Source organism: Crassostrea angulata, unplaced genomic scaffold (genome assembly GCF_025612915.1).
Source record: "Crassostrea angulata isolate pt1a10 unplaced genomic scaffold, ASM2561291v2 HiC_scaffold_3, whole genome shotgun sequence".
Taxonomy (NCBI): Eukaryota; Metazoa; Mollusca; class Bivalvia; order Ostreida; family Ostreidae; genus Magallana; species Magallana angulata.
The window spans coordinates 137,582-281,760 of record NW_026441568.1 but is presented as its reverse complement, the minus strand read 5'-3'; the positions used below and the strand labels follow the sequence as shown (position 1 = coordinate 281,760).

Sequence of the window (144,179 nt, the reverse complement as noted above, 5' to 3'; positions counted from 1 at the left end):
CAATAGCCCACATTTGCTGCAATACAGGACAATTAATAGTTTAATCCTACACTAAAATATAAAGAATTCGGTTAAACGGTGTCGATTGAGGTTCAGCGTTTTTGAAACAATTGTTGTTATCTAGCTGAAACCAGATCAAAACTTGTTGTGTGTTCCGTTTACAGATTCCATGCATTAAAGGGCAAAACATGCTCAAAAGCAAAAACACTAATTCGACGCATTTCAATAAGTGTCTTACCCTCAACTAATACTGTTATCCAATGTTTAAGCGCTTCCTTACACTATTTTCTAACCTTAGTAAAGTCAAATAATGTGCCCTTTTTAAGTCACTTACAAATCATGTTAATTATGTGAACACATTAATATTCAAAGGACTCATGTTGTATGTTCAATACAACCTCAAATTTTAAATATTTGATGATGTGACAGTTGACTGCGTGAGCGGAGAGTCATCATAACTCAAACTGTTGAAGCTTACGAGTCTCTAAGATGTTTTGATACTGGTTAAGTCTATTTGTGGATATGATACAATTGAACTACGAACATAGTTTAACAACCACGTCTGCTGACAGTAGGATAACATAAATGCAACATGTTTTAGCATTATTTCATATCATGTTGTAAAGTGTGTTTTTTCACCGTCTTGCAGGCGTCTGTAGTATGTACAATCCCGGACTTGCAGGCTGTTTTTCTTGTTGACGCCAAATCGCTTTAAAATGCCACATGCAAACAAATTTCAAACACAGTAGCGCTCCTATGGTATACTTTATATTGGTTCCATAAACAATAGCCCACATTTGATGCAATACAGGACAATTATTGGTTGTATCCTACACAAAAATATAAAGAATTCGGATAAACGGTGAACAATCGAGGTTCAGCATTGTTGTAACAATTGTTGTTATCTACCTAAAACCAGATCAAAACTTATTAGGTGTTCCGTTTACAGATTCCATGCATTAAAGGGCAAAACATGCTCAAAAGCAAAAGCACTTATTAGACGCATTTCATTAAGTGTCCTACCTTCAACTAATACTGTTACGCAGTGGCCAATCGCATCCTTACAGCATTTTCCAATATTAGTAAAGTCAAATGCATGTGCCCATTTTATGTCACTTACAAATCATGTTAATTATGTGAACACATGTTGTTATCTAGCTGAAACCAGATCAGAGATGTTTTTGATACTGGTTGAGTCTATTTGTGGATATTATACAACTGAACCACGACTTATGAACATAGTTTAACAAACAAGTCAGCTGACAGTAGGATACAATTAATGCAACATGTTGTAACAATATTTAATACCATGTTTCAAAGAGTGTTTATTCACCTTCATGCAGGCGTTTGTAGTATGTACAATCCCGGACTTGCAGGCTGTTTTTCTCGTTGAGGCCAAATCGCTTTAAAATGCCACATGCAAACAAATTTCCAACACAGTAGCGCTCTTATGGTATACTTTATATTGGTTCAATAAACAATAGCCCGCGTTTGATGCAATACAGGACAATTATTAGTTTAATCCTTCCAAAAAATATAAGTAATTCAAAATAACGCGGTACAATCGAGTTTCAGCGATTTTGTAACGATTGTTGTTATCTTGTTGAAACCAGATAAGTAATTCAAAATAACGCGGTACAATCGAGTTTCAGCGATTTTGTAACGATTGTTGTTATCTTGTTGAAACCAGATCAGAGATGTTTTTGATACTGGTTGAGTCTATTTGTGGATATTATACCATTGAACCACGACTTATGAACATAGTTTAACAAACAAGTCAGCCGACAGTAAGATAAATTTAATGCAACATGTTTTTCACAATATTTCATATTATGTTTAAAAGAGTGTTTATTAACCGTCTTGCAGGCGTCTGTAGTATGTACAATCCCGGACTTGCAGGCTGTTTTTCTCGTTGAGGCCAAATCGCTATAAAATGCCACATGCAAACAAATTTCAAACAAAGTAGTGCTCCTATGGTATGCTGTATATTGGTTCCATAAACAATAGCCCACATTTGATGAAATAAAGGACAATTAATAGTTTAATCCTACACTTAAATATAAGGAATTCGGAATAATGGTGTACAATCGAGGTTCGGCGTTTTTGTAACAATTGTTGTTATCTAGCTGAAACCAGATCAGAGATGTTTTTGATACTGGTTGAGTCTATTTGTGGATATTATACAACTGAATCACGACTTATGAACATAGTTTAACAAACAAGTCAGCTGACAGTAGGATACAATTAATGCAACATGTTGTAACAATATTTAATACTATGTTTCAAAGAGTGTTTATTCACCTTCATGCAGGCGTCTGTAGTATGTACAATCCCGGACTTGCAGGCTGTTTTTCTCGTTGAGACCAAATCGCTATAAAATGCCACATGCAAACAGATTTCCAACACAGTAGCGCTCTTATGGTATACTTTATATTGGTTCCATAAACAATAGCCCGCGTTTGGTGCAATACAGGACAATTATTAGTTTAATCCTTCAAAAAAATATAAGTAATTCAAAATAACGCGGTACAATCGAGTTTCAGCGATTTTGTAACGATTGTTGTTATCTTGTTGAAACCAGATCAGAGATGTTTTTAATACTGGTTGAGTCTATTTGTGGATATTATACCATTGAACCACGACTTATTAACATAGTTTAATAAACAAGTCAGCCGACAGTAGGATAAATTTAATGCAACATGTTTTTCACAATATTTCATATTATGTTGAAAAGTGTGTTTATTTACCGTCTTGCAGGCGTCTGTAATATGTTCAATCCCGGACTTGCAGGCTGTTTTTCTCGTTTAGGCCAAATCGCTATAGAATGTCACATGCAAACAAATTTCAAACACAGTAGCGCTCCTATGGTATACTTTATATTGGTTCCATAAACAATAGCCCACATTTGATGCAATACAGGGCAATTATTGGTTGTATCCTACACAAAAATATAAAGAATTCGGATAAACGGTGTACAATCGACGTTCAGCGTTTTTGAAACAATTGTTGTTATCTAGCTGAAACCAGATCAAAACTTGTTGTGTGTTCCGTTTACAGATTCCATGCATTAAAGGGCAAAACATGCTCAAAAGCAAAAGCACTTATTAGACGCATTTCATTAAGTGTCCTACCTTCAACCAATACTGTTATGCAGTGGCCAAGCGCATCCTTACAGCATTTTCCAATATTAGTAAAGTCAAATGCATGTGCCCTTTTTATGTCACTTACAAATCATGTTAATTATGTGAACACATGTTGTTATCTAGCTGAAACCAGATCAGAGATGTCTTTGATACTAGTTGAGTCTATTTGTGGATATTATACCATTGAACCACGACTTATTAACATAGTTTAACAAACAACTCAGCTGACAGTAGGATAAATTTAATGCAACATGCTTTTCACAATAATTCATATTATGTTGAAAAGTGTATTATTCCCCGTCTTGCAGGCGTCTGTAGTATGTACAATCCCGGACTTGCAGGCTGTTTTTCTCGTTGAGGCCAAATCGCTTTAAAATGCCACATGCAAACAAATTTCCAACACAGTAGCGCTCTTATGGTATACTTTATATTGGTTCAATAAACAATAGCCCGCGTTTGATGCAATACAGGACAATTATTAGTTTAATCCTTCCAAAAAATATAAGTAATTCAAAATTACGCGGTACAATCGAGTTTCAGCGATTTTGTAACGATTGTTGTTATCTTGTTGAAACCAGATAAGTAATTCAAAATAACGCGGTACAATCGAGTTTCAGCGATTTTGTAACGATTGTTGTTATCTTGTTTAAACCAGATCAGAGATGTTTTTGATACTGGTTGAGTCTATTTGTGGATATTATACCATTGAACCACGACTTATTAACATAGTTTAACAAACAAGTCAGCCGACAGTAAGATAAATTTAATGCAACATGTTTTTCACAATATTTCATATTATGTTGAAAAGAGTGTTTTTTTACCGTCTTGCAGGCGTCTGTAGTATGTACAATCCCGGACTTGCAGGCTGTTTTTCTCGTTGAGGCCAAATCGCTATAAAATGCCACATGCAAACAAATTTCAAACAAAGAAGTAGTCCTATTGTATGCTGTTTATTGGTTCCATAAACAATAGCCCACATTTGATGAAATAAAGGACAATTAATAGTTTAATCCTACACTTAAATATAAGGAAATCGGAATAATGGTGTACAATCGAGGTTCGGCGTTTTTGTAACAATTGTTGTTATCTAGCTGAAACCAGATCAGAGATGTTTTTGATTCTGGTTGAGTCTATTTGTGGATATTATACAACTGAACCACGACTTATGAACATAGTTTAACAAAAAAGTCAGCTGACAGTAGGATACAATTAATGCAACATGTTGTAACAATATTTAATACTATGTTTCAAAGAGTGTTTATTCACCTTCATGCAGGCGTCTGTAGTATGTACAATCCCGGACTTGCAGGCTGTTTTTCTCGTTGAGACCAAATCGCTATTGAATGCCACATGCAAACAGATTTCCAACACAGTAGCGCTCTTATGGTATACTTTATATTGGTTCCATAAACAATAGCCTGCGTTTGATGCAATACAGGACAATTATTAGTTTAATCCTTCAAAAAAATATAAGTAATTCAAAATAACGCGGTACAATCGAGTTTCAGCGATTTTGTAACGATTGTTGTTATCTTGTTGAAACCAGATCAGAGATGTTTTTGATACTGGTTGAGTCTATTTGTGGATATTATACCATTGAACCACGACTTATTAACATAGTTTAATAAACAAGTCAGCCGACAGTAGGATAAATCTAATGCAACATGTTTTTCACAATATTTCATATTATGTTGAAAAGTGTGTTTATTTACCGTCTTGCAGGCGTCTGTAGTATGTACAATCCCGGACTTGCAGGCTGTTTTTCTCGTTTAGGCCAAATCGCTATAGAATGCCACATGCAAACAAATTTCAAACACAGTAGCGCTCCTATGGTATACTTTATATTGGTTCCATAAACAATAGCCCACATTTGATGCAATACAGGGCAATTATTGGTTGTATCCTACACAAAAATATAAAGAATTCGGATAAACGGTGTACAATCGACGTTCAGCGTTTTTGAAACAATTGTTGTTATCTAGCTGAAACCAGATCAAAACTTGTTGTGTGTTCCGTTTACAGATTCCATGCATTAAAGGGCAAAACATGCTCAAAAGCAAAAGCACTTATTAGACGCATTTCATTAAGTGTCCTACCTTCAACCAATACTGTTATGCAGTGGCCAAGCGCATCCTTACAGCATTTTCCAATATTAGTAAAGTCAAATGCATGTGCCCTTTTTATGTCACTTACAAATCATGTTAATTATGTGAACACATGTTGTTATCTAGCTGAAACCAGATCAGAGATGTCTTTGATACTAGTTGAGTCTATTTGTGGATATTATACCATTGAACCACGACTTATTAACATAGTTTAACAAACAACTCAGCTGACAGTAGGATAAATTTAATGCAACATGCTTTTCACAATAATTCATATTATGTTGAAAAGTGTATTATTCCCCGTCTTGCAGGCGTCTGTAGTATGTACAATCCCGGACTTGCAGGCTGTTTTTCTCGTTGAGGCCAAATCGCTTTAAAATGCCACATGCAAACAAATTTCCAACACAGTAGCGCTCTTATGGTATACTTTATATTGGTTCAATAAACAATAGCCCGCGTTTGATGCAATACAGGACAATTATTAGTTTAATCCTTCAAAAAAATATAAGTAATTCAAAATTACGCGGTACAATCGAGTTTCAGCGATTTTGTAACGATTGTTGTTATCTTGTTGAAACCAGATAAGTAATTCAAAATAACGCGGTACAATCGAGTTTCAGCGATTTTGTAACGATTGTTGTTATCTTGTTGAAACCAGATCAGAGATGTTTTTGATACTGGTTGAGTCTATTTGTGGATATTATACCATTGAACCACGACTTATTAACATAGTTTAACAAACAAGTCAGCCGACAGTAAGATAAATTTAATGCAACATGTTTTTCACAATATTTCATATTATGTTGAAAAGTGTGTTTATTTACCGTCTTGCAGGCGTCTGTAGTATGTACAATCCCGGACTTGCAGGCTGTTTTTCTCGTTGAGGCCAAATCGCTATAAAATGCCACATGCAAACAAATTTCAAACAAAGAAGTTCTCCTATTGTATGCTGTTTATTGGTTCCATAAACAATAGTCCACATTTGATGAAATAAAGGACAATTAATAGTTTAATCCTACACTTAAATATAAGGAAATCGGAGTAATGGTGTACAATCGAGGTTCGGCGTTTTTGTAACAATTGTTGTTATCTAGCTGAAACCAGATCAGAGATGTTTTTGATTCTGGTTGAGTCTATTTGTGGATATTATACAACTGAACCACGACTTATGAACATAGTTTAACAAAAAAGTCAGCTGACAGTAGGATACAATTAATGCAACATGTTGTAACAATATTTAATACTATGTTTCAAAGAGTGTTTATTCACCTTCATGCAGGCGTCTGTAGTATGTACAATCCCGGACTTGCAGGCTGTTTTTCTCGTTGAGACCAAATCGCTATAAAATGCCACATGCAAACAGATTTCCAACACAGTAGCGCTCTTATGGTATACTTTATATTGGTTCCATAAACAATAGCCTGCGTTTGATGCAATACAGGACAATTATTAGTTTAATCCTTCAAAAAAATATAAGTAATTCAAAATAACGCGGTACAATCGAGTTTCAGCGATTTTGTAACGATTGTTGTTATCTTGTTGAAACCAGATCAGAGATGTTTTTGATACTGGTTGAGTCTATTTGTGGATATTATACCATTGAACCACGACTTATTAACATAGTTTAATATACAAGTCAGCCGACACTAGGATAAATTTAATGCAACATGTTTTTCACAATATTTCATATCATGTTGTAAAGTGTGTTTTTTCACCGTCTTGCAGGCGTCTGTAGTATGTACAATCCCGGACTTGCAGGCTGTTTTTCTCGTTGACGCCAAATCGCTTTAAAATGCCACATGCAAACAAATTTCAAACACAGTAGCGCTCCTATGGTATACTTTATATTGGTTCCATAAACAATAGCCCACATTTGATGCAATACAGGGCAATTATTGGTTGTATCCTACACAAAAATATAAAGAATTCGGATAAACGGTGAACAATCGAGGTCCAGCATTTTTGTAACAATTGTTGTTATCTACCTAAAACCAGATCAAAACTTATTAGGTGTTCCGTTTACAGATTCCATGCATTAAAGGGCAAAACATGCTCAAAAGCAAAAGCACTTATTAGACGCATTTCATTAAGTGTCCTACCTTCAACTAATACTGTTACGCAGTGGCCAATCGCATCCTTACAGCATTTTCCAATATTAGTAAAGTCAAATGCATGTGCCCATTTTATGTCACTTACAAATCATGTTAATTATGTAAACACATGTTGTTATCTAGCTGAAACCAGATCAGAGATGTTTTTGATACTGGTTGAGTCTATTTGTGGATATTATACAACTGAACCACGACTTATGAACATAGTTTAACAAACAAGTCAGCTGACAGTAGGATACAATTAATGCAACATGTTGTAACAATATTTAATACCATGTTTCAAAGAGTGTTTATTCACCTTCATGCAGGCGTTTGTAGTATGTACAATCCCGGACTTGCAGGCTGTTTTTCTCGTTGAGGCCAAATCGCTATAAAATGCCACATGCATTAAACCACGACTTATTAACATAGTTTAACAAACAAGTCAGCCGACAGTAAGATAAATTTAATGCAACATGTTTTTCACAATATTTCATATTATGTTGAAAAGAGTGTTTATTTACCGTCTTGCAGGCGTCTGTAGTATGTACAATCCCGGACTTGCAGGCTGTGTTTCTCGTTGAGGCCAAATCGCTATAAAATGCCACATGCAAACAAATTTCAAACAAAGAAGTGCTCCTATTGTATGCTGTTTATTGGTTCCATAAACAATAGCCCACATTTGATGAAATAAAGGACAATTAATAGTTTAATCCTACACTTAAATATAAGGAAATCGGAGTAATGGTGTACAATCGAGGTTCGGCGTTTTTGTAACAATTGTTGTTATCTAGCTGAAACCAGATCAGAGATGTTTTTGATTCTGGTTGAGTCTATTTGTGGATATTATACAACTGAACCACGACTTATGAACATAGTTTAACAAACAAGTCAGCTGACAGTAGGATACAATTAATGCAACATGTTGTAACAATATTTAATACTATGTTTCAAAGAGTGTTTATTCACCTTCATGCAGGCGTCTGTAGTATGTACAATCCCGGACTTGCAGGCTGTTTTTCTCGTTGAGACCAAATCGCTATAAAATGCCACATGCAAACAGATTTCCAACACAGTAGCGCTCTTATGGTATACTTTATATTGGTTCCATAAACAATAGCCTGCGTTTGATGCAATACAGGACAATTATTAGTTTAATCCTTCAAAAAAATATAAGTAATTCAAAATAACGCGGTACAATCGAGTTTCAGCGATTTTGTAACGATTGTTGTTATCTTGTTGAAACCAGATCAGAGATGTTTTTGATACTGGTTGAGTCTATTTGTGGATATTATACCATTGAACCACGACTTATTAACATAGTTTAATAAACAAGTCAGCTGACAGTAGGATAAATTTAATGCAACATGCTTTTCACAATAATTCATATTATGTTGAAAAGTGTATTATTCCCCGTCTTGCAGGCGTCTGTAGTATGTACAATCCCGGACTTGCAGGCTGTTTTTCTCGTTGAGGCCAAATCGCTATAGAATGCCACATGCGAACAAATTTCAAACACAGTAGCGCTCCTATGGTATACTTTATATTGGTTCAATAAACAATAGCCCACATTTGCTGCAATAAAAGACAATTAATAGTTTAATCCTACACTAAAATATAAAGAATTCGGTTAAACGGTGTCGATTGAGGTTCAGCGTTTTTGAAACAATTGTTGTTATCTAGCTGAAACCAGATCAAAACTTGTTGTGTGTTCCGTTTACAGATTCCAAACATTAAAGGGCAAAACATGCTCAAAAGCAAAAGCACTAATTAGACGCATTTCAATAAGTGTCTTACCTTCAACTAATACTGTTATCCAATGTTTAAGCGCTTCCTTACACTATTTTCTAACCTTAGTAAAGTCAAATAATGTGCCCTTTTTAAGTCACTTACAAATCATGTTAATTATGTGAACACATTAATATTCAAAGGACGCATGTTGTATGTTCAATACAACCTCAAATTTTAAATATTTGATGATGTGACAGTTGACTTGTTCTCATAAGCCTTTATCTTCCCAACTGTAAAGGAGGCACTAATTTTTATCAATCATTTTTATCATTCCAACTAAAAAAATAAAACAGTTTGAATCTGCGTGAGCGGAGAGTCATCATAACTCAAACTGTTGAAGCTTACGAGTCTCTAAGATGTTTTGATACTGGTTAAGTCTATTTGTGGATATGATACAATTAAACTACGAACATAGTTTAACAACCACGTCTGCTGACAGTAGGATAACATAAATGCAACATGTTTTAGCATTATTTCATGCAACATGTTTTTCACAATATTTCATATTATGTTGAAAAGTGTGTTTATTAACCGTCTTGCAGGCGTCTGTAGTATGTACAATCCCGGACTTGCAGGCTGTTTTTCTCGTTGAGGCCAAATCGCTATAAAATGCCACATGCAAACAAATTTCAAACAAAGTAGTGCTCCTATGGTATGCTGTATATTGGTTCCATAAACAATAGCCCACATTTGATGAAATAAAGGACAATTAATAGTTTAATCCTACACTTAAATATAAGGAATTCGGAATAATGGTGTACAATCGAGGTTCGGCGTTTTTGTAACAATTGTTGTTATCTAGCTGAAACCAGATCAGAGATGTTTTTGATACTGGTTGAGTCTATTTGTGGATATTATACAACTGAACAACGACTTATGAACATAGTTTAACAAACAAGTCAGCTGACAGTAGGATACAATTAATGCAACATGTTGTAACAATATTTAATACCATGTTTCAAAGAGTGTTTATTCACCTTCATGCAGGCGTTTGTAGTATGTACAATCCCGGACTTGCAGGCTGTTTTTCTCGTTGAGGCCAAATCGCTATTGAATGCCACATGCAAACAAATTTCAAACACAGTAGCGCTCCTATGGTATACTTTATATTGGTTCCATAAACAATAGCCCACATTTGATGCAATACAGGACAATTATTAGTTTAATCCTTCAAAAAAATATAAGTTATTGAAAATAACGCGGTAGAATCGAGTTTCAGCGATTTTGTAACGATTGTTGTTATCTTGTTGAAACCAGATAAGTAATTCAAAATAACGAGGTACAATCGAGTTTCAGCGATTTTGTAAGGATTGTTGTTATCTTGTTTAAACCAGATCAGAGATGTTTTTGATACTGGTTGAGTCTATTTGTGGATATTATACCATTAAACCACGACTTATGAACATAGTTTAACAAACAAGTCAGCCGACAGTAGGATAAATTTAATGCAACATGTTTTTCACAATATTTCATATTATGTTGAAAAGTGTGTTTATTAACCGTCTTGCAGGCGTCTGTAGTATGTACAATCCCGGACTTGCAGGCTGTTTTTCTCGTTGAGGCCAAATCGCTATAAAATGCCACATGCAAACAAATTTCAAACAAAGTAGTGCTCCTATGGTATGCTGTATATTGGTTCCATAAACAATAGCCCACATTTGATGAAATAAAGGACAATTAATAGTTTAATCCTACACTTAAATATAAGGAATTTGGAATAATGGTGTACAATCGAGGTTCGGCGTTTTTGTAACAATTGTTGTTATCTAGCTGAAACCAGATCAGAGATGTTTTTGATACTGGTTGAGTCTATTTGTGGATATTATACAACTGAACCACGACTTATGAACATAGTTTAACAAACAAGTCAGCTGACAGTAGGATACAATTAATGCAACATGTTGTAACAATATTTAATACCATGTTTCAAAGAGTGTTTATTCACCTTCATGCAGGCGTTTGTAGTATGTACAATCCCGGACTTGCAGGCTGTTTTTCTCGTTGAGGCCAAATCGCTATAAAATGCCACATGCAAATAAATTTCCAACACAGTAGCGCTCTTATGGTATACTTTATATTGGTTCCATAAACAATAGCCCGCGTTTGATGCAATACAGGACAATTATTAGTTTAATCCTTCAAAAAAATATAAGTAATTCAAAATAACGCGGTACAATCGAGTTTCAGCGATTTTGTAACGATTGTTGTTATTTTGTTGAAACCAGATCAGAGATGTTTTTAATACTGGTTGAGTCTATTTGTGGATATTATACCATTGAACCACGACTTATTAACATAGTTTAATAAACAAGTCAGCCGACAGTAGGATAAATTTAATGCAACATGTTTTTCACAATATTTCATATTATGTTGAAAAGTGTGTTTATTTACCGTCTTGCAGGCGTCTGTAGTATGTACAATCCCGGACTTGCAGGCTGTTTTTCTCGTTTAGGCCAAATCGCTATAGAATGCCACATGCAAACAAATTTCAAACACAGTAGCGCTCCTATGGTATACTTTATATTGGTTCCATAAACAATAGCCCACATTTGATGCAATACAGGGCAATTATTGGTTGTATCCTACACAAAAATATAAAGAATTCGGATAAACGGTGTACAATCGACGTTCAGCGTTTTTGAAACAATTGTTGTTATCTAGCTGAAACCAGATCAAAACTTGTTGTGTGTTCCGTTTACAGATTCCATGCATTAAAGGGCAAAACATGCTCAAAAGCAAAAGCACTTATTAGACGCATTTCATTAAGTGTCCTACCTTCAACCAATACTGTTATGCAGTGGCCAAGCGCATCCTTACAGCATTTTCCAATATTAGTAAAGTCAAATGCATGTGCCCTTTTTATGTCACTTACAAATCATGTTAATTATGTGAACACATGTTGTTATCTAGCTGAAACCAGATCAGAGATGTCTTTGATACTAGTTGAGTCTATTTGTGGATATTATACCATTGAACCACGACTTATTAACATAGTTTAACAAACAACTCAGCTGACAGTAGGATAAATTTAATGCAACATGCTTTTCACAATAATTCATATTATGTTGAAAAGTGTATTATTCCCCGTCTTGCAGGCGTCTGTAGTATGTACAATCCCGGACTTGCAGGCTGTTTTTCTCGTTGAGACCAAATCGCTATAAAATGCCACATGCGAACAAATTTCAAACACAGTAGCGCTCCTATGGTATACTTTATATTGGTTCAATAAACAATAGCCCACATTTGCTGCAATAAAAGACAATTAATAGTTTAATCCTACACTAAAATATAAAGAATTCGGTTAAACGGTGTCGATTGAGGTTCAGCGTTTTTGAAACAATTGTTGTTATCTAGCTGAAACCAGATCAAAACTTGTTGTGTGTTCCGTTTACAGATTCCATGCATTAAAGGGCAAAACATGCTCAAAAGCAAAAGCACTAATTAGACGCATTTCAATAAGTGTCATACCTTCAACTAATACTGTTATCCAATGTTTAAGCGCTTCCTTACACTATTTTCTAACCTTAGTAAAGTCAAATAATGTGCCCTTTTTAAGTCACTTACAAATCATGTTAATTATGTGAACACATTAATATTCAAAGGACGCATGTTGTATGTTCAATACAACCTCAAATTTTAAATATTTGATGATGTGACAGTTGACTTGTTCTCATAAGCCTTTATCTTCCCAACTGTAAAGGAGGCACTAATTTTTATCAATCATTTTTATCATTCCAACTAAAAAAATAAAACAGTTTGAATCTGCGTGAGCGGAGAGTCATCATAACTCAAACTGTTGAAGCTTACGAGTCTCTAAGATGTTTTGATACTGGTTAAGTCTATTTGTGGATATGATACAATTAAACTACGAACATAGTTTAACAACCACGTCTGCTGACAGTAGGATAACATAAATGCAACATGTTTTAGCATTATTTCATATCATGTTGTAAAGTGTGTTTTTTCACCGTCTTGCAGGCGTCTGTAGTATGTACAATCCCGGACTTGCAGGCTGTTTTTCTCGTTGACGCCAAATCGCTTTAAAATGCCACATGCAAACAAATTTCAAACACAGTAGCGCTCCTATGGTATACTTTATATTGGTTCCATAAACAATAGCCCACATTTGATGCAATACAGGGCAATTATTGGTTGTATCCTACACAAAAATATAAAGAATTCGGATAAACGGTGAACAATCGAGGTCCAGCATTTTTGTAACAATTGTTGTTATCTACCTAAAACCAGATCAAAACTTATTAGGTGTTCCGTTTACAGATTCCATGCATTAAAGGGCAAAACATGCTCAAAAGCAAAAGCACTTATTAGACGCATTTCATTAAGTGTCCTACGTTCAACTAATACTGTTACGCAGTGGCCAATCGCATCCTTACAGCATTTTCCAATATTAGTAAAGTCAAATGCATGTGCCCATTTTATGTCACTTACAAATCATGTTAATTATGTGAACACATGTTGTTATCTAGCTGAAACCAGATCAGAGATGTTTTTGATACTGGTTGAGTCTATTTGTGGATATTATACAACTGAACCACGACTTATGAACATAGTTTAACAAACAAGTCAGCTGACAGTAGGATACAATTAATGCAACATGTTGTAACAATATTTAATACCATGTTTCAAAGAGTGTTTATTCACCTTCATGCAGGCGTTTGTAGTATGTACAATCCCGGACTTGCAGGCTGTTTTTCTCGTTGAGGCCAAATCGCTATAAAATGCCACATGCAAACAAATTTCCAACACAGTAGCGCTCTTATGGTATATTTTATATTGGTTCCATAAACAATAACCCGCGTTTGATGCAATACAGGACAATTATTAGTTTAATCTTTCAAAAAAATATAAGTAATTCAAAATAACGCGGTACAATCGAGTTTCAGCGATTTTGTAACGATTGTTGTTATCTTGTTGAAACCAGATCAGAGATGTTTTTGATACTGGTTGAGTCTATTTGTGGATATTATACCATTGAACCACGACTTATTAACACAGTTTAACAAACAAGTCAGCCGACAGTAGGATAAATTTAATGCAGCATGTTTTTCACAATATTTCATATTATGTTGAAAAGTGTGTTTATTTACCGTCTTGCAGGCGTCTGTAGTATGTACAATCCCGGACTTGCAGGCTGTTTTTCTCGTTGAGGCGAAATCGCTATAAAATGCCACATGCAAACAAATTTCAAACAAAGTAGTGCTCCTATGGTATGCTGTATATTGGTTCCATAAACAATAGCCCACATTTGATGAAATAAAGGACAATTAATAGTTTAATCCTACACTTAAATATAAGGAATTCGGAATAATGGTGTACAATCGAGGTTCGGCGTTTTTGTAACAATTGTTGTTATCTAGCTGAAACCAGATCAGAGATGTTTTTGATACTGGTTGAGTCTATTTGTGGATATTATACAACTGAACCACGACTTATGAACATAGTTTAACAAACAAGTCAGCTGACAGTAGGATACAATTAATGCCACATGTTGTAACAATATTTAATACCATGTTTCAAAGAGTGTTTATTCACCTTCATGCAGGCGTTTGTAGTATGTACAATCCCGGACTTGCAGGCTGTTTTTCTCGTTGAGGCCAAATCGCTATAAAATGCCACATGCAAACAAATTTCAAACAAAGTAGTGCTCCTATGGTATGCTGTATATTGGTTCCATAAACAATAGCCCACATTTGATGAAATAAAGGACAATTAATAGTTTAATCCTACACTTAAATATAAGGAATTCGGAATAATGGTGTACAATCGAGGTTCGGCGTTTTTGTAACAATTGTTGTTATCTAGCTGAAACCAGATCAGAGATGTTTTTGATACTGGTTGAGTCTATTTGTGGATATTATACAACTGAACCACGACTTATGAACATAGTTTAACAAACAAGTCAGCTGACAGTAGGATACAATTAATGCAACATGTTGTAACAATATTTAATACCATGTTTCAAAGAGTGTTTATTCACCTTCATGCAGGCGTTTGTAGTATGTACAATCCCGGACTTGCAGGCTGTTTTTCTCGTTGAGGCCAAATCGCTATAAAATGCCACATGCAAATAAATTTCCAACACAGTAGCGCTCTTATGGTATACTTTATATTGGTTCCATAAACAATAGCCCGCGTTTGGTGCAATACAGGACAATTATTAGTTTAATCCTTCAAAAAAATATAAGTAATTCAAAATAACGCGGTACAATCGAGTTTCAGCGATTTTGTAACGATTGTTGTTATCTTGTTGAAACCAGATCAGAGATGTTTTTAATACTGGTTGAGTCTATTTGTGGATATTATACCATTGAACCACGACTTATTAACATAGTTTAATAAACAAGTCAGCCGACAGTAGGATAAATTTAATGCAACATGTTTTTCACAATATTTCATATTATGTTGAAAAGTGTGTTTATTTACCGTCTTGCAGGCGTCTGTAGTATGTACAATCCCGGACTTGCAGGCTGTTTTTCTCGTTGAGGCCAAATCGCTATAGAATGCCACATGCAAACAAATTTCAAACACAGTAGCGCTCCTATGGTATACTTTATATTGGTTCCATAAACAATAGCCCACATTTGATGCAATACAGGGCAATTATTGGTTGTATCCTACACAAAAATATAAAGAATTCGGATAAACGGTGTACAATCGACGTTCAGCGTTTTTGAAACAATTGTTGTTATCTAGCTGAAACCAGATCAAAACTTGTTGTGTGTTCCGTTTACAGATTCCATGCATTAAAGGGCAAAACATGCTCAAAAGCAAAAGCACTTATTAGACGCATTTCATTAAGTGTCCTACCTTCAACCAATACTGTTATGCAGTGGCCAAGCGCATCCTTACAGCATTTTCCAATATTAGTAAAGTCAAATGCATGTGCCCTTTTTATGTCACTTACAAATCATGTTAATTATGTGAACACATGTTGTTATCTAGCTGAAACCAGATCAGAGATGTCTTTGATACTAGTTGAGTCTATTTGTGGATATTATACCATTGAACCACGACTTATTAACATAGTTTAACAAACAACTCAGCTGACAGTAGGATAAATTTAATGCAACATGCTTTTCACAATAATTCATATTATGTTGAAAAGTGTATTATTCCCCGTCTTGCAGGCGTCTGTAGTATGTACAATCCCGGACTTGCAGGCTGTTTTTCTCGTTGAGACCAAATCGCTATAAAATGCCACATGCGAACAAATTTCAAACACAGTAGCGCTCCTATGGTATACTTTATATTGGTTCAATAAACAATAGCCCACATTTGCTGCAATAAAAGACAATTAATAGTTTAATCCTACACTAAAATATAAAGAATTCGGTTAAACGGTGTCGATTGAGGTTCAGCGTTTTTGAAACAATTGTTGTTATCTAGCTGAAACCAGATCAAAACTTGTTGTGTGTTCCGTTTACAGATTCCATGCATTAAAGGGCAAAACATGCTCAAAAGCAAAAGCACTAATTAGACGCATTTCAATAAGTGTCATACCTTCAACTAATACTGTTATCCAATGTTTAAGCGCTTCCTTACACTATTTTCTAACCTTAGTAAAGTCAAATAATGTGCCCTTTTTAAGTCACTTACAAATCATGTTAATTATGTGAACACATTAATATTCAAAGGACGCATGTTGTATGTTCAATACAACCTCAAATTTTAAATATTTGATGATGTGACAGTTGACTTGTTCTCATAAGCCTTTATCTTCCCAACTGTAAAGGAGGCACTAATTTTTATCAATCATTTTTATCATTCCAACTAAAAAAATAAAACAGTTTGAATCTGCGTGAGCGGAGAGTCATCATAACTCAAACTGTTGAAGCTTACGAGTCTCTAAGATGTTTTGATACTGGTTAAGTCTATTTGTGGATATGATACAATTAAACTACGAACATAGTTTAACAACCACGTCTGCTGACAGTAGGATAACATAAATGCAACATGTTTTAGCATTATTTCATATCATGTTGTAAAGTGTGTTTTTTCACCGTCTTGCAGGCGTCTGTAGTATGTACAATCCCGGACTTGCAGGCTGTTTTTCTCGTTGACGCCAAATCGCTTTAAAATGCCACATGCAAACAAATTTCAAACACAGTAGCGCTCCTATGGTATACTTTATATTGGTTCCATAAACAATAGCCCACATTTGATGCAATACAGGGCAATTATTGGTTGTATCCTACACAAAAATATAAAGAATTCGGATAAACGGTGAACAATCGAGGTCCAGCATTTTTGTAACAATTGTTGTTATCTACCTAAAACCAGATCAAAACTTATTAGGTGTTCCGTTTACAGATTCCATGCATTAAAGGGCAAAACATGCTCAAAAGCAAAAGCACTTATTAGACGCATTTCATTAAGTGTCCTACCTTCAACTAATACTGTTACGCAGTGGCCAATCGCATCCTTACAGCATTTTCCAATATTAGTAAAGTCAAATGCATGTGCCCATTTTATGTCACTTACAAATCATGTTAATTATGTGAACACATGTTGTTATCTAGCTGAAACCAGATCAGAGATGTTTTTGATACTGGTTGAGTCTATTTGTGGATATTATACAACTGAACCACGACTTATGAACATAGTTTAACAAACAACTCAGCTGACAGTAGGATACAATTAATGCAACATGTTGTAACAATATTTAATACCATGTTTCAAAGAGTGTTTATTCACCTTCATGCAGGCGTTTGTAGTATGTACAATCCCGGACTTGCAGGCTGTTTTTCTCGTTGAGGCCAAATCGCTATAAAATGCCACATGCAAACAAATTTCCAACACAGTAGCGCTCTTATGGTATATTTTATATTGGTTCCATAAACAATAACCCGCGTTTGATGCAATACAGGACAATTATTAGTTTAATCTTTCAAAAAAATATAAGTAATTCAAAAAAACGCGGTACAATCGAGTTTCAGCGATTTTGTAACGATTGTTGTTATCTTGTTGAAACCAGATCAGAGATGTTTTTGATACTGGTTGAGTCTATTTGTGGATATTATACCATTGAACCACGACTTATTAACACAGTTTAACAAACAAGTCAGCCGACAGTAGGATAAATTTAATGCAGCATGTTTTTCACAATATTTCATATTATGTTGAAAAGTGTGTTTATTTACCGTCTTGCAGGCGTCTGTAGTATGTACAATCCCGGACTTGCAGGCTGTTTTTCTCGTTGAGGCGAAATCGCTATAAAATGCCACATGCAAACAAATTTCAAACAAAGTAGTGCTCCTATGGTATGCTGTATATTGGTTCCATAAACAATAGCCCACATTTGATGAAATAAAGGACAATTAATAGTTTAATCCTACACTTAAATATAAGGAATTCGGAATAATGGTGTACAATCGAGGTTCGGCGTTTTTGTAACAATTGTTGTTATCTAGCTGAAACCAGATCAGAGATGTTTTTGATACTGGTTGAGTCTATTTGTGGATATTATACAACTGAACCACGACTTATGAACATAGTTTAACAAACAAGTCAGCTGACAGTAGGATACAATTAATGCAACATGTTGTAACAATATTTAATACCATGTTTCAAAGAGTGTTTATTCACCTTCATGCAGGCGTTTGTAGTATGTACAATCCCGGACTTGCAGGCTGTTTTTCTCGTTGAGGCCAAATCGCTATAAAATGCCACATGCAAACAAATTTCAAACAAAGTAGTGCTCCTATGGTATGCTGTATATTGGTTCCATAAACAATAGCCCACATTTGATGAAATAAAGGACAATTAATAGTTTAATCCTACACTTAAATATAAGGAATTCGGAATAATGGTGTACAATCGAGGTTCGGCGTTTTTGTAACAATTGTTGTTATCTAGCTGAAACCAGATCAGAGATGTTTTTGATACTGGTTGAGTCTATTTGTGGATATTATACAACTGAACCACGACTTATGAACATAGTTTAACAAACAAGTCAGCTGACAGTAGGATACAATTAATGCAACATGTTGTAACAATATTTAATACCATGTTTCAAAGAGTGTTTATTCACCTTCATGCAGGCGTTTGTAGTATGTACAATCCCGGACTTGCAGGCTGTTTTTCTCGTTGAGGCCAAATCGCTATAAAATGCCACATGCAAATAAATTTCCAACACAGTAGCGCTCTTATGGTATACTTTATATTGGTTCCATAAACAATAGCCCGCGTTTGGTGCAATACAGGACAATTATTAGTTTAATCCTTCAAAAAAATATAAGTAATTCAAAATAACGCGGTACAATCGAGTTTCAGCGATTTTGTAACGATTGTTGTTATCTTGTTGAAACCAGATCAGAGATGTTTTTAATACTGGTTGAGTCTATTTGTGGATATTATACCATTGAACCACGACTTATTAACATAGTTTAATAAACAAGTTAGCCGACAGTAGGATAAATTTAATGCAACATGTTTTTCACAATATTTCATATTATGTTGAAAAGTGTGTTTATTTACCGTCTTGCAGGCGTCTGTAGTATGTACAATCCCGGACTTGCAGGCTGTTTTTCTCGTTTAGGCCAAATCGCTATAGAATGCCACATGCAAACAAATTTCAAACACAGTAGCGCTCCTATGGTATACTTTATATTGGTTCCATAAACAATAGCCCACATTTGATGCAATACAGGGCAATTATTGGTTGTATCCTACACAAAAATATAAAGAATTCGGATAAACGGTGTACAATCGACGTTCAGCGTTTTTGAAACAATTGTTGTTATCTAGCTGAAACCAGATCAAAACTTGTTGTGTGTTCCGTTTACAGATTCCATGCATTAAAGGGCAAAACATGCTCAAAAGCAAAAGCACTTATTAGACGCATTTCATTAAGTGTCCTACCTTCAACCAATACTGTTATGCAGTGGCCAAGCGCATCCTTACAGCATTTTCCAATATTAGTAAAGTCAAATGCATGTGCCCTTTTTATGTCACTTACAAATCATGTTAATTATGTGAACACATGTTGTTATCTAGCTGAAACCAGATCAGAGATGTCTTTGATACTAGTTGAGTCTATTTGTGGATATTATACCATTGAACCACGACTTATTAACATAGTTTAACAAACAACTCAGCTGACAGTAGGATAAATTTAATGCAACATGCTTTTCACAATAATTCATATTATGTTGAAAAGTGTATTATTCCCCGTCTTGCAGGCGTCTGTAGTATGTACAATCCCGGACTTGCAGGCTGTTTTTCTCGTTGAGACCAAATCGCTATAAAATGCCACATGCGAACAAATTTCCAACACAGTAGCGCTCCTATGGTATACTTTATATTGGTTCCATAAACAATAGCCCGCGTTTGGTGCAATACAGGACAATTATTAGTTTAATCCTTCAAAAAAATATAAGTAATTCAAAATAACGCGGTACAATCGAGTTTCAGCGATTTTGTAACGATTGTTGTTATCTTGTTGAAACCAGATCAGAGATGTTTTTAATACTGGTTGAGTCTATTTGTGGATATTATACCATTGAACCACGACTTATTAACATAGTTTAATAAACAAGTCAGCCGACAGTAGGATAAATTTAATGCAACATGTTTTTCACAATATTTCATATTATGTTGAAAAGTGTGTTTATTTACCGTCTTGCAGGCGTCTGTAGTATGTACAATCCCGGACTTGCAGGCTGTTTTTCTCGTTTAGGCCAAATCGCTATAGAATGCCACATGCAAACAAATTTCAAACACAGTAGCGCTCCTATGGTATACTTTATATTGGTTCCATAAACAATAGCCCACATTTGATGCAATACAGGGCAATTATTGGTTGTATCCTACACAAAAATATAAAGAATTCGGATAAACGGTGTACAATCGACGTTCAGCGTTTTTGAAACAATTGTTGTTATCTAGCTGAAACCAGATCAAAACTTGTTGTGTGTTCCGTTTACAGATTCCATGCATTAAAGGGCAAAACATGCTCAAAAGCAAAAGCACTTATTAGACGCATTTTATTAAGTGTCCTACCTTCAACCAATACTGTTATGCAGTGGCCAAGCGCATCCTTACAGCATTTTCCAATATTAGTAAAGTCAAATGCATGTGCCCTTTTTATGTCACTTACAAATCATGTTAATTATGTGAACACATGTTGTTATCTAGCTGAAACCAGATCAGAGATGTCTTTGATACTAGTTGAGTCTATTTGTGGATATTATACCATTGAACCACGACTTATTAACATAGTTTAACAAACAACTCAGCTGACAGTAGGATAAATTTAATGCAACATGCTTTTCACAATAATTCATATTATGTTGAAAAGTGTATTATTCCCCGTCTTGCAGGCGTCTGTAGTATGTACAATCCCGGACTTGCAGGCTGTTTTTCTCGTTGAGACCAAATCGCTATAAAATGCCACATGCGAACAAATTTCAAACACAGTAGCGCTCCTATGGTATACTTTATATTGGTTCAATAAACAATAGCCCACATTTGCTGCAATAAAAGACAATTAATAGTTTAATCCTACACTAAAATATAAAGAATTCGGTTAAACGGTGTCGATTGAGGTTCAGCGTTTTTGAAACAATTGTTGTTATCTAGCTGAAACCAGATCAAAACTTGTTGTGTGTTCCGTTTACAGATTCCATGCATTAAAGGGCAAAACATGCTCAAAAGCAAAAGCACTAATTAGACGCATTTCAATAAGTGTCTTACCTTCAACTAATACTGTTATCCAATGTTTAAGCGCTTCCTTACACTATTTTCTAACCTTAGTAAAGTCAAATAATGTGCCCTTTTTAAGTCACTTACAAATCATGTTAATTATGTGAACACATTAATATTCAAAGGACGCATGTTGTATGTTCAATACAACCTCAAATTTTAAATATTTGATGATGTGACAGTTGACTTGTTCTCATAAGCCTTTATCTTCCCAACTGTAAAGGAGGCACTAATTTTTATCAATCATTTTTATCATTCCAACTAAAAAAATAAAACAGTTTGAATCTGCGTGAGCGGAGAGTCATCATAACTCAAACTGTTGAAGCTTACGAGTCTCTAAGATGTTTTGATACTGGTTAAGTCTATTTGTGGATATGATACAATTAAACTACGAACATAGTTTAACAACCACGTCTGCTGACAGTAGGATAACATAAATGCAACATGTTTTAGCATTATTTCATATCATGTTGTAAAGCGTGTTTTTTCACCGTCTTGCAGGCGTCTGTAGTATGTACAATCCCGGACTTGCAGGCTGTTTTTCTCGTTGACGCCAAATCGCTTTAAAATGCCACATGCAAACAAATTTCAAACACAGTAGCGCTCCTATGGTATACTTTATATTGGTTCCATAAACAATAGCCCACATTTGATGCAATACAGGGCAATTATTGGTTGTATCCTACACAAAAATATAAAGAATTCGGATAAACGGTGAACAATCGAGGTCCAGCATTTTTGTAACAATTGTTGTTATCTACCTAAAACCAGATCAAAACTTATTAGGTGTTCCGTTTACAGATTCCATGCATTAAAGGGCAAAACATGCTCAAAAGCAAAAGCACTTATTAGACGCATTTCATTAAGTGTCCTACCTTCAACTAATACTGTTACGCAGTGGCCAATCGCATCCTTACAGCATTTTCCAATATTAGTAAAGTCAAATGCATGTGCCCATTTTATGTCACTTACAAATCATGTTAATTATGTGAACACATGTTGTTATCTAGCTGAAACCAGATCAGAGATGTTTTTGATACTGGTTGAGTCTATTTGTGGATATTATACAACTGAACCACGACTTATGAACATAGTTTAACAAACAACTCAGCTGACAGTAGGATACAATTAATGCAACATGTTGTAACAATATTTAATACCATGTTTCAAAGAGTGTTTATTCACCTTCATGCAGGCGTTTGTAGTATGTACAATCCCGGACTTGCAGGCTGTTTTTCTCGTTGAGGCCAAATCGCTATAAAATGCCACATGCAAACAAATTTCCAACACAGTAGCGCTCTTATGGTATATTTTATATTGGTTCCATAAACAATAACCCGCGTTTGATGCAATACAGGACAATTATTAGTTTAATCTTTCAAAAAAATATAAGTAATTCAAAATAACGCGGTACAATCGAGTTTCAGCGATTTTGTAACGATTGTTGTTATCTTGTTGAAACCAGATCAGAGATGTTTTTGATACTGGTTGAGTCTATTTGTGGATATTATACCATTGAACCACGACTTATTAACACAGTTTAACAAACAAGTCAGCCGACAGTAGGATAAATTTAATGCAGCATGTTTTTCACAATATTTCATATTATGTTGAAAAGTGTGTTTATTTACCGTCTTGCAGGCGTCTGTAGTATGTACAATCCCGGACTTGCAGGCTGTTTTTCTCGTTGAGGCCAAATCGCTATAAAATGCCACATGCAAACAAATTTCAAACAAAGTAGTGCTCCTATGGTATGCTGTATATTGGTTCCATAAACAATAGCCCACATTTGATGAAATAAAGGACAATTAATAGTTTAATCCTACACTCAAATATAAGGAATTCGGAATAATGGTGTACAATCGAGGTTCGGCGTTTTTGTAACAATTGTTGTTATCTAGCTGAAACCAGATCAGAGATGTTTTTGATACTGGTTGAGTCTATTTGTGGATATTATACAACTGAACCACGACTTATGAACATAGTTTAACAAACAACTCAGCTGACAGTAGGATACAATTAATGCAACATGTTGTAACAATATTTAATACCATGTTTCAAAGAGTGTTTATTCACCTTCATGCAGGCGTTTGTAGTATGTACAATCCCGGACTTGCAGGCTGTTTTTCTCGTTGAGGCCAAATCGCTATAAAATGCCACATGCAAACAAATTTCAAACAAAGTAGTGCTCCTATGGTATGCTGTATATTGGTTCCATAAACAATAGCCCACATTTGATGAAATAAAGGACAATTAATAGTTTAATCCTACACTTAAATATAAGGAATTCGGAATAATGGTGTACAATCGAGGTTCGGCGTTTTTGTAACAATTGTTGTTATCTAGCTGAAACCAGATCAGAGATGTTTTTGATACTGGTTGAGTCTATTTGTGGATATTATACAACTGAACCACGACTTATGAACATAGTTTAACAAACAAGTCAGCTGACAGTAGGATACAATTAATGCAACATGTTGTAACAATATTTAATACCATGTTTCAAAGAGTGTTTATTCACCTTCATGCAGGCGTTTGTAGTATGTACAATCCCGGACTTGCAGGCTGTTTTTCTCGTTGAGGCCAAATCGCTATAAAATGCCACATGCAAATAAATTTCCAACACAGTAGCGCTCTTATGGTATACTTTATATTGGTTCCATAAACAATAGCCCGCGTTTGGTGCAATACAGGACAATTATTAGTTTAATCCTTCAAAAAAATATAAGTAATTCAAAATAACGCGGTACAATCGAGTTTCAGCGATTTTGTAACGATTGTTGTTATCTTGTTGAAACCAGATCAGAGATGTTTTTAATACTGGTTGAGTCTATTTGTGGATATTATACCATTGAACCACGACTTATTAACATAGTTTAATAAACAAGTCAGCCGACAGTAGGATAAATTTAATGCAACATGTTTTTCACAATATTTCATATTATGTTGAAAAGTGTGTTTATTTACCGTCTTGCAGGCGTCTGTAGTATGTACAATCCCGGACTTGCAGGCTGTTTTTCTCGTTTAGGCCAAATCGCTATAGAATGCCACATGCAAACAAATTTCAAACACAGTAGCGCTCCTATGGTATACTTTATATTGGTTCCATAAACAATAGCCCACATTTGATGCAATACAGGGCAATTATTGGTTGTATCCTACACAAAAATATAAAGAATTCGGATAAACGGTGTACAATCGACGTTCAGCGTTTTTGAAACAATTGTTGTTATCTAGCTGAAACCAGATCAAAACTTGTTGTGTGTTCCGTTTACAGATTCCATGCATTAAAGGGCAAAACATGCTCAAAAGCAAAAGCACTTATTAGACGCATTTCATTAAGTGTCCTACCTTCAACCAATACTGTTATGCAGTGGCCAAGCGCATCCTTACAGCATTTTCCAATATTAGTAAAGTCAAATGCATGTGCCCTTTTTATGTCACTTACAAATCATGTTAATTATGTGAACACATGTTGTTATCTAGCTGAAACCAGATCAGAGATGTCTTTGATACTAGTTGAGTCTATTTGTGGATATTATACCATTGAACCACGACTTATTAACATAGTTTAACAAACAACTCAGCTGACAGTAGGATAAATTTAATGCAACATGCTTTTCACAATAATTCATATTATGTTGAAAAGTGTATTATTCCCCGTCTTGCAGGCGTCTGTAGTATGTACAATCCCGGACTTGCAGGCTGTTTTTCTCGTTGAGACCAAATCGCTATAAAATGCCACATGCGAACAAATTTCAAACACAGTAGCGCTCCTATGGTATACTTTATATTGGTTCAATAAACAATAGCCCACATTTGCTGCAATAAAAGACAATTAATAGTTTAATCCTACACTAAAATATAAAGAATTCGGTTAAACGGTGTCGATTGAGGTTCAGCGTTTTTGAAACAATTGTTGTTATCTAGCTGAAACCAGATCAAAACTTGTTGTGTGTTCCGTTTACAGATTCCATGCATTAAAGGGCAAAACATGCTCAAAAGCAAAAGCACTAATTAGACGCATTTCAATAAGTGTCTTACCTTCAACTAATACTGTTATCCAATGTTTAAGCGCTTCCTTACACTATTTTCTAACCTTAGTAAAGTCAAATAATGTGCCCTTTTTAAGTCACTTACAAATCATGTTAATTATGTGAACACATTAATATTCAAAGGACGCATGTTGTATGTTCAATACAACCTCAAATTTTAAATATTTGATGATGTGACAGTTGACTTGTTCTCATAAGCCTTTATCTTCCCAACTGTAAAGGAGGCACTAATTTTTATCAATCATTTTTATCATTCCAACTAAAATAATAAAACAGTTTGAATCTGCGTGAGCGGAGAGTCATCATAACTCAAACTGTTGAAGCTTACGAGTCTCTAAGATGTTTTGATACTGGTTAAGTCTATTTGTGGATATGATACAATTGAACTACGAACATAGTTTAACAACCACGTCTGCTGACAGTAGGATAACATAAATGCAACATGTTTTAGCATTATTTCATATCATGTTGTAAAGTGTGTTTTTTCACCGTCTTGCAGGCGTCTGTAGTATGTACAATCCCGGACTTGCAGGCTGTTTTTCTTGTTGACGCCAAATCGCTTTAAAATGCCACATGCAAACAAATTTCAAACACAGTAGCGCTCCTATGGTATACTTTATATTGGTTCCATAAACAATAGCCCACATTTGATGCAATACAGGACAATTATTGGTTGTATCCTACACAAAAATATAAAGAATTCGGATAAACGGTGAACAATCGAGGTTCAGCATTTTTGTAACAATTGTTGTTATCTACCTAAAACCAGATCAAAACTTATTAGGTGTTCCGTTTACAGATTCCATGCATTAAAGGGCAAAACATGCTCAAAAGCAAAAGCACTTATTAGACGCATTTCATTAAGTGTCCTTCCTTCAACTAATACTGTTACGCAGTGGCCAATCGCATCCTTACAGCATTTTCCAATATTAGTAAAGTAAAATGCGTGTGCCCATTTCATGTCACTTACAAATCATGTTAATTATGTGAACACATGTTGTTATCTAGCTGAAACCAGATCAGAGATGTTTTTGATACTGGTTGAGTCTATTTGTGGATATTATACAACTGAACCACGACTTATGAACATAGTTTAACAAACAAGTCAGCTGACAGTAGGATACAATTAATGCAACATGTTGTAACAATATTTAATACCATGTTTCAAAGAGTGTTTATTCACCTTCATGCAGGCGTTTGTAGTATGTACAATCCCGGACTTGCAGGCTGTTTTTCTCGTTGAGGCCAAATCGCTATAAAATGCCACATGCAAACAAATTTCCAACACAGTAGCGCTCTTATGGTATACTTTATATTGGTTCCATAAACAATAGCCCGCGTTTGATGCAATACAGGACAATTATTAGTTTAATCTTTCAAAAAAATATAAGTAATTCAAAAAAACGCGGTACAATCGAGTTTCAGCGATTTTGTAACGATTGTTGTTATCTTGTTGAAACCAGATCAGAGATGTTTTTGATACTGGTTGAGTCTATTTGTGGATATTATACCATTGAACCACGACTTATTAACACAGTTTAACAAACAAGTCAGCCGACAGTAGGATAAATTTAATGCAGCATGTTTTTCACAATATTTCATATTATGTTGAAAAGTGTGTTTATTTACCGTCTTGCTGGCGTCTGTAGTATGTACAATCCCGGACTTGCAGGCTGTTTTTCTCGTTGAGGCCAAATCGCTATAAAATGCCACATGCAAACAAATTTCAAACAAAGTAGTGCTCCTATGGTATGCTGTATATTGGTTCCATAAACAATAGCCCACATTTGATGAAATAAAGGACAATTAATAGTTTAATCCTACACTTAAATATAAGGAATTCGGAATAATGGTGTACAATCGAGGTTCGGCGTTTTTGTAACAATTGTTGTTATCTAGCTGAAACCAGATCAGAGATGTTTTTGATACTGGTTGAGTCTATTTGTGGATATTATACAACTGAACCACGACTTATGAACATAGTTTAACAAACAAGTCAGCTGACAGTAGGATACAATTAATGCAACATGTTGTAACAATATTTAATACCATGTTTCAAAGAGTGTTTATTCACCTTCATGCAGGCGTTTGTAGTATGTACAATCCCGGACTTGCAGGCTGTTTTTCTCGTTGAGGCCAAATCGCTATAAAATGCCACATGCAAACAAATTTCAAACAAAGTAGTGCTCCTATGGTATGCTGTATATTGGTTCCATAAACAATAGCCCACATTTGATGAAATAAAGGACAATTAATAGTTTAATCCTACACTTAAATATAAGGAATTCGGAATAATGGTGTACAATCGAGGTTCGGCGTTTTTGTAACAATTGTTGTTATCTAGCTGAAACCAGATCAGAGATGTTTTTGATACTGGTTGAGTCTATTTGTGGATATTATACAACTGAACCACGACTTATGAACATAGTTTAACAAACAAGTCAGCTGACAGTAGGATACAATTAATGCAACATGTTGTAACAATATTTAATACCATGTTTCAAAGAGTGTTTATTCACCTTCATGCAGGCGTTTGTAGTATGTACAATCCCGGACTTGCAGGCTGTTTTTCTCGTTGAGGCCAAATCGCTATAAAATGCCACATGCAAATAAATTTCCAACACAGTAGCGCTCTTATGGTATACTTTATATTGGTTCCATAAACAATAGCCCGCGTTTGGTGCAATACAGGACAATTATTAGTTTAATCCTTCAAAAAAATATAAGTAATTCAAAATAACGCGGTACAATCGAGTTTCAGCGATTTTGTAACGATTGTTGTTATCTTGTTGAAACCAGATCAGAGATGTTTTTAATACTGGTTGAGTCTATTTGTGGATATTATACCATTGAACCACGACTTATTAACATAGTTTAATAAACAAGTTAGCCGACAGTAGGATAAATTTAATGCAACATGTTTTTCACAATATTTCATATTATGTTGAAAAGTGTGTTTATTTACCGTCTTGCAGGCGTCTGTAGTATGTACAATCCCGGACTTGCAGGCTGTTTTTCTCGTTTAGGCCAAATCGCTATAGAATGCCACATGCAAACAAATTTCAAACACAGTAGCGCTCCTATGGTATACTTTATATTGGTTCCATAAACAATAGCCCACATTTGATGCAATACAGGGCAATTATTGGTTGTATCCTACACAAAAATATAAAGAATTCGGATAAACGGTGTACAATCGACGTTCAGCGTTTTTGAAACAATTGTTGTTATCTAGCTGAAACCAGATCAAAACTTGTTGTGTGTTCCGTTTACAGATTCCATGCATTAAAGGGCAAAACATGCTCAAAAGCAAAAGCACTTATTAGACGCATTTCATTAAGTGTCCTACCTTCAACCAATACTGTTATGCAGTGGCCAAGCGCATCCTTACAGCATTTTCCAATATTAGTAAAGTCAAATGCATGTGCCCTTTTTATGTCACTTACAAATCATGTTAATTATGTGAACACATGTTGTTATCTAGCTGAAACCAGATCAGAGATGTCTTTGATACTAGTTGAGTCTATTTGTGGATATTATACCATTGAACCACGACTTATTAACATAGTTTAACAAACAACTCAGCTGACAGTAGGATAAATTTAATGCAACATGCTTTTCACAATAATTCATATTATGTTGAAAAGTGTATTATTCCCCGTCTTGCAGGCGTCTGTAGTATGCACAATCCCGGACTTGCAGGCTGTTTTTCTCGTTGAGACCAAATCGCTATAAAATGCCACATGCGAACAAATTTCAAACACAGTAGCGCTCCTATGGTATACTTTATATTGGTTCCATAAACAATAGCCCGCGTTTGGTGCAATACAGGACAATTATTAGTTTAATCCTTCAAAAAAATATAAGTAATTCAAAATAACGCGGTACAATCGAGTTTCAGCGATTTTGTAACGATTGTTGTTATCTTGTTGAAACCAGATCAGAGATGTTTTTAATACTGGTTGAGTCTATTTGTGGATATTATACCATTGAACCACGACTTATTAACATAGTTTAATAAACAAGTTAGCCGACAGTAGGATAAATTTAATGCAACATGTTTTTCACAATATTTCATATTATGTTGAAAAGTGTGTTTATTTACCGTCTTGCAGGCGTCTGTAGTATGTACAATCCCGGACTTGCAGGCTGTTTTTCTCGTTTAGGCCAAATCGCTATAGAATGCCACATGCAAACAAATTTCAAACACAGTAGCGCTCCTATGGTATACTTTATATTGGTTCCATAAACAATAGCCCACATTTGATGCAATACAGGGCAATTATTGGTTGTATCCTACACAAAAATATAAAGAATTCGGATAAACGGTGTACAATCGACGTTCAGCGTTTTTGAAACAATTGTTGTTATCTAGCTGAAACCAGATCAAAACTTGTTGTGTGTTCCGTTTACAGATTCCATGCATTAAAGGGCAAAACATGCTCAAAAGCAAAAGCACTTATTAGACGCATTTTATTAAGTGTCCTACCTTCAACCAATACTGTTATGCAGTGGCCAAGCGCATCCTTACAGCATTTTCCAATATTAGTAAAGTCAAATGCATGTGCCCTTTTTATGTCACTTACAAATCATGTTAATTATGTGAACACATGTTGTTATCTAGCTGAAACCAGATCAGAGATGTCTTTGATACTAGTTGAGTCTATTTGTGGATATTATACCATTGAACCACGACTTATTAACATAGTTTAACAAACAACTCAGCTGACAGTAGGATAAATTTAATGCAACATGCTTTTCACAATAATTCATATTATGTTGAAAAGTGTATTATTCCCCGTCTTGCAGGCGTCTGTAGTATGTACAATCCCGGACTTGCAGGCTGTTTTTCTCGTTGAGACCAAATCGCTATAAAATGCCACATGCGAACAAATTTCAAACACAGTAGCGCTCCTATGGTATACTTTATATTGGTTCAATAAACAATAGCCCACATTTGCTGCAATAAAAGACAATTAATAGTTTAATCCTACACTAAAATATAAAGAATTCGGTTAAACGGTGTCGATTGAGGTTCAGCGTTTTTGAAACAATTGTTGTTATCTAGCTGAAACCAGATCAAAACTTGTTGTGTGTTCCGTTTACAGATTCCATGCATTAAAGGGCAAAACATGCTCAAAAGCAAAAGCACTAATTAGACGCATTTCAATAAGTGTCTTACCTTCAACTAATACTGTTATCCAATGTTTAAGCGCTTCCTTACACTATTTTCTAACCTTAGTAAAGTCAAATAATGTGCCCTTTTTAAGTCACTTACAAATCATGTTAATTATGTGAACACATTAATATTCAAAGGACGCATGTTGTATGTTCAATACAACCTCAAATTTTAAATATTTGATGATGTGACAGTTGACTTGTTCTCATAAGCCTTTATCTTCCCAACTGTAAAGGAGGCACTAATTTTTATCAATCATTTTTATCATTCCAACTAAAATAATAAAACAGTTTGAATCTGCGTGAGCGGAGAGTCATCATAACTCAAACTGTTGAAGCTTACGAGTCTCTAAGATGTTTTGATACTGGTTAAGTCTATTTGTGGATATGATACAATTAAACTACGAACATAGTTTAACAACCACGTCTGCTGACAGTAGGATAACATAAATGCAACATGTTTTAGCATTATTTCATATCATGTTGTAAAGCGTGTTTTTTCACCGTCTTGCAGGCGTCTGTAGTATGTACAATCCCGGACTTGCAGGCTGTTTTTCTCGTTGACGCCAAATCGCTTTAAAATGCCACATGCAAACAAATTTCAAACACAGTAGCGCTCCTATGGTATACTTTATATTGGTTCCATAAACAATAGCCCACATTTGATGCAATACAGGGCAATTATTGGTTGTATCCTACACAAAAATATAAAGAATTCGGATAAACGGTGAACAATCGAGGTCCAGCATTTTTGTAACAATTGTTGTTATCTACCTAAAACCAGATCAAAACTTATTAGGTGTTCCGTTTACAGATTCCATGCATTAAAGGGCAAAACATGCTCAAAAGCAAAAGCACTTATTAGACGCATTTCATTAAGTGTCCTACCTTCAACTAATACTGTTATGCAGTGGCCAATCGCATCCTTACAGCATTTTCCAATATTAGTAAAGTCAAATGCATGTGCCCATTTTATGTCACTTACAAATCATGTTAATTATGTGAACACATGTTGTTATCTAGCTGAAACCAGATCAGAGATGTTTTTGATACTGGTTGAGTCTATTTGTGGATATTATACAACTGAACCACGACTTATGAACATAGTTTAACAAACAACTCAGCTGACAGTAGGATACAATTAATGCAACATGTTGTAACAATATTTAATACCATGTTTCAAAGAGTGTTTATTCACCTTCATGCAGGCGTTTGTAGTATGTACAATCCCGGACTTGCAGGCTGTTTTTCTCGTTGAGGCCAAATCGCTATAAAATGCCACATGCAAACAAATTTCCAACACAGTAGCGCTCTTATGGTATATTTTATATTGGTTCCATAAACAATAACCCGCGTTTGATGCAATACAGGACAATTATTAGTTTAATCTTTCAAAAAAATATAAGTAATTCAAAATAACGCGGTACAATCGAGTTTCAGCGATTTTGTAACGATTGTTGTTATCTTGTTGAAACCAGATCAGAGATGTTTTTGATACTGGTTGAGTCTATTTGTGGATATTATACCATTGAACCACGACTTATTAACACAGTTTAACAAACAAGTCAGCCGACAGTAGGATAAATTTAATGCAGCATGTTTTTCACAATATTTCATATTATGTTGAAAAGTGTGTTTATTTACCGTCTTGCAGGCGTCTGTAGTATGTACAATCCCGGACTTGCAGGCTGTTTTTCTCGTTGAGGCCAAATCGCTATAAAATGCCACATGCAAACAAATTTCAAACAAAGTAGTGCTCCTATGGTATGCTGTATATTGGTTCCATAAACAATAGCCCACATTTGATGAAATAAAGGACAATTAATAGTTTAATCCTACACTCAAATATAAGGAATTCGGAATAATGGTGTACAATCGAGGTTCGGCGTTTTTGTAACAATTGTTGTTATCTAGCTGAAACCAGATCAGAGATGTTTTTGATACTGGTTGAGTCTATTTGTGGATATTATACAACTGAACCACGACTTATGAACATAGTTTAACAAACAAGTCAGCTGACAGTAGGATACAATTAATGCAACATGTTGTAACAATATTTAATACCATGTTTCAAAGAGTGTTTATTCACCTTCATGCAGGCGTTTGTAGTATGTACAATCCCGGACTTGCAGGCTGTTTTTCTCGTTGAGGCCAAATCGCTATAAAATGCCACATGCAAACAAATTTCAAACAAAGTAGTGCTCCTATGGTATGCTGTATATTGGTTCCATAAACAATAGCCCACATTTGATGAAATAAAGGACAATTAATAGTTTAATCCTACACTTAAATATAAGGAATTCGGAATAATGGTGTACAATCGAGGTTCGGCGTTTTTGTAACAATTGTTGTTATCTAGCTGAAACCAGATCAGAGATGTTTTTGATACTGGTTGAGTCTATTTGTGGATATTATACAACTGAACCACGACTTATGAACATAGTTTAACAAACAAGTCAGCTGACAGTAGGATACAATTAATGCAACATGTTGTAACAATATTTAATACCATGTTTCAAAGAGTGTTTATTCACCTTCATGCAGGCGTTTGTAGTATGTACAATCCCGGACTTGCAGGCTGTTTTTCTCGTTGAGGCCAAATCGCTATAAAATGCCACATGCAAATAAATTTCCAACACAGTAGCGCTCTTATGGTATACTTTATATTGGTTCCATAAACAATAGCCCGCGTTTGGTGCAATACAGGACAATTATTAGTTTAATCCTTCAAAAAAATATAAGTAATTCAAAATAACGCGGTACAATCGAGTTTCAGCGATTTTGTAACGATTGTTGTTATCTTGTTGAAACCAGATCAGAGATGTTTTTAATACTGGTTGAGTCTATTTGTGGATATTATACCATTGAACCACGACTTATTAACATAGTTTAATAAACAAGTCAGCCGACAGTAGGATAAATTTAATGCAACATGTTTTTCACAATATTTCATATTATGTTGAAAAGTGTGTTTATTTACCGTCTTGCAGGCGTCTGTAGTATGTACAATCCCGGACTTGCAGGCTGTTTTTCTCGTTTAGGCCAAATCGCTATAGAATGCCACATGCAAACAAATTTCAAACACAGTAGCGCTCCTATGGTATACTTTATATTGGTTCCATAAACAATAGCCCACATTTGATGCAATACAGGGCAATTATTGGTTGTATCCTACACAAAAATATAAAGAATTCGGATAAACGGTGTACAATCGACGTTCAGCGTTTTTGAAACAATTGTTGTTATCTAGCTGAAACCAGATCAAAACTTGTTGTGTGTTCCGTTTACAGATTCCATGCATTAAAGGGCAAAACATGCTCAAAAGCAAAAGCACTTATTAGACGCATTTCATTAAGTGTCCTACCTTCAACCAATACTGTTATGCAGTGGCCAAGCGCATCCTTACAGCATTTTCCAATATTAGTAAAGTCAAATGCATGTGCCCTTTTTATGTCACTTACAAATCATGTTAATTATGTGAACACATGTTGTTATCTAGCTGAAACCAGATCAGAGATGTCTTTGATACTAGTTGAGTCTATTTGTGGATATTATACCATTGAACCACGACTTATTAACATAGTTTAACAAACAACTCAGCTGACAGTAGGATAAATTTAATGCAACATGCTTTTCACAATAATTCATATTATGTTGAAAAGTGTATTATTCCCCGTCTTGCAGGCGTCTGTAGTATGTACAATCCCGGACTTGCAGGCTGTTTTTCTCGTTGAGACCAAATCGCTATAAAATGCCACATGCGAACAAATTTCAAACACAGTAGCGCTCCTATGGTATACTTTATATTGGTTCAATAAACAATAGCCCACATTTGCTGCAATAAAAGACAATTAATAGTTTAATCCTACACTAAAATATAAAGAATTCGGTTAAACGGTGTCGATTGAGGTTCAGCGTTTTTGAAACAATTGTTGTTATCTAGCTGAAACCAGATCAAAACTTGTTGTGTGTTCCGTTTACAGATTCCATGCATTAAAGGGCAAAACATGCTCAAAAGCAAAAGCACTAATTAGACGCATTTCAATAAGTGTCTTACCTTCAACTAATACTGTTATCCAATGTTTAAGCGCTTCCTTACACTATTTTCTAACCTTAGTAAAGTCAAATAATGTGCCCTTTTTAAGTCACTTACAAATCATGTTAATTATGTGAACACATTAATATTCAAAGGACGCATGTTGTATGTTCAATACAACCTCAAATTTTAAATATTTGATGATGTGACAGTTGACTTGTTCTCATAAGCCTTTATCTTCCCAACTGTAAAGGAGGCACTAATTTTTATCAATCATTTTTATCATTCCAACTAAAATAATAAAACAGTTTGAATCTGCGTGAGCGGAGAGTCATCATAACTCAAACTGTTGAAGCTTACGAGTCTCTAAGATGTTTTGATACTGGTTAAGTCTATTTGTGGATATGATACAATTGAACTACGAACATAGTTTAACAACCACGTCTGCTGACAGTAGGATAACATAAATGCAACATGTTTTAGCATTATTTCATATCATGTTGTAAAGTGTGTTTTTTCACCGTCTTGCAGGCGTCTGTAGTATGTACAATCCCGGACTTGCAGGCTGTTTTTCTTGTTGACGCCAAATCGCTTTAAAATGCCACATGCAAACAAATTTCAAACACAGTAGCGCTCCTATGGTATACTTTATATTGGTTCCATAAACAATAGCCCACATTTGATGCAATACAGGACAATTATTGGTTGTATCCTACACAAAAATATAAAGAATTCGGATAAACGGTGAACAATCGAGGTTCAGCATTTTTGTAACAATTGTTGTTATCTACCTAAAACCAGATCAAAACTTATTAGGTGTTCCGTTTACAGATTCCATGCATTAAAGGGCAAAACATGCTCAAAAGCAAAAGCACTTATTAGACGCATTTCATTAAGTGTCCTTCCTTCAACTAATACTGTTACGCAGTGGCCAATCGCATCCTTACAGCATTTTCCAATATTAGTAAAGTAAAATGCGTGTGCCCATTTCATGTCACTTACAAATCATGTTAATTATGTGAACACATGTTGTTATCTAGCTGAAACCAGATCAGAGATGTTTTTGATACTGGTTGAGTCTATTTGTGGATATTATACAACTGAACCACGACTTATGAACATAGTTTAACAAACAAGTCAGCTGACAGTAGGATACAATTAATGCAACATGTTGTAACAATATTTAATACCATGTTTCAAAGAGTGTTTATTCACCTTCATGCAGGCGTTTGTAGTATGTACAATCCCGGACTTGCAGGCTGTTTTTCTCGTTGAGGCCAAATCGCTATAAAATGCCACATGCAAACAAATTTCCAACACAGTAGCGCTCTTATGGTATACTTTATATTGGTTCCATAAACAATAGCCCGCGTTTGATGCAATACAGGACAATTATTAGTTTAATCCTTCAAAAAAATATAAGTAATTCAAAATAACGCGGTACAATCGAGTTTCAGCGATTTTGTAACGATTGTTGTTATCTTGTTGAAACCAGATCAGAGATGTTTTTGATACTGGTTGAGTCTATTTGTGGATATTATACCATTGAACCACGACTTATTAACATAGTTTAATAAACAAGTCAGCCGACAATAGGATAAATTTAATGCAACATGTTTTTCACAAAATTTCATATCATCTTGTAAAGTGTGTTTATTCACCGTCTTGCAGGCGTCTGTAGTATGTGCAATCCCGGACTTGCAGGCTGTTTTTCTCGTTGAGGCCAAATCGCTATAAAATGCCACATGCCAACAAATTTCAAACACAGTAGCGCTCCTATGGTATACTTTATACTGGTTCCATAAACAATAGCCCACATTTGATGCAATACAGGACAATTAATAATTTAATCCTACACAAAAATATAAGGAATTCGGATTAACGGTGTACAAACGAGGTTTTGCATTTTTGTAACAATTGTTGCTATCTAGCTGAAACCAGATCAAAACTTTTTGTGTGTTCCGTTTACAGATTCCATGCATTAAAGGCCAAATCATGCTCAACAGCAAAAGCACTTATTAGACGCATTTCATTAAGCGTCCTACCTTCAACTAATACTGTTATGAAGTGGCCAAGCGCATCCTTACATCATTTTCCAATCTAAGTACAGTCAAATGCATGTGCCCTTTTTAAGTCACCTACAAATCATGTTAATTATGTGTACACATGTTGTTATCTAGCTGAAACCAGATCAGAGATGTCTTTGATCCTGGTTGAGTCTATTTGTGGATATTATACAATTGAACCACGACTTATTAACATAGTTTAACAAACAAGTCAGCTGACAGTAGGATAAATTTACAATCCCGGACTTGCAGGCTGTTTTTCTCGTTGAGACCAAATCGCTCTAAAATGCCCATGCAAACAAATTTCCAACACAGTAGCGCTCTTATGGTATTAATACTTTATGTTGGTTTCATAAACAATAACCCACATTTGATGCAATACAAGACAATTATTAGTTAAATCCTACACCAAAATATAAGGAATTCGGAATAACGGTGTACAATCGAGGTTCAGCGTTTTTGTAACAATTGTTGTTATCTAGCTGAAACCAGATCAGAACTTTTAATTTGTTCCGTTTACAGATTCCATGCATTAAAGGCCAAATCATGCTCAAAAGCAAAAGCACTAATTAGACGCATTTCATTAAGTGTCTCAACCTTTAACTAATACTGTTATCCAATGGCAAAGCGCATCCTTACAATAGTTTTCAATCTTAATAAAGTCAAACTCATGTGTCCTTTTTAAGTCACTTACAAATCATGTAAATGATGTGAACACATTAATATTCAACGGATGTATGTTGTATGTTGAATACAACCTCAAATTTTAAAAATTTGATGATGTGACCGTTGACTTTTTTTCAAAAGCATTTTAACTTTCCAAACGTAAAGGAGGCACTAATTTTTATCAATCATTTTTATAATTCCAACTAAAAAAATAAAAAAATTGATCCTGCATGAGCGGAAAGTCATCATAACTCAAACTGTTGAAGCTTCCGAGTCTCTAAGATGTTTTTGATACTGGTTGAGTCTATATGTGGATATTATACAATTAAACCACTAATTAAGAACATAGTTTTACAACCACGTCAGCTGACAGTAGGATAAAATAAATGCAACATGTTTTTTACAATATTTCATATCATGTTGTAAAGTGTGTTTATTCACCGTCTTGCAGGCGTCTGTAGTATGTACAATCCCGGTCTTGCAGGCTGTTTTTCTCGTTGAGGTCAGATTTGATGCAATACAAAACACATATAAAATTAATCCTACGCTAAAATATAAGTAATTCGAAATACCGGTGTACACTGGAAGCGCGGTGTTTTCGTAACAATTGTTGTTATCTAGCTGAAACCAGATCAGAACATTTAATGTGTTCCCTTTACAGATTCTATGCTTTAACGGGGAAAACATGCACGAGGAGGAACACTTATAAGAAGCATTTCATTGAGTGTCTTACCTTCAAATAAAACTGTTATCCAATGGCTAAGCGCATCCTTACAATATTTTTCAATCTTAGTAAAGTTAAATTCATTTGCCCTTTTTATGTCACTCACAACTCAAGTCAATCATAAGAACAGATAAATTTCTACGGAAGTATGTTGTATGTTGAATACAACCTCAAATTTTAAATATTTGTGACCGTTGACTTGATAACCAGCTCTTCAAATATGATTTCAAAAGTCTTTAACTTCCTAACTGTCAAGGCGACACTTATTTCTATAAATCGTTTTCATAATTTATTAATAATTTTAAGAAAGAACATGACAGCTGACAGTAGGATAAAATTTTAACATATTGTAAAGTGTGTTTTTTTCACTGTTTTGCAGACGTCAATTATATGTAGAATCCCGGACTTGCAGGCTGTTTTACTTGTTGAGGCAACATCGCTATGACAATGCCACAGGCAAACAAAATTCCCACACAGTAGTACCTTAATGATATACTTTATGTTGGTTCTATGAACAATAGCCCAGATTTGATGCAATACATGACAATTGTTAGTTTAAGCCTCTACTAAAATATAAGCTACATTTGTATTTGAAATAAGGGTGTAAATTCGAAGCGCGGCGCTTTGGTAACAATTGTTGTTTTTAGCTGAAACCAGATCAGAATAATTTTTAATCTGTTCCCTTAACAGGTTCCATAGCATTAACAAGCATTACAAGCGCAAGGGCAGAAACACTCATTTAAGTACTGTACAACAATATACTCTAGAGATGGTGTGAAAGTAAAAAACTCTAAAGAATTATTAGAAACTTTGAGGTCACAAAATCTTACCAAAATCAATAGCATCCATATTTTTCAAGGCTTTATACAACCATTCCCCATGACAAATTAAATTCTAGGCTTTTTGATATCATCGACAATTGTTTCTTCAATAAAAGTGGAATTCGTAAAAATGCTTACATTGTATCTTGTCATTGGAAATCTAAAAACTTATTTTGTTAAAAACCATTCTGATTGCACACACAAGTACATGTACTCTGAAGTTGACATTAAAAAGATGCTCAAGTTTCTGATAGACAACATTTGTGTAGTTTTTTGAAATCAAGTCTTCCAAAAGTCTGCTGGAATTTACATGGATACTAATTGTGCCCTATTGTTAGCAGACCTATTTTTGTATTCATATGAAGCAGAATTTATTCAAAAACTTGCACGTGAAAAAATAAAGAACTCGTTGTGGTCTTCAACTCAACATTCAGGTAAATTGACGACGTATTATCAATTAACAATTGTTATTTCCATACTTACGTCGACTCGATATATCCCAGTGAACTTGAAATAAAAGATACCACTGAGTCTGCGTCATCTGTTTCATATTAGGATATTTTACTGGAAATGGACATTGGTGGTAACCTATCAACAAAACTTTATGATAAACGGGATGACTTCAATTTTTCTATGGTCAACTTTCCTTACTTATGTAGCAATATAACCTCATCACCTGCATATGGTGTTTTGCCTCTCAGTTAATTCGATACGCAAGGGCATGCTCTTCGTATGAACAGTTTCTAAGGTGAGGGAAGCTACTGACGAACAAGTTGATAAAGTAGGACTATCAACAGTCTCGTTTGAAGTCATCTTTTCGTAAGTTCTATGGTCGATACAACGGCTTTGTCAGCAGATACAATCTTACACTGGGTCGCTTGCTGACTGAAGTTTTTCATACAAATTGTTAGACATTCATCACCTAATTGTCTACGGAAATTTCCGTTTTTTCCCCGATTACGACAAAAAGTACACGTCGGGTGTGACTGGTCAGCAGAGGATGCTCACTCCTTCATGGCACCTGATCCTACCTCTATCTTTTTTTAAGTCCGTGTTGCTCTGCTTTGAATTTATATGTCGTTTTATGGATTTTTGAGATGGTTGACAGTTTGTTATTGTCATTGTTTCATTACACGCATTTCATAGAGAGTTTTACTTTCAAATAAGACTGTTATCTAATGGGTAGACGCATCCCTATGATATTTTTCGATCTAGTTTAAGACAAATTCAAGTGCCCTTTTTAAGTCACTCACAGATCAAGTTAATTATAAGCATAGATGTTTCAACGGAAGTATGTTAAACAAACGTGAAATTATAAACATTCAAAGATGTGACTGTTGACTTGATAATTAACTCTTAAAAATGCTTTGCATTGCTTTGGACTTCGAATTCTTATCGAATACACTAATATTTATCGAGCATTTGTACAGTTCAAAATATGAGATAAGGCAACGTATGTCCCCAAGCCCATTGTGTACAATTCTGTAAATAAAATATTGTTCTAAAAGTATAAAATAAATTTAATACTAGATATAACTACATCATCATATAGTCACAGTAGTAGTGGTATACAAATAATAGATGCCCCTGAAAATATCAGACCCCTGGATAGCCCCCGGGATATTTTTAATTTGTTATAATATTTTTATGTGTAAAATAACGAGAAAATGAAAATGTGCTATAAGTAGGGAAACTTATCTCGAAAATTAGATGACCACAACATCATATATTAACAGTGTTAGTGGTATACAGCTTGTGGGTGATTCTGAAAACCTCAGTTCCCATTAAAGGGGTCCTCGATGTTTCCGAGCTTGATCTGTAAAATCTCATAAAATTGAATAGTGGTCTAAATGTAGAGGCTCTAGTCTAAAATGCTAGATATGACCATACATGTACATGTATCACAATATTTTCACAATGGTAGTGGTATACCACTAGTAGATGACCCTCAATATTTCAGGCCCTAAGGAAGAGGACCTCGATGTTTCCGATCTTTTTGTATAAAATCCAATTATAATGAATTTTGTTTTATGAGTATGAGTCTGAATTTTAAAAAATAGAGATGACCGCACAACCAAATATTCAAAGTGGTAGCCACTGGTAGATGACCCTAACAAAAGACCTATGGGCCACACCGCTCACCAGAACAAGAGTTACCATTTCTTTGTTTAATTCTATAGCACTATTTATTTTCACAGTGGTAGTGATATACAACAAGTAGATGATCCTGAAAATACCAGACCCAGGACTTCCCTTAGATTTTCTCGAATAGAAATAACAAGAAAAAAAAAATGTTCTAAAGGTAGTGAATCAAATCTTAAAAACTTGATGAGTACATCATCATATTTTCACAGTGGTAGTGGTATAGAACTAGTAGATAATCCTATAAATTTCGAAACCCATCGAAGGGGTCCTTGATGTTTCCGAGCTTGATCGGTAAAATCCCAAACTGCGCTAAAAAAACCGACTGCTCACAAAATAAGTCAAATCAAAAGCAAATATATTTCAACGGAAGTATGCTGTATGCTGAATAAAAGCTCATATTTTAAATATTTGATGATGTGACTGCTGACTTGATAACAAGCTCTAAAAAGATGTTTTGCAATGTTTTGGACTACATATTCCTCTGATAAACACTGATATCTATCAAACAATTTTGGAGATAATAATATGAAAAAATAATAGTTAGAACCTGAGGGCAGAGAAATTATAGCTCGAACTGTTATAACTTCTGTGTCTGTAAAAATTTTCGTTACTGATTTAGTCTATTTGTGGAAATTCATTATTGCACCAAAGAATATGAATATAATTGAAAGAACATGTTAGCTGACAGCAGGATAAAACTGATGGGACACGTTTTAAACAATGCTTTATGTTATTTTACTGTCGTACAGGCTGCTTTATTTGTTGTGGCTGTCTCGCAATGAAAATGCTGAGCACACAATTTCAGACACAGTAGACCATAGAGGATATATTTTTCTGGTTACTTCTATGAACAAACGTCCTGCCTGGTTGCTATGTGAGACTTTTCAGATTTAAGTCTACTCTGGAATGAAAGTTATTTAAAATATGGGTGTTCACTAAAAGTGTGTCGCTTTTGTAACAATTGTTATTATCTAGCTGAAAACAGATACAGAAATTTTTTCCTTCACAAATTCTATACATTAATAGGGGAAAAAGCACGAGAGCCAGTGTCATATAATATTTTGATACCGAGAAATATTGAATCCAAGTTTTCGAAATATTGAACTCCCATTCTAGATACTAAACCCCTGGTTCAATACATGCCTCCGTATACTGAACACGCCTCTGGTTCACATTTCCTTTTGGATAGGGGGTTCAAAAGGTTATGACTGTGATATATTGACATCCATCTTCCACCCATTTCAAATTGCCAGTGGGGAGGTGTTTAAAATACTATGGCTGCGAAATATTGAATCTCCATCCTAATTCAAATTCCTTCAGTAGAGCGGATTCAAAATAGTATGGCCGTGATATATTGAATCCGCCTTTGATTTTCATTGCTGTAAGAGAGGGGTTTCAATATATAATGGTCACGATATATTAAACCACCCTCTAATTTTCATTTCTATTGGAGAGGGGGTTTGAAATATAATGGTTGTGATATATTGTAACCTTCTCCAATTTCCAATTTCCTTTGAAGAGGGGGATCAAAATATTATAGCCACGATATATCGAAACCTCCCCCTCCCCTCTGATTTTCATTGATATTGGAGTAGGGGCTCAGAATTACCCTATACTGTTGAGAGATTCCACTTAGGGGATCAGTACATGAATTCATTAGTACCCAAAGGGATTGATAGAGTCTAAGGAGAGGATCACAATAGTAATACATTAGTCGTCTTAAAGATTCAGAGTCCACTGAGGGGATCACAGCACACACAAGCACCTTAGGGTATTGATACAAAAATTACTGGGAGGATCACAACAGTTATACATATTTATTATATGTTCTTACCAAAGGCTATCTATAGACTCTATTCAAGAAAACGTCAGCTATCAAAAGGGTTCATTGATAGGACATACACATAATACATGCATTTTGATACATACTGACAGGACTAAAACAGTTAAACATTAGTACCCTAGGCTGCTGATAGAGTCCACTGAGAGAATCAAAACAGTTACACCTTAGTAATCTAGACAATTGATAAAATCTACAGATGAGATCACAACAGTTTAACATTAGTACCTTATGATCTTGATACAATCTACTGAGAGGATTACAACAGATATACCAGTACATAAGTACCCAAGGCTATATACAGTTTACTGTGAGGATCACATCAGTTATACATAAGTAATCTAAGCTACCGGGTATTTAAATATGCAAAGCCCAAAAAGAGGATCACTACAGTCACTACATTAGTACACTTGGGTGACAATACTACTAGGAGAATCACAACAGTTACACACTAGAACTGTACTAATGGGTCTAATACCCCCGCAAGGCTAATTTCAAATGGGGACGAATAAGTGAATTGAATAATAAAGGTTTGGAACACATAAAAATAAAAAAAATTCTAAAACTGTAAAAAAAAAAAGTTAACAAAGAAAAATTAAAATCAAAATTGTCAGAATTTCACTTTAAATACATATAACAGTAATACATTTACAAATTTATGTATCTGGTGATATTTTTTTAAATTTAATTGTTTTAACGAAAAATGAACAAAATGACAATAACCCCTCCCTTTGCAGTAAATGGAAATACCGGTAGCCAAGCAATGCTCTTCGTTTGATAAAATTTTGAATATCTTTCTAATAAAAGTCTTGACACTTTCTCCTGTGGTACAATGGAACTTCATATCAGAAATTTCCCTAAACATATGCTCCATCTAAACCATGGCTCAGATAATGGCCCCCTTGGGACAAATGAATTCAGCCACACTTGTCTTTGATGTGCTTATTAGCTCCTAAGAATTTATCATTGACAAACAAAAATGTTGCATTGTCAGTTGATAGAGTACTTATAAAAAATCAATTTAGTTAAGACATAAAGACATAAAATCATTAGATCTTGTCTGATCTTAAAAAAATTGCAGGTGCACATCTTCAGATGGTGATCAACATATGTACAAATTTTCAGACTGTTCCATGCAGTAGTAAAAAATTCTATAGGGGGGACAAAGTTGCGTCAACAGACAGACGGACAGGGTGAAACCAATATACCCCCCTAAACTTTGTTTGCGGGGGTATAATATGTGTTCCAAGGTCTTTTTAAAATGCTGTCTACTGAAAAGAGCACATCACTACATTAGAACCTTAGCTTTTAATAAAGTCCACATGGAGGTTGACAAAAGTTACACAATAGTATCCTTTGCTTTTGCTGCAATAACTGAATCACCACATTTTATACACATTGTAAGTTTCCTTGGCTTTTTAAACTGTTCCCTCAGAGTTTAACAATAATTAACATATTAATATCCTAAGCTATTGAGAGGATAACAAGAACTTTACATTAGTACCCTAAACTATTAATTCACTTAATATCTTACATTATTGGTACTATCCACTTAGAGGATCACAGTGACACATAAAAAATATGTGAAGCTATTTCTACAATCCACTTAGAGGATAAAAAAAGTTACATGTTAGTTCTCTTGGCTATTAACATTGTCAACAGAGAGGATCACAATATTCACAACATTTACACATTAATATTTACATTAAGAGTATATTTCCCTTCATGTTTGCAAAGAAAATTTGCAATGTTCAATCTCATGTAAGACACACCCTATTAGGTAACGCAAATACATGCTAGGGCCTACATACACGAAGATGGGTGGATAAGGCGTGTAAAATGCCCATACACGGTGGGACAGGCTACTAAAAAATTAAAGGGTCAATAAATCTGATGGGTTATTTTTTAAATCATTAAAAACAGTATATATTTAACGAATCATTGATTTTTAACCTGTAGGTATGTTCAATACTTGGAATATGTTGACTCAAACAGGTGTATACGTATCAAAACCTGCAAATACTGTCATTTTTTAGAACTTTAAGGCATTTTCTTTTATAGAGTGGGTCTGTGCTCCATATTTTTTTCAAAGTCTAATTAATTAAAGGTCTATTTGAAAACAAACCGATTTCAATTAACAAAAATGTGGAGAGATGACCCACTATACATTAAAAATATCATTTTGTATCCCAACAATTGAATGTTTTGAAAAAATAATACAAGTCTGGTAGGTCGTGTCCAAAGTCACACATAATATTTAAAAAGCCCACTTTGTTGTGTCTGAAATGGCTCAGTGGTTAGAGTACCTGACATAAGCTATCCTTATATTCCTAGGGTTTTTATGTTCGATAATTTTTTTTCCCCTTATATTTTGTTAAATGTATTAAAACTGACAATAGTTAGAAACTTTGCTTTTGTAAACTTGTATTATAATATATTTGAATAGATTTAATTGGGGAAAAATAAATTCAAAATTGTATTTTACTACTAAACCGAATGGGCATTTGCGCCATCTTATTCCCCCATCTTCTTTCTATTTATTTGGAACACCTCTAATTATACTGTAGATTTAATGTAAAAAATAGAAACTCTTAAACAAAATACATGAAGTCTGCTACAAATATTAATGAGGAATTTAAGTGAAGAGAAAATGGGTGATTATTCAAAAGCAGATTTTGATATCAATTTTGATGATAAGGGCATTCCATAAATGTATGGCTGAAATAACTGTAAGATTCACTGCTCCTTAAAATAATTGAGAACCAAAACCTTGGCTTCAACAAAAAGAGGTATAGCACCTTTTTCTCATTATTTCGCCTACACCTGTGTTTGGACATAAAGTACCTGTTACTAAAAATAGCTTCAGGTACCTAGCTGTCGCAATATAATTTTCAGAAACTGGGATACACTGAACTGATTTTATAATGGTGTCAGAATTTTAGCTAAGTGGGAAGACACCTCTGTAACAACTGATTTGTCATAAATTCGGGAAACTTTGTATATAACAGTAGTTTGAGTATTCTGAACCTTGATAAGTTCAAGCCAACTGCAATGGATCTAACTGTAAATAGAGAACATGTATAGTGTTAATGAAGAGATCTATATTTTTTAAAATATATTTTGGGTGTGCTCATAATCAGTCTGAATTAAACATGATAATTAAAAAAAAACCCAGAAGAATAGATACATGTAACTTAACCTCTCTATTCTGTTCATGTTTCAATTTAAGTGAAAAAAGATTACTACTTAGTGGATTCAATCCAGCGACCATAAAATTAAAAAGACCTCCGCGTTACCACTAGGCCACGCATCTAACATTTTCAGCAGATGCATTTTCAATATATATGGCTATATACATGATTGGAATAGAAAAGACACTAATTGAAATATTTGTCTAATTTTCAGTACGAAGACCACATTAAACCAAAACTAATTCAATCTAAACGTGTACTATAATACCTGTAAAACATACATGTAATTTTAATCAGATGTCTTTGGTTTAGAGTGATTCAAATATTCATATATCCATTTTTTTATCGTATACTAACTACTTTCCTCTATATCCCCAACAAAACAGGAATATTTTAATGATGTCGTATAAGATAATTAAGACTCTTAGAGCATAGTGATTGTGTAATTTGCTTTTCTTTGAACATATTTAAACTAAATATTGTATAATATTGAAAATGTTTGATGTATGCAAAAGGCTATATTTGAGGCCAAATCTTATATTAAGTGTGCTATACCTCTTTAACCAAAAACCAGAACATTCTGAATCTTGTGAACAGTCACATGCAAAGGTATTAATGAAACTTGCTATTTATTAAACATGTTAAAATGTTTCATTATGAGAAACATAATAAATCATAGTAATATATTATATAAAGAAAATTATCAGAACTAAAATGTAGAAAATAGGGATAAATTAGGCAAAAAATGATTAAATAAATAATACATTTAAACATTTATTATTCCTTTGCACAAAATAGAAAAAAATAATGAAATATTACACCAAATTTTTAATAAGAGGCTAAGGGCCACATCACTCACTTGAGCAACAATACTAAGAACTCTGATCAAATCAGCATTACAGTGAGTAAGTGCCTAAATCAAGCAGTATCAAAACCAATATCTCTTGACAACTAAGAACTAAAATAGATCTTGCACAGAAAGTTAAAAATGTGCCAATTTTATTGACATATTCTTTATCGTAGATACCCTTTTGTTGCTTTAGTAATTGTGAGAAAATTCGTCTCTACTCCTTTGAAAAAAAATCCTGCGTTTCTGGCTACACTTTTCTTCAGGTAATCGTGGCTTGATTAAAGCTATACACGCTATAATTTGCGTCAATTTTGAATAAAGTGGAAAATGTATGTGTTTGATTACTAATAAAAGTTACCTTTATGCTGTTAATTATAATGCTCAATTCGATCACGTAACAAATATATCAAATATTAAACAATAAAAAATATTTATTTTCCTGCCAGGAAAGTAATGCCTCCTCGTGAATATCAATCTATCACGTGATATCGACAGCTAAATTTAGCCTATCATACCAAAACTTGTGAAGGGTCAACATCTTCATAATTGTGATAGTTTCACAAAGGAAAGGATATTTTCAGTAAAGCATAAATTTGTCCCATATACGGGTACAAACAAAAGAAAAAATTACAAGCCTGTGAGTAGATATAAATACTGCCTTTAAAAAAATGACGTAGACCTGTGTTTTTCCCCTATGTGCTATTTATAGATACTATAAGTGTTAGAAGTAAGGGTATCGTGAATGACAAACGTATTTTACTCATTATACATGTATGTATTTCAAATTAACAACTGTTCAGCATATTAAAAATCAAGTTAGATATTTAATTAAGCAAACAATAACGACTACCTAGTTCTCCGCGGACATGCGCAATGAGGTCGGTTTGCTCTTCCTTTATCAATATTCATGAAAAGGTATATTTTCCTGGCAGGAAAATAAACAATTAAAAATCTATATCTTTGTAACGAGATGGAATTCACCATTGTAATTTACAGATTAAGGATAACTTTTATAAATAGACAAACACATGCTTTTTCACTGTCATTCAAAATTGACGTAAATTATAGCGTGTATAGCTTTAAACTTAAATTTAATATGAACAACCTGTATTTACACACAAGTTTGAGCTTTTCTGGTTGAATGCTTTTCCAGACAATTTAAACACAATATTTCTATATTTTCCTATGTAAAAATTTAACAAACTTGAATCCCTTTCCCCAAGTGATACTTTGTACCAAGTTTGGTTGAAATCGACCCCGTGGTTCTGGAGAAAATGAAAATGAGAAAAATTTACGACAATGACAGACACAGAGATTCAAAACTCTAACAAATGAAGAATGGTGAGATTCTTTGATTTGAGCTCTAGACAAAAACAACTTCAGGTAATGTGAGCAAGCTCACAAATGATACCCTCCACTAAGAAAAATCATTACTCAAAGTTTTTTTCTATTATAGAAAATAATGGATTCTCTCTATTTCACCGTCCATATTCTATATATAACAACTGCTTTATTTTTAAAAATTGTTAATGCTAATAATATGAGTGCACAAATTAATTTGTTTCTTTAAATTCACTTTTATGTCAAATTAACTGTTAATGCATGAAGACATCTGCATCCTCTTGAAAATAAATATGACTGGAATCAAACGTTAATCCACATGTCAAGCAGCCATTAAATCTTTTGAAATTTTGGAATACCGAGCCATATTTTTTCTCCAACCAAAAAAGCATTTTCAGAGAAGTGGGCAGGAGTGAGAAACTAAAATTTAATTTTATGAGGCAAAACATATGCAAGCTTTGTGTCAAATTTTAGCTTCTTATCATTTCCATTATTACAAAACAAAACACAGACAGCTGGAATTATGCATTTTTAAAAACATGATCTTTAACTTTCCTAAATGCCTTGGGTCAATGTCATTACACAATAAGCAATATTTGTGTGAAGTAATAACTTCTGATGTTTCTCCATAAAAAGAAACACAAATGTTGTACTTTTCCTATCTCTGACCTTGCCCTAATGACCTTGCGTCAATGTCACCCTAAGGTAATAAGTAATTTTTGTGTCAAGTAAGAACTTCAAATTTTTCTCCATAAGAAAGATACATACAGGACACAAATTTTGGACTTTTCCTGCCAGTGACTTTGACCTTGCCAAAATGACCCTGAGTGAAGGTCATGACACACTCTTTGGTCTTCAGCAATCTTTGTGTGAAGTAAGAACTTCCAATTTTTCTGCCCCCCCCCCCCCCCCAAAAAAAAATATGGACCAGACACAAATTTTTCACAGACAGATGGACGGATGGACAAGGTGATTCCTATATAACCCATCAAACTTCATTTCCAGGGTGTATAAAAAAAAACTAAAACAGCATGGGAAATGATGATTGTTCAAGATAAATGTGTTTGCTGCAATTTGACATTTGTATAAAAAGCTTTAAGAGTCAAGATTTTTTGCACAAATTACACAACAAAACACTAGACTCCGAAAGTTACACAATGTCAATTTCTAAAACACAAATCATCCTTTTAAGATTGGAACATGCAAACAAGAAGTTCCATTAGTTCCCTAGGCTAATTATACATTTTACTAAAAGGATCACAACAGTTTAACTTTGGTATCCTATGCTATTGGTACAATCCACTAAGAAAATCACAGCAGTTGCATCACATAATACCCTTATCAAATGATAGTCCTCTGATGAGAGGGTCAAAACAGGTAGCCATAGTATCATATGCTAATTATACAGTCAACAGAGAATATCACATAAATACCCTCAGCTATCTAAATACACTATCAGTCCATCTATAGCATCATAACAGTTACATAGTTTTTGGTACTACACTACACATGTAAACCGCAAACGTCAACTTTCACCAGTCTTCCTTGGCCTGAGATGATCAAAGGTTTAAATTCACACACTACTGATACAGTGGCCTGAGAATATCATAACAGTTACAACATATAAGTACCTGGAGCTGGTGATACAGTTCCTTTAGATGATAACAACAAGTTAACATTAGTTCCCTAGGCTAATGATACAGTCTACTGAGAGGAACAGAAGATTTTCTTCAGATAAAACCCGTTTAAGGTGGCTCTATACACCACTTACGCAAAAAAGTAAATCTGGAAGCATGCAGTTCCGGCACTAGCTGATTTAAACTGAGGCAAATTGTATGGGGACCGCTCTTTTAAAAAAAAATGTTAAATGAATAGTCTTTGATTTAATTTGTTAATTGGAAAAATCATTACTTACAAGTAATGAGACACCTTCACGTTTTGTCGCATTATTTATCATAAAAAACAATAAAATCAAGTATAATTTTTTAAATAGTTTCTTTCCGATTTTCGGTATATTACAGCGTAGCTCAGTGGGTTAGTGGGTTCACTACAAATCTGAAATCATCTACAAATCAAATCTGGTCATGAGCTTGAATCCCGTTCAGGATAAGAACATTTTTAAACGTATTTTTTGGTTGAATACTCTAAAAGAAAGTTCTAAACCGGTGAAAGTATTTTAATTATACTAATATACTTTAATTCACATTAATATTAACAGATGTTCCTAACCATCATAAGGGGATAAGAGGGTGGCTTTGAATTTTTCTCTGGTTGGGATACATGAATCCTATTAGTTAATTTTCCCCTTTATTTATTTGACTTTAGGAAATTTTCTTTAACTCAGAAATGAAAAGTCCCCAAGATGTTTGGGCCTTGGGACTTAGGAACTATTACTCTTACCTGAGGAACTTTCATACCAAATAAAATTTAAAATATTTTTTGGGTTTATTTGCAATGATTTTTATTCAAATTTTTTATGTCACAGTTATTAAAATACATTCTCTTATCAAGCAGCTTTTTCAGATGATTTGTCAACAGAGTAAGAAAATATGAAAATTTATGTTTTAGGGAAATACTAAAAAAATTGCAATAATAAAATTTTTGAATGTTAAGAAGTTTTATATTAATTTTTAGGTGTCCGAAGGAAATATCCATCATATGACAAAAACATTTCTCTCAATTTGTTAATAGCTAACTTTTTAAAAATAATTTTACAAAAACACGAAAAAACATTTGAAAATTCTTTTAAAATACCTATAGCATCCCTATCATCATTTTAATATTTGATAAGTATATGTTTTGTGGTCTTCTATTGAAAATTGGAATAAACTGTGGGTGTATAGAGCCACCTTAAAAGATACATGTAATAATTTATATAATACTTACCTGCAATTGTTGGTAGTGGTACCACTGAGTAGTTAAAAGTGTCTAGAGACATGGATCGACCTATAGACCTACTGTCGCTGCTGGCTAGTCTTCTTGACTTGAAGGGGAAGGGGGCAGGGTTTCAGATTGCCGTTGGCCGTCTGCCATGCCATTTGCTGATAAAAATTGAAAATGGCAGAAAAAATATAATAAAGCAGCCAAAAAGGCCTATATTTTAGATACTGATTAGAAATAATGGCTGATCAAATTCATCTCCTAATAGCCAGCTATGCTAGGACTATGTACAATGTAATATTTTTGTTACATTCCGCATCTACAGATTCGCCAGTCGATGAAAGTTGCGCATTTATTATTAATCTTTTGAGCGCTTATTTAAATCAAATACTAATATGATATACCAAATGATAACTTAGAATAATGTCCTCAAAGAAAAAGATAGTGATCAAAGCTGGCAGTAGCCAGCAAATGCTTTTAAATTTTTTCAATTCAAAATTAAAAAGCGTGTTTATTACCAAGTGTGACAGTAAGGAGGATGCTGGAATAAGAGGCCCATGGGTCACATTGCTCACCTGAGCAACATTAGACATTATAAAATCAGCTTCATTGAGTTATATACAAAATAAATATGGACAATGTAGTCTAACAGATCCTGTATTAAAAAAAAATCAATTTTTTCCCCTGGATATTCTGTTTATAATTGATCCCTTTTTGTCAAAGTATTGTCATTCCACATATTGAGCTTTACTGTTCTCAAGAAGATCTAAATCAAATGGGATATAAACGTACATCAAACTTGTGAAGCCCAAGAATTGTCCAGGGGCCAAATTCTTAACAATTTTAAAGAATCAACAATATGTTGAAGTGATTGCACATCATTAAAACCATAAATTATAACATTTGAGTTTTGGTGAATTTAAAATGTTTACTTTTGTAAAATTGGACCCCCCATGTGACTCCACCCTACTACTGAAAAATATAATTTGACAAATTTGAATCTACACTATCTAAAGTTGCTTTCACTAATGTTGCACCTTTTCTAAGAAAATGGTTTTTTTTAAGAAAAAGATTTTTCTCAATATATTCCTTTGTAAAGATTTAACCCCTCCCCGTTGTGCCCATACCCTTCCCCTGGGGATAATAATTTGATCAAACTTGAATCTACCCTACCTGATGATACATGTACCTCACACAATATACAGCTTTTCTGGCGAGTTGTGTTCTAAGTAGAAGATATAAAATAAAGTTTCTCTTTATATTCCTATGTAAACATTTGACCCCCATTGTGGCCCCACCTTATCCCCATGGACCATGATTTGAACAAACTTAGATCTGCAATTTTTTAGGATGCTTCCACACAAGTTTCAGCTTTTCTGACCTAATGGTTTTTGAGTAGAAGATTTTAAAAGACTGTGGCCCCACCTTACCCCTGGGGACCATGATTTGAAAAAACTTGAATCTGCACTATCCAAGGATGCTTCCACATGTTTCATCTTTTCTTGTCAAATGGTGTATGAGATGAAGATTTATAAAGATTACCTCTATATACTCAGATATAAAACTTTGACCCTCTCCCCCACCCCCAATTGCGGCCCCACCTTACCCATGGTGATCATGATTTTATCAAACTTAAATCTACACTATTTGAGGATGCTTCCACACAAGTTTCAGCTTTTCAGAAGAAGATTTTTTAAGATAAACTCTATATACACCAATCTGAAAATTCGAACCCCCCCTCCCCCCCCATTATTAAGGCCTGACCTCACCCCCGAGGACCATGATTTTGACAAATTTTAATCTACACTATCTAAGGATGTTTCCACACAAGTTTCAACTTTTCTGGCCAATTGGTTTTTGAGAAGAAGATTTTTTAAAAAATCACCAAATTTTCGATAAATCCTCATTATTTCCCCTTAAAATATGGCTTGGCCCTTTAATTTAACAAACTCCCTATAACCCAATGATGCTTAGTGCCAAGTTTGGTTGAAATTGGCCTAGTGGTTCAGGAGAAGAAGTCGAAAATGTAAAAAAATTACGCATAGACAGACCAGAGATCAGAGGTGAGCTAAAAATACATCAAGAGTCTGAGACAATCACATGTATGACACACACAAATTTCAAATGGCATGGCTCAGTCTATATTGTTGGCTATGCTATAATGAGAACACCAATACTATGACATGTACCAAGACAAGTTCCTTAAAAGATCACATTTAATCATAAGACCATCAAATAGCTATGATTGTTCCTAGTCTACCAGAAAACTTGAAAAAATCACAAGACAAACAACTGTCTGGAAAACACAGTGCAGTTACAATTGCATTAAAAACAATGTATTGGATGGTGAAAGAAGGTTCAGCTTTGACACAATTCAGATCTCCTTTAAACTTTTTTAAAGTAATGGAGTTAAAGACCTAGAAATGCTGAAAGTGTCAATTTCACCAGCTGTAAATTATGTAGGATAGCTCTTTGTACCAGCAGCAGAGAACATCCCCGCAATGACGGAATATCAGGAATTGCTCACAAGTCTCTTCTACTACTTCAACTATTCACCATCAGGGGTTCAAAATTCCTCAAGCCCGACTTCCCGGACTAACAAATTCCGGATCCGGACTCGGCATTTAGAATCGCCGAAGTCCAGGGACTTGGCATTGTGTCTTGCTTATCTTTTTTTAAAAAAAAAGTTCATACAATTAAAAATAAATCAAATTCCATCATGGATTTAATAAAAATGTGTTAATTTTTGGCATTAATGAACACATAAGCATTACAAACATTTCGAAAATACAATCCATCTTTTTATTTTCCATTGCGGTATGACCTGCTTTTACACATTTTCTCATGTTTCTCCCCTATGACAAACGGCAGTAAGTTTGTTGAATTTTGGATTTACGAGCAGTAATATACGCAAAGGAACGACAAATGAAAGACCCTGTGAGGAACATGAAGCCGGGGGTGACTTGAGGTGTGATAAAAATAATAGTTCCTCAGACAAAACTTATGAAAAGAAAAGAATTCGCGAATTCCAAAAGCCACTGGCGTGACGATAGGTCGTGGCTTTAATACAATGATATAAATAAAACATAATTTCAAACATACAGTTTTTATTCATTGCAACAAATTAAAATAAATAGTTTTAGTGATGTTTAGGTTGATATAATTTTATCTATCAATCATGACAATGTGGACTTGGGAATTTCTTCCTCGGACTTGCCTAAAATTTACTCTCTAAGTCCTGGACTTGACCATCATAAAAAAAATTTTGAACCCCTGCACCATACCCATTAGATTCACAGGATGTACTAGATTCACCTCAGTTGAAAGTAAAGGAAATACACTTGGTTCGATAGCTTCATTTTTAACTGCTTTGGAGACAGTGCACAAGTAATAAAAAGAAGGTAGCAGATAGATGACATCCTAGTACTGCTGGTTTATAAACATCAAAAGTATTTCATTTATTAGGATCAATTTACTGTACGTAAAGGCATTTATGGAATATAAATTGATAATTTATTTTCATTTCATTTTGAATTGTTTTAAAGGGTGTTGTGATTTGTTTATTTATAGATGTTTAATTACCTTGTTTAACTTTGCACAGACAACCCTATTTAACCCAAAAGTTAAGATTGAAAAAAAAGGTACTGTGGTTTCATCAATATTTGTTGAATACCAATTTTCAGGGGATTTCGTTATTATGTTCCTCCATGAATGAGTGTTACTTGAAATGCAATTTCTAATAACATTTTGTTTTAATAGGGTCATTGGCCACGAATTTGCATATCCTTGAAACTGTGATTTTTACTTTATCCACAAAAATTGATACCCTTGAATATTAACTCTTAAACTGCGTACAATTTATCTTTGTTAAATAAGTCGTGATTGGTCAGAAATGAATTTGTCACCTGATCAGAAAAACTAATGAGAGGGACAGAGAGAAATGTTAACTCAACCTATTTATAGCATTATTTCCCATATATAGCATTGGAAATCCCCTAAATCCAAGCTTAGAAGTGTGATAGATATTTTGAGAAAACAACACATAGTGAAGATGGCGGACAAAGACAGCAAGAATAATTCAGAGTTTTTTGGGGATTTTTTGAGAATACTAACGATACTTTTGATGTTCCCCAAATTGGAAGTGATACATCAGTTTCTCCTGTATCTACACAAGATCTTTCACTCGTAAATTTGAGCTCAAAATCAGACAGTGGAGACGAAGATCTAGCACGGCAGCCTTACTTGAGACAAGTGAAAAGCTGTCAGCAAACCAGTTTTTCTTTTATGTGAACTGTATCCATAATCCATGTCAACCCTAAATTGATAAACATTACCTAGCATATCCAGAGAAATGGAGAACCCAAAATCAATATTTTGCCCAAAAATGACAAAGTTCAAAAGCTGGTATTTTTTCATTAATTATCAGAAATCAAAATCCTAGCAATATGCACACCTTTAATGATTGTACAATTGATCTGCAAAAGAACAACTTCTTATCTTGAAAACTGTAGGAGGAGTTATCCATACAATGAGGATACCCTTTAACCAGCTGCCCACCCACCCACCTGCCATTTTCACAATGCATTTCAATAACTGGAGTTTTCTGTTGGAAAACCTGGTTTCAAACCAAACAAATCGTTATTTATGGAGGCAGTAGGTGCAACTTTTGAGCTCGGACCGTGGAAAATCAAACTTGATTTCTTTGTTAAATTCTTTACTGAAATCAAAGGCCGGAACGGCCACAAAGGCGTCGAGCTGACATTTTCTTTTATATAGAATATATATGATATCAATAATTTGAATTTCTCCAGTTCTCTACTAATAGTCGTATATCAAATAGTACTAGAATAAAAAATTAAATGAATTATGTTTTGTGCTGCTTTAAAAACAAAAATCAGTATATTTCCTTATAAAATAGGTAGTGATGCGTTTATAATACAATAACTCATCATGGATACAAATATCAAAGAAAGGACTAAGTGCGGTTTTATGCAATTTTTGCCCCCCAAAATCAAAGTTTTAGAAAGAGCTTTTAAATAAGGTGAAAGGTAGTTAAAATCATATTGGAAATAGAGGTGTAAAAGGTTATCGCCACAGTGACGTCGTAATGTAGAAATGACGTCATGAAGATTGCATTATTTTGATAAATTGATGTTTTGTAGCAAAATATGGGTGTTTTCCGATGGTTATTCGACTGGGAAACATCGAGCGCAGGCTTGCTCAAGTACCATTTTTTAGTATATGTATAACTATCTGAAGAAAAACATATGTTAAAATCGCACTTGAGCAGACCTGCGCTCTATACTTTCGAATGCAAAATATAGAGCAAAAATGAGAATATCTTCATTTGTTTGCAATTTTGCGGGAATAAGGTCATTTAGGGGACGTCATAGATAAACAGGGAGTGAGCAATGATGACTAAAATCATTATTAAAGTTATAGGCATCCTCTTTACAATGATTTGTGAAGATTTTATTTTTATACGATACTATTTAAAAATTGGTTGAAATCGGGGGCAGATATTTGACCATACCGCACATAGTCCTATCAAAAGTTCAAAAAAATATTTTCTTTCTGCTTTAAACAGTCTTTAAACAATTTTCACAGGTTCATAATTTGAATAATTAACAGTGTGTCCCTAATTATAATGATAAAACATACTTTTATTTATATCAATTCCCGTTTGAAACAAGATTACCTATGGTATGATTGTTTACAAACAAATCCACAACATGTGCTATCTAAAATGCTCGACCAAACCAACTGCATTTGTTAGTTTACTTAATATGCAATGACAAGAGAAGTAACTCTTGTTTATGTTTTACTTATCTCCCTCTAAGGGAGCTCTTCATCCTGTAAAGTTACTTTTAGTGAACGAGTTGAATAAAGCACATGGTCTAACAATGGTAGCAGAGCGTGGTTGAAAGAAAATTGGTGATTCCTAGTGTTAGAAACAGTGTAAGCGAGGTGTGACAATTAATTACTTGTTATTCAGAGTTTGATAAATGTGAAAAACAGTGGTGTTAGTGGACTGAGAAAATGTCAACAAAAATCAACCCCCCTTTGTACAATCCTAAAATCAAAAGTTATGAACTCTTCAAGCAAGAACTTTTAGCATGGAAAGAGGTCACTGAGTTAGATAAAAAGAAACAAGGTGTTGCTATAGCATTGTCTCTTCCTGAAAATGATGAGTCCCAGATAAGAGAAAAAGTGTTTAATCAGCTGAATTTGGAGGATCTCAAAAAAGAGACAGGTTTGAAAACATTGATAAAATTTTTGGACAAACATTTGGCCAAAGATGATTTAGCAGATAGCTTAGAGAAATTTGAAGACTTTGAAGATTTTAAAAGGTCTGATGGACAATCTGTCAATGAAATTCAATACATTTCCATTTTTGATGCTAAATACAGAAAAATTGAGAAGAAAAATATGAAATTACCTCCAGAGATTTTAGCATTCAAATTACTCAAAAGATCACAAATTAGCAAAGAAGAAAGAATGATTGTTTTGACGGGAATAAATTTTGAAAATAAAGAAACTCTGTATGAGGAAGCTAAGAAATCCCTTAAAAAATTCAAAGGTGAAACTTGTGAAGGACATTCTTCTTCTACACCAATGTCCATTAAACTTGAACCAGCATTCCTTGCAGAGAACGAAGAAGCGCTGATGGCAGCTGGATATGCTAGAATGAGGAACAACAAATTTTATCGAGGAGGGGGAAGAAGTGAGCAGATGCGGGGCAGAGGATTTCAAAGTGGCCAAAGTAGAGGCTTTTATCGAGGTCAGCATGGGGGACAATCACGAGCAGGCAGTTCAGCAGTTAAAAAGAGTATGAATCCATCAGGACCAGATGGAAATGTGTTGACATGCAAGTCTTGCGGGTCATATAGACATCTGATGGCAGCATGTCCTCATAGTTGGGAAAATATGGCAAAAGTAAATGCATGTTCAACTGAAGAATTCGTACTGTTTACAGGTTACCAACCAAAGGAAATAAGACACCTGGGGATGGAAGCTAGAAATTGTGCAGTCCTAGACAGTGCCTGCAGTAGTACTGTGTGTGGTAGTGCATGGATCAACACATACATCGATTCACTCAATGATTTGGACAAAAATAGAGTTAAGAAAACTGAAGGCAGAAAAATGTTTAAGTTTGGAGGGGGAACTCGTCTGAAATCTGAAGGAGAATTTGCAATTCCAGCTCGTATAGCAGGGAAAGATGTGACCATAATAACTGATGTTGTTGATTCAGACATTCCGTTGCTGTTGTCAAGAACGGCTATGAAAACTGCTGGTGTGAAGTTGAACTTAGAGGATGACACAGCGGAGATTTTAGGGAAAACAATGAACCTAAATGTGACCTCTTCTGGACATTATTGTATTCCCATAGATAAAGCAGAAATGATACCTGTTGAGGAAGTTTGCTCAGTCAGGATTGATGATGTAGACCCAAAAAAGAGATACTCAACTCTGTTAAAACTGCACCGACAGTTTGCGCACCCACCAAAGAAACGACTAGTATCCCTCTTACAGGATGCGGGTGCTTGGCGAGACAACTTTGACGAGGATCTAGAAAAAATAGAAGAGAGATGTGATGTGTGCAAGACCTATGCAAGAACCCCTTCACGGCCTGTTGTGTCATTTCCAATGGCGACTTACTTTAATGAGAAGGTGGCCATGGATCTGAAGTACTGGAGAGGAAAGTGGATCTTACATTTGATTGACATGTGGTCCAGATACACAATTTCCATTTTTATCCAGAGGAAAAAGACAACTGATGTCATTGATAAAATCATGTCTCACTGGATAGGGATATTTGGTGTTATGGGTGCAATTATGACAGATAATGGAGGAGAATTTAACTCCGACGAAATGCGAGAAGTGGCATCCATTTTGAACGTCAAAGTGTGCACATCCGCAGGTGAAAGCCCATTTCATAACGGCTTGTGTGAACGAGTGCACTCCGTAACGGATATGATGCTAACAAAATTGGAACAGGACTACAAAGATGTAAATGAGCAGAGCTTGTTGTGCTGGGCTAACATGGCAAGGAATGTATTACAGATGTGGAACGGCTTTAGTAGCCACCAGCTTGTGTTTGGATGGAACCCCAATCTACCCAACATTATGACAGACAAGTTACCAGCTTTAGAAGGCCGTACAGTGAGTGAGACTTTTGCTAAACATCTGAATTTACTGCACAGCACCAGACGAGCATACATAGAGGCAGAAGCTGATGAGAGAATCAGACGGGCATTACTGAACAATGTGAGGGCAGCTGAACAATGTTATGAAAATGGAGATTTGGTGTACTACAAGCGTGAGGGTAGAGACAGATGGCTTGGACCTGGTAGAGTTGTGTTTCAGGATGGAAAAGTTGTTTTTGTTCGCCATGGGGGAGTTTTTGTTCGAGTGCAAGCTGTACTCAAGTAGAAGAGAAGATATCAGACACTGAAACTACAGGCACAAATAAAGAAAGAACACCACACCAAGGAAAAGCAAGTGAAAAGCAACTTAAAAAGTGTACAGTTTCTGAATACCTGTCAGAGAACAAAGAGGAACAGAAGTTACCTTTACCTCCTCAAAGCAATTTTGCATTAAAAACAAATGACAACATTCAGTATAAGATGGGATCGGAGGATGAAAATTGGATAAAGGCAACAATTCTTGGCAGAGCAGGCAAAGCTTCTGGTAATAACAGAAATTGGTATAATGTAAAAGATGTTGAGAGTGAAGAACAAAAGAGCATAGACCTAAGTAGGCTCCCTTGGGAAAGAATCAGCGATGAATGTGTTAATTCTACAACATGTGAAAATACAAGCTGTGACAATATATCCCTAGCTAAACAAAATGAACTAGAGAAGCTCAAAAACTTTGACACATACACTGAAGTTCTGGATGAAGGACAAAATAGACTATCTACAAGATGGGTTATCACTTCAAAAGAAGAACAAGTAAGAGCAAGACTTGTAGCACGTGGATTTGAGGAGGAATTTGATATTCCAAGAGACAGTCCGACAGTTGGAAAAGGGGGTCTTAAGATATTTTTGACAATAACAGCAAGTAAATTCTGGGATGTCAAAACCACAGACATTAAGTCAGCTTTTTTACAAGGAAAAAAACTTAATAGAGATGTTTATCTTCAACCTCCAAAGGAAAATATCACTCCTGTAGGAATGATATGGAAGTTAAAACACTGTCTTTATGGACTGAAAGATGGTGCCAGACAGTTTTACTTAAGTGTTAAAGAAGAACTTGATAAACTCGGCTTTGAACAGTGTAGCGTAGACCCGGCTCTCTTCTGCTATAGAAAGGATGGAAGGCTTCATGGAATCATCTGCTCTCATGTTGATGATTTTCTCCATGCTGGGGACGAAATCTTTGAGGGGCAGATTTGCAGGTTTCGAGAGAGGTTTTCAGCAGGAAAAATTGCTGAATGCCAATTTCCATATATTGGTTTCTACGTTAAGCAAACTAAGGAAGGGATAGAACTGGATTACACTAGTTACATGGATAAGTTACAAAGTATAGAGATTGATCCCCTGAGAGCATATCAGAAGGAAAGTCAGCTAAGCACTGAAGAACAGACTGCATACAGACAGATCATAGGGCAGATCAATTGGGCAGTGCAGGGGTCAAGACCAGACCTTGCATTTGAAATGATAGACATGAGCACTAAGCTAAGAAGTGGAAACATGGCAGACTTAATCAGAGCAACGAAAACCATAAATAGGCTTAAAGACTTCAAAAGTATTCTGAGATTTCCAGCTTTAGATCTCACTTCAGTGAAGATAGTGACATTTACCGATGCATCTCTAGGAAACCTGAATGATGGAGTGGGAAGTACTCAAGGAGTCATTATCTGGATTATGGATAGACAAGGGAAATGCTGTCCCCTTTTCTGGCAGGCTAAAAAGATAAGAAGAGTTGTCCGCTCCACGCTAGCAGCAGAGGCGCTTAGTCTACAAGAAGGACTGGAGGCAAGTTTTTACTATCGACACATGTTAGAGGAAATTTTAGGAGTCCCCAGCAAATCCATTGAAATTTATGCATTTATAGACAATAAGAGTGTGATAGAATCTGTGCATTCGACAAAACTGGTGGAGGACAGGAGACTTCGTATTGATATCGCTGCATTGACTGAAGCAGTTACTCAAGGAGATGTGAGGAAAATTCAGTGGTGTTCTGGACAAAAACAGCTCGCAAATTGCCTAACAAAAGCAGGAGCAAATGGTGTATGTGTTTTGAAGATTCTTCAGACAGGACGGATGTTGCCAGACTTTGTTTTAAATGGACAGAATTACTGTTATTCTTAAACCAGACACATTCTAATTAATTCTGAACTTTTGTCATTTTTAGTTTTGTTTACCTGTACATTATGCTCAAAAAAGAGAAAAGTATAATTAATGTTAGTTTACTTAATATGCAATGACAAGAGAAGTAACTCTTGTTTATGTTTTACTTATCTCCCTCTAAGGGAGCTATTCATCCTGTAAAGTTACTTTTAGTGAACGAGTTGAATAAAGCACATGGTCTAACAGCATTATCGTGTTTTCTTATTGCAACAAAATCACTGGATAAGTTTATCGCTTACATTTATTTTGGAGACCGTTCCAGATAAAAAGTAAATTTACATATCAAATTTTATTTCTATCGGGCACAGTCTCCAATTAAAATGTAAGCGATAAACTTAATGACTTTTTAGTAAATGTTACCTTATTGTATTCACCCGCCATTTTTTAGTTTCAGCAAATACTTATGAAATGAGTTGTTATAACCAGGGAGGCAAAGATGGGTTTTTGTACACAATTTAGTTCAATAAATGGAATAAAAATCTTGTAATACGTTTAATACTTAAAGGAACTTATTTCTTGTGAGCATTTTAAAGGCGGTGCAGAGCATTAATTTTTGGATTGCAAATCCAGACGATCGCTAGAAGGCTGCCGAGCAATAGCTCGAGGCCTTAAAAATTGTTTGAAATTTTGGTGAGAGAAACCAATGCATATGCCGCAAGAGTCATAGAAACCAATCCCAACCATCAGTGGAAAGATGTAAAACTTGAGGAAATGAAAGCATTCTTGGGAATTTATATGTACATTTCCGTGATCAAAATTCCAAATTATTCCATAGCATGGATATATGTGGCCATTTGGAAATCCATCCATCTCTGAAATTATGACTATATCCAGATTTGAACACATCAGTAAGCACTTTCGCTGCAATGATGCGTCTCAAAATCCCCTAAGAAGAGCTCCAGGCCATGATATTCAGGCAATACCTACCTGCCAAACCCACAAAATTCGGTATCAAAACAGCTATTGCCATGAGTTCCAAATATATACTGGAAAAGTAGAGGGTGGAATACCAGAGAAAGGCCTATAGGAGCAAGAGTGGTGAAAGACTTTACCCGAAGGAAAACAACAAGTCAAAGAGAGAGGTCATCAATACCAACTGTCTAAACAAGCTTGATGTTTAAAGAAAATTCTGTATTGAACTGAGAAACAAATTTAGAGTACTAGAAAACCTCGAGCAAGAAGAAAATCAATGGAAGAATATCAAACAGGCCTACCAACAAACTGCTGAAAAAACTTGTAAATACAGAAAGAGAGCCAGGAAATGGTTAACCAAAAACACCAAGAACATTATCAAAGAACAAAGCTGAGAGAGAGAGTAATTTGAGCTTTTCTGGCCTAATAGTTTTTGAGAAGAAGATTTTTAAAGATTTTCTCTATATATTCCTATGTAAAACTTGATCCCCCATTGTTGCCCCACCCTACCCTGGAGACCATTATTTGAACAAACCTACACTACCTGAGGATGCTTCCATTTCAATTTGAGCTTTTCAGGCCCGATAGTTTTTGAAAAGAAGATTTTTAAAGATTTTCTCTATATATTCCTATGTAAAACTTGATCTCCCTCTTGTGGCCAATCCCTACCTCCGGGGACCATGATTTGAACAAACTTGAATCTACACTACTCGAGGATGCCTCCACACAAGTTTAAGCTTTTCAGGCCGAATAGTTTTTGAGAAGAAGATTTTTGAAAAATACCAACAAATTTTCAATAACTCTCAATTATCTCCCCTTTAAAGAGGGCGTGGCCCTTCATTTGAACAAACTTAAATCCCCTTCACCTAGTGGTGCTTTGTGACAAATTTGGTTGAAATCTGCCCAGTGGTTCTTGAGAATAAGATGAAAATGTGAAAAGTTGACGACGACGACGCCGACAACGCCGACGACAGACAACGGACAAATTGTGATCAGAAAAGCTCACTTGGGCCTTTGGCTCAGGTGAGCTAAAAAAAAACTTTGCCTCTGCTTTTTTCATGTACATCTTTATATTAATTTTGAACACATCACTGCCCTAAAAACTATTTATTGTTTTGATAATTTAGCTAAAATAACCAAGGATAACTTTCATCCATGCTGTCAATCTGCACTTAGAAATCTTTAAAACGCTTTGATAAGTGGTGTTTTCTATTGAATTGTTACAAGCGTTTTTTAAACTCTGATTTGTAAAGACTCTATTGTTTAAACCAATTACGGTTGATAATCTGGATTTGGAATAAAAAGTGTTAGGGTCGGCGCATAAAAAATAGGGTCGGTCGGGAAACCGGAAACACACCTAATTTTTTTTTTTGGCCTAATTCCCCCCAAAAAATGAATACATAATTAATGGTTTAAGACTAGTTTTAAAAATTTCATTTGCAATGGAACTGCAGCACTTTAAAATATTTATAATGTGAATGATTGTTGGGCCTATTTAAAGATGTCTGCAGTCTCCACACCCAGAAATATAAAAAAAACTTTGCCTCTGCTTTCTTCTTGTACATCTTTATATTAATTTTTAACACATCACTGCCCTATGAAACTATTTATTGCAATGATAATTTAGCTAAAATAACCAAGGATAACTTTCATCCATACTGTCAATCTGCACTTAGAAATCTTTGATAAGTGGTGTTTTCTATTGAATTTCTATTGAATTGTTAAAAGCTTTTTTTGAACTCTGATTTGTAAAGACTCTACTGTTTAAACCAATTACGGTTGGTAATTTGGATTTGGAATTAAAAGTGTTAGGGTCGGCGCATAAAAAATAGGGTCGGTCGGGAAACCAGACACACACATATTTTTTTTCTTTGGCCTAATTCAGTGTGACAATTTCATTAAGTAATAATTTTCCTAACAAATGAGTCCAAATTAAATATTGTAGGCCTAAAATAAGGTGCCAAAAAAGGAAGAAAGAAACGAAATTGCCTCTATTTATAAATATATGGAACTACAATTGACTAAGTTCAGTTTGATTGGCTATTTCCTTGTGCAAGACTTTTAGATCTAAGCCTGAGTGAGCCACTTTATTTGACTGACCTCAATACTGATCCTCCAACAAAAGAAAAAAATCAAAGGCCGGAACGGCCACAAAGGCGTCGAGCTGACATTTTCTTTTATATAGATTGATAAAATGAAATGATAATCAATAGTTTGAATTTTTGTACTAATAGTCGTATATCAAATAATACATATTAGAATAAAATAAGTAAATGAATTATGTTTTGCGTTCTTTAAAAACAAAAATCACTATATTTCCATATAAAATAGGTTGTGATGCGTTTATAATACAATAACTCATCATAGTTACAAAAATCAAAGAAATTTCAAAGTTAAAAAAAAATTATATTTTCTTTCTGCTTTAAACAGTCTTTGAACATTTTTCAAGGTGAATACATTGATTACAGTGTGTCTCTAATTATAATAATAAAACATACTAAGTCTTTTATTTATTTCAATTCCCGTTTGAAACAAGATTACCTATGGTATGGTTGTTTACAAACAAATCCACAACACGTGCTATATTTTGCTCGACCAAACCGACTGCATTATCGTGTTTATTTATTGCAACAAAATCACTAGATACGTTTATCGCTTACATTCATTTTGGAGGCCGTGCCCGATAACAAATAAATTTACATATCAAATTTTATTTCTATCGGGCACGGTCTCCAATTAAAATGTAATCGATAAACTAAAATAATATTTAGTGAATGTTTACACCTTTTGTATTCATCCGCCATTCTTGAATATTATTCAAAGAGTTATCAATAACCAGGGAGGCAAAGTTGGATTTTTTGTACACAATGTAGTTGAATTAGTGGAATAAAAATCTTGTAATACGTTTAATACTTTAAGGAACTTATTTTTTGTGCGCATTTAAAAGGCGGTGAAGTGCATGAATTTTTGGACGATTGCCAATCCAGACGATCGCTAGAAGGCTGCCGAGCATTAGCTCGACGCCTTAATAACAGTAACCATCAAATCCTTGACATCAGGAAAAGCAGCAGGCATAGATAGGATTAAGGTAAGGTTTGCGGCTTGCATTTTTTAGAGGTTGTACCAAAGTTACATACCATTTGGTTCACTATACTAAAGTCTTTTTTCTCATGATATTCAAATGAATTTTGCCCGTCCTGTTTTATAACTACAAAAGGTCAAAGTTCATGATTTCCAATTTTCATTTTGATGAAATGTAAACAATTTCGTGAAAATATGTACATTTTATATGTGACTATTATGTGGGTTATTTATGCTTAAAATGTTCAAAAATAATATCACTATTAATATCATGATTCACTTTCATTAATTTCTGATGAACTATCTAAAAATAGAATAAAATGCAACGAAAGTCTTCATTTTGGACTACTATTATTTAAACGAAAACATCTTATTTGAAACGTTTCCAAGTCCACCGATTTCAGGAAAAACGTATCTTAGAATATGTGTAATCTGATGTTTCTAAAACACTATTCAATACCATATGATGCGGATTTCGTTTACGTGGAAATTGATAAAATGCTTGTGTCCTCTTATTTTTTCATTGAAACTAAAAAAACCCGCGAAATAAAAAAAACTGAAATCAATTATGACGTCATATAATTTTTGACATCATAACTGAAATAAAGGGTAGTTGGTGTTACGTCACAATGAAAATGTGTGAGTTGTCTCCCTGTAACCGCAAACCTTACCTTAAGGCAAAACTCTTAAAGGTTGACTTGACATAAGCAACCAATAGTCTTGTAATATAATTCTTTTTTCATGCATTTTTACAGAAACAAAAGAATTTATGATATAATTTATATTTACTTAAAACAAGGGTTGTATTTTAATTGAGTCTGCTTTTTTCCGTGTGATTTGATCTGCAGGCTGAAATTTACTTGGCAATCGACTAAGGTGTGAGGTAATGAAAACAATGTTAACAAATTGTACGCGAATTTGTATCTGCGTATTTATTTATTTAACTTGTGTGTAATATAATTTGTGTTTTAATGCATCATTTTTTTATAGAGAGAAATTAATTTACGTTAGCTTTTATATTTACTTAAAACAGAGTTGTATTTCAATTGAACCAAATATTTTCCATGTGATTTGATCTCTGGTTGAAATGTTCACAGCGATCGGCTAGGGTGTTCAGTAATGAAAACAATATTAACAAGACAGAGAATCTATAGATCATTTAAGCACATAATTTTTGTTAAAAAAATTTAGCTGATCATTTTTATACATTCTATAAATGATGCAGCAATGATTTTACAACCCAACATCTGTCAAGTATATCTTGATTTGTACGTGTTCTTCCTCAAATTCTGCCATAATCAGGTTAAACGTGAAGATCATTAATGTCTCACACAAGGAATTAATTTCACTATATGTTACTATATACCTTTAATTCAGTAAATAAATTAACTATACTTTCAGCATATAATTCATGAACGAGAAATTTTAGTTAAATGCTTCAAGAAAAATTTTAGATCAGAAAAATAACGCCTTATGCGGTTTCTAAGAGAGATAATTGAGAGTAAACATACCTACCCCTAAATACACGTGGGTTCCACATGTTGACAAACAGGCTCAGCACCATCCAGGAAGTTGCATCATGCCCATCTAAAAAAAAATTCCATTGAAATTAGTGTGACAATTCCAATAATTCTCCTCGCCACTGACTCCAAAATCAATACTATAGGCCCTAAATAAGGTGCCAAAAAAGGAAGAAAGAAAAGAAATTATCTCCATATATATGGAACTACAATTGACTAAGTTCAGTTTGATTGGCTATTTTCTTGCGTAAGACCTTTAAGACAACTTAAAGTTTATGAAATTTAATGAAATTTGCAGAAAATGTCTAGTAGGTATCTATCTCCTATATGCTAGTGTATGAAAATCTACTTTTGACCCTAAGGGCTTAAAAAGTATGAGATAACTCTTCTTAACAGATTGCTGAATTCTGGAGTAAATTTCTGTTAAAATTCATCTACAGTTCATCTTTTCAAAACTCAATAAAATTTAATTAGTGAGATATTGAGAAAAGAGCTTGGAATGAAATGAAACCCGAAATGTTAGAGTTTATGTGTATGTGCTTTAAAAAAAAATTAATCTCTAATTAATAGACATTAAATAGCTAAAAAAAAGGAAAATGACTTAAATATTGGAATTAATTAGCAAAAAGTTGTTAATTTTAATTCTAAGACAAATTGAGACAGAGACTAAAAAAAATGGTGCCAGAAGAGTCTTAAATAATGTACCTTGGAGCTTTGATAACGGTGGTCACTGATTAATGGCTAGTGATATAGATAAGAGGTTCTTAAGCAATGGGGGGTGATGAGGCTTTTCAATCAGTCATTAAAGATGGGGTTCCTCTTAGACGACATTGCGGCTCTAAAATGATGAAAGTTTACAATACTTAAAAATTTGCACCACACACAACATCATTTTATAAGAAAAAGTCTACAAGTGTACAGTTCAATATAAATCATACCAAAGAAAGGACCAAAGTGGCTGCATCAACATCAGTACAAAAAAGAAAACATTCCTCACAACAAGGGCCAGAAAAGGACAGGGACCACCAGCACAGTACAGTGTCTATGTCCTATAAGAAGGCTGAGTAAAGAAGAGTTTCAGGATGTCGTACAGCAGCAGAAGGATGGAATATTCACAATAAGCGATGCTGAGCGTAGAGGCAGTCAAATGAAGATTTTGCGACCCGGGCCAAGTGAAGTGCAGCTGGTAGACTCCTACATGGATGCAGAGTCACCGAACCCCAATTCCAGACTTTTCAAAGTGCTCCATCAATAAAAAACTGCTAAACTATGGAACCATGCATTTAAAGAGCACTCACAGAAATTCCTGGACTGTGACAGTTCACTGGACTGGAACAAGCATGGGGAGGAAAAGAGAGGCCTGGCATGGATCCTTTCCATTCGATGTAAGAAGTGCCATTACACCAGTCACCCTGAAAAGCTGTACGAGGAAGTCAGTCGATCAGGAAGGGGACGGTGAGCCGCACAGTTTAATGTTGCCATGGCTGTCGGCCACTTGGGTACCGGCCTTACAACAGAGGGCATGCGTGGTATGCTTCTTTGCGCAAACATCGAACCAGCATCAGCCACCAACATTCATCAGACCTGCAACAAAGTAGGCAAAATCATCACTGATGTGAGCAAAAACAGCATGAAGAAAATAAGGCAGGACATTCAAGAGCTTAACGAGAAATGTGGACTTGCCAATACACCTATAAGAGCGGAAGGAGATGTCCGGTATAACAATGCCACCTTCAGTGCGATAGGGAAAACACCATTCCAAGCTGCCACACAAGTTACATACACATTAAGTGAAAATGTTACCAAGAAGAACAATGTTGTGGCAGTGTTTTGTGGCAATAAACTGTGCAAGAAAGGCACCCATCTTAGAGCCAAGGGAAAGGAATTTACCTGCCCCGGACATGAAGGCTGCACTGCAACCATTCCTCCAGAGACCACCATTAAAGACAAAAAGAGATGGGCTGCGAAATGCATCAGTGAGCTGCAAAGTGATGACTGTCCACTCATCATTTCCCATTTCACCAGTGATGGAGATAGTGCTGCTGCTTCCAATGCATCTGAAAAGCAAGGGCATATGATTGAAAACCTTAAAGACCTGCACCACTTCTTTGAATCTCAGAGAAAACAGACTGTTAAGGCTCCATTCAGCAGTCACATGTTTCCTGGAAGAACAAAAGCTATGAGAGAATCCATGCAGAGGAGATTTGCCCTGGACCTGAAGCTTAGATGCAGGACCGAGTAGGAAAACTGCTACAAACACTACTCCAGTGACTTACCTTTGATGAAACGGGCCATGTAAACTGCTGTCTGTTCCATCATCAGCTGCTACCAAGGACAGTGCGGAAAGTCCTGCCAACTTCATTCCTTCTCCTGTTGCGGACTGAAAAACAACAAGTGGAACTCTTCAGTGTTGCCTCGTGACTTTGAATTAAGCATGACAGAAGAAGACATGTGCTTGTTAAAAGACTGTATAAATCTGACTTTGGGACCCAATAATCTTAATAATCCCACCCGCCCGCCATTTTCACCATTTTAATAACCGGATTTATCCTTTGGAAAACCCGGTTAAAAACTGCTAAACTATGGAACCATGCATTTAAAGAGCACTCACAGAAATTCCTGGACTGTGACGGTTCACTGGACTGGAACAAGCATGGGGAGGAAAAGAGAGGCCTGGCATGGATCCTTTCCATTCGATGTAAGAAGTGCCATTACACCAGTCACCCTGAAAAGCTGTACGAGGAAGTCAGTCGATCAGGAAGGGGACGGTGAGCCGCACAGTTTAATGTTGCCATGGCTGTCGGCCACTTGGGTACCGGCCTTACAACAGAGGGCATGCGTGGTATGCTTCTTTGCGCAAACATCGAACCAGCATCAGCCACCAACATTCATCAGACCTGCAACAAAGTAGGCAAAATCATCACTGATGTGAGCAAAAACAGCATGAAGAAAATAAGGCAGGACATTCAAGAGCTTAACGAGAAATGTGGACTTGCCAATACACCTATAAGAGCGGAAGGAGATGCCCGGTATAACAATGCCACCTTCAGTGCGATAGGGAAAACACCATTCCAAGCTGCCACACAAGTTACATACACATTAAGTGAAAATGTTACCAAGAAGAACAATGTTGTGGCAGTGTTTTGTGGCAATAAACTGTGCAAGAAAGGCACCCATCTTAGAGCCAAGGGAAAGGAATTTACCTGCCCCGGACATGAAGGCTGCACTGCAACCATTCCTCCAGAGACCACCATTAAAGACAAAAAGAGATGGGCTGCGGAATGCATCAGTGAGCTGCAAAGTGATGCTGTCCACTCATCATTTCCCATTTCACCAGTGATGGAGATAGTGCTGCTACTTCCAATGCATCTGAAAATCAAGGGCATATGATTGAAAACCTTAAAGACCTGCACCACTTCTTTGAATCTCAGAGAAAACTAACTGCTAAGGCTCCATTCAGCAGTCACATGTTTCCTGGAAGAACGAAAGCTATGAGAGAATCCATGCAGAGGAGATTTGCCCTGGACCTGAAGCTTAGATGCAGGACCGAGTAGGAAAACTGCTACAAACACTACTCCAGTGACTTACCTTTGATGAAACGGGCCATGTAAACTGCTGTCTGTTCCATCATCAGCTGCTACCAAGGACAGTGCGGAAAGTCCTGCCAACTTCATTCCTTCTCCTGTCGCGGACTGAAAAACAACAAGTGGAACTCTTCAGTGTTGCCTTGTGACTTTGAATTAAGCATGACAGAAGACATGTGCTTGTTAAAAGACTGTGTAAATCTGACTTTAAGACTTAATAATCTTGATAGAATTAAATATCACACTTGTACACAAAAATCTGAATCTGTTAATAGGGCATAGTTAAAATCAAATCCAAAATGTATTAAAAGTAGTAGAAATTTTGAAAGTAGAATACATAAAGTTGTGCACTCACTCAATCAGGGTCATGGAAATTCAACATTGGAACTTTGTAAATCTGTAGGGGCACCTGTTGTAAAAGGAAGTAGAGTGGTCCATCATCTAAAACAACAGCAAAATAGGCAAAATTACTTTAAAATGAAACAAAAACTATTAAAATATAAATTCCAAATAAAATTTTATAGATCTAAAAGATATCAGCTCTATGATAAAAAGTCTAAAGACACTTATAGTAAGTCACTAACAGATCCAAAGTTAAACAGGAAGTAGCTAAGTGGGGCGGGGCGGGGCGGGGCGGGGCGGGGGGGGGGGGGGGGGGACCACCAGCCCAGTACAGTGTTTATGTCCTATAAAAAGGCTGAGTGAAGAAGAGTTTCAGGATGTCGTACAGCAGCAGAAGGATGGAATATTCACAATAAGCGATGCTGAGGGTAGAGGCAGTCAAATGAAGATTTTGCGACCCGGGCCGAGTGAAGTGCAGCTGGTAGACTCCTACATGGATGCAGAGTCACCGAACCCCAATTCCAGACTTTTCAAAGTGCTCCATCAATAAAAAACTGCTAAACTATGGAACCATGCATTTAAAGAGCACTCACAGAAATTCCCAGACTGTGACAGTTCACTGGACTAAAACCAGCATGGGGAGGAAAAGAGAGGCCTGGCATGGATCCTTTCCATTCGATGTAAGAAGTGCCATTACACCAGTCACCCTGAAAAGCTGTACGAGGAAGTCAGTCGATCAGGAAGGGGACGGTGAGCCGCACAGTTTAATGTTGCCATGGCTGTCGGCCACTTGGGTACCGGCCTTACAACAGAGGGCATGCGTGGTATGCTTCTTTGCGCAAACATCGAACCAGCATCAGCCACCAACATTCATCAGACCTGCAACAAAGTAGGCAAAATCATCACTGATGTGAGCAAAAACAGCATGAAGAAAATAAGGCAGGACATTCAAGAGCTTAACGAGAAATGTGGACTTGCCAATACACCTATAAGAGCGGAAGGAGATGCCCGGTATAACAATGCCACCTTCAGTGCGATAGGGAAAACACCATTCCAAGCTGCCACACAAGTTACATACACATTAAGTGAAAATGTTACCAAGAAGAACAATGTTGTGGCAGTGTTTTGTGGCAATAAACTGTGCAAGAAAGGCACCCATCTTAGAGCCAAGGGAAAGGAATTTACCTGCCCCGGACATGAAGGCTGCACTGCAACCATTCCTCCAGAGACCACCATTAAAGACAAAAAGAGATGGGCTGCGGAATGCATCAGTGAGCTGCAAAGTGATGCTGTCCACTCATCATTTCCCATTTCACCAGTGATGGAGATAGTGCTGCTACTTCCAATGCATCTGAAAATCAAGGGCATATGATTGAAAACCTTAAAGACCTGCACCACTTCTTTGAATCTCAGAGAAAACTAACTGCTAAGGCTCCATTCAGCAGTCACATGTTTCCTGGAAGAACGAAAGCTATGAGAGAATCCATGCAGAGGAGATTTGCCCTGGACCTGAAGCTTAGATGCAGGACCGAGTAGGAAAACTGCTACAAACACTACTCCAGTGACTTACCTTTGATGAAACGGGCCATGTAAACTGCTGTCTGTTCCATCATCAGCTGCTACCAAGGACAGTGCGGAAAGTCCTGCCAACTTCATTCCTTCTCCTGTCGCGGACTGAAAAACAACAAGTGGAACTCTTCAGTGTTGCCTTGTGACTTTGAATTAAGCATGACAGAAGACATGTGCTTGTTAAAAGACTGTGTAAATCTGACTTTGGGACCTAAAATTCTTGATAGAATTAAATATCACACTTGTACACAAAAATCTGAATCTGTTAATAGGGCATATTTAAAATCAAATCCAAAATGTATTACAAGAAGTAGAAATTTTGAAAGTAGAATACATAAAGTTGTGCACTCACTCAATCAGGGTCATGGAAATTCAACATTGGAACTTTGTGAATCTGTAGGGGCACCTGTTGTAAAAGGAAGTAGAGTGGTCCATCATCTAAAACAACAGCAAAATAGGCAAAATTACTTTAAAATGAAACTAGAGGTACTGTGAGCAAGCTCACAATTGATACCCCCCGCTAAGATAAAAATCATAATGCGTGTATTTTTCCAATTATAGGAAATATTGGATGAATCTATTTCACCGTCTATTTTCTTTAAATAACAACTGCTCTATTTTTTTTCAAACTGTTGGTCATAAGCAATAATTGTGTGAAGTAAGAATATTCAATGCTTCTCCATCAGAAAGATAATGACCGGACACAAATTTTGCACTTTTTCTGCCAGTGACCTAGACCTTGCCCAAATGACCTTGGGTCAAGGTCATGACACACCCTTTGGTCCTAAGCAATATTTGTGTGAAGTTAGAACATTCAATGCTTCTCCATAAGAAAGATAATGACCGGACACAAATTTTGCACTATTTTTCCCAACGACCTTGACCTTGCCCAAATGACCTTGGATCAAGGTCATGACATACCCTTAGGTCATTAGCAATCTTTGTATGAATTAAGAACTTCAAATGTTTCTCCATAAGAAAGATATGGGCCGGACAAAAATTTTGTATGTTTTTTTTGCCAGTGACCTTGAACTTGCCCGAATGACCTTGGGTAAAGGTCATGACACACCTTTAGGTCATAAGCAATCTTTGTATGAAGTAAGAATTTCCAATGTTTCTCCATAAGAAAGATATGGACCGGACACGAATTTTGTATTTTTTCTGCCAGTGACCTTGACCTCGCCCAAATGACCTTGGGTCAAGATCATGACACACCCTTAGGTCATAAGCAATCTTTGTGTGAAGTTAAAACTTCCAATGTTTCTCTATAAGAAAGATATGGACCGGACACGATTGCACAGACAGACGGACGGACAGACGGACGGACAGACGGACAAGGTGATTCCTATATACCCCCCAAACTTCGTTTGCGGGGGGTATAACAAAAACTATTAAAATATAAATTCCAAAGAAAATTTTATAGATCTAAAAGATATCAGCTCTATGATAAAAAGTCTAAAGACACTTGTAGTAAGTCACTAACAGATCCAAAGTTAAACAGGAAGTAGCTAAGTGGGGGGGGGGGGACCACCAGCCCAGTACAGTGTCTATGTCCTATAAAAAGGCTGAGTGAAGAAGAGTTTCATGATGTCGTACAGCAGCAGAAGGATGGAATATTCACAATAAGCGATGCTGAGCGTAGAGGCAGTCAAATGAAGATTTTGAGAGCCGGGCCAAGTGAAGTGCAGCTGGTAGACTCCTACATGGATGCAGAGTCACCGAACCCCTATTCCAGACTTTTCAAAGTGCTCCATCAAGAAACAAGTGAAAAGCTGTCAATGTAACACCAAACCGGGTTTTCTTTTATGTGAACTGTATCCATAATCCATGTCAACCCGTATCCAGTGAAATGGATAAGGTGAAAGGGTACATGTACCCTATATGCAATATTTTGCCAAAAAATGACTAAGTTCAAAAGCTAGTATTTTTTTCATTAATAATCAGAAATTGAAATACTAGCAATATGCACACCTCTGATATATGTACAATTGATCTGCAAAAAACAACTTCCTATCTTGAAAACTGTAGGAGGAGTTATCCGTACAATGAAGGTACCCTATATGCAATATTTTGCCAAAAAATGACTAAGTTCAAAAGCTAGTATTTTTTTCATTAATTATCGGAAATCTAAATCCTAGCAATATGCACACCTCTGATATATGTACAATTGATCTGCAAAAGAACAACTTCCTATCTTGAAAACTGTAGGAGGAGTTATCCGTACAATGAGGGTACCCTATATGCAACATTTTGCCAAAAAATGACTAAGTTCAAAAGCTGGTACTTTTTTCATTAATTATCAGAAATCGAAATCCTAGCAATATGCACACGTTTAATATATGTACAATTGATCTGTAAAAGAACAACTTCCTATCTTGAAAACTGTAGGAGGAGTTATCCGTACAATGAGGGTACCCTATATGCAATTTTTTGCCAAAAAATGACTAAGTTCAAAAGCTGGTATTTTTTTCATAAATAATCAGAAATCAAAATCCTAGCAATATGCACACGTCTGATATATGTACAATTTATCTGCAAAAGAACAACTTCCTATCTTGAAAACTGTAGGAGGAGTTATCCGTACAATGAGGGAACCCTTTTGGCAGCCGCACGCCCGCCCGCCCGCCCGTACGCCCACCCGCCCGCCATTTTCACCATTTTAAAAACCGGATTTTTCCTTTTGAAAACCCGGTTAAAAACTGCTAAACTATGGAACCATGCATTTAAAGAGCACTCACAGAAATTCCTCGACTCTGACGGTTCACTGGACTGGAACCAGCATGGGGAGGAAAAGAGAGGCCTGGCATGGATTCTTTCCATTCGATGTAAGAAGTGCCATTACACCAGTCACCCTGAAAAGCTGTACGAGGAATTCAGTCGATCAGGAAGGGGACGGTGAGCCGCACAGTTTAATGTTGCCATGGCTGTCGGCCACTTGGGTACCGGCCTTACAACAGAGGGCATGCGTGGTATGCTTCTTTGCGCAAACATCGAACCAGCATCAGCCACCAACATTCATCAGATCTGCAACAAAGTAGGCAAAATCATCACTGATGTGAGCAAAAACAGCATGAAGAAAATAAGGCAGGACATTCAAGAGCTTAACGAGAAATGTGGACTTGCCAATACACCTATAAGAGCGGAAGGAGATGTCCGGTATAACAATGCCACCTTCAGTGCGATAGGGAAAACACCATTCCAAGCTGCCACACAAGTTAAATACACATTAAGTGAAAATGTTACCAAGAAGAACAATGTTGTGGCAGTGTTTTGTGGCAATAAACTGTGCAAGAAAGGCACCCATCTTAGAGCCAAGGGAAAGGAATTTACCTGCCCCGGACATGAAGGCTGCACTGCAACCATTCCTCCAGAGACCACCATTAAAGACAAAAAGAGATGGGCTGCGGAATGCATCAGTGAGCTGCAAAGTGATGACTGTCCACTCATCATTTCCCATTTCACCAGTGATGGAGATAGTGCTGCTGCTTCCAATGCATCTGAAAAGCAAGGGCATATGATTGAAAACCTCAAAGACCTGCGCCACTTCTTTGAATCTCAGAGAAAACAGACTGCTAAGGCTCCATTCAGCAGTCACATGTTTCCTGGAAGAACAAAAGCTATGAGAGAATCCATGCAGAGGAGATTTGCCCTGGACCTGAAGCTTAGATGCAAGACCGAGTACGAAAACTGCTACAAACACTACTCAAGTCACTTGCCGTATTTTCCCGACGACCTGTCGATGCGGATGACTCGTTGAATTCCTCATTTTTGGCCAAAATTTTAACAAAATCCTACGATACGTCGATTTAGACCATACGTCGATCTTATCACTTCAAAATGGCGTATAAAACTGCAGTTACATTATCAGTGTATGATGCCACGATGTCCCCGATATTGCTACCAATTATTATCAATGATTAACAGTTAAACAATTATGCTTTATACTTATGAATCATATTTTCAAATACCGGTAACATCTACAAAGTCGCTTGCATTTTAAACAATTCCCGATATCGCATGTTATGCTAAACTAAACTTACTTTGTCAGAAATATTTTATTCCCAAGCATTAAAATAATTATCCACTCTGACTATCGCCAGTGTATTCGCCATTACATAACTAGCCACCTGTTGACTCAGCGCGTGGTCAATGTTTGTTTAACAATTTCCGGTGTCATGGGCATGCCCCTGTCTTGTGTCCGACTTCAAAGGGGGATCTCAAGTGCAGAAAGCTTAGCAATTACTATATGATTTGATGAAACTTGTTTACTTTGTATCCAGTAATGCAGTTACACGCTATTGTTTTACATAGTCACTGTTAGAAATACAGTACCTGGCCATAATACAGTACGCAAAATGGCCGCCGTGTCAGTAAAACTTTTTCACATTTGGAAGATTTGTTTGTTATTTTTTCACATGATTTAAAGAAAATTTCTCTTACCTTATCAGTACTTGGTAATATATCCTTTTGCCTTTATTACAGCCCTTAATCTTTTAGGAATTGACGTATACAGACTTTTTATAGTGTCGGAAGAGATCGAGGCCCATATTTCTTTAACAACGCGAATCAAGTCCTGTCTATTTTTGATTTCATGTAAGCGGTGTTCTAATCGAATCTTAATTGTTCTCCATACAATTTCAATAATGTTAATATCTGGTGATTGACTTGGCCATGTAAGTGTATCTATATTATTTTCATCTTTCCATGCAACCGTCTGTCTAGTCTGATGTACGGGGCAGTTATCTTCTTGCAACATCCACAGACTGTCACTGAATTCTTTCGCAACAATTGGCCACAAATTGTTATCCAAAACAGAAATATACTTCTCGGAATTAATATTCCCCTCAACTTCTATCAAAGTTCCAACACCATTGTATGATAAACAGCCCCAAAACATGGCTGATATGCCAGAGTGGGGGGAGTGACTGCTGTACATACCAAGACAAGCGGGTTGAAATCGCTCTCCAGGTTTCCTCCAAACATGAACTTTCTTGTCCTTGCCCAAAACAACTTTCATTTCATCGCTAAAGATGACTTTAGACCAGTTTTCTTCAACTGTCCAAGCTAATTTAGACCGAGACCAGGAAACTGGGGATTAACGATTGTTCTTTGATATCGTTATTTTCTTGGAAACAGAGCAACGCTGATAACACAGCTCCTTCAATCTACGTCGAACTGTTCTGCTAGAAACTAGTTCGGGTACAGAATCATTAAAAACACTGGTTAAATCTGACAAAGTCTGTCGCCGGTTTTTCTTAACCAATCTTTCCAAAACACGATCCCCCCTGTCCGACACCAATCTCTTCCTTCCCGATCTTTCCTTGTTTTCCACTGAACCTCTATCAGAATTCCGTTTTAGCACCTTCTGCACAGTATTTGGGCTAATTCCAATCAACTCTGAAATTTTCCGGCTACTTAATCCATTTTTACTCATACTAACAATCGTCTGCTTTTGCCCTGTTGATATTGTCCATTTATTCATACGTTTTAACTTACCAAATTTCTTGAAAAGAATCTATCTCCTAGTAGAACAAGATGAAATTTGTTCAAACTCGATAATCCTGACAATGGTAGAATGGTTGGAAATTCCTGTCTGTTTACTTCCGACGATCAACAATACCCTGTAAATGATACCCTCTGGGAGCCATTTTGTATGACGTATTTTTTATTCTAAGAATAGACTAGTGGAACCCTTATTGCAAGTGACGTCAGTTATGACGCTAATGTATTGATGCGTGTGACTGTCAAAACTTGTTACTCTACAAGAACTGAAAAATCAAGAAAGGAAATTTGTGTATATTTGTTTTGATTTTACGGCGGCCATTTTGCGTACTGTATTATGGCCAGGTACTGTAGATCGATCATTTGTACGACTTGATAATGACGATATACGACATACATACGTTTCCAAAAAAAATTTACCTAACAATAATCAAAGAATTGGACAATAATTAATCAATGAACTATAACCACTATTATAACAGTACTCTTTATATACACAAGGAGTGAAATTGCCACATAGATCTCAGCCTTAGGGCAAGATTATTAACACAACCTATTGTATAAACAGTAGTATTGATAATTGCCGATTACGTATTTTAAGATTGAATTTGACCATAAAATATTTCTGATTTATACTTTCCACTAACAACTCTTTACTAATAAAATAAATAAATTTAAAAAACATCCCCCGGACCTACTGCAATATTTTCTTCCATTCAAATTTGGTTTCAATTTTACTGCGCAATGTTATCTTATACTACTAGTGATACATAGAACCATGAAACAATGTGTTTATAAAAATGGAACGGTAAAACTTTTAATAACTGTTGTTATTATTATGTATTTAAGTGTTAACAGATGAGTGAAATGATAATTATTAAAGATGAACAGTGAATTCAACAACGTAATTTTCAATCACACAGCCAACTCAAGATTATTAAAACCAAGATTTTAAATGCTATTTTTAACAATTTTCTGACCTCGAGCCTACGACAAGTCAAACAAGACGATAAGTCGGGTGATCTGCTTCAGAGAAAAAAAACCCGACTAATCGTCGGAAAAATACGGTACCTTTGATGAAACGGGCCATGTAAACTGCTGTCCGTTCCATCATCAGCTGCTACCAAGGACAACTTCATTTCTTCTCCTGTCGCGGACTGAAAAACAACAAGTGGAACTCTTCAGTGTTGCCTCGTGACTTTGAATTAAGCATGACAGAAGACATGTGCTTGTTAAAAGACTGTATAAATCTGACTTTGGGACCTAATAATCTTGATAGAATTAAATATCACACTTGTACACAAAAATCTGAATCTGTTAATAGGGCATATTTAAAATCAAATCCAAAATGTATTACAAGTAGTAGAAATTTTGAAAGTAGAATACATAAAGTTGTGCACTCACCTAATCAGGGTCATGGAAATTCAACATTGGAACTTTGTGAATCTGTAGGGGCACCTGTTGTAAAAGGAAGTAGAGTGGTCCATCATCTAAAACAACAGCAAAATAGGCAAAATTACTTTAAAATGAAACAAAAACTATTAAAATATAAATTCCAAAGAAAATTTCATAGATCTAAAAGATATCAGCTCTATGATAAAAAGTCTAAAGACACTTATAGTAAGTCACTAACAGATCCAAAGTTAAACAGGAAGTAGCTAAGTGGGGAGGGGGGGGGGGGTTATCATAGGTGGGTGGGTGGGGGGGGGGGGGGGGGTGTAGTTAGCATGTTTGAAATGTTTGTTATATTATACCTATCATATGAATTTTGTATTACATTTAATGATTGCTCTGTTTAAATAATGTGCACTTAATGTATGGTAATGTGTGAATGATGAGAGTGTGTAAAATGTGAAATGTCCTTTTATAGGGTTCTCAGTTCATGTAAATATGTTATATTTTTCATTGTTTATCTGATTAAAATGATTGCAAACAATTATCTTGATTTTCTTACCTGTCTGATGTACACAACAACGAGGACTGAGACTGTTGATTGAAATACGGGTATACAGGTGTCAAATTTCACCGTTGGTGACAAGACAGCATCCCGCATTGTTTATCCGCCATTGTTGATCTTTAACAAGGGAGACAACTCCTGAAATTCGAAAAAATGCAATTCAAATAAAAGTTCATGTTTCTCTTTAGGTCTCACACAAGGAATTAATTTCACTATATGTTACAATATAGCTTTAATTCAGTTACGGTAATTAATTAACTATACTCTCAGCATATAATTCATGAACGAGAAATTTTAGTTAAATGCTTCAAGAAAAATTTTAGATCAGAAAAATAACGCCTTATGCGGTTTCTAAGAGAGATAATTGAGAGTAAACATAACTACCCCTAAATACACGTGGGTTCCACATGTTGACAAACAGGCTCAGCACCATCCAGGAAGTTGCATCATGCGCATCTAAAAAAATAATTCCATTGAAAATAGTGTGACAATTCCAATAATTCTCCTCGCCACTGAGTCCAAAATCAATACTATAGGCCTAAAATAAGGTGCCAAAAAAGGAAGAAAGAAAAGAAATTGTCTCTATATATATGGAACTACAATTGACTAAGTTCAGTTTGATTGGCTATTTCCATGCGTAAGACCTCTAACACGATTATAAATAAGGTTTATCATGAACATTGTTTATCCTTTCCAATGGTGTATCACTCCTAATGTATCGTGCACGTATACTGTTCTATCGTGCATTAATCCTATCTGATCATGCGTGAATCCTATTCTATTGTTTATCTTGTAAAAAATAACTTTGTTGGTATTGAACAGCTTGATTATAACCAGCCTGGAGAAAACAGTTGATATATGTTTATTTTCTTCATTCAGAATCGGGTATTATTTTTCATATAAAACATTAAAAAATCAGTTTTCCATTTTCATTATGTCATAAACTTTTTTTTTCTTTTATTGTTTTGTTATCTTCTACCTTTCTTGTCAGGGCTAGTTGACATAATAATTATTCTGTAACATCATGTCTAAGAACTCTCAAATGTCACTTGAAGTTACACTCTACTTGAATTAAATGCTTGTTTTGATAGATGTTAATGACCATTAAAGGAAAGCATAAGTGTGACTAAGATTTAATCAATTAAAAAGTCTTAAATCGCTGATCCCCACATTATATACGCTTTGCAAAAATAAAAAAAATACCCCGTCCAGTCCAGTGCTCATATAAACTAATTTGTTTGTCCGTGCCAAAAAAAACACTACTCCACTATACCTAAATTTCATAGATTTCAAGATAGCCTTTGACAGTATTCACAGAAACACACTTTGAAAATAGTAAGAGCTTATGAAGTGCCAGAGAAATTTGTATCCTTCATCAAGTACATACACATTTTGTATGTGCAGTCATTTTAACTAACAAGGAGACTGGTTCTCAGTCAAGTCAGGAGTCAGATATAGATGGATTATCTCTGCCATTTTGTTTCTGATTGCCATCAACTGGGTATTGTAGAAAACAAGAGATGTGGCATTACTTGGTTTATAGTGTCAATTTTAGAGGACCTCGATTTTGCCGATGAAATTGCACTACTGTCATCTCAACAAGACCATATGCAAGAGAAATCATAATTATTTAGCCATTAATATGCCATTCAAATTGGCCTTGAACTGAATACCAAGAAAACTAAAAAAAAGGGTTCTGAATCAATACTTTGAATCTGAAAAAAACATAGGTAATCACAAATTACAGATAATTTATTGTATCATATACAATATATGATATTATATATAATGCAATATTGTATAATTAATATGATACAATAATAACAATTATATCATGTATTGCAATATCATATGAAATAATATCATGTACAGTAATAAAATAATAAATAAACCAATATCATACAATATTGTATCATAATATACAATACTATACATAACAATATCATGATACAATATCATATCATCAAAAAATTGATACAATATCATATCGTATCATATAACTTTTCACAATATAACATTTCATATTATATTGTTAGTATCATATTAAACAATTAGTGTATCATATCATAAATAACCATATCATAGGAATCATGTTATATCATTTAACCAAACACATCTATCAAGTTAGTTTGAGTAAGGTTGGAGATTTTTTTAGCATCCTTGATAATTGAGATCAGGGGCTGCATCTGAAGCAACCTCTGCAATTCAATTACCGTAATGTCTCGTGTATAACACGCACTCGTGTATAATACGCACCCCCAAAGTTGACCAAAAATTGGTAAAAAAACAGCAGGTTTTATGTATAACACGCACCCAAAAAATGACAAAAATCAGCGACCGCCATTCTCTCCAAAATTATCGATGTTAAATGATAATATTAAAATCCAAGCGTAAATTCTGTTATTTTGTGATCGGAACATAGCAAATACAATGAAAATCGACGGCCGCCATTTTCCCAAGAACTATCGATGTTTAATGATAATTTTATAACCCAAGAGCAATTTTTGTAATTTTCCCACAGAACTATCGATGTTTAATAATAATTTTATAACACAAGCGCAATTTTTGCCCAAGCGATATAAGTGTCAGTGTCTCATCTTAAAAAAACACAAGCCGTTTTTATCGTAATGAAACCCAAGCGCAATCACTGCAATTTCGTGATCGGAACTTAGCCCAAGCGATATTAGTGTCAGTGTCTCATCTAAATAAACACAAGCCGCTTTTTATCATAATTAAATGGGCGGAGTTACAAAATATGTATTGTTTTTCGTTCTTACAATTTTTCATAAATATGGGGGGTATGATTTACATCGGTATCAAACATCATCTGAGAATTCAATGATGGGTAAATAAAGAGTTTCCTACACGACGGAGGAGAAGTTGAAGATCATCAAGTATGCTGAGACGAAAGGCAACTGAGCTGCGGGTAGATAATTCAATGTCAACGAGGCGAACATCAGACAGGGGCGGCTGAAGAAAGACCGGCTTCAACAACTCCCAAAGAAGAAGATGGCAGAGAGAGGCAGAGAGAGGCAGAGAGACCTTCCACCCACAGATGGAAGAACAGCTCAACGCCTGGATCCAGGACATGCGGCAGCAGGGGGTTGGCGTATCCATGGGAGAAGTAAAGATCAAGGCAAAGATCATCGCCAAACAGATGAAGATTGCGAACTTCAAGGCCTCCCAGGGATGGTGTTACAGATTTTTCCAGCGACACAAACTGTCAATGAGAAGAAGAACGCACATAGCCCAGCGCCTGCCTGAAGAGTACGAGGAAAAAGTCACAGATTTCCAGCGGTTCATTATACAGCAAAGAAAAAGGAACGACTACGCCCCTGATCAGATCGGGAATGCTGATCAAACGCCACTAACCTTCGACATTCCCTACACCACTACAGTCGCCACCAAAGGAGACTGAGAACTATCAACATTAAGTCAACGGGAAATGAAAAAAACAGATTCACAGTCATGCTTGCGTGTACAGCCGATGGAGGGAAGCTGCCGCCATATGTCATCTTCAAGAGGAAAACTCTGCCTAAAGAGAAATTTCCTGACGGAGTGATAGTTAAAGTACACGAAAAAGGATGGATGGATGAAGACCTGACGCACGACTGGATCAAGACTGTATGGGGGAAGAGGACAAGACCCAGCGAGCCAAGCCTACTTGTACTGGACGCCTTCAGATGTCACAAGACAGAGAAGACAAAGAAATTACTAAAGAAGACGACACCAGCGATCATCCCCGGAGGAATGACCGAGGAATGACCAGCATACTGCAACCACTAGATGTGAGCATCAACAAGCCCATGAAGAACAGTCTACGGAGAAAATGGAACGAGTGGATGCTGAATGGGGACCATAGCTACACCAAAGGGGGACTACGCAGGAAGCCAGATCTCCCTACCATATGCCAGTGGATTCTAGATGCGTGGTTGGAGCTTCCTAAGAAGATCATAGTTAAAGCCTTCAAGAAGTGTGGGATCTCCAACGCCATGGACGGGATTGAGGACGACCTGCTTTGGGATGACAAGAGTGACAATGAGAAAGAAGAAGACGAGGATGAAGACGACGATCCTATCTACGCAGACAGCGATTTCCCATGGACAGAGGAAGAATACGAACATGTATTTGACAGCGACTGTGAGAAAGAAGAATTCTACGGATTCACAGAAGAAGACGTGGCGATGGGTCAACAATGAAATAAACGAAATAATTGTTGAAAGCGTATTAACCGTACATGTACATCAAAGCTAGAGCTGAGTGTTTACGAGTTACATAATGTTTGAGTGTGTCGTGTATTATATGTATACAATCAAGATATTCCTTGTCTTACCAGTTCTTATTGTGCTATTGTTATTACTAAATAAACAATGATCAAGTATAACGGTGTTCTATGTGAAGCGGAGCATATAATGAGTCCTATCAGTGACACTGTCTATTTAATTACCGTAAAACGTTTTAAGTTGAATTCATTATTCAATAACTAAACTTAAAAGAAATCGAACATAAAATGGGAAACAAAATTTTATTTTAAATCTTCTTTTACCTTACTTACCAAAGTTCATGTAATATCACTATACTACAATATATCGTCGGGCACGAGACACAAAATATGCTACCGAAAATTGTTGTGTAACTATTGATCACGCATTAGGTGCTTTGTCAAAATGGTGATCTTGAACATAACACAGGAACACAATAAACAACAAAGTTTGCTAAATTTATTTGTTAATGTATGTTTTTTTAAAGGATTTGTAAATTAGATGTTTTAATCGACCCGATCGTTAATAAGATGTTTTAATCGACCCGATCGTTTTGTAAACGGTAGATCACAGTACATGACATGATATGGGTTGTCTTAGTGTAGCTGGGGATAGCTGAATATGTCCTAAAAAAAACGGGGTAGAAATTAGGTCCTATGTATAACACGCACCCCCCACTTTTGTGTAAATTTGGGGTGAAAAAAAGTGTGTGTTATACACGAGACATTATGGTAGATTATAGTGAAATCAACTATTCAAGCTATTATTTATAAAATGTGACCTGTTCCAAAAAACTAAACCTCATCCAGCATCCGTAACTTATGGCTCAGATTCAGCATTCAAGCCTGTCAGGTGCATCAGTATCATAAGACGCATCACCCATGCAAGTTTAGTGAAGTTAGGACCTGTAATAACTAAGATTTATCTTTTAGCATCCTTGATAATGGAGATCAAGCTCTGCGTCTGAAGCTTCCTCTGCGATTTATTCATATTACAGTTTAATCGACTATGCAAGTTTGAAATAGTACTATTATCTATGTAACATGTGACCTGTTAAAAAAAACTTAACCTCATCCAGCATCCGAAACCTAGTCTGCCTCAGACTCAGCTTCAAGCCTGTCAGATGCATCAGTATCATAAAACGCACCATCCATGGAAGTCTGGTGAAGTTAGGACACGTAATAACTAAGATATCATCATCAGAGGGCACCTGTTTCAAAAACTTTAACCAGCTCTTAAAACCTTAACCTCCTCCAGCATCCAAAACCTATGGCTCAGATTCAGTATTCAAGCCGTTCAGGTGCATCAGTATAATAAGACGCACCATCCACACAAGTTTGATGAAGTTTGGACCAGGAGTACCTAAGATATAATCATTAGAGGACACCTGCTCAAAAAATATTAACCAGCTCCAAAAACCTTAACCTCCTCCAGCATCCAAAACCTTATGCCTCAGACTCAGCATTCAAGCCTGTCCGGTGCATCAGTATCATAAGACGCACCATCCATGCAAGTTTGGTGAAGTAAGGACCAAGAGTAACTAAGATATTATCATCAGAGGGCACCTGCAACAAAAAGTTTATTCAGCTCTTAAAACCACCTCCAGCATCCAAAACCTATAGCTCAGATTCAGCATTCAAGTCTGTCTGGTGCATCAGTATCATAAGACACACCATCCACGCAAGTTTGGTGAAGTACAGACCAGCAGTAACTAAGGTATTGCTATCAAAGGGCACCTGCAACAAAAACTTTAACCTGCTCCAAAAACCCTAACCTCCTCCAGCATCCGAAACCTATAGCTCAGATTCAGCACTGAAGCCTGTCTGGTGCATCAGTATTATAAGACACACCATCCATGCAAGATTGGTGAAGTACGGACCAGCAGTAACTTGGATATTGCTATCAAAGAGCACCTGCAACAAAAACTTTAACCAACTCCAAACACCTTAACCTCCTTCAGCATCTGAAATTTAGGACCCAGATTCAGCATCCAAGTCTTTCAAGTCCATAAGTAGGTCCACATAGCCACATATCATTCTTGGCCAAGTAGTAGTTACCCCATATAATATTGTTGGTTATGTTAGCGTAGCTCCCGAGTGTCGTTATGACCACGCCCAGCGGGTATCTGCACATAATCAACAATATTACATGGGTTAAGTTACTTGTACCATATAGTTTACGATTATTCATTATATCTTATTACCGTAATCCGGTGAATATAATACGCAGTAGTGTACAATACGCACCCCCCACTTTGAGCCTGAAAATGGTGAAAAAAGCTTGTTGGGATGTATAATACGCATAAAAAAAAAAATGACCAAACGGTAATCCTGAGTATCAACAAAGCAGTTACACTTTGTATGCACGCTCAACTTCATCGCGGGAATACACTACCGGAAATAAGAAAACAATATTTCTTAGATACGGATTTACTGTAACTAATACATCGCAGTAATATCTTTAATTCATAATCAATGTTTTAAAAAGACCTAGTATTAAATATTCTAACGTAAATAAAATCAACTACTTTTAACAAGCGTTATATATAATTGTTTAGTCATTACAATCCATGTGAAGTGAAAAACGGACGATGTTCAGGTATGGAGATAACGGACCTAATTAAATTCTTAAATGATTCCGATGATGATCAAAGTGATCAATTATAGGTCTGGAACATAATAAAATATGTGCAAAAATAGTTGTGTTGTGTATAGTACACTTATAGCCTAAGGGGGATGTCTGAGATACCCAAGGTGTCAAGCGTTAGCGTTGGGGAAGCACAACTGTTTCAATGGCTTCAATTAACGGAATAGGTTATAGAATTATTTATATTCATAATTATTTGCAATAAATCAGTTAGCATTACATGAAAATGGTTAAAAATGAGCCAAATGATGTGTAAGCTGTTTTCAAAGATCGGTTACAAATAGCACGTGGCCATCCAAGTCCGCATTCTATTAATAACATCTGTAATGGCGGCGTACATGGAGATAAAGAATAGGCAGTTCAAATTAATTTTTAAAGGCCATTTTGAAACAGTTTATTTATTAACAGACTTCAAGTATACATTTTCTTTAATTACATGCTATAACAATGATTTCCTAAGGGTTAAATAATAATATATATGTGATAATGAAGGAATGTTACGATGTATAGCGGGGTATCGGTCCTGTCTGTGAACAGCATAGGTAATACGGCAGTATGATACCCCGTGCTTCAGCTAGGGAAAAAATATGTCCAAATCCTATAGGGATGTATAATACGCACCCCTTTCTCACGGTAAAAAATGCTGGGAAAAAAGTGCGTATTATATTCACCGGATTACGGTATATATTCCTGTATAAAAAATGTATCCCCCAATTGTGGCCCCACCCTATTCACGGGGTCCATGATTTGAACAAACTTGAATCTACACTATCTGTGGAATTGCTTCCACTCAAAATTGAGCTTTCTTGGCCACATAAATTTTAAAAGAATTTTTTTTCAAGATTTTCTCTATATATTCCTGTGTAAAAAGTTTATCCCCAAATTGTGGCCCCACCCTATCCACGTGGACCATGATTTGAACAAACTTGAATCAACACTATCTGAGGATGCTTCCACTCAAATTTGAGCTTTCTTGCCCTAATAGTTTTTGAGAAGAAGATTTTTAAAGATTTTCACTATATATTACTATGTAAGACTTGATCCCCCCCTTGTGGCCCCACCCTACCCCAGGGGACCATGATTTGAACAAACTTGAATCTACACTACCTGAGGATGCATCCACTTTAATTTGAGCTTTTCTGGCCTAATAGTTTTTTAGAAGAAGATTTTTTTAAAGATTTTCTCTATATATTCCTATGTAAAACTTGATCCCCAATTGTGGCCCCACCCTACCCCCGGGGACCATGATTTGAACAAACTTGAATCTACACTATCTGAGGATACTCCCATTTTAATTTTAGCTTTTATGGCCTGATAGTTTTTGAGAAGAAGATTTTTAAAGATTTTCTCTACCGGGTATATATTCCTATGTAAAACTTGATCCCCCTCTTGTAGCCACTCCCTACCACCGGGGACCATGATGAACAAACTTGAATCTACACTACCTGAGGATGCCTCCACACAAGTTTAAGCTTTTCAGGCCGAATAGTTTTTGAGAAGAGATTTTTGAAAAATACCAACAAATTTTCAATAATTCTCAATTATCTCCTCTTTAAAGAGGGCATGGCCCTTCATTTGAACAAACTTGAATCCCCTTCACCTAGTGGTGCTTTGTGCCAAATTTGGTTGAAATCTGCCCTGTGGTTCTTGAGAAGAAGATGAAAATTTGAAAAGTTTACAACAACGATGACAACGCCGATAACGACGACAACGACAGACAACGGACAAATTGTGATCAGAAAAGCTCACTTGAGCCTTTGGTTCTGAATGAAAATGTAGGAAAACAGAAAAAACAATATTATAAGCCGAAAGAACGGAGTGCGCAAGGTGAACGCTTTGTGAACACACGGTGAGCACTTTGTGAACGGTGAGCATGAAAGGAGCAGAGCAGAGAGCCAACTGAATGCACTGTGAGCGCATAAAAAAAATGGGAATGTAGAACGTTTCTAGGGACTGTAACATAATTTTTACTTGCTTGCTATGAATTATTTAAGCGTTTAAGACAATGTCAATAAATTCCAGATAGTGAATCCACAGTACACAGTGAATTCCAATACACAATCTCTCTCTCTCTCTCTCTCTTTCTCTCTCTCTCTTGCATTAGGAGTAAATGTTACATAAAAATATTCCTTACATGACAAATGGATTTTCTTTTTTTATTTAATTGAGAAGATTATACTCCAGCAGCTAACTGCTATAAAACACCAGGTTTTGAATGAAAATATCAAAGCCTTAATTATTGAAAGAAAGAAAATATCCATGTTGAATAAAGCACGCAGACTATAATAAATCGAAATCCATGATTGATCAGTATCTTTGTTAAAACCAATTACTGTACTTTAGTCACATTCATTCATCAATAGTTTATTATAATATCAGATTATCGGTATAATCCTATGCTTTTCCCCCAGTAATGTCTCCCTGTGAAACACTGCAGACACTTAACATTACTTCATGCAGTTTAAGATTGTAGAAAAAAGAGCTTTGAAGACAACGACATATTTGATTGCGCCCATGAGAAAAGGGTGCTAAAATTATGACATTTTTGACAAAACAGAGAAATAATGTCACAAACATGACGTTACGTCATAACGTTGTCTGAAAAACGTAAAATATATAACCTGACATTTTCATCGCATATAGTTTTTATACCTTTTTCTAAATTTAGTTGTCACATTATTTTAAATAATCTCTTATCATACTCTATTTGCACACAAATTTGATTAACTACATGTATTTCTGTTTTTTCTCGATATTAGGTTATTATTTGCTCCAGCTTGGCTATGATTTGGTGAAGTTTTACAGAAATATTTTGCTATTAATTTTATGTCTGCTTCACCCATTTTTTTTATAGCGCATTGATATTTACATATTTGCACCACAAATAAAAAAATAATCTTATTTTTAATGAAATTAAAAAAATAATCTTATTTTTAATGAACGAAATCATTATTCAGACCATATACTGTTGATTCATTATTTTACGCGAGTACTTAATTCCGCGATTCAGCAAGCAGTTTTCCATCAACTTGCAAGAACATAAAATCGCAAAGGCCGAGTTTTTATCATAGTTTAATGTAGGTTACATATTGTCTAAAAATAAAAGCGAGATTTTAAAATTTGCGAGATGCGCTTCTCACGATTTTACGCGGATATTAATTCCTCTCGTTTAAATACATGTAGGAACCTACGCTAATAGTATGTGGATTAAGAAAGCAAAAAAAAAAATGAACCTAACAAATAAATGTACTTGAATCGTCTTTATTCAGCAAGTACCGTTGCCGGTATTGTTTTTACTTTAAACTTATTTTCCTAAATCCTTTTTCTGATAAATTGCTAAAAATGCAGTTTCTAGAAACATTTCTGGTTAAACAAGCTGAAAGAACACAGTAATAATCTATCTTAAGATAAGACAGATGAAAGTCTGCAGTTCTGCACACATCTCACCGATTCGGTAAATACTTGTATTGTTTAATTTCTCATAAGTTTAGATAACTTGTGTTTGTGTTTCCTCACACACTCTTAATATTAAGTAAAACGCTGTATTTACATGAACAAAATGAATCTGATATGCTCTTAAAAAAACACAATTCCTTGTTTTTATTCTTAATGTGGTCGAGTCTAATTATTTCAAATCTACCCTTTATCTACCCAATATATTTTTATGAAATATCTTGCATGAAGTTTTACTGTTATATCAATTGTTTTTTTTAGATAAAAAATTAACGGCCCCTATTTCCTATGTAGTCTTGAATGTTATCAAATTTTTAGAAGGCACTATGGGAATTAGTTGAAAATGCGCTAAATCTCACTTTTTCCGCAAATGCCCATGATTTTTTCGATGGATCGATTTAATGTTTAGAACTGGATCGTGAGGGGTTCAGCTCTGTCAGTATCTATATAGCTATGATTCACACCTGTTTTTTTTATGAATTAGAGAGGCACAACTTGGTGTGTATATTAAGCCCAAATCAAACAATTAAATGCTTTCTCTGGTGATTTATGCACAATATGAAGGTGGCAACATTGCAAAAACAAGAGGCCAATGGGCCACATCGCTCACCTGAGGAACAATAGGTATGATAAAATCAGCTTAATGGAGTCATAATACAAACAATCTGGACAATGTACAATAATACATGTAGATCCTGTATAAATAAAATCCATTTTTCCCCCTGGATATTCTTATGTTTATAATCATTAGTCCCATTTCTAACAGGATGATTTTATAGTCATATCACATGTTGAGTATTGCAGTCCTCAAAAAGATCCTTTACAATTGTTTATACATGGGATATTAAGCTACATCAAACTCTGAACCTTCTTGTGAGGCCGAAGAATTGTCCTGGAGCCAAAGTCTTAACAATTATATAGAATCATCTGGCTGATTAGTTTCTGAGAAGAAGATTTTAAAAGATTTACTCTATATATTCCTATGTAAAACTTTAACACCCCCCCCCCAATGTGGCCTCACCCTACCCCCAGGGATCATGTTTTCACAACTTTGAATCTACACTACCTGAGGATACTTCCACACAAGTTTCAGCTTTCCTGGCTGATTAGTTTCTGAGAAGAAGATTTTTAAATATTTACTCTATATATTCCTATGTAAAACTTCGACCCCCCATTGTGCCCCACCCTACCCCCAGGGATCATGATTTTCACAACTTTGAATCTACACTGCCTGAGGATGCTTCCACACGAGTTTCAGCTTTCCTGGCTGATAAGTTTGAGAAGACAATTTTTAAAGATTTACTCTATATATTCCTATGTAAAACTTCCACCCCCCCCCCCCATTGTGGCCCCACCCTACACCTGGGGGTCATGATTTTCACAATCTACACTGCGTGATGATGCTTCCACACAAGTTTCAGCTCTCTTGGCTGATTAGTTTCTGAGAAGAAGATTTTTAAAGATTTACTCTATATTCCAATGTAAAACTTTAACACCCCCCCCCCCCCCCAATGTAACCTCACCCTACCCCCAGGGATCATGTTTTCACAACTTTGTATCTACACTACCTGAGGATACTTCCACACAAGTTTCAGCTTTCCTGGCTGATTAGTTTCTGAGAAGAAGATTTTTAAATATTTACTCTATATATTCCTATGTAAAACTTCGACCCCCCATTGTGCCCCACCCTACCCCCAGGGATCATGATTTTCACAACTTTGAATCTACACTGCCTGAGGATGCTTCCACACGAGTTTCAGCTTTCCTGGCTGATAAGTTTGAGAAGAAGATTTTTAAAGATTTACTCTATATATTCCTATGTAAAACTTCCACCCCCCCCCCCCCCATTGTGGCCCCACCCTACACCTGGGGGTCATGATTTTCACAATCTACACTGCGTGATGATGCTTCCACACAAGTTTCAGCTCTCTTGGCTGATTAGTTTCTGAGAAGAAGATTTTTAAAGATTTACTCTATATTCCAATGTAAAACTTTAACACCCCCCCCCCAATGTGGCCTCACCCTACCCCCAGGGATCATGATTTTCACAACTTTGAATCTACACTGCCTGAGGATACTTCCACACAAGTTTCAGCTTTCCTAGCTGATTAGTTTCTGAGAAGAAGAATTTTGAAGATTTACTCTATATATTCCTATGTAAAACTACGACCCTCCATTGTGCTCCACCCTACCCCCAGGGATCATGATTTTCACAACTTTGAATCTGCACTACCTGAGGATGCTTCCACATAAGTTTCAGCTTTCCTGGCTGATTAGTTTCTGAGAAGAAGATTTTTAAATATTTACTCTATATATAAATTCTTATGTAAAAATTTGACCCCCCATTGTGGCCCCACCCTACCCCTGGGGGTCATGAATTTCACAACTTTGAATCTACACTACCTGAGAATGCTTCCACACAAGTTTCAGCTTTCCTGGCTGATAAGTTTCTGAGAAGAAGATTTTTAAAGATTTACTCAATATATTCCTATGTAAAACTTCGACCACCCCATTGTGGCCCCACCCTACCCCCAGGGGTCATGATTTTCACAACTTTGAATCTACACTTCCTGAGAATGCTTCCACACAAGTTTCAGCGTTCCTGGCTGATTACTTTCTGAGAAGAAGATTTTAAAAGATTTACTCTATATATTCCTATGTAAAACTTCGACCCCCCATTGTGGCCCCACCCTACCCCCGGGGGTCATGATTTTCACAACTTTGAATCTACACTACCTGAGGATGCTTCCACACAAGTTTCAGCTTTCCTGGTTTTCTGGTTCTTGAGAAGAAGATTTTTGAAAATTTCTCGAAATTTTTCATTTATTTCTAATTATCTCCCCTTGAAAACGAGTGTGGCTCTTTAAAATTTTCACAACTTTGAATCCCCTTTGCCTAAGGATGATTTGTGCCAAGTTTGGCTGAAATTGGCCCAGTAGTTCTTGAGAAGATGTTGAAAATGTGAAAAGTTTACGGACAGACGGACAGACGGACAGACAGACAGACGGACAGACGGACAGACGGACGACAGACAAAATGTGATCAGAATAGCTCACTTGAGCTTTCAGCTCAGGTGAGCTAAAAAAAATAAAATAAAATAAAAAAATAAATATAATTAACATAACACGCCCTAGTGGTTTATGTAATTTTTTTCTGTGAGGATCGCTACCATCATAACCCGAATGAATCATCAATGAAAGTATTTTGTTGTTTTTATTTACATCCTCATTTTAACAAATTTATGCATTGTTCGTAAAGAGTAGGTAAAATTAACTAAAACATTCTTAATGTACTTTAATACGTTAAATAAACGGAAAGGGTAAATCATCTTAAATGGGAGGTTGAGTCTGACATCATCAAGATTCTTTCGTGCAGTCCAGATTTTTCCTAGCTAGGTCGATTAATGTTTCGACCAATTGATAAACATAGCGTGTATATTTCAGTCCTGTCAGTTTCAACAGAGCTATGAATTACAATTAATTTTCTTTAGAAATAGAGGGAATCATACTTGGTTGATGTGATTATAAACAAAGAAGTTAACTCAATGTACAACTTAATAAAAAAACCATTTCATGTTCCTATCGGCTGTGTTTTTTGTTAAAAAGAACGTTTTAAATATAAGTTTTCTTCTATTGCTATGTAAATATTTAAGTTTTGTTTTTAATTCTTTCCTTATGATGTCGATTTTGTTTATAATACTGTTGTATGTGTTTTAAAGGTGTTAAACAGTCAAAATCTTTAGTGGTCCGATTCAATGTAATGAACCCGAGTGAATTTAAATATGCATAACATCACTATCTGGATGTTGGTTCCTGAGAATGATTCAGAAATGATGTAATTATACTCTTACACTTTTAAAAGAAATTAAAACTTCCTATTTCAAGTTATATTATATTTTAACAAAGAGCCAGAACAAAAATGGTCATGGAAAAGAACCAAATATTTAAAAGGAAAGAGTGATTTCTATTACCTCCTAATTATACATTGACATGATTTCTAAATATACGTTACAAACAAAAATTAGACGATAAACAAAATTGTACATTATGTTCATGCATGTTTTTTTTTAATACAAGATTCTTTAAGTCGCACGCATTATGCTTAAAAAAGTGAGAAACTGTTATCGTGCCAGTACCTACGGTGTCGCAAGAGTTCGGTACATTTTTCCAAACATGAGTCATATTTAGTGATAATGTATTACTAAAAATGTATGACATAATTACAACTCATATTTTTACTACCATATTTAAAATTATTGACTCGCTATTTTCTGCTATAATACTGATAAATCATGATAAAAAAAACCTGAATAATATTATAAACGTTGAACCTACTTCATATTTTTTATCTGAACTTATTTTTTAATTCGATTAGCATTAATTAATCAATAACTTTGTAATCATCAAGATATTTATTTTCTTGTAACCATTACTGAAGAACTTGAGAATATCAGACGGTTTCACGATCCCGTCCGAACCTTGGCTTCATTTTCACGATTATTTTAGTCGATAGGGCGGATTCATTAAATTATTTACGACTTTGATGAAGTGTGTAAGATTTACAAACTAGAGCAGAGCTCGTGGCAAAGCCACGAGTAGGTCTTCCGTTGTCGCTGCTGGTTGAAAATATATGTGATATGGTGTCAAACAATTATAATGACTAAACTTTCAGTTCTGCTTTTGTTATAAAAACGTGTTGTGATTGAAAGCCTGTATATAAAACGTGTTTTGAAAAAGAAAGGAAGAAAATGTTTTAGGAAAACTATTTGTTGAACACAGTTTGTGTAATCGTTTCAAAAATTCTTTAAAAAATGAGATGTTTAATGGCGAGTTAAATTTTCAAAGGGTAGCAAGCATTGTTATAAACAGTATGTACTCATGATTCATATCAGGAATTGTATATTTTTTTAAAAAACCAAACCCGCCTACAAAACACTTAACCTTTTCTATGGGATAACTTCTTTATTTAAATCTTTATAAATTTTTGAAGACTATGTGCAAGTTTAGAATTATTACGTGCTGACAAAATTTAGTAATTTGTCAAAATTGATGGCTTCTCTGAACTTTTCTACAGGGAAATGTGTGTCGTCTGATATTATTTAATGATACGAGTAGACTTGGAAATTCAAAAAACATTCAGCTAAAAAAAAAATCAGCGGGAGAATTTATGCAAAAGCGAGCATCTAAATTTTACACCAGATGGTGCTGTTTCATAGAGACACCGCTATGTAGCTTGAATTAAATAACCTTATTTACAGAAATGAATATAACTTCTCTCTACAATGTAATAATATGCAAAATCCTTATTTTTATGTCAGTGGGTTGACTAATTAAATTGAAAAAAAAACTTCAATTGCGGTTGCATAATTGGAATTCTGGGAAGGAATTAGACAGTCCGTGTTAGAGAAATTCGAAGAAGTTATGAAACTGGTCACTTTCTATATCAAACTGTGCATTGATGTATTAAAGGACTATCATGGGTATCGTCTGTACCCACGGTCCGGAATCCGTATGTGCAGTCATACATTGTATGTACATCGATACACTTTTACCTCCCCACCTACAGCCATACAAATCAGGGTGCAACCGCATCGTATTTTGTTTTCCCTTGGACTGAAATGTCACATTTTCATTGGTTTAAACATAGCACATGATTGCCTCATATATCTCTATATTTGTTCTGTGAGTAATAATATTAGGCAATATGGCCGTCATTGGTCGACGCTTCGCTTACTCATTTCGACATTTCATAGTATTTTATACATAAACTGCATGCTGTAAGTTCTTAAAGTATTTGGAGTTGTTGCCCTTTGAAATTCTTTAAAATTAGAGTAGTTGCCCTTAGAATATTGACGTCACATTGTTTTGTCTGGAGCAGAACAAAATGGCAGCGACGAAATTTGCTCAAATCTCTGCAGAGGAAAGGGAGAAAACATTTGAAATTAAATACCAACAAAACATTGTATTAGTAAACATGGGTAAAGCAAAGATTTTGAAAGAGTATTTGAAAGGTGAGATGAAAATTTTGAAGAGTTTAAATGAGTTAAATTGGACGAGATGTAAGACGTCTTGTACATGGCTTTGCGTAGATCATCGCTATTTGTGAATAAATATGTCGCTTGATAGTCCTCGAGAAAACAAAACACTTATTAGGTTAGTTACTGACTCACTACGGAAATATATTGGGTTGATCAATCTCATAGAAGGCTCGGCTTCGCCTCGCCATCTATGAGATTGATCAACCCAATATATTTCCGTAGTGAGTCAGTAACTAACCTAATAAGTAATAATAGTTCTAGAAACTATTTATCTTGTATTTTAATATATTGGGTATTCATTGTTCAGCTAAAATTAGTATTCCACTGGCTGTAGCTAACCTTGTAAGTAAATTAAGTTGCATTACAACCTCATAATACACAACTTCAATTAGAAGTTTTTTTTTATCAATTTTCATACAATTAGCAATAAATAAAATCCCCAATAACGCACATCTATCTCACTTAACGTAGCTCGCGAGTTTACTGACGTCACAATAGGATTTGGCGTACAGAGTTGACCGTCATAGCAAACTCATACATTTCTTTTGAAAATAACAAATGATCTTAAAAACATAAAATGAAATATTTTAAAAAGCTAAATTGCACACTTTATACAAACATTTATAATTATCAAGTGCGAAAAATTTAAAGATGTGACATACATTGTCGCATTTAGGTCTATAAGGTATGAGTGTGCGTTGGAACTATTTAATCTGATTTATGTTTAGACAAGTACATTGTAAAAAAAATTGAACCATATGCATTAACTTTGGTCGTTCTGTATATTCAAATACTGATATAACTATTAAAATTATTTTGGCTTTAGCTAGTTATCCTATATGATTAGAAACTTATCAATATGCCAATAGTTGTATGGTAATTGTTTTTGCAATGAATGCATGCTTGACTGATTTAGTTTCATGAAAAGAAAAGATTGAATTAACACAGACTGACCGAATAAATAAACCGGTGGGAAAACGAAACACGTTGAGGAGAAAATGTTACACATAAGGAGAAGTCACCAAAAATGTTTTTCGACAGATCTGGATATCTTTTCGCAAACTTTAAAAAAATCCAGCGCGAGCACTTGTCAGCGGGGCGGGAGGGGGGAGGGGGGGCGCAGCAATGAGTTCGCTTCCACACTGAAACGAACAACCCTGTAGAAAAAACTACAGAGTGATTAATATGTGGCCGATAGAACCTAATCTTAAGTTGTTTAAAACTCATGTGAATATTCTTTAATATAATCATCAAATCTTTTATCGTGCTAGCACCTACCGCAAACATGTAACATGGAACTTTGATTATAATTTGACTTGGTTTTTAAACTACCTTGTACGCTATCGCTTAATCAAATCAATGCTTAATCAACTGTACAAGTAAAATAAATTTATCTTTTCATCTTAAACCTATATAATACCGGTAGTTGAAAACATAATAAAATATTTTATAGTTCTGTCCGTACAAAATATGAAACATGAACGCTTAATAAGGTATATGTAGAAGATCAAGAGCCGACCGCGGATCACTTGCCCACTCGCGCTGGATCTCCTCGGCCATGTGCGAGGGATGATCATCATTTAATATTTGTGTAGGGGGGGGGGGGGGGGGGGGTGTTAAATTTTTTTAGATATACAAACCAACCATTAATTCATGTCTGACGATGTTTCCGATTTGGAGTAATATCGTTCATTAATATTCACTTACACTCAAATTTTTAATAAAATAAATACAAGATGGAGAAACTTAATAATAAACATAAATTTAAAAAAGTTCTTGTATTTAAGGCTATATAAACTCAAACACGTTCATATTCATCTAAGTGTGCGTCGCGGTGTGCGAAACTTGTGTATTAGATAACCATTTACCGCTAGGTAGTGCAGCCGTGGCTGATCTCCTCGGCCGTGGACGAAGGATACATTACGTAAAGGCACAACGCACAGACACGCCGGCTCAGAACCCAGGAAGATTTGAAAAGTTTGCAGTTTAACTCTTTTCCCCTTAGAGGTTTCTATCCTTTAACCCTTAATGACGCGTTTTGACGACCCTGGCCATATCCTTAATGACGACTTTTGACGCACCCTATATACAGCTCTTAATTAGACCCCTCAACACCTGTTGTTTATTATAAACATTGACTGGTATACACCTGGCCATGTATACGGATGGTTGTTCACTCATTCTAAATAAAGATATCACGTGATTTACCTGTGTATGGTGGCGTGATGCAGTACTACAATAAACAAAGATGGCGGACTTCGATGCGGACATCGCACATGTTTTCACTTTTTGTTTATAATCAAGTTTAGAGGCAGAATTTTTTAGATTTATTGGTAGTGAGATTGAAAGATGAAAGCCAGATGTCAAATTCATGCAAAATTTTGTGGAAAAATCTGTGTAGTTACAGAAAACGGAACACAAGGTGTGCATTACCTGCAACCCCTAAATACACGAATATACCGGTAAATTTGTATTTTTTTAAAAAGTCAACACACTTATTTAGTTAACATGCTAGATTTATCAAATCCTCTTACACCATTTATCATGTTTATTGAAAAAAAAACCCGTAAATATAAGTCTGAAAATGATAGACATGAATTGAAAAGTAAGCCACAGGTACATTTAATTCTTTACTATCAAAAAACGAATTCCACTATGATAATGGAATCTTTCTATGAAAATTATTACAATTATTTGTAATACATACAGTTTTAAATATGTTTATCAACTTATCTGTTGTGAAATTATTCTTAATAAAGCTTTAATGTAGAACACTCAGTTTTATTTTCATATACCTGTTAGCACCTGTATTGCTTTATTAGTGACTTACAAAATTTTTTTTTCAATAAATATTAAAATTTTAATTTATTACAAATCCATTGATATATAATTTTCTATGTGTTTGATTTGCTAAGACCTGTAATAAGTCTATTCAAAAACACACACCAGCTGTTTTCAGTTCATCTGAAAACAGTCTAAGGGTAGCCCAGGGTAGAGTGTTAAGGATATGGCCTATGCGTCAAAAGGTGGCATTAAGGGGTAAAGAGTTAATGACCATATTCTATCAAATAGACAGGGCTCGACATTAACGCTTGTCCGCTTGTCCGGTACCAGTTAAAAAAATATACGGACAAGTGAATATTGCTTGCCACTTGTCCGACTGGACAAGTGCATTTTTATGTAAAGAAGTCTCCAACATTTTAAAAAGTAAAGAAAGTTTTGTGATAAGTATATCGGTAGTCCCGTTATAAGTTTATCGATTAGTTATTTTGAATTTCTATCCCGACTTCAAATTGAAATGCAGCTAAGCCGCGACCATGGTGACCGGTTTTCTCGGCCGCGGGCAAGGGAGAGTTTCGTTAACTTGGCCAAATTGCCGCGAGAACTGGTCAACACATATTACTTTTTACCCTCATATTATGCAATACCTGAACACAAAAACAGTTTTATGAGATCAATAAAGTCACAAACAACATTTTTTGCAGCGACGCCCATATCGAAAAATTTACCGTTTTTAAGGGATCTAGACCCCTCATTTTAGGGGCTAGCCCCTTTTTTATGGTATCAAATGAAAGCTCTTAATATTCTGCACAACTTTTGTTCTATGTGTGACTAGAAAAAATATACAACTAAAAAGTTATTGAGCAAATATACAGACCCTGAAACGTGCTACTACACCTCTAAAACGAACCGTACCGTTCCGTGCAAGAAACGAACCGTACCGTTCACAAAACGAAACGTACCGTTCACAGAGCGTACCGTACCGTTCACAAAACGAACCGTACCGTTCACAAAGCGAACCGTACCGTTCACAAAGCGAACCGTACCGTGCAAAAAGCGTGCAAGATAATTTATGCAAGACCCGCCTCCAGACGGACAAAAAAGCGTACCGTACCGTGCAATAAGCGTGCAACTTCCATATACGGCTTATTGACCTAATGTCTTTAGATGAGTACGGACGGAGATTATCGCTGACCAGATAAGTTCAATATTTAGCTAGATTTTTAATAGGGGATTAGATAACACATACTAAGATTTAAAACTGTTTTTTTATTAAAACAGTTACAAAAATATTTCCTTTCTTAGACCGTAATCATTTCTTTGTTTTTGACAAAACTTGCATCGCCGATTTCTTAAACATTGTAAACTATAACGTTCACACAATTATATTTATTAAATAATTTTATTAAATGCAAGCATTGAACGGGAAAAAGTACACGCCTTCCATAAAATAACTTTCAACTTTATTTCCCGCATAGCTGGTAATGGCGTCGTGATTTCACATGAACAAAAATCACTCGCGCGAAACACGAGTACAGAAGCTGATCTTTGGTTATATACACAACAGGTGTTATTGTCTTTCTTTGTTTTTTAGCAGTTATTGTATTTTACAACTAACTATGTATATTTGGACGATTAAACAGGTGTACACGAGATGCCGGTATTCACACCTTTCCACGGACACCTGTTAGGTAACTCATCACAATCTGTCGTGTGTATAGTCTAAATATATCTTACTTATACTTTGTTAGTTTCATGGCTTTTCTTAATCTCTAGAAAACAAAAGAACTTTCAGTAGAAATGAACGTTAACACAAACAACTACACGTAAGACGATCGGCGCGTGGAGCCGTAGAACAATTCAGCGACTCTGTACATGCGGGATTTTCACATATTAACTTGCGATAAAATATCATTTACCGGGTAACATTAATGTATCAAAAAATGATTAATTACATCATAAATAGTTGAATGAGATAACAAGTACATGTAAGCACAAACACAGCTCTTTTTAAATTTATTTTCAATCTAATATCTGTGATGTGAAATAGCGTCGAAATTTTAACCGTCGAGATCAATCTATATGTACATCGTTCACTGTTCAAACTTTTAGTAATTGTGTTGAAATCGTTGTGAAAACCATGAGTCTAAAATAAATGAATTAAATTCATACAAATAAAAATCTAATAATTCAAAATTGTTTGCACACAATCACATACACCCTCAAATTGAGAGAGAGAGAGAGAGAGAGAGAGAGAGAGAGAGAGAGAGAGAAAACTTTTGTGTTGATTATAATACTTAAATTAAAGTTTTATTATTGAACTTTATTATTTCGCTTTAAGTTTCTATAGTTGGTCATTTGAGCGGGATTTTATCTCAGGACTCCATGTGTTTCGCCTGTCAATCAGTTTAAGTATAACAGTACAAATCACGCCATGCGCCGCGTGCTACTTGGCTCCTCCTATATGGCTAGAAGAAAATTATCGAATGAAACATTTTTGTTTTTTGTTTTCTTAAATCCCTATTGAAAAGAGTGTTCCTATTTTAAATTATTCAACAATAATTTCTTTCCGATTTCATGATTATAATTCAGGTACTGGCGATCAGAGTCGTTTTCCCTCGCTGTCGTATTATTTTGTTAATTGATAAATTCTTATATATTAATCCCTTTTAACATTAAATTGTTGATTACCGGGTATTTTTTCGTGTCCTATTTACAACAAGTTTGTGTGTAAAAAGGTAAATAAAATATAAACAGGTTAGTCAGCATTTGTAAAACGTCAGCTAAATCGCATGCATACAGTGAAGAGCGGACAATTGTTCAACAGAATGATAAATATCGCCATTACATAAATAAAAGTTATTGACTTGTTGTGTACATGTATATCCAGTTGTGTACATATCCAAAGAATGTGTTACATGTACATGTATAGTTTAACGGAAAAACAAAAACTAATTGTCATATTTTGACTATACACGCGATCTTAGTTCAGATAAGAGAAGCGATGACGGGTTACATGTAGGTATCATCTGTGTGTACGAACAATTGCAGAAAATCATAGAATCAATATTTAGATGAATAAAATTCGTGTCAAAAAACTATATAACAGTTTAATTCAAGATTTCTTATCTGAAATTCATTGTTTATCTTATCATTAATTTTATCGTCAATTCACTAAGGCAATCGGCAGTAGTACTACAGTAGTACGCAATAAAGAATGATCATACGAATTATGAATAATAACAACTAGCCGAGAATCAAGACAACGATAAAGGAAACTAAAGAAATATCGGAATAAAGTCGGGGCAATTTTTTGTAGAAATTTTTAATGGATTAGAAATATTTAATGACTTCAACTTAAGTACATGTATAGAAATAAAAACTTAAGACGATTTGTAAAATTATCGACAGCTCGCTGAATTAACAAAAATATATCGGATTAAAGTCAATCAGTTCTTTTAATCTATCTTAATGATTACATTTATCTAAATTAAATACTAATAATAACAGATTGATCAAAATTGAAATTACCCCCGCTTCCCGGTTGTCACTGAGTACACGTTTCGTGCAGCGTATCAAAAACGGGGAAACGGATGGAAGTCCTGATTTTAAATAGATCGATTAAAATACTTTTGTAATATATCATATAAATAATGAAAAATCTTGTCATAATAACCACCATGCTGAAGTAGATCAGGCAAAAACTAAACAAAATTATATCGAGAAAAATCAAAGCGTGCAGGCCACGCCTACCTCATTAATAAAGCGCGCAAACCGTTCACAAAGCGTGCAGCTATTTTTAGCAAAGCGTACCGTGCAAGAAGCGAACCGTTCCGTTCACAAAGCGTACCGTACCGTTCACAAAGCGAACCGTACCGTTCACAAAACGAACCGTACCGTTCACAAAGCGAACCGTACCGTTCACAAAGCGTAACGAACCGAACCGTGCAACTGGTGTAGTAGCACGTTTCAGGGTCTGTATTAGCAAAATTTTACATTTTTTGAAACATAAAGGACTATATATGGTTTGAGCCTAAAATGGCCCCCTAAAATGAACATTGTCATTTTACTGTAATTCTTTGTTTTAATTATACAAATATACATTTGAAGTTTTTTCATAATTTTCATTTTGATTTTAGTGCCCACAATTTAAAAATATGACATCATAAAGTTTACCTTTTCTCGCCATTTTCTCATTTTTAGCATAAAATGGCTTGTTTTGAGGCAGTTTTTCTTTAAGGAAACATTGAGCGACTACTTGAACAAACAAAATATTTTCACCAAAGATGTATCTTTCCAATACTTATAAGTGACAAAAAGTTCGTTCTTGTTCAAAGAATCGCTCTATATTTCCCATTCGAAAAAAGATAAGAAAAATGTCAATTTTTGGTTGATTTTGATTGAATTATAAAAATAGCGTCACTTCTGACGTCATATACTGCCAGTGAGTGCATATAAATCAAATAAATAGGTGAAAAACATATTTCATGATAACTCTTTTATAAAATAACACAACAAATTAATGTACCTGAATCATTTTAAAAATAGCGAATTTTGGGGGCCAAATTTGACTAAAATCATATATAGTTCTTTCGATGTAATTTTTTAAGAAGTAAACATGGGTAAATCAAACATGTAAAACAAGGAGGACAACGTTCAAGATGTCTACATTAAAGATTTGTAAATTAAAACTACTTGCTACGAATCAACTCGGAGCCTTTGCAGGTACACGAGACCCACTTAAAAAATATTCAAAGGGGAATAACTCAAAACCGGAAGTAGCGATTTCACAATATTTTGTGCTATAGTAGGCTATTGCCATTTCCAATAAACCCTGAAAATTTGAATAAAATCTAATGACAATCAAGCGAGATATTACAGTTTAAAGAAACGTCTAGAAGAAAAAGAAGATGAAAAATAATAATGAAGAATTTCCAACAGAATCAGTACAGGGTCTTCCGTTGGAAACGGAGGACCTTAATGATTTTGGAATATGTACATGTAGGATACATAAAGACTTATTGTAAAGCTTGAATACAGCGCACTGACGGTGTATTTATATGCATGCATAAGCTTTGGATTATGTGTAATGGACGGTTGAGAGTTATCGTAAACCGAAGGTGAAATATAAAAATCAAAACACGGAGTCAATCTTTGCATACTGCATGTTCTCTCTATGATACTAGACCTAGGTATTTGCTGTGGAATAGTCACACACAGATGAAAAGTGTCTGGATGTTATTTTTCAGGTGTGGGCATGCCCGAAATGTGTATAAGCAAAGGGGGGGGGGGGGCTTAACAATTGTAGAAAAACATTCACAGTAGTTCGAAAAAAATGTGTGTAGAAGCGACCGGAAAGTAAAAATATCCCACATACACTAAAAAAAATACCTTTTTAAATTACTGGTATGTGAAATTTATCAATATTGGATGGGGATGAATATCATCTGATCCAGGGAAGGGGCGCTCTTTTCCATCAATAAAGTCGAATGGAAAAAATCTTTTGAACAGAAAGGGTGTTTTTGTAAAGGGCATGATCCCAGCAGTAGTAGAATTAAACTACTTTTTACTTATTGTGTTTATCTGTGAATATACAGGTTAAAGTCTAGTTACCGTGGTGAAAACTTCAAAAGAATAGTTCAGTGCTGCTACTATAATTGCATCAATAAGTTGACTTGTACAATGGATCATGATTAAACAAAATTGTATAATACGTTACTTCTGATATTGTTTTCAAAATTCATTACTAAAGTATGACATATTTAATAATGTCACAAAAATCTCATAATTTATGTTGTTTAAAGTAGATCCAGTGTTCTGTGACGTCACACTTTTTTGTAAAACTTTGAATTCTTTAAAAATTGTGCAAGATAGTTTTATTTATTTTATGTGAATATAATCACATGGATGTAATTAGAATTATTGGTAGGTTAAAGATATTTTTGCACTTAATTTTATTCTAAATTTCCAAATTTTTATATATTTTATCTATGCAAAGGGGAAATAACTCTTTTTCTGACCTTTCTCTCAGTTGTATGTCTAAATGCTATAGTTTTTCTTATTCCAATGATTAATTTTAAAATATTTTTGTAATTTTAGTTTTCTGATAAAGTTGACATTAAAATTAAACAAGAAAAACAAATTTCTGCCTACAAGATTTTACTTTAAACAGAAAAAAATACATTTTTCTAATGCTAAAGTATGCTTTAGTTTATGTTTATCTGGCATCTCAAAAAGTGTGATGACATGTATATTTTTTCTAACAATTGATGACATTTAAGTCTATTAAGTCGAAATCAGTTCGGTTTTTCAACTTTCCTCAGAGAATTTTACAAGTATGGAGCTACCTTAAGAACAAAAGCTTCTAATATATTTTAGCTATTGATTGTTTATATGGAAAAGACTGTGTTTATGTAAATGAAATATGTTCACATAGAATATGCCACTAACTAGTTTCTCGTTGATATCCTAAAATAAACTGAAACTAAACAACCGCCATTTTTTGGAATAATCACTTTTCACTGCCAGACAACTGCGCTGACAGTAGAAATAACAACAAACCTTTGTTTCTGAAATAAATGAATAGCATAGATGCAAGCATATAACTACATGTATAGGCAGCAATGTGAAAAGATACTGATAACAAAGTGCTGTATTTTACGTTTATTAAACGACTCATTCACAGTAATAATTGTTGACGTTCCGTATGTGAAACACGACGTCATGATTTTCCTATTGAAAAAGCATCACTGTAAATGGGCAAAAAACTCTACTTAGAATAAGCGTATAGCCATAAAATTATAGATTTGAGAACTTTAAAATGTGTTTAATTCAATTATGTAAAAATCTAAAAATGTGCAAAAAATGTCATAAGCACCCTTTTTTCATGGGCGCAATCATTTATAAGAATCGCCGTAATATTGACCTTCACCCCACTCATCCCTGTATTTTAAAAACCTAATTGTATAACTGCTTTTCATATCATTTTCATAAATAATTTTTTTTATATAAGATAATTTTTTTTAAAATTTCAATTGCTAAATTGCTTTTTCTGCCTAAAAACCCTGAGTTTGTGTTCAATGAGTTGACACAGCTTCACAATGCAAGAATTTAATGAATTTCAAGTCATGCCTAGGTTTATCATTTCATGGCTTTTCTTTGCAAAAAATGACATCTGCCTTGCATTTTTTTATCAAATTGTGCCATATTGTATACTCTGATTAAAAAACACACAATGTTTACATTTTAGTAACTTAGGTATAATTGATACTCTCCCCTGAGAGATTCACAACAGTTACACATTAGTATTCTTGGCTATTGACATTGTCTACCAAGAGGTTTATATGGGTCAGACTCCCGAGATGATCACAATAAGTTCACATTAGTACCCTTCGCTGTTGATAAAGTCCCCTGACAATATCACAATAGTTACACATTTGTAAAGTAAGCAAATGATAAAGTCCTCTGTGATAATTGGAACAGTTACTCATTAGTACTAACCTTTACACCTTAGTGCCCTGAATACTGAGTGTCTTCTGAGAGGATTATAACAATTACACATTAGGACATTGCATGGGCTATAGATTAAGTCCACTAAGAGGATCATAATAGTTACACATTAGTAATAGTTACTCATGAGTACCCTAGGCTATAGGATTTATCCTTTGAGAGGATTACAACATTTATACATTAATACCCTATAGGCTATTGCCCTGCCCCTTAAGTTTCTTTGGGGCTACATGCATCATTCCACATTTTTAAATATTGGACATCTAGATTTGAAGGAGTTAAAACTTAAAAGTTAACACACAATGTAAAATCTGAGCGCATAATGACGGACGAAAACCAATTGCAATAGGTCTCCGGAGTCATTTTTGGTGACCTAATAAAGCTACTTTTGGAGATTCATGCAGGCTCTAGAAAGAATCATCGCAGAAAATATTTAGATAACTCTCTAATGCAGGTTATGTATTTTTTCTGCAATGCAAACTAACTTCATTCCAGCATGAATCACCAAAAATAGCATTTCTTTTTTTTAAATGAAATCTATAATTTCTACTCAAAATATAGTTTTTGACTAATATATCTCAAATCATGACAGTGCAAAAATCTACACCATACCTTTATCAATACTGTATGGACTTGACTGGTTTGAATGATTGTAATCGCATCTACAATATACAATTGTGTAAAAAGTAAACTTATACTACCAATTAGACTTCATTTCAAGGGTGTTATACAATCATACATAGACCATGACATCATTACTTCAACATTCTTCAACCTCTGTTACTGTTGTACTGTTGTGAATGCAGAATTGGCGTAACGTCACTATAAGCAAGCATATATTGCGTACATACAATAGAAAGAACACGTTTTTAAAGTAAAATAAATCAGCACGTACTTAACGAGGCCGGGTCTAATTTGTTCTGCCCTAGATTTTTGGATGAAACTTTTTACATGAATTTCTACCGATATAATTATTATTTTAAGATTAAAAAATAAGGCATTTACCACACCGTTTGTTTAGGGGGTCATCTCAAAGTTTGTTAATCTTTAACTTAGGACCCTATGGGATTTTGCTTGAAATGTATCAATTTTGCAAATTTTTTACATTAGTTAACAGTAGAACTCGGTTCAGTTATTACAGAGTCCTAGGGAGCAAAGGATTTACTTCGTTATACTTCGTTATATCTGTCTCACTTTCAAGATTTTTATCTAATTAAAATTAAAACTTTGATAGAACCCCCCCCCCCCCCAAAAAAAAAAAAAAAAAACATAGGTAATCATAGATTACAAAGCTCACCAAGATGATGCATCATCTTTCTAAGAACAACTTGATCATAAAACATGAATTATGAAAATCATAGTTAATGATCTTATACTAAAATATAATACAATATCAAATCAACAGATCATATGCTATGATATATCATATGTTATTATATGATTGATTAATTCCTAGCTCTCTGCACACTGTCAGACAGACAGACGGACAATTGATTCCAATATACCCCCTAAAATTCGTTTGCGGGGGCTATAACAAAGTCCTATTTAACAGGAAGTTGACGTCTGATTGGTAATAAAATATATACCACGATATGACATGCCTAAAAAAATAGTGTGTTAAAATGTCAAGCATCTGCGATAAATAGTTGCTGAGAAATCTGTGACGAAAATGGTTTAATAATTCTGGCTTGAAATAAACAAAGTCATATTTAACAGGAAGTTGACGTTTTATTGGTACAAAAATATATCCCACAATATGGCATGCCTAAACAAACAGTGTTTTAAAATTTCAAGCATCTGCTATAAATAGTTGGAGAAATCTTTAACGAAAATTTGTTTAAAAATTTTGGCTAAAACAAAAAATCTGTCATTTAACAGGAAGTTGATGTCCGATTGGTACAAAAATATATCCCAAGATATGGCATGCCTAATTCAAAAAGTTTGTTAGAACTTCAAGCATATGCGATAAACGCTTGCTGAGAAAAATGCGACAGAAATGTTTGTTACGGACAGTCAGACGGACAGTCAGACACAAAAGGGTAAAACAGTTTACCCCCTTCTCCTTCGGAACTGGGGTATAAAAATCTCAACTAGCTTTTAAGGCTGCAACCAAAGAATCAAAACTAAACAGGAAGGGAGAATTTCACATTACCCTACTATTGAAAAGAATGACTTAAAACTGATGTACCAATCATCTGATTTAGAAAACAACTTAAAACTCCTGGAGAATTTTTTGTAAATGTTGTTCTTTATTTTGGCGGTAAAGGTCGTAAAAATTTACAACAGTTCAGGATCTCAGATTTCAGCGCTGGGCATGATGCCGAGAAGCATCTTTACATATACATGGACAAGGACGAACTCAGGTAAAACCATCATCTGGAAGCCAACACAGCTGAAGGAAGAATGTACGCAATGCCAGGTTTGTAAGCTATTTATAATAACATTTTTCTAGATATAAGAACCCATAGATGAATAGAAGTTAATTAAGTATCAGAATTTGGTCATTTATATATACATTTAGGCCATATTTACGATTTATTATGGTAGTACTCCTAATACATTATACATAAAATATTCAATGTCTTCTAAAAGTTCTCAAAATTTACATGATATTTTATAGATGATGATACAGTGAAATAGTTCATGAAGTACAAAAGGCATTTAAATCCAAAGTGTGATAGATTTTTCAAAGGCCACAAAGAACATTTAATGTAAATTCACATATTTGGTACTATAACATACCTCTGGGACACAATACTCTAGGAAACATGATGTCAAGGATACCTGAAAAAGCAGGCTTATCGCATAGGTACACTAATCATTCAACACTGGTACACACCCTGGACTCAACAGGTTTGTTTGCAGGTCGACACATTATGTGCATCACGGGGCACCGAGCAGAGTCCAGTCTTAAAACCTACTCTGTTCAGATTAAACGAGATTAAACGCAGGATGTCGGATAAAATATCAAAAACTCTACGTGCTGAAACTTGTGTGAAAGAGGTAAAGGAAGGAGACCAATAACCCGAAAATTTCAGCACTAATTTTGATGTGTCAGAAGTGGAACTGAAGGTGTCATCAAATTCTTAGTATGACCATGTTTTGACTGATTTGTTGGACGATGACTTTAATAGTGTTTTGAGTAGTTTGATTTACTCATGGAATCATATAATAAAACAAGTGAAAAGCTGTCAATGTGACAGCAAACCGGGTTTTCTTTTATGTGAACTGTATCCATAATCCATGTCAACCCGAATCCAGTGAAATGGAGTCACCTATATGCAATATTTTGACAAAAAATGTTCAAAAGCCGGTACTTTTTTCATAAATAATCAGAAATCAATATCCTAGCAATATGCACACCTCTGATATATGTACAATAAATCTGCAAAAGAACAACTTCCTATCTTGAAAACTGTAGGAGGAGTTATCCGTACAATGTGGGTACCCTATATGCAATATCTTGCCAAAAAAATGACTATTTAAAGTTCAAAAGCTGGTATTTTTTTCATAAATTATCGGCAATCAAAATCCTAGCAATATGCACACCTCTGATATATACATGTACAATTGATCTGCAAAAGAACAATTTCCTATCTTGAAAACTGTAGTAGGAGTTATCCGTACTATAAGGGTACCCTATATGCAATATTTTGCCAAAAGATGACTAAGTTCAAAAGCTGGTATTTTTTTCATAAATTGACAGAAATCAAAATCTTAGCAATATGCACACCTCTGATAAATGTACAATTGATCTGCAAAAGAACAACTTCCTATCTTGAAAACTGTAGGAGGAGTCAGTGATTTTGCATGGCGGTAACGCCATGCAGAGAATTTCCCCCGCCATGCATCACACAGTGCCGCCATGCTTCCCGCTATGCATGTTTTTTTCAAAGCAAAATTCTTTTTCCAATTATTACACATCTTAACTGTAATTAGTAGATATAAAATTGTCGTTTCTCCGCTCAAACTTCAGAAAACCACTTGCACCCGCAGTGAGGGCAGTTAACTTGGACATCGATCTCAGCAAGGGTGCACAAGGGTTTACTGTTAAAGGACTTAGCTTATGATTGAAATATATCAAAACTGATTTTATAAATTGGTGATTAATGCATAAATAGAGACGTGATTACTTCTTGTTTTAATATAATATGCATTTTTTGTCATCTCCGTCATTATCGAATGTTGTGGATTTACATGTTCACTCGATGGTGTTACAGTGGTCACAACGTTATTGTTGACAAGCCAATCGTGTTAAATCGTTCGTGTAACGTGGGTGATCGTTCGTGTAACGTGCGGGATCGTGCGTGTATCAGGAAAATTGGTTTGCGTTTTTTACCGTGCGTGTTCGTGCGTGATCGTGCGGTTTTTTCGTTTTGAAATTTTTTTTACGGAATGCCAGGATTTATTCTTAAATCAAAGACAAGTAGTTTTTGTAAAACAATGTGAATTTAAAACGTTTTATTATATAAGAACATTGACAGTTGTTAACATTCATTCTCTCTTTCGTCCTTACATACATTTTTTTTATTTCTATAGCTCATTCAATCCTTTGTTCGGTCGAGTTAGTTTTGCTTAATTTTATAATCAGCTTATATCAAGCATCAATTGTGTCTTGACAAATACTTTCAATTATATTAGCAAAAGCGACACGTTGAATGAAAGCGGCCAAGCTTACCCATTCCCCGTTTTAAACTAAACGATTATTCCCAACGTTTTTCTTTCAAATGAAAATACGATACGCATTATTATCTAGTAGATTGTATACACATTTGTTTGAAAACAAATTTATTTAGACGCTTTAAAATTTAGAATAAATTGAAATAAATCAATTATTTACTGTAGATTATGAAAATATTGGATGTGAAAAATCGAAATTCTATGGAACAAGGTAACAAATTTACCTGTATCAGGCATAATTAAATCGTACGTAAGAGAATTAAATTACAAAAACAGTCAACTCGTATGTAAATAATTCGTGTAGTTTATACATTATCTTCATTTCAATTACACGTAATTTTCTTTAACTTATGATTGAAGTTAATATTTGTAATGGAGACAAAAAATTAATTTGTGTGTGAATCCTTTATATTTGTGTATTGATGTGTAAAAGTGTTAACTCGTAAAATACAAAACAGTGCATGACTAAAGTACATAACGCTTTTCAATCACACACACACATTAAACAATACAAATTAAAGTAACACGTTTCCTTAATTCTAATCTTAAAAATTAATTTTGATTTTGCGTGTTTAATGGTGTAGAATCGTTCGGTTGCGTGTTTTATCGTTTTTGTTCGTGTATCGTGAAGATTCAGTAAGTTAGTGATCGTCCGTGTATCGTGCGTGATCGTTCGTGTATCAGAATCGTGCGTGTCGTTTGTCAACAATAACGTTGCTACCACTGTAGCTTGGATTCGATATTCTCTTTATTTGCCGCAAGGATATTGATGTACATAATAAAGAAAAACAAGAGGCCCATGGGCCACATCGCTCACCTGAGGAACAATAGGTATGATAAAATCAGCTTAATGTAGTCATAATACGAACTATCTGGACAATGTACAATAATACATGTAGATACTGTATAAATAAAATCCATTTTCCCCTGGATATTCTTATGTTTATAATCATTAGTCCCTTTTCTAACAGGATGATTTTATAGTCATATCATATGTTGAGTATTACAGTTCTCAAAAAGATCCCTAACAATAGTTTATATATGGGATATAAACGTACATCAAACTCTGAACCTTCTCGTGAGGCCAAAGAATTGTCCTGGGCCAAAGTCTTAACAATTATAAAGAATCATCTGGCTGATTAGTTTCTGAGAAGATTTTTAAAGATTTACCCTATATATTCCTTTGTTAAACTTTGACCCCCCCCCCCCATTGTGGCCCCACCCTACCCCTGGGGATCATTATTTTCACAAATTTGAATCTACACTACCTGAGGATGCTTTCACACAAGTTTCAGCTTTCCTGCCTGATTAGTTTCTGAGAAGAAGATTTTTAAAGATTTACTCTGTTTATTCCTATGTAAAACATCGACCTCCCATTGTGGCCCAAACCTACCCCCAGGGGTCATGATTTTCACAAATTTGAATCTACACTACCTGAGGATGCTTCCACACAAGTTTCAGCTTTCCTGGCTAATTAGTTTCTGAGCAAAAGATTTTTAAAGATTTACTCTTTATATTCCTATGTAAAACTTTCATACCCCCCCCCCCATTGTGGCCCCAACCTACCCCTAGGGGTTATTATTTTCACAACTTTGAATCTACACTACCTGAGGATGCTTCCAAACAAGTTCCAGCTTTGCCGGCAGATTAGTTTCTGAAAAGAAGATTTTTAAAGATTTACTGTATATATTCCTATGTTAAACTACGATACCCCATTGTGCCCCACCCTACCCCCAGGGGTCATGATGTTCACAACTTTGAATTTACACTACCTGAGGATGCATCCACACAAGTCTCAGCTTTCCTGGCTGATTAGTTTCTGAGAAGAAGATTTTTAAAGATTTACTGTATATATTCCTATGTAAAACGTCGATCCCCCATTGTGGCCCCATCCTACCCCTGGGGGTCATGATTTTCAGCTTTCCTGGCCGATTAGTTTCTGAGAAGAAGATTTTTAAAAGATTTACTCTATATATTCATTTGTTAAACTTCGACCCCCCATTGTGACCCCACCCTCGGGTGAGCTAAAAAGGTTAAGTTTACAATTCAATAAGTTGGTTTCCGGAAGAACAGACTTTGAAAATTTTCGTAATAAATATTGACAATTTTTTTTACTTTTTTATTCTTTAGCTTTTAAGATCTGTGTACAAACATAGAATTGTGAGCAAATCTCTGTATCTTGCCTAAAATTCGAAGCTTAACACTCAAATATGGTTAGTAAATAGAAATTGTAAACAATTAAACACAAGAAACATGCACTACATGTCTAACAAATAAAGAACACAATTTAGAATGGGGCCTAACAAAAAAATATGTTTGTTTACGGTTTCCCGACCGACCCTATATTTTTAAAATTGCCAACCCTAATTGTTTTTATCCATCGTTAGAAATCCGGAAGTCACACGTGGGTTCGTTTAACTTTTATATTCATCTTAATCTGTCAAGCGTTTGAAATCGAAATCGAAAGTGAAAAAAAACATGGCGTCAATATCTACGTCCACATGTTCTCTGCAGTTTGAAGAATGCGCACACATAAAGCAAATGCAGTTGATATTGGTATTGCCAAATAATATGACATTTATCCAGATGTTCGATTGATAACATGGGGGAAATGAAAAGGTTCCCGATTTTGAAGTACGAGGCAAACAAAATGGAGACAAGATAGTTTTGACCACAGGAGTCGGCGATTTTATCAATTTCTTGAAAATAAATGAGAAACAACCAAAATCCTACCAGTGAGCTTCGTGAGCGTAGCGAGCGAAGCGACAGGATGGCAATGAGTTTTCTAGATTTTCTTTATTTCGCTTTCCAACCGATATTAAACACCAGACATCCGTGGTGTTATCTTATCAATTTCTTGCATTTATTTCCCTAAAATTATCCTCCAAAATCATTTTAAATCCATTTTTGCACATCTCGATCATGGCCATGTTTGATGCTTGTGGTGTGCAATATCATGTTTTTAAAAAAAATAATGGGTGTCTGTTTTGTAGAAAAACTTAGCATATCGAGCCATTTTCAAGGAACATTCTGCAAAAAAATATATAGTCTGTTGCACTATTGATACTATTACTAGGTCAGGCACAAATCGAAAATTAATCCTCAAGGGAGATCTCTACTAAGCACGTTAATTGTTGCAACAGCAGACATAAACTATTTTTTTGTATTGTCTTATTTATTTCTAGAACACATTTTATCCACCAATTAATGAAGATAAAGTTTAAAATCGATAAACCTCTAGATTTTATATTTGATTACAAGTACCTAGATTCTATAAAATTGACTATAAATACGAGGCACGAATTTTACTGCGAAACTGAACGGGTCAAATAAAACCACGTGGTCCAAAATTTAAATGACAATAACATTCGCAGGGGTGCATATGGCAAACAAAAGTAAGCATGACATAATGGCAAAACAATTTTGTATTATCAGTTTTCGAGGGTTGTTCGGAAATTATTGAGACATTTTCTCTTATTCTTTTAGGAAAAGAGATAAACTCTTGAAATTTCACCAAAATGTAAATCAGAATAGAGTTTATCAATGTAAAAAGTTTCTTTTCCATGGCATGAATAGATCATTATTGGTAAGTGGATCAACGTGCCTGCGTCCAGTGACCCAGCGCAACCGCAAAATTTTGGCAACGTCATTTTAACGCTTCTCATTGCTCCTGTGTTTAAACACCTTACAAACGATCGGATATAAGAATTATTTTTTATTTCTCATCTTTTGTTTTGATTTCAAGATGTCATCATTTACTTTTTCTCTCATTCTTGATTTTTATTTTGAGTTCTGTTTACCCTAAAATCAAATTACTGTGAATGTCTCCTGCTTGTTTTTATTTTAGAACTGTTGACAACAGTTAGTGGTAAACAGTACTTGATATTAAGTCTATTTGTCTTAATTCTAGTTAAACAATCACTGAAAATAATATGATAAACTGAAGCTCTGTATCCCTGGTTATCGTATAATTTTGGTTTAAGGAATTGCGTGGCCTTAAAGGTCTTCTTCTGAGATTTCCACCAGTTTGATGTATATTTGCTGTGCCGTCTTAAGGTCAAAATTCAATGTAATGTCCTCATATTTCTATAGCTTGGTAAATATATTTGTACCATATCTGTATTTCAGTTGAAAATTAGTGAAACGTAATCAAACGTTAGTTGCAAAATATAGCAAAATGAACATATTTAATTTGATTTCTTTTATCATTAACTGTAATTCTACGGACACTTTGAAATGGGATGTTCATGTTTTTTAATCTCCGAGATTATGCCTGCACCAGGTACCCCGACCACTGACTTGTTTATCTACCGTTGTAAACAAAATATTTAATTAACTTTCAATATTACTTTGTTTAATTATTTGTTTTGGATTCTTCAATGTTTATGCCAATTTTCGTCCAAATTTGTCACTTAGAAAGGGATAAGGGATATATTCGAGTTGTCTCAATAATTTCATGTATGTGACGTTTCTGAAGTTGTGTAAAAAAAAAAAATAATAAAATTAAAAAAAAATCCTACCTACCGACCCTATTTTTTTTCAGCATGTAACAGTAAACAAACATATTTTTTTGTTTGGCCTGAATTGTATTTCAGTACCCCTACATCAGATTTTGCTTAATTTGCGCAGGTAAACAGTTAACGTAACAGTTTGATTTACCGAAGTCTCTGATTGATTTGATACGTAAAAATCACGAAACACAGACGATAGTTTCCAGGTTACAAAGCATAAATAATGAAAACGAAACGAAAATCAGAACAAGCTAACACCAACGTCATGTGTGAAAACTGTCAACGCATTTAAATATTTAGCCTCAATTTACTTCACAAAATCGGCACCAATATATTTTTCATGTTTCAAAATTTCCCTTCATACGCGAACTGTTGCACAACAAGTAAATTCATCATAGTCAGATCGACCCTTTTTCGTATTATGTCCTGGCTGCTTTAAACAAAGAACCTCGTTTTAGAAGTATTGAATACGAGTCTTGGTAAAATGGGTATGCAAACCCGGGCCGTGGCAAAATAAAAGCCGGGGCACATCGGCAATCGGCAATTCCAAATACGCAATATTTACAGCAAATACAAATATACTAGTCCATCAAATATCCTGAAATTTTAATGAGATTGGCAGATTAATAACTGCCAATCTTTTGTTTTGCCCAGGCCAAGTCTTGCCTACCCATTTTCCGGATGCCGAACCCGAAGCTATTAAACTGATTGAAACACGCCTTTCCTTTATTATTATTTTCGTAATAACTCAGATTTTAAACAGAATTACCCCTTAATTTTTGCAATTTATATTTTCCTTCCCATAAGGATAATTTATGCTAAACTACGTTGAATTTGCCTCGGTAGTTCTTGAGAAGAAGATTTTTAAAAATGCACCCCTCTTTTTCTACAGTTTCAAGGTTTTCTCCGCTTTGAATACAGATCGGACTTTTATTTTTGCAATTTATATTCACCCTCCAATAAGGATGCTTTGTGCCAAATTTGGTTGAAATTGGATAAGCAGTTTTAGAGAAGAAGTTCAAAATGTAAAAAGTTTACAGACGGACAGACGGACGACGGACAAAATGTGATCAGAATAGCTCACTTGAGCTTTCAGCTCAGGTGAGCTAAAAACCTTAACCTCCTTCAGCATCTGTAACCTATAGCTCAGATTCAGCACCCAAGCCTGCCTGGTGCATCAGTATCATAAGACACATCATCAATGCAAGTTTGGTGAAGTACGGACCAGCAGTAACTTAGATATAATCATCAGAGGGCACCTGCAACAAAAACTTTAACCTGCTCCAAAAACCTAACCTCCTCCAGCATCTGTAACCTATAGCTCAGATTCAGCACTCAAGCCTGTCTGGTGCATCAGTATCATAAGACACACCATCAATGCAAGTTTGGTGAAGAACGGACCTGCAGTAACTTAGATATTGCTATCAAAGGGCACCTGCAACAAAAACTTTAACCTGGTCCAACAACCTTTACCTCCTCCAGCATCTGAAATTTAGGACTCAGATTCAGCATCCAAGTCTTTCAAGTCCATAAGTAGGTCCAGATGCATCATCCATGCAAGTTTGGTGAAGATAGGACAAGTAATAGCTTAGATACAGGACCTGCAACAAAAACTTTAACCAGGTCCGGACGCCGACGCCGAGGGTATAGCATAAGCGAAAACTTGGTATAGTATAGCATATATAGCATAGTATAGCGAAAACAATATAGTATTATATTACAATATCATATTACATAATACATCATAACATTAAAACATGATATTATATTGTATAATATAGTATGATATTGTATGGTACTGTATCATTTTTGAAACATAATATGATATTGTATCATATGATACAATATAATTTGATACAACATTGTATCATATTAAATGATACAATATTATGTGAAAAAGTAAAATATATAATACAACATTATATTAAACATATTGTATCATATGATACAATAATATATTTTACAATATCATACAATACAATTTCATGTGATGTGATAATATATAGATTATTACATGGCAATTTTTATATCGCATTCTATATTAGCCCGAGGTCGCTGTATATCAGCCCGAGAGCCGTCAGGCTCAAGGGCTGATATACAGCTATTGAGGGCTAATATAGGATGCGATACTGTAAAACGAGAAAATTTGGCGCATACGTATTCTAGCGCAAACGCTAGTGCCAGTACATTAGCGCAATTATATTTTAGCGCATGCATCTTTTCTTTAAAAAAAGAATACAAAAAATGTTGTTGTTTGATAAACGATCACGCCCAAAATTTAGTTCTGTGTTCACTCAAGCACGTGAACACAACGACTTTGATTTCTATCTCGCATGAACGGTAAACTGTCGTTGAGAACAATACACTTACTTTTGTGTAAATCTTCAGTAGATAGATACGAAAACTTCATTTATTGGCGATGATGTGTAATTTTTGTTGGTAAACAAATTTGAGTTATCGGACTTTGAATTTAACGTGTCGACTTGGATAACTCTAAAGGAGTCCCGAAACTAAAAGTGAAATCGAATGCTACATTTACCATGAGCCTCGATCACCATGAGAGAATCTTTTTCACAGTAGTTTTACATAAAAAACACAAAAATAGGTATCGGCTTGTTATCTTTATATCCACTTATCAGAGATCAAAGAAATTATGATCAATCATGTATTGTCAGCGTTAACGATCGCCACGCTTAATCACCTCGAGGCGCTAAATGGAAGTGGCATGGAGAGAAGCCCAATTTTCAAGGTGCTAATGAGAGATATTAAAAAGCAATTAAAACTGAATTTAGGCACTTATACCCGATAACCCATACCGTTTACCTGTGTAATTGTTTAAACAAACAGAATCGACAGCATCTGATATTTAGTGAACACTTCTATATAGCCTTAAAAATGGACTGATGTTATTGTTTTGCAACTTGAAGAAATTTGATACATATGGAAAATCGTTGGCGCACTATTAATTTTAGTGCTCAGAGGCAGTTGCGCCAAAGGCGCTAAAATTTGTAGTGCGCCATATTTTCTTGTTTTACAGTATAAAAATTGCCATGTTATGATTTTTATATCATATACTTAGAGAAAATATAAAAAAAACAATAAAAAAACATAGTGATAAATGATTATTGATAACAAATATCTCTATATTCCATCTCTGATAAACTTTCCTGAAATTTTGCGCCATCTGTTTGTATACAAGGTTGACGTCGACATAACTATTTGACTTCATACTCGAAGATCGGAGTTGAACGGTGCATACCGAACTCTACGTCACAATAGCCGATAATTAACGGAAAGGGGTGTGATATCACATCCGAAGATTGCAAGAGAGGGGTGTGATATAAATCTTATATCACACCCCTAGGGTTTATATCACACCCCTAGGCGAATTTTTTGGTTTATATCACACAGGACGGAAATGGGTATATTTTCTATAAGTATACGATATATATCGTATTGAAAACCAATATCATATTATACAATATCGTATGATATGATATTATATAATATTACAGTATCATATTATACAATTTCATGTGATATAATTCTATACAACAGAAACTAATATCATATTATACAATATTGTCTGATACAATATTATAGAATATACCATTTTTGAAGAAGTTTTCTCGTTATGTCACAAATGAGAAAATTTTATTACTATGCCCTGAAAATTGCTGAATAACACCGGAAACAGTTATATTGCCCTCCCGGAAACAGTTATATTTCACAGGAAATAGTTATATTGCCCTCCCGAAACTGTAATATCACCATCGCGTGCAAGAATTCTGCATATTAATTACGTCGGGTTCGAAATTCAACGAGCCAGTTGCTAAGCAAACGTACTAAACAGATCCGCGAATTTTCAACATGTCAGGCCAACGTCTGCGGTTTGTTCATCTAAATTTAGATGAACTCGATAGTTTAATTAATGAAAAAATTCAGCAAATACGACAAAAGTGATAAACTCAAGCGTGAGTGTTTTAAAAACATTTGCCTCTGCCTTGTGAATTAAATAAATATGTTGATAACCCGAGTTTGATTTGTTTAAAAATGTTATATAACATATATTACATGTCTTCTCGGACGACAATACCAGAATATTTGTCCCTCGGTGACAGGAAAGCCCTGGAGTGTTATGTCGCCCTCTGCCTTCGGCATCGGGCGACATAACACTCCAGGGCTTTCCTGTCACCTCGGGGCAAATATTCTGGTATGTCGCCCTCGAAGCCATGTAATATATGTATAATATACACTATTGTATCATAGGATACAATATTATATTTTGCAATATCTTACGTAATAGTATCATGTGATAAAATAATAAATTAATAATACAATATAATATTATACAATATTGTATCATAATATACAATACTATACATAATGATATCATGTTACAATATCATAACATAAAATATAAAAAAAATTGATACAAAATCATATCGTATTATATAACTTTTTATAATATTACATATGATATTATATTGTATCATATTAAACAATATTGTTTCATACCATACAATACTATATCATAGGAGTCATGTGATATCATTTATCAACAAACACATCTATCTATCGAGCAGGTTTGAGTGAGGAAGGAGATTTCTTTAACATCCTTGATAATGGAGATCAGGCTCTGCATCTGAAGCAACCTCTGCGTTTCATTTATAATATAGTTAAATCAACTATGCAAGCTATCATCTATAAAACATGTGACCTGTTAAAAAAAACTAAACCTCATCCAGCATCCGAAACCTATGGCTCAGATTCAGCATTCAGCCTGTCAGGTGCATCAGTATACATAAGACGCATCTCCATGCAAGTTTGGTGAAGTTCAGACCAGTAATAACTAGGATATCATCATCAGAGGGCACTAGCAATTAAAACCTTAACCTGCTCCAGCATCCGCAACCTATGGCTCAGATTCAACATCCATGCCGGTCAGGTGCATCTGTATCATAAGACACAACATCCATTTAAGTTTGGTGAAGTTAGGACCTGTAATAACTAAGATATATTGTTTAGCATCCTTGATAATGGAGATCAAGCTCTGCATCTGAAGCTTCCTCTGTGATTCATTCATATTACAGTTTAATCAACTATGCAAGTTTGAAATAGTACTATTATCTATTAAACATGTGACCTGTTCCAAACAAGAGACCCATGGGCCACATCGTTCACCTGAGAAACAATAGGTATGATAAAATCAGCTTAATGGAGTCATAATACAAACTATCTGGACAATGTACAATAATACATAATATATACTTTGTATCTACAGTACCTGAGGATGCTTTCACACAAGTTTCAGCTTTCCTGGCTGATTAGTTTCTGAGAAGAAGATTTTTAAAGATATACTCTATATATTCATATGTAAAACTTCGACCCCCCATTGTGGCCCCACACTACCCTAAGGGGTCATGATTTTTACAACTTTAAATCTACACTACCTGAGGATGCTTCCACACAAGTTTCAGCTTTGCTGGCTGATTAGTTTCTGAGAAGAAGATTTTTAAAGATTTACTCTATATATTCCTATGTTAAACTTCGACCCATCATTGTGGCCCCACCCTACCCTCAGGGGTCATGATTTTCACAACTTTGTATCTACACTACGCTTGACTGATAATGACCTTCAGTAGTCTTGATCATCATGACGTTTAGGCTTTACAGTGAGGATAGATAAAGATAAGCGTCTGAGTGATCACCCTAAATACAAACATTCGCACAAATTTGGAAAAAAAAATGTGTTGGCATCAGGAATTGTTTAATCGCCATGTGGGCCCCTGGAATTGCATTTTCAAATCGCCCACACGAAAACTTAGTTGCAAATGGCGAGTGGGCGACTGTTAATTTCAAACCCTGTTACACAGTTCCCACGACACATCCCTTGCTACAGTGAATTGTATAAAAAAAACAGTCCCCTGCAACTTAAGACCATTGCATGACCCTGATCTAGGGGTCTGAATAAATTTCACATTTTAGGTGGGCTTCATGAATGGACATTATAACCAACAGTTTGGGTTTTTTTCCAACATGTGTGAACAGTTTTGAGTATTTGAATTTTTTTTGGCATATCTGCATGGCTCTGACAATGACCCCCTGGTGGTTGTCATTTTCACAATTAAGAATCCTCTTATCCTAGAGATACTTTAATTCAAAGTGGTAACAAATGGCCCTGAAGTTATCAACAAGAATTTAAAAATGTTAAATTGTAAACGCACAACGTACATCTATGGGCGAAGACCAATTGCAGTAGGCCATCTGAGTGACTCAGATGACCTAAAAGCAATACATGTAAAGGTGAAACGATATGGCATTATATAGAGCATATATTAAATTAATCGGCACACATTAAGCGCCCATGATAAAAAGTGGTTTAGTCATGACTAATACTTTTAGACTTCACAGTTTACAGTGATTATGATATGAGCATTTAATATAATGTAGTCTAAGATTTAATGAACTTGAGTCTCGACATTTCAAGATATAAGAATGGATTCTAAAGGCTACCAATTATTGGGACTAAAAAAAAAGAGTACGACTGCTTGATCGGTGCTTCATTTGTTGAAGTCAATTTAATCAGGCCAAAAAAAAAATCATTACTGTTTCCTGTCGCCCGACCGACCCTATCTTTTACCCTCCGACCCTAAAAGTTTTTTTGTGATCATGATGGTGATCGGTAACTTCGCCAGAATTTCCTCAGAAAGAGAAGTGAAAGTGCCCGGTCTTCTAAATTCACAATCGTGTAATCTGACCTCAATGGCAAAATAATAATGGTAAACTAATATACAGACATTTTTACTGCATAAATTAACCTTGTGGTTATAGTATAACTTGCAACTATCTTATTTTCAGGGATTATAAATACGGGTGATGCAACAACATTCTGTGCATTGGAAATTACAAAGACGATGTTTATTACTTTGAATCCTGATATAACAGTTAGTTAATAACCTGTTATTAGTTAATAACTGCAATAAATGTTAAAATTATCATAAAACTGATGTCCATATTATCTTGAAAATTAAACAGATCCACTACATAATAACGTACGGTAGTAAGTGGGTCAAAGGGTTGGACTAATACCCCAAATACACGAAAGTACAGACACTGATTTGATATTGACATTAAGCTAAAACAAAACAGAAATATTTATCCAGAAAAGGATAAATACATTCATACACATGTAGATTAAATTTTGCAAATAATATTAGCTTTTATTTTTAATTTTAAAAAAATCGATTTTTTTTCGTTGCAAGCACTACATGCATCAATAATACAAAGACCTTTGAAAATTTTGAATCATCATTAACATACTGTGCACTGTGAACTTACTTTTTTTTCATTATAACACACATCCTTGAAGTTTTTAAAAATAAAATATTTTTTAAAAATAAAATTTTTTTCCTACCTACCTACCTTGATTATTTTGGTCAGGTGACAGGAAACAGGAATATTTTTTTTGGCCTCATGTCAATAAAATCACAACTCAAATTATTAATATTCTTATCATCCCTTCAAGATCAAACTTATAAACATTTGCAATGAAAGTTATCATAGGTATATTGGCAATACAAAGTTGTTCATTCTGAGCTTATTCATTGACCTTTGTTTTGAAACTCAAATTCTTGGCTTGTGAAGTAACACAAAAATCTAAAATAATTATAACTTGGCTTTGTTTGTGTACAATAATCAACCTCATCATAACATACCTGTTAACCCTCCCGCATTGCGCGGGAGACTCCCGCAAAACGGCCTAAAAATCTAAGATCCCCCGCATCCAACCTATCTCCCGCGCGGGAGACAAATTTCTCCCACAATCGTATTTGTCTTCCCCATACCCCCCCTCCCAATTCTGAATCTTTACATGCAAATTTCATCAACCATTGTGGGTTTTTCTCTGATTTTGAGCTTTAAAAAAGCTGCTGTGTAGCTTGAATATATTAAAAGCCATCCAAGTACTGTCTACCGTGATCATGGTATGACAATTTATAGTCCAGTTTACTTTTTACGAATACTTCCGGTTTTGACTTAAATCAGTTAAGTATTTAGTTATGCATAGGCCTTATAAAAAAAATAAGTGAAAGCTTAAAACATCTTGATTTTACTCTGTAACACCAAAGAAAACAATACACAGCCAGTGGTGTCACTTAACAGGTGCACAGGTAAAGCACCCAAGCAACGTGCAGTGAGTCGTGACTAATTCTGTCTGGCCAGCACCGTAGGTAAAACTCAAAGTGAGTTTGGAACACTGAGTGTTTATACAAGCTACCGATAAAAGTGAAGCTCGAGGAAAAAGTGTCAAAGCATTTCACAAGAGTTTTTAAAGTTTATAGTACCGGTACTATGATTTACAGGGATGCTATAGACATTACAACAGAGATCATTTTTAAATGACACGGGAGAAATACATGTTGTTTTGTGAATTAAAAATCTTTCCTATATATAAGGCAAAAAATAATTTTAATGAATATTATTTACTGGTATTTTCTTAACTGGGTTTCACTGCATATTCAAAATACGCAAAATAAATTTTCTGTGTTTACCCTAGATGTCAGCATGCAGTGATGGTTCAATACTCAACAATAAGAAGACTTAATACAAAAGGTAGCACTATTGACTTCTTGTATAGTACCATGCAAACAAATTAATAGTTTTCTGAAATAATTTTGTGATGTTCGTAATACGCGATTCGTAATGAGCAATCCATCACACATTAAAATAAAAGAACGACTGGGATGGCGACAGCCATTGCATGCTATCAATTTGTGACGTCATATGACACGTTTAGCCTAGAATCAACTTGAATATGCAAAATTCGGTCGAAAAAAGAAACCTGTTTAATCAAGCCTAACCAAAATAAATAATACTATTGCACAATATCAGTATTAGTACAGGAAATACTCCCTACCTTCCAAGGGTCACCTTGAACCTGTTTGTCGAAGCGATGAAATATGTTCAGCTTCCCCGCCATGTACATTCGGAAACCTACGGTTTTTTAAAAAAAGTTCCGAAATTCCATTTACCATTACGAGCCCGATTTAATTACCCCAGTCATTAATTCAGTCGTTATCACAATGTAGCATTTGACCAAACATTATAAAAAGTAATTTTAAAGAAATGACATTACATATCTCTCTCTCTCTCTCTCTCTCTCATTTTTAGTCTGTCTTTTTGCTTAATGCTTAAACATTATTTAATATATTTGTTATTGAGGAGTGAATTTTTACAGATTCTCAGTTTATGTATTTTTTATTAACCACAGGCTCCGCCTGCTCCATTTTAAAATTTTCTCTTAATGAAAAAAAATCCGTGTAAAATAATCCGCCGGTGCCTGAGTCGTGACGTTATATTTTACATTTGCTAGAACCTCAACATATCAATGCAATATACACATTTATCATCAATGAAGATCTTATATTTTCAAAAAATAATCTGAAGAAAAAAATCTTTTTACTCTGTGTGTGTTTGTTTAATTGGGGGGGGGTGTTTGTTTTTGTTTTTTTTAAAACAGCCTTTATAAAGGTAGCTTTTTCTTTCAGAAATAATTCATTCATTTATTCAATCATTGATGTCAGGCTTAAACAAATAAAATATTTTCATCAACAATTCGTCTATTTAAAGCTAGTTATAAAGACTTTAAAATTGGCATGCTTGTTGAAAGTTGCGCTCTATACATGTATTTGATTTTCCTCAAAAAAGAGAGAATAAAACTTGTGCAACCATTTGACCGATTAAAATGATTGAGTTCTGCAAAAAATAGCTTCACTCCTTATGTCATACAAAGTAAGATACAGGTATATAGACGAAAAATTTTTCATGCTATGTACTAGTATGTATATATCCTCTCTCTCTCTCTCTCTCTCTCTCTCTCTCTCTCTCTGCATGTTTGTGTTGTAAAGTCTCATCTGCATGTCTGTCTATTCATCTGTCCATCCATCTGTCATCCCCCTCTTTCTCTCACTCTTTTCTTGTCTACTTATATCTTTTACTTGCTACCCATCTCTCTCTCTCTCTCTCTCTCTCTCTCTCTCTAGCTCTCTCTCTCTCTTCCTCTCTCTGCATGTTTGTGTTGTAAAGTATCATCTGCATGTCTGTCTATTCATCTGTCCATCCATCCATCATCCCCTCTTTCTCTCACTCTCTTTTCTTGTCTACTTATATCTTTTACTTGCTACCCATCTCTCTCTCTCTCTCTCTCTCTCTCTCTGAGACTCTCTCTCTCACACACATACATACACACACAAACGCACTGTATCTCTCTCTCTCTTAATTTTTTTCTCTCTAAGTCTGAATGTCTGACTGTCCTTATTAAATTAAATGCTGTTTCTGTTCATGTTTACACTTATTCCTATCACATTTCTTTCTTTCTTCTTCTTTTCTCTGTCTTGGTATGCCTTGGTCTCTCTCTCTCTCTCTCTCTCTCTCTCTCTCTCTCTCTCTCTCTCTACATGTTTGTCTCTTATAAATGTCTCTTTATTTGTTACCTCTTTGCAACTGCATGTCCATCTATTCATCCATCTGTTTGTTTCTCCTTATCCTTCTCTCTCTTTCTCTTGCTCCTTTTTCTTGTCTACTTATATCTTTTACTTGCCATTTATATCTTCTCTCTCTCTCTCTTTCTCTCTCTCTCTCTGTATGTGCATGTATGTTTAAGAAATAAATGGCAATTTAAAAAGTTCATTGGGATATGAACTTGGTTGGTCACATGATCAAATCCTGTATAGCTAGGAGGGCTTCTCAGAAGATTTGATCAAGTACCATCCAAATTTATATCCTGGTGAATTACTTAACATTGCTAACATTGTATATATAGTTTTGATAATACCAAATCATTAAAATGATGTTTTTTGTTTACAAATTTATGCAATTGTCAAATGATAAGCATGTGCAATTATCATGAAAAAGTTTACACAGAATTGATTAGTTCATATAACTAAAGGAAGCAATTTGTAAATGTAGATATTTACATTTCACATTGTGTGGAAAGCTACTAAAGATATAAGCACCATTACACAGACTGGGTACCCAAAGTTTAAATGATGAGTTCCCCGGTCGACAGTAAATTATGCTTTGGAAAGTGTCTACTGTCAACTGAGAAACAGGTTGACTGTTGACAGTAGACACTTTCCATAACAGGTTGTCAACCCTCAACCTGTCCCTCAGTAGATAGATCAATAGAATATTTCATGGAAAGTGTAAACTGTCAAACCTCAACCTGTCCCCCTGCATGTCAACATGAAATTGTTTCTCTGTGTTGTACATGTTTATTTATTACTAAACATTTCTTGTTATTTTTTCAGCCTATTGTTCTATTAAACATGTATGTATTTCCCCCTTCCCTTCTGCTTTCTGACTGCATCTGTCTGTATGCTCTATCTGTCTGTCTCTCTGTCTTTGACACTCTCACTTTTACAGTCTCTCTCTCTCTATCTCTCTCCCTCTCTCTCTCTCTCTCTCTCTCTCTCTCTCTCTCTCTCTCTCTCTCTCTCTGCATGTTTATTCCTAAATACCTCTGCATATATCTGTCTTTCTCTAAATCAGACTCTCCCCCTCTCCCTCTCTGTCTTTCTCTCTGTCTGTCTGTTTCTCCCTCTCTCTGTTCTCTCTCTCTCTCTCTCTCTTTCTCTCTCTCTCTCTCTCTCTGCATGTTACTGATGCCTGTGTATAAAAGCTCCATCTGTCTTTAATCAATTTGATCTGTCTGATATGATCTGAGTATAATCCATTTCTCTCTCTGATATTTTTATTTCAAATATATGACGTTGTCTTAATGTTTTATATGATGATAAATTGAACAATTTTTATTTCTTATATTTCCAGATGGCCTGATAATCTATAATACTGCAGCTTAGCATGCACAAATATCAGGCAGGTTATATATAAAACATTTTTATTCAATATTAATGATTAATGTTAATCTTTAAGATGATCAAGGATGACGATAAAATGTACATATATTATGGTTAAAATCAAGCTAAATAAATTACAGGACTTAGTTATTATCCAGTATGATTATCTATTTGAAACTATTGCTAACAGCATTCCACTGTCTTGGTCATTTCACACAATGAAAATCTGTTTAAGTTTTTATTAATTTTTTTCATGTGTCTTATTTTTTCATCATCCTCTCTTGGGCCCCCATTCTTTACTTTTCCTCTGTCCCTGGCTCGATAATTGCCACATGTGTGTTTCAGCAGAGTATCATATTTCTAGTCTGACTCAGTTTTAGCACAACATTCCAATGTGATTAAATTCATGAACTAGGCTAGTTTCACCAGACACAAGAAATGAGTTTATGCCCCCCCCCCCCCTCCCAAGAAAAAAAAACAAATTTAATGTTAATACAGCAATAAAAATATAGTTCTACTGACAATAGAATGCAAGTTCAAAGAAAACATTCATTGATCCTATTGAATATATGATAAAAGATGGAAAGAGATTTACTTTGGCTTTAAATTGTTAAAATGTACTTTTTGTTAAGTTATTTTTGTTAATTTATATATTTTGATAAAAAAAAAAATTTAAAATAATTTAAAGCATTTAATCATACATGTAATTGCATGCTTTAAAGTTTACTAAATTAATACAATTTATTTCTCACACAACATTAGAAACTACCCATGGATCACAGTTCTTTCTGAGTAATCAAATCATAATATTTCCTTATTAAACACCCGAATAAAAAAAATATGCGATTCACACTGAATTAGCAATTTAGGTTAAAGATGTTATCTCATATTTCACCCAGAGCAAGCAACATAACTGATGAAACATAAGTTTATATGTACATGTACATGGGAAGAATAAATGGGTCAAAATATACACTAATTATTAATTATCAGTAAACCTGTTGATCTCACTATCTTTTTATTAATTCTTTTAGGTCAATATTATGCATGTGCTCTCTCTCTCTCTCTCTCTCTCTCTCTCTCTCTCTGGAATGAAAATGATAAAATAACAATTACAATTTTATGATTTCTAGTAAAGATCTAAATTGTTTTTCAACCTACATTATTTGTTTGCAGGCATAAATTGTTTATGTGTCTATAATATGATGCATTTTAAATATCAAATTATATAATAACACATATACCAATGACAGTGAAAAAATTTGCAAATTTACAGCAAAATTCATCAGTTTAAATAGTTGACTCTGCTGGCATGAGGAAAACAAACTTCAATGTTTTACAGAGATCTATTGAACTAAAATTCAAGCAGCAAGGACAACTTCTAGCTATAGTAGATGCAATTACCTGTTGCAAAAATTGGCAATTTGTTGACATCTTTAAATGTGCATCTTTTAATATGACCTGAAATAAAAATAGCTTTGACCTAAACATATATGAAGTGCATGTGCCAGCTGCAGCATGCATGGTTAGATTGACTGTTTATGGTGTTATAGTACTGCCTAATTATCTTCATATTTTGATCATAAAAATATACATGTATTTGCATTCACAGTATTTATCATCCACCAGACACTGCAGTTATATATTAATGATAATATACATGCATCACTGAATTAAACCTTTAAGACATACATGTTACTGTGACAACTACTTTATAATGAGTACAGTGGGCTCTTAATTCCAACAATTAAGCTCTCAAAGAAATCATCGTTCATATCTAACAAATTAATAACTGTTTATAAATACATGTTCGTTCAATAGTTTAACCATTTTTGTAATATCCATTTTTATGCACTTTCCATTCTAAACTGCTACACAGTTGTAAATTGTTATACATGTACTTGGTAAGAACCTCATTAGTTGCTAGAACTTGTGTTTGAACTATTTATATATTATGTTTATGCAATAATTTCAAATATGTTCAAACCAAATTAATATATGTAGTCCCATTATGATGCTGATTTTTCTGTTATGAAGTCTGATTGCAACTAATACCACCTTATTCAGGTTTTGTTCTGTAACAGTGTAATTATAAAATTTCTATACAATGTCAGTATTGTTGGTCATTGTTTTCGACATATAAGGAATTAATTTTACATAATATAAACCTGATCACAATTCATAATGTCGCTAGACATTAAACAAATATAAATAGACTTTATATTGTGTTCCTTTAATTCTTTATTATTAAACTGTATCACATGGTGTACATGCCTGAGTCATCTCTTTTTTATAATTCCTGTACATATGTACTAACAATTAAATTTTGCTTGCATGATATCTATTTTGAACTGATTTTATGGTAATATAATAACAGTGGGTATGATATTCTAACACAATGAGTTCATGGATACACATGTACACCAAAGTTGAAAGTCTCGACATCTAAGAAAATCAACATCATGTATTGCTCAGGTCCAGTTCCCTTGTTACTTGAAAACCAGCCTTTATTCCCACCCAAATTCAGATATCTAATTCCATTGATCAATATGGCTGGGTGTCTCTCAATATGACAGTTTTAACAAATACATTTTATGCTAATATTTCAAACTTTTTACTTACGGTGTTATGAATCATGCATGTCCAATCAAATTTGTATGGGATGTACCCCTGGATCTAAAATCAAGGGTGTATTAGAATTGATTCTGGGATTAAGGGTCACTAAATTAATCCCACTTCACTTTTAATTAGATCGACTTGGATAATAACTGAATTTCTATGTATTAACTGAATGGAATTTAAAATCTCATAAGTCTTCATGCAGATCATTATGTAAACATCTCATTTTGCATTTAATTCTTTTCTCTCATAAACTTTAATGTCATGCAGTGACTTCACAAAATTTAACCTTTAATGTCTTTAGCAAGATCTTTAATGAAACTCCAATCTATTCAATGCTGTTTAATCAAATTGGGTAACTTCATTTGGGTTATAAAGTAGGACTGAACTCCACTAATCATACAAATGCATGTGCTGGTAAATGAAAACTGTTTTCATTTGAATCTGAGATTCTCTCTCTCTCTCTCTCTCTCTCTCTCTCTCTCTCTCTCTCTCTCTCTCTCTCTCTAACACAAGTTAGGGTTTTTTCCCATCAATTAAAAATAAATGAGAATACCTATAAGATTAATATTCATATAAACATTCCAAGTTAAAAATTATACATGCAGGCTAATATTTGATAGTGCAATACATTGTAGATGTATAAACAAGGGGCACCTAAAGGGAATTGTTTTGAATTTTAAGCTTTGTCACAGCCTTGGATTCCATTGACTTCATCATAATGTGATTGTGCATGTTTGTTTCTATTGAATTGAGAAACTGTTATCTTTAATTGATAAGCTTGAAAATCCAAAGAAAAATCAGATAATAATTAATTAGATATGCAAAATCTATATGTAAATGCAGAGTTTCAATGATGTTTTGTGTACTGTGAGAACATTGGTAATTAAAATTTAGATTTAAAAATGATGTTATCCCTTTACATTAAGAAAAGGCTATACATGTATGTGACTGTACCCATCTTTTAGTCTTCACAACAGCAACCACATGTGCATTTCAAGAGTTATTTTTACCCACCTTAAGGATTGTTTTTTTTTTTTTGTTCTTAAGCATCAGGATTTATGCAACCCATGGTTGTGTTCATTTATTGTATGTTTATATCAAATTTGAACACTATCATATATCTTTATAATTAGATATAATATATTTGTTCCCATCGTAGATCCTTCATCAGAATGGTAGATGGTAGTCGTCTAGGTTATATCAATTTACCTTGGGGGGGGGGGGGGGGGGGGGGGGTGTGTCATACTTTACTGTTGTTGAAACAAAAAGGTCTGTAGGACATATTGATCCCTCACTTGAGTAATAGATTTCTTTATGTGTACATACAAATGCAGCTGCAAATTTATCAACAAAATTTATCAATATGGGTATAATATACAGGAAAATCTCAATATAAAACTCTTATAATCAGGAAAGAAAAATTAAGTTGTGATCAAATGAATCGACATTATGCTATGAATACCGGTAAGTGACTGTGACTCTCGTTACCAAATAAGATTAAATGGAATTTTCACTTATTATAATAAATGTTTGCTTTCTCGGGCAAAAAAGTAAATATACATGTAACTTCCTTTTTTGATAGTACAAGACATCTGAACCCTTCTTTGCTATTTATATGGGGTGTATTCGTTTCCTACCTCCAAAACTAGTTTAGGATATCTTCAGTGTATGTACTTGCTATTTTAAAACTAGATGATAGGAGAGACATAAATAACAAAATATTTATGTCTCTGATGATAGAGATTTACAGGAGATCTCCGAACCCCAAACGAGCAAATTAGGATTAATGTTGCAGCTCTCCATCCACTTAATCAAATACACTCATTGTCTCCAGTATATTTCAAACTTGCACAAACTTGCACACGAGTTCTTGGCGAGCTACATGCCGATGGGGCCACTTCGACCTTCGCACTTTCGCCTTTAGGTCGAAGATGCGAGAGTGCGAAGTTGCGAAGGCGAAAGTGCGAAGGTGCGACGGCGAAGGAGCAAAAGCGCGAAGATGCGACGGCGAAGGTGCGAAGGCGGAGGAGCGATACTACTATCGCTCCTTCGCCTTCGCAACTTCGCACTCTCGCCTTCGCAACTTCGCACTTTCGCCTTCGCCTTTTTTGATAGCATTCAGAAAGTCTCGGTCAATTACATAGAATTTGATGCAGGCACCGTTCTCGCCAAGGTTTTCCGATTAATCCATGTAATTATTGGTACGCATGCGATAGGCCATTGTGCTTACTATGAATGTTTATAAATATTTTAATATGTATATGTAACATATATGTTTACCAGTGCTGGCTATGCCTAATCATTATATACTCCGTATAAAATGTAATGTCCACCAGAATGTATACATATGCACTTCCAGACTCCTGCCACTTACCAGCTGTCTGTTTACCGTGGATCAAACACATGCAGAAACATTCTAATTTCATTATGCGACACTCCTTGCTCATGTATGGATCTAGAGGGGGAGAGGGGGTCCGTCCCCCGGAAAATCCAATATTAATAACTTCACACATGCAGTAAAGGGGGATAGAGGGTCCGGATCCCATCCCCCGGAAAATGAAATTTTATTAATCATACATAATAAAATCTCTAAAATATGTCTCGGACCCCTCCCCTCTTAGAAAAAGTTGTGGATCTGCGCAGGGTGTTGAAAATAAATTCTAAAAAGTTCATCGTCTACCTCATATGTCCTTTTATACATCTAAAATTGTCTTTAAACGATAGAGAGCTCCACAATTATAACAAGGCGAAGGCGAAAGCGCGAAGATGCGAAGGTGAGAGTGCGAAGTTGCGATGGCAAAGGAGCGATAGTAGTATCGCTTCTTTGCCTTCGCAACTTCGCACTTTCGCCTTCGCATCTTCGTTGAATTTCGGATGCATGTTGAGCAGAGATCGTGTATATGCCTTCAAAACTCGCTAAGCAACTCTTAAAATGTCAAACTACTTTTTCAAACGGGGAGAATCGCCGACATACTAGTAATACAATAAATCGGCGACATGCACACAAGACTGGACAACAACAATTCAATATGTCTTCGACATTTGTTCGAGACTAAAACTTGCACAAGAATTCAAAACCGTTTTGAATTCTTGCCTCTGCTTGGCGAGCAGCGGCGACATGAAGAGACATTTATTCAACATGCACAGAATTATGTTCGAGTCCTTCACGACACCTAAAGAGTTTATAGAGCTAGAGATTATTTCATGTACTCGCTATAAACTCGTAGCTCCAAATCGTGACAGTGAGACCGGGGCTATAAGACTCCCTGCATGTGGTTTGGCCGCTTGTTAGGACATTAGGCTCCTGTGTTAGGACCTGCTGCACCATCGTTAGATGTCAAGATACCTAATGCATCAAAGGTATCCAATGTTAGGGCATTAATTAGGCTCTGTGATTAGGGCCTTTATGTAACTAAATCAAATTTAATTCTTCATCCTACATATGTAACACAGTCAAAACAAAAACTGATAATTTTAGGATAAATTTAACAATTTGTTTAAAAAAAGATATACAATGTAAATGAAAAAATGACAATAACAAACTGTCAACCATTTCAAAAATCCATAAAACGAAATACAAATTCACAGTAGTGCAACACGGACCTCTAAAAGTCAGGTGTCATGGAGGAGTACATGAGCATCCCCTGCGCGGGATATATATTAAAGAAATACTCAAGTAAAGAATGACTGGATGATTTCTCCCATGCTGACCGGTCACACCCGCCGTGTGCTCTTTGTCGTAATCGAAAAAACAACCGGAATACTCCGTAGACAATGAGGTGATTAATTATGGTATAACAATTAGTATGAAAAACGTCAGTCAGCATGCAACCCAGTGGAAGATTGTATTTGCTAACAAGGTCGTTGTATCGACCATAGAATTTACGAAAAGATTACTTCAAATGAGACTGTCGACAGTCCTGTTTTATCAACTTGTGTGTCAGTAGCTTGTCTCGCCTTAGAAACTGTTCATACGAAGAACATGCCTTTATGTATAGAATTAACTGAGAGACAAAAACACCATATGCAGGTGACGAAGGTATATTACTACATAAGTAAGGAAAGTTGACTATAGAAAAAGTTATCGCGTTTATCATTAAGTTTTGTTGTTAGATTACCATCAATGTCCATTTCCAGTAAAATATCCAAATATGAAACAGATGACACAGACTCTGTGGTATCTTTTATTTCAAGTTCACTGCATGGGATATATCAAGTCTACTAAGTATGGAAATAACGATTGTTAATTGATAATAGGTCGTCGATATACCTGAATGTTGAGTTGAAGGCCACAGTGAGTGATTAATTTTTTCACGTACAAGTTTGAATAAATTCTGCTTCATAAGAATACAAAAATAGGTCTGCTAACAATGAGGCACAATTGGTACCCATGAGAATTCAAACGGATTGTTGGAAGACCTTATTTCCAAACACTACATAGATGTTGTCTATCATAAACTCAAGCATCTTTTAAAGTTACATAAGTTACAATTACATTCACATCTCTTAACACTAGTCCAGATTCCTTCATCAACAGAGAGGCGAAGATTTGTAGTTCGAATTCTAACTAGTATTTTTCTTAATCTATTGGGGAAAAAAATAAAAAGCATCGTTCACATTCAAAATTTTATTTGATTTATAAATATATATATATAACTTTCTGAGATGATTCTTAAATATCATTATGCAAATCTTTCATGAAACAAAAAAAAAAGTTGGAATCTTTAGAAAAAATAAGGAACTCTGTTTATATGCATAGAAGTATCATTAGATGCATATTTCCTACCCCCCCCCCCCCCCCCCCCCGAGGTATGCAAACAACTTTACAGATTACATCTTTGCCAAAGTAAAACAAAACCCTGTTTTACTTTATCCACATATTAACAGGTATTTACAATATCTTTGATAGCTACAATTATCCCTCTCGATCAAATATTCGAAAGTCTGCATCTATACATGTATTTTTCATATCAGATAGAAACATTAGGTATTTGGATAGCATCAGGGTCATCTATGTTGGTTTCTGGGTACAATATCAACATTTCTAATAATATTAACAACTTCATTGTAATGAAGTATATTCAATTATAAAAAAAATTAACTATAGACCGAATCTTGCCACACTAGGTTTGCTTCCCAGCTTTTGAATGATCTTTTTCTTACGTTTTGTAGTGCAGTTATACGTTATTCATATTTTTAGAATTCATTAATTGCACATAAATGTTTTCACTTTTTTCATTTCATCAAACCAATATGTTGATAAATCAGTCCCAATACAGTCTGTGTATAGAAGGAGCTTTGAAAAAAAAAGATATGAAATGCACTACATGTACCTTCAAATGACACGACCAGGTCATTAATTTCCACAACATGTATTAAAAAATTAATTCTTCAGTATTTATGCATAATAAAAATGTTGGTTTTTCCGTGTTCTACACAGCATGTACATGTATATTGAATTATAATAAAATGATGCTGAAGACACCAACCATTCATTTTTATATGCATGCATGTATATGGTATTGTGGATGTCTATCGAAATATACTCAATGAAATCGATGATTGTGTCAATGACATTGATTATTCATTTTCTTAATCGCCTTTTTTGTTTAATCCTTATAACTAATAAATGTATGCATCTGAGCATACACCAAAGAAGTTAACTGAAAAACATATGTTTATATCATGATTGTTCTGAAGTTTCCAATTTATAAGTAAAAAGGAAACGGTCTAAATGACACGCTTATTTTATCATATCTTTTGTTCAACCTTAGTGTGCGTATAACTCTTCAATGTAAAATAAACAGTCGCCATATTCAGTTTGTTCCTAAGACATCGATTCACCTGCCTACTTTAAGTAGTCATGTTCTATATTTTATATGATAAAATGAAATATATCAGAAAGGACACTTTGATAAAACTATAATCATGTACCAATCATTACTAAGTATCTGAAATGTGTATGTATACATTAAGATTTAGCATATTGCCCGCAAATATTTATTTTAGAATAAAAATTAACCTCCTATTATACTGCACTATATATCTATGAAAAAATAGACGGGCGTTGATCCTATTAACTTGTAATGATTGCAATAACATGCATCTTAAGATATGTCATAAGATAGTTTTACAGTAAGAAAGTTTTGTGAATTAGCTACATGATAGAGATGATAGCTACATGAAAGCAGAGGATGCTCACTCCTCCTTGGCACCTGAGGCCCGTTTTACAACGGCTTCCTAAGATGTTTCCTAAGATAGAACTTAAGATATGCCTAAGTTATAACCTAAGAAGTTCCTAAGATTTGTCATAGCTGTTTCACAACACTTTATTAGCGTAACGCAGTTGACTAAGTCGTATATTAAGATACATTGTAAGCCAGTTTTTAAATCATTTCGTTAATTCCTAACTTACTAGTATATCGATCATGTAAATTCTTTTCAATATGTTACGGATATAAACTTTTTAAGTAAACGTAAAAACACATTCCCTTCTTCACCTAGAAACAAATTGGGGAAAAAATTAAACCGTGTAAATAGAGTGTAAATAGTGTAGTGCCTATGATGTTAATTGAAGAAATATATGTATATTTTGATAGTTCTAGAGTTTTCAGTTAAACCCCTGTCACACCGGAGCTGCGTCTTAACGGCGATCCCGCTGCGTCCTTAAAAAAAGTAAAACGCCAAGGTAAACGCAGTAGAGTCTCATACAGCGCCGTATCAGCGCAACAGCATCTTCGTCCGTCGCAGTGGGATCGCCTTGAACGTTTTAGAACGCCATGCGACGGCGCGCACTTTGAACATGCACAAAGTACGCGCGGTGGCTCTGCAGTCTGATAAACACGCCCTAGAAGTGTAGTGAGGTCGCCGTGACAACGCCGTAAGATCTCCAACAGCGCCACGAGAGCTCCATGGGCGCGCTTAAGAAACGCAGCTAATCGACGTGTAGACGCAGTGATAAGTCAATTGCGCTTGCACGGATACCTCACGGAGTCCTTTGGGATCTCACTGCGTCTCTATCGCGCTCTCACTGCGCACACACAGCGTTTGAACAAGTTGTTTTTCATTTTGCTGCGTTCACACAGCGCTCCCAAAGAGCTGTTGCTGCGTTCATCACGCTCTCGTGACGTTTTTTCTGCGTTTATACTGCGCTCCCACGGCGTTTCTTGTGCGTTGTCATCAAGACCACGAAAACTCGAAATATGGCTGTTGTACAATAGCAAGCGATGTAATAATTATCAAACTGGATGTAGATGAAAAAAGTAGCATTTGCTAATATTCCAAGACCTATCAATGAACGTAGATGGAATTCATGCCATTTGGTTCTGATGTTTTCACATCTTTTCTTTATCTAACAACTACATGTAATAACGGATCTTTTTTGCAGACCTGACTACTAAGAGTTTTGTCCTAGTCCTTCACAGATTGGTTAGAAGTAGTTTTGTTTCAATTACAATGTACCTTTTCATAAAATCAAAACAATTTTTAAATCATTTATTTACTAATTGTAAATTCTTGTTTGTTTCCAATACAATAGTACAAATTGATATTAACCTACCAAGAAGTAACGAACGTCTTGTGCACGCAGTCAGCGCACAGAGCACGCCGTGGACGCGCGGTAAAAACTCTAGAACGTCATGAGCGCTCGGCGGAAACTCAGCGAGAGCGCTAGCGCAGTAAATCGCCAAGTAGAACTCCGTAAGAACGCCTCAGTCGCCGTCAGGACGCCGTGACATCTCCACTTGTAAAATTTTCAAATAAAACTGTACATTTTTTCTCAATTTTCCTTGCGATCCTACGGCGATTCCATTTTACAACGCCGTGAACACGCCGTGGGGACGCAGCTTGGTGTGACAGGGCCTTAAGAAGTAAAGTGAATGATTTGCGTATTTTTGTATTTTCGTTCAACTTTAATGTGCATGTAATTCATTTCAATACCAAATAAGCAGTCGCCATATTGAGTTTGTTCCTTAGACATCGATTTAGCTGTCTTAAAGTTAAGACATACATGTAATTTAGGAATTTCATAAGATAAGACAAGAATAATGAAACAGATAAGTAATGAACTTAGGAAAAAGTTTTTTCCTAAGATATAACTTAGTCCTAAGTATGCTTTGTGAAACGGCCCCCTGATCCTGCCTCTGAGGTTTTCCAGAGGTCCGTGATTGCCCTGCTTTCGACTATTGATTAAATACCGAATTGTCCATGGATTTTTCTCCGTTTTTCCCGATCATAATATTTCCCACAAATTACGACATTTTCTCCGATAATGACATTTTTACCGATATAATATTGGGCTCACGGCGGGTGTGACCGGTAAGCAGAGGATGCTTACTCCTCCTAGGCACCTGATCCTACCTCTATCTATTTAGAGGTCCGTGTTGCCCTGCTTTGAATTTGTATTTCGTTTTATGGATTTTTGAGATAGTTCAAGGTTTGTTATACCGTATTTATTGTTTGTTATTGTGTTTTACCACTTTACAACTTCCAGATCAATCCGAATGCTCCGAGACAACGACTTTACTCAATTTAGACATATAACTGGAAGCAGCAGACCAGACTGGATATGAAAAATTCCTAGCGACGTTCAGGAAGTTACTCTTTGTAAATTTATTGTTAAACTTTGGACTCTCCAAGACCTTCCCCGCACATCTGCAGTTTATGTCAAAAATTGTTCACAAATATTTTTGAACATGTTTCTACTTCTTGTGATGGAACCTTTTTATTTAGAGAAGCCTGGTGGCAAACTGTTATAGAAAATTTCGACATTAACTCATCTGCTGACCTATGTGGACTTAGTAATAACGACATCTATTTGTTTCTTTTAGGCGCAAGGTCACTCTCCGGTCTTTCATTTACAGATTTTTCTTAAAGTTTGCACCTTCTTAATTTTCGGCTAATTAGGGATGCAACAGCATGTTATTATAGAATGTCACGTGTAATATCCTGTCCATACACATAAATGTCACAGGATTACAGTGTTATATAAATAATAATACTTTATATTTTGGTATTGCCTTATAGAGTGTGTACACCTGTAAACTTGTTGGTAATTACGTATTATATGTACTGGATCTTTGCATCATAGAAGACCTATATTATCTCGTTTTCTCTACAATTGTAGTATATGTTTGTATTCTTGTAAATATGTTATGATAATCTCCTTTGAGAGGAAATAAAGAAAGAAAGAAATGTATGACATATCTTAGGAACTTCCCAAGTTATATCTTACTAGGTATCTCTTAAGTTGTGTCATAGGAAATCTTTATGAAATGGGCTCCATTACTATAAGGTGCCTCAATATAAATGTATTTTTAAAATTTTACCATTCAATAAAAGCGAGCTATCGTCATCTTACTCAGGTATGCAATGCTCTGCGACAGAGTTTCAAACAGTTCAAATCATTACATTTCATATCGTTCATCATGCATTAAATCAATTTTGAATTGCGTCTCAACAACTGCTTTTGCCCCTATTTATGGAATAAAATGTAATAAGATACAAGTATCTCCTATTTATAAGTCTTTCTGATATAGTAATGAAATATCATTTTAATCTATCAATTACATTTTTATAATTTTTTCCATTTCAATCCGATCGCATATAGTTCACCGCTAAATATTCCCTTGATACATGTACAATACAAAAGGCTAAATTACATAAAGAAATTATAGATTTGAAAGGAAATGGGAAAATAACAGAGAGATTTTCAAAGCGGGGTGTTGTACTCAATAATTTTTAAAGCACACGTAAATGTAAACACAACAGGAATAAGGAATCATAAGTATAATGGGGTGATAAATTTGGTCGGGGCGTGATCAAATCGAATAAACCCCTGATAGATTTGATCACGCCCCGAACGAAATTATCACCTCATATTAAGATGATTACTAATTACTTAATAGATTTGTACAATTTTCAGCAGTTGTACGATTAATATTAGAATACTCAGTATGCAAACCTCGCTTGCGCACCAATACTATGTCATTTTTATGTATTGGGCTGTACGGTACAAAACCAGTTCGTAGTGTTATCACAGAAAAAGACAGTGGAAAATGTAAATATTCATGTATATTAACCACATTTGTGCAATGTAAATGTATAATGTACCCGTATATCTGGTAATTTTTGCGATGATCTAATTTTCGCTTTCTTCGGGATCTCTTTTAAGTCGCAGATTTTTGAATACGCAGAAATTATACTCTATATTATTCTCTATGAGAAACTTTTTAAATCGCCAAAAAAAAAAATGACCGGCGCAAATTAAAAATGCTACAAATTTTCCTCATTTTTGCAAATTTTGTGACACGCCAAAAAACCGGATATACAGTATACGTACACATTAATTCAACTTGACCTTCGTAAACAGAAAAAGGATATATACTGGCCGTGCGTGTTTTCCAAATATTAGAAATAAGTCGGTCAGAAGTTATAGACGGTGGGTGTTTTCTATTGTTTGGATTAAGTAATGCTGATAGAAATTTGTGTCTGTATTAAAGAATTTTTCATCCAATGAAGTGGTACAAAATGTTTTACTCTTACAGAATCGCAATAAAAGGAATGGTAATGACAAACATATACTTGTGGGGAAAATGTTCATCTAAACAGCTTGATGGTCATCAATTTACCCATCTTTATTAAATATTTAATATCTTTCTGGTAATCCTGAATAATACAATATGCTCCAAAAGTATTTTGTATAACTTTTTTTATTTTTGTCTTTAAACTGAGCTTTTTCCTTCAAGTTTTTTGTTTAGAAACATTATCACAAACCCTTAGAACTTATGCTTTGTGTTGACTTAAAGTAAAGATCATACAGAATAAAAGGGGTGCTTTTTTCAATAAAGTATAAAGAATATTTGATTCTACACTAGAATCAGGAGAATTCGTACCCTGGAGAGCCCGTACTTTGGAAAACATTTACCCTATTGATAACTTTATATTTTCCTGTTATCAATAGGGTATACTGCAGGTAGATGCATTTTAAGTTTACATATTTAATAACTACAATCATTTCATAGCACTGTTTTGGTCTTTTATATAAGGGAGAACCTCTTTCTCGATGAAAGAATACATGTGTATAATTATTTTTTAGTTAATGAAAAAGAAAATGAGATATTTTTTTTAAATTGTATTAAGTGTTTTCGTTTTTAGAATGGAATTATTCAAAAATATCGAATACAATCAAACATTAGTAATGTTTTACTTTTCCTAGACATACATCTAAATACTTACTTAAAACATACCTGTATAGACAATCTTAATTGTCTAAAAACGCAATGTGTAATTTCTGTAAATACATATATGTTATAATTGTATTTCAGTGGCAGATATGCACAATGGGCCGGGTGTTTCAATATTCATTTTGTTTTACAGTCATCTAATTTGTTATAGCACATGTCACTATAATAAATTATTCACTTTATTGCTTATTTACTTCATATAAGTCCGTAATTAATTCGTGGCCAAAGTCGCATATTGCATTTATAAACAATGTACTTTTTGCGACTGAAATGGCTCTATGATGAGAGCATCATATGAAACGTAACCTTATAGAACTAGGCTTTTTAGGTTGTGGGTTCGTTGCCACCCACACTTTCTGAGTTTTTTCTTATCGTTTGTTAGAATATTCAAAACTGAATATAGTTCGACATTGTCCTTTTGTAAACTTGTATTATAATTTTGCATGTATCAAATACATTTATAATTAATTAGAAATTGCATTTACGACTAAACCAAATGGACATTTGCGCTATCGTTTTCACTCATTTTCTTGAGTAATTTTTGTGAAATCTAGAACAAGCAACCACCGTTTTTTCTATGGGGGTTGTTCGCTGGAGTAATTTACAACCTCACGAAAGAATTACAAATTGTGGAATAATAATCAAATAGGATACGAGTTTATATACCTGTTAAAATGTATCATATTTTCTTTGATTAAAAATAAGAAAATAAAAAATAAAAAAGAAAAAAAATCAGAAATATCATGTCAAACCGAATACTCTAATGTTCTGTACTTAATTGTCAAATACTAACTGCGTACTAAAAAAGCCCTCCGCATTTTCATGACTAAAATTGATGAGGTTTGTTCGTCACGAGTAAATTGAGCCAGCTCTGCTCATCCAAGCTGTTTGTACATGTATATCTATGTGTTGTGCTTCTTGTACCTTTTTATGGTTTAAAAAAATATAAATTTTAAAAAGAAGAACTAATACAACGATGCGATAAAAATAAAGAGATTGTCCTCAAACGTTATATGCAGAATCATACTAACTGTTGTTGTTGTTTTTTTAACAATTAAAAGAATCAATGATATTCTTGTTAAATAGTTTGATTATATGTTATTTTCTTAATTTCTTAATACAAGTTTTCATTTTTAATTTTTTCCTCCATTTTAAAAAAATCAAATATACTCTAAAACATGTCAGATTGACGAACAATTAAGGTAATGTAATCTGGAAACAGGAAAAGGATCTTATACCGTCCGGGAGGGGAGGGGATATATCTAATGTTTGATAAAATAATATGTTAGGGCGCTTCTTTTCCACCCGGAGGGATATTGCACACCAGGACTGCGTTTTACAAAAGAACTTACGACTAAGTCGTATATATTTTTTGTCTCATAGAATGGTCTTTAATGAACACAATTTATATAAAACCATTTATGTACAACTGTTTTGATACCCATAATTATATTTTACAGCAATTAGAATAAACCATTGATCAGTGAATGATTAAATAGCATTCATTAATTTGGTCGCAAGTCATAAGTGCTTTTGTAAAACGCAGCCCAGACCCATTTTTCTGTGGGAAAGACTATGCGGGAATGAGGGTGTGTGTGTGTGTGTGTGTGTGGGGGGGGGGGGGTTATGCTTTATCACTGGTACCAACAAGTTTTTCTGGAAAAATCTTTTTATTCCCAATGGAAAATGTGGAATCATTAGATTTCATGGTTGCTCAATGATTTTTGTGGAATACGCGTACGTGAGTATCTCTCATCCACGAATTAACATCCTCCACTAAATAATAAGTTAGTGTTAAAAAGTCATACCGGTATTTCCTATATAGAAGAATACACGAAATTACGTTCCCATGAACCAATAAAATTTAAGCAATCCACAAAAATTGGCCCCCACAAATTTTAATCAAATGGCAATACATGTAACTATAAGAATGAAAATCTTAAATAATATTCTAGTTATCATTCAAAGTAAGTATGTTAGATAAAGATATTTCGTCTTCCTAAATCATTTTGTTATGGCTGGGATTAGTTTTTCACAATACTTCTATTTCATTTTTCTACAGGTCAAAGAGGAGATAACTCGTTGGGGTCATGTAGTAGGACCTACATGC

At 34.9% G+C, this 144,179-nt stretch overlaps 1 protein-coding gene and 4 long non-coding RNA genes across 6 annotated transcripts; 1 reads left to right on the top strand and 4 right to left on the bottom strand.

The window, feature by feature from the left end:
* Nucleotides 1-49,880: 49,880 nt before the first annotated feature.
* LOC128168542 (uncharacterized) lies at nucleotides 49,881-70,408 on the bottom strand. 2 transcript variants are annotated; one of them, XM_052834742.1, is made up of 6 exons: nucleotides 70,125-70,408; nucleotides 69,790-69,893; nucleotides 69,404-69,570; nucleotides 68,452-69,097; nucleotides 68,219-68,351; nucleotides 67,416-67,580 (listed from the first exon to the last, which is right to left on the bottom strand). In XM_052834742.1, exons 1-4 carry the CDS (start codon nucleotides 70,191-70,193, stop codon nucleotides 69,075-69,077), a joined length of 363 nt encoding a protein of 120 aa, XP_052690702.1. In that variant the 5' UTR covers nucleotides 70,194-70,408; the 3' UTR covers nucleotides 67,416-67,580; nucleotides 68,219-68,351; nucleotides 68,452-69,074. The 2 variants fall into 2 exon arrangements, 1 of the variants encoding a protein (XP_052690702.1); XR_008241400.1 differs by lacking the exons at nucleotides 69,404-69,570; nucleotides 69,790-69,893; nucleotides 70,125-70,408 and adding exons at nucleotides 49,881-50,361; nucleotides 51,652-51,806 and having other exon boundaries at nucleotides 67,509-67,580; nucleotides 68,452-69,074.
* On the top strand, nucleotides 65,941-110,743 carry LOC128168543 (uncharacterized). The gene is made up of 3 exons (XR_008241401.1): nucleotides 65,941-66,000; nucleotides 109,422-109,574; nucleotides 109,776-110,743. It is a non-coding gene; the product is annotated as an uncharacterized LOC128168543 (long non-coding RNA).
* LOC128168545 (uncharacterized) lies at nucleotides 71,109-72,316 on the bottom strand. Its single transcript, XR_008241403.1, has 3 exons — nucleotides 72,033-72,316; nucleotides 71,453-71,538; nucleotides 71,109-71,205 (listed from the first exon to the last, which is right to left on the bottom strand). It is a non-coding gene; the product is annotated as an uncharacterized LOC128168545 (long non-coding RNA).
* On the bottom strand, nucleotides 73,029-75,819 carry LOC128168546 (uncharacterized). Its single transcript, XR_008241404.1, has 3 exons — nucleotides 75,747-75,819; nucleotides 73,361-73,446; nucleotides 73,029-73,113 (listed from the first exon to the last, which is right to left on the bottom strand). It is a non-coding gene; the product is annotated as an uncharacterized LOC128168546 (long non-coding RNA).
* On the bottom strand, nucleotides 79,917-125,336 carry LOC128168544 (uncharacterized). Its single transcript, XR_008241402.1, has 4 exons — nucleotides 125,264-125,336; nucleotides 80,852-80,923; nucleotides 80,465-80,605; nucleotides 79,917-80,000 (listed from the first exon to the last, which is right to left on the bottom strand). It is a non-coding gene; the product is annotated as an uncharacterized LOC128168544 (long non-coding RNA).
* Between the last annotated feature and the right edge of the window lie 18,843 nt (nucleotides 125,337-144,179).

Bases quoted from the DNA above. Each gene is read 5' to 3' on its own strand.
- LOC128168542 (XM_052834742.1), bottom strand. From the start codon at position 70,193: ATGCCAGGCCTCTCTTTTCCTCCCCATGCTTGTTCCAGTCCAGTGAAC. The intron at 69,894-70,124 runs GTGAGTGCTCTT...GTTGTTTTTCAG, and splicing joins GTCACAGTCCAGGAATTTCT to TCCGCAACAGGAGAAGGAAT. The intron at 69,098-69,403 runs GTAAATTCCTTT...ACTTTGTTGCAG, and splicing joins AGCCTTCATGTCCGGGGCAG to GTCTGATGAATGTTGGTGGC.